Genomic DNA, 104,897 nt, shown 5'->3' with positions numbered 1-104,897 from the left:
AATTGATGCATTGAGGCTGAAACACCCTTTTTTTTAAAGTGTGTTTCCACTTTATAATTTGAGGACTTTTTTAAAAAACATTTCTCATCAAAGGTCCTTCACCATCCCTTGTGATTTACATATTGTTTTCAAAATCTTCATTCTCTTCACTTTTCATTTTCATTTATTTATTTTTTTCAAAATCCACTAGAAATTATTCTCCTAAGTGGCACTTAGAAAGATTTACTTTTAGTGGCCTCGCCTTTCTACCTAAACTCTTGTGTTCAATTTAGTTTATTAAGGCATAGTCTTTGTGTGTACGCTTATTTTTACAAATCGAAAAGTAGTTTAATTCATAACTCGTATTAAGGAGTCCAATTTTTTTATTCATTCCAAAATATTGAATTTAAAAGAAAAAAGAAAGACTTTTAGGGAACCAAACCCTTAAAATAAATTTCTAAATCATTACAACCAAATGTATGGACATAAATGTAATCCATTTCCACTAAAATAAAAATGGTGTGCCTTAAATATAAACTTAGTTCGTACAATGGATTTGACATATTTGATATACTTGATATCACTAAAATAAAACCTATACATGCTTCTAGTGTGCCATGTAAAACACATGTAGTATCTACAAAACATGACATGTCACAAAAATAACAAAGTTTCTAAAACCTACGTTTTACGGATTTCCTTTCCCTTTAAATCACGTGCCTTGCTAGGGATGTTTGAATATTCTAGGGTATAAACCCAAGTTAGAAGATGAACTTTTTAAGTGATGAACCTCCTTAAAAATAAAACATTTATATAAAATGCGTGCATGATAGAAAATCAAAGATTCTACTCCATAATACCACTTGTGACCATGTTAGTATCCTTCAAAGAGTTTTCTCAATTAATACCCTAAGCGCCTATTGAAAGGTCCTCGACCACATCACCTCAAGCCTAAGCGGTGCAAAGCAAAATATCATAGCCATGTTCATGGATGCAAATGAAAAGCCAAACATAGTACATTTCCAAAACTGATTTCTCATGCAATATGAACAAACCACGAAGTAAGAGTTTGTGGGTGGAGGAAACTCACCTTGTTTCTTTGGAGAATATCTTCCTTACTCTTCCTAGCTTCCTAACTTTTCCTTGGTCACCTTGATAAAAGTTTCTTATTTCCTTATCTATTCTTCTCTATTTTCTCTTATCTCTTACACTTGTTCCAACTCTCTCAAGTGGGAGACCATCCCCCAATTTATATAACCCCTAATTTTTCTTGTAAAAAAAAGTTAATTAATATCAAGGATTTGTGTTTTATTTTTATTTTTAAAACCTTCATTTCTTGTGAAATATATATATATATTAGCGTATGCTCATGCTTAAAGTTACGGTATAAATAATATTAAGATTAAAATATAGTTATAATTTATACGTATTATGTTAAAATTTATGAAGAACATGTAACAATTTTGCTTGTATTAAACGCTTTACAAAACTCAAATAAAAAACACACATATAAAATTTATAATGTTCACCAATATTGCAAATCAAATTATAAGAGCAAGTAAAAAAATACATGTATATAATAATATGTCAAAACACATGTATATAACAATTACATATGCAAGTAATATATATATATATGTGTGTGTGTGTGTGTATAAACACACCTATCTATATATACACACACACACACATGGCTGCGACCATGGCAGTTGCCGCCGACCGCCATGGTCGTGACCATCAACGAGGGGGAACCCCGATTCGGAGTAAAAGAATCTTGGGTTCCCCAACCGCGCACGGTCGAGGAAGCCTTGGGTTCCACGACCATGTGTGGTCGAGAATTCTTTGATTTTTATATTATTTTAATTAAAAAAGATTTTATTGTAATAAAATAAAAAATATAATTAAAAAAATAATACGAATAAATAAATTCTTTTTGAATATCTACATCTTTAAGTAATTCAATAGGATAGATTAACCAATTTCACATTTCTTTAAGTATCATAGATTCAACACCTAAAGATAAAAATATTAAATTTCGAATTAACCTTCCTACTTTGATATCATTATTTGAATAAAGTTTTATACTAAAAACAACAAATTCTTTTGAAATTTAAAAAAGAGATTTTTATTTCTTTTGGAATTGAATCATCCATGATTTAAAAAAAAATCTTTTGGAATTGAATCATACACTAAATGTCAAATTCTTAAATTATACATATTTAAAAAAAATAAAACTTACACTATTGGTGTTTTTTATTTAAAAAATTAAGTATTAATTTTTTAAAAAATTAAAAATTTTAAAATTTTTTGGAGAGCCCCCGACCGTTACTGGTCGGGGGCTTCAAGGGCCCCCAACAACGACCCATTGGGGGCTCGAAGAGCCCTCGAACATCGCAGGTCAAGGGTTTGTTGAACCCCCATCAGGGGTTCCTCCCATCGCGAGTTAGGGGTTCGTCAAACCCCCCATTGTCGTCAGGGCTTCAAGGGCCCCCAAACACCGTGGGTTGGGGGTGATAGGTTGGTCGCTACCAGCGGCCAACTGGTCGCGCGAGTGTATATATCTATTTATATATGTGCCTATGCGTGTATATGTGTATGTGTGTGTTTGGGGATATGGTGATTGTCGGCCGCGATGAAAGCAATAGGGTGTATATCTATATGTATATATATGTGCATGTGTGTATATACAATGGGACATTCTCAAACACAACCATCAGCAAAAACAAAGAGAAAGGAGGAGAGATAGAAGCAAAAAAAAAAAATACTGTAATGAATATAGAGAGCTTACTTCGACTGTGGTCAAAGCTTACAAAATTTTTGTTTTTGTATCAATGGCTAAAGTAAGCTCTGATGAAGGCAAAAGCTGAAGTAAGCTCTGCTCTTAAAATTCAAGAAGAAGAACAGAGAGGAAGAGAAAGATAGAGAGGGTAGACAGAGAAATGGAGATAGAGAGAGAAGATAGGGAGAGAAAGGGTAGATAGGGAGAGGATTGTTGGGTAGGAACATCCTTTAATCTCAACCATTGATATACATTTAAAATTCATCTCAGTCATAAAAATAAAATGTGTCTTTGATACATTTTCAAAAACCCTTATCCCTTATTATATATATATATATATATAGATGGAAGAAAGGAGAAAGATAAAGGAGGTAAATGAATGATGGCTTCCAAGCCATCCTCAATGGTGTGAGGAGGCTACCCAAAGCAACCCTTTGGCATAGGTGAGCAACGAGTAGTTGTTGTTGCTCCTGCTTGCTGCACCCCCTAGCCTTGGGGTCCTTTTCAGAGTAAGGACTCCACACAAGGGGGTCTCCCTATTATATGATATATATAATCATATATATTTTATACTTTATTGAATATATATATATATATTAAGACCATTTGATCCACTCATTGGCCAAATAAAGTTTCTTAAAATTAAATAAGAATTTATTTCCTTAAACCTCTAGATATTCTAAAAATATTTTGGGGTGCCATAGAGGCGAAGGGTTTATTTGCTAAAAATTGTCACTATTGTTATCATTAGGCTTGAAATGACCAATGAATAATACATGAATGACCCATAGTTTGCTAACATTCTTGATAAGTTAATCTCTTGAGTTTTCAGATCTTACTCGATTAAAATGATAAGTTTGTTAAGTACAACACTTGTTATTCAAGTAAACATTTCCTTACTCGATTAAAATGATAATTACTCTATTAAGTTAATGCATTAGTTGATTAATTTTTAAGTCACAACTTACTTTACTCAATTACAAGTATGCAATTACTAGAGTAATATTTGAAAGTTAGTTATAATTAACTTTCTCAAACATGATTATTTGATTAACATTTTGTCGATGTTCAGAATTAGTCAATCGTGATTTGTAGGCAGGCAATGAGGAATTAGCACACAAATGCAGAGAGGAAGAACAGATGAAGGCGAATGAAAGATCAAGCAGTACGCATGAGGGTATTTTACGTGGTTCGATTAGAACGAAACCTACTCCACGACTGTTCTCTGGGGATTCTGACAGAGTCACATTATATTATCCTATTCTCCTTCTCTAATGATTTTTTGCCACTATTTATAGTGAGGGGTGTTTACAATTGCATAAAATCCAAAAGTGGAATGATGACATCAAGGAGACAAGATGTCCCTATTAATTCCATAAAATCAGGAGTAGGCTCCGTATTACCAGGGATCTGGTTTGCCTCAGATAAGTAGGTGGGTCCCTGCCTCTGGTCATTCAATAGCAATGTTGCTATGCTAACTGAATGGTTAGGTCAGCGAGCTAGAAGCATCGCTGAGAGCTCGCTTGGTTGGTCCTGGGAGCTCGTTGGGGTTCGCTTGGTTCCGTGGTCTGAGCTCAAGTTTTAGCGAAGTGTGATCTTGTTTTGGCAAGCTCGGCCTTGGGCCTATTGGGCTTCAGGCGAGTGAGCCGCCCTGCTGGGTCTAGCCCAGCCCATAAGAAGTAGTATAGGAAATACCCATGACAGAAGCCCCCCAACTCGCAGTGCAACCTTCGAACTGGGAGCTGATGCGTGCCAACCATTCCAGCTGTTAATCCACCTTTTAGACTTTTGCCCAATCACTTCAAATCATGCCATTTCATGCTATACGTCTTGTTTGAGGCGCATTTAATGTGCACATTCCTCTATTATAGCGCATGATTACTGTCGTGAGGCCCACGAGCCGTCGTGTAACCAACGGATATGGGGCATGCCATAAGCCGTTTTGATCCAATAACTGAGATCATTCGAGCTGAAGGTATAAATAGCAAAGAAATCCTTCCATTTCCCTTTTCACGCTACTTTGAAATTTTATTTGAGCTTTTTCTTTCCTTTTGCTCCCTAGACTTCCGACGAAGCTCTTCCGACTTCAATCGTTTAAGGCGCTGACTAGTGTTTGAGGCTTGAACAAGGCTCTAGCATCAGCAAGAAGTTCTCCGATAGGTAGGTTCTTCTCGACCTTCGTCTCTTTCTTTTATCAAGCCATCCATCGTTAGTTAGCTGTCGATGGTTATTTGGTCTTCCCTATTTTGTCGGCGTCACCTCCAATTTTTGGTGCACTGATTTGAATTGGTTTGTTAGGTATTCACTGAGTTTTCGAGCTTAACGACCTTAGGATTATTCTTTCCATAGAGTACCGGGCTTCTTGTTGTAGCTCTCTTGCTTTAGGCAGCATCCTATTGCGAAGCGCATGACCTTTTGAATAGGGAGTTCTTTTTAGGGTTTTTTCATTTCTTCAAGGTTTGGTCCGCGACTTGACTATTTTTTTTTTTCTTTCTCTATAGATGTCCGATTCTACTCAAGAGAACCCAAGTCAAAAGCACTACAACTACACCATAGGAGAAGACGACACCTCGAACTCTAAAGACTGCCTTGTGATAGAGATGCATAACATCAAAGGGTCGAGTTCGCAAGCTAGGGAGGTCGCAGAAGTGACGACTTCCGAAACTGATCTGATTGTCAGCGATCATATCGCTAAAGGAAGTGAGAGGCGTAAGGTTTTTAGGAGATACCCCTCCAAAGCCAAGTTCCACGAGGTAGGGACTTGCACTTGGGAGTTCCGTCTCCCGAAGGATTGCTGAGTGTATATCCCCTTTCCGAGCTGCCATGAAGCTTATCCCCCAACTGGCTTCATAGCCATTAGCCTCCAGCACCTCGAGTCTGGGTTTGGGCTTCCCATTGTACCATATCTTCTCAACCTTCTGAACGAGCTCAAGCTCGCACCATTCCAGTTGACCCCAAACTCCTACTCCCAACTCACTTCCTTATCCATTTTGTTTCTTAGGAATGAATTTTCTCCCCCATCACCAAAACTTATTAAATTTCTTTTTCTTTCAAGAGTGTCAAGGATGGGCTGTACTATTTGGCAGCTCGTCCTTCACCTTATAAAACCATTCTTCCCTAGGGCAGGGAAAATGGGAAGTCCAACGTGGGCGATTACAAGTCCAATTGGTTTCTCTTTTCTTGCCCTTCATTCTTGATGCTTAAAAGCTTTAGCTTCGCATTGACCCTGGGTAAGGGCATACATGCGCGCACAGGTTCTTTTTACTTCATATATGTTTTGACATCTTCATTCTGTTGTGCAGATTTCGGAAGCGGGAGGCCGAACTTGTCGGCCGAAGAGGCTAAGATCCTTGACCTGCTTGTTGCCGCAGGGTCAAGCTCAGGAGATCTCTAACTCACTGACGAGTTACTTAGGGAGCATCAGCTTACGCCCCCTCTCGAGGTCGATATCATGAGCGAGGAATTCATCGGGGTTCGAGGTACAAGGCCTATTCCGTTCGCATTTGAGGTCATAGAGGCTAGCAACATGAGAGAGGGAGAAGATTCAGCTACAGAGATGGTGAGGTTGAGTCTCGAAATGCCGAAGAAGTCCAGCGCCAGGTAGGGTGCTACTTTGTCCCCAACCTCGAGCTCCAGCTCACGGGAGGAAGATCAGAACGGCCACGGCCTTAACAACACCAACAACCACAACAGCAGCGGCCTCACCACCACCAACAACAATAATAACGGTCCCAATAGCAACAAGAGTAGCAAGCTCTTGTTCCTCATGATCGGCGGTTAAGTCGAGCTCGCGAAAAAGAGGTCGCGAGGGAGACCCAGAATGCTCACACTTTTCTATCCACTAAAATATCGTGCCTTTTTCAACAGCTCGAAGAATGGGGCGCATTTATCAGTCGCCTTAGAAATAAATCGGCTTATGGCAGGGACCTGGCCTTTGAGGCTTTGCACCTCTTTTTTTCGTACGAGTGATCTCATATTGAGCAAGGCTCTTATTTTTTTTCAAATTGGCCTCAATGACTCTGTTATTTACCATAAATCTCAGAATTTTTTCAGAGGCCACCCCAAAAGCACACTTAAGCAGGTTAAGCTTTATTTGATAGCTTTTGAGGACCTTAAACATTTCCTCGAAATCAGAAACGTGGTTAGCTACCTGCTTTGACTTTACTAGCATGTCATCAACATAGACCTCCATGGTCTTGCCGATTAATGCCTCAAACATCATATTCACCAGCCTTTGATAGGCTGCCCTAGCATTCTTCAGCCCAAAGGACATCACCTTGTAACAATATAGCCCCTGGTCGGTAATAAACGAGGTGTGCTCCTCATCGCTGGGGTTCATGAGAATCTGGTTGTAGCCCGAATTAGTATCCATAAAGTTGAGGAGCTGGTGACCGGTTGTTGCATCCACGAGTTACTCGATCCTGGGGAGAGGAAGGTTGTCCTTCGGGCAAGCCTTGTTCAGGTCGGTGAAGTCGACACAGGTTCTCCACTTCCCATTCTTCTTCTTTACCAGAACCGAGTTAGCTACCCAGGTCGGGTAGTGGGCTTCTCTAATGAACTTACTTGCCAAGAGCTTATCTACCTCCTCCTTAAGAGCGGCATAACGCTTAGGAGTCATTGGTCTCCTCTTCTGACACACTGGCTTGTAACTAGGATCTACATTGAGCAGGTGCGAGATGACCTCTAGGGCTATGCCTACCATATCCTCGTGATTCCATGCAAATACATTTAGGTTAGCTTTAAGAAAGCTGGTGAGTTGGGATTTTACCTCAGGAGCCAGATTCTTCCCCAGCTTGAGGCATCTTTCTTCATCCATTTCGCTGACTGAGATATCCTTGAGCTCTTCGACTGGACCAGTGGCCTTGTCACAGTCCACCTCGCGGGGGTCTAGATCGTAGCTAACGCCCTTTTGGCTAACAGGTCGCAAGTCGCCTTCTGCGACGAGATTCACCTTCTTTTCTTTAGCCCCCATTTTTATGGCATCTTTGTAACAATGCCTTGCAAGGTTTTGCTCGCCTCGTACACACCCCACTCCATTGGAGGTAGGGAACTTTACAGTTAGCAACCTGATCGAGATGACCAGATCAAGATCGTTCATTGTCGGCCTCCCAAGCACAACGTTATATGCTTATAGGCCACTATCAGGAATTCCATCAGTGTGGTGGCCTGGCGATCTGCATCTCTAATGGTAAAAGGGAGACTAATCCGCCCAACAAGGACCACCGCATCTCTTATAAGCCCATAGAGTGGCTCTGGGGATAAGCTCAACTGCTCCGGTCCCAACCTCATCTAGTTAAAATCAAGTTTTATACATCCATTCATGCACGAATAACGAGGATGTCATTGTGCAGCCAGTGTATATCTTTAGCATCTTCTTTTGAGAAAGTTATTTCTTCTGCCATTTCCCTAGCACGTTTCATAGGTCTGGCCTGCCCACCTGATCCTGTCAACAAGATGTGGTTGGCTTCATGTATGTACCTTTCATAGGATATGTGGGATGTCCCTATGAGGTGAGGTCCACCATGAATTATGTAGATCGTTCGCACTGCCGGTGCACGTTCATCATCAAGAGGATGTTGTTGTTATACTGGTGGCTGGGACGACTGGTTGGTCGGTCGCACCACATACTCCCTCAATCGACCTCTTCTGATCAGTTCCTCAATGGTATCCCTCAAAACCCAGCATTCTGAGGTGTTATAACCCACCTCGTTATGGTATGCATATAACTTCTCTTTGTTTCTAAATTTATTGGGAGTTCTTATCAGGTTGGGCTTTCTGAACTTCTTCCTGTTTCTTTCCATAGCGAAGATTCTTTCTTGGGGATCTGACAGGACACTGTAGCTGTCGAAACGACCTGACCGCTAAGATCGCTCCTCCCTCTTCACCTTGCAAGCTCGCTCAAAGTCCTGATTGTTCGAGCGATCTCCTTGAGCTTCCCTTCCATTGCTTCCGTTATTCCTTTTCTTGTCCTGGTTGGAGCCTCCAGTCTCCTCTTTCTTCCTGGCAAGCTTTTTCGAGCCAAATGCCTCTTCCCATCGAATCTCCTTAGCAGCTCGTTCATAGAATTCACCCAAATCTTTAACAGGAGTCCTATAGATGCTTTCATAGAGTTTCAAATCTTGGCGGAGGCCTGCAGAGATCGCAGTCAAAATGCTTTCATCGGAGGGATCTTCAATATTGCTCACTTCGTGGCTGAACCTGGCAATGTAGTCATTCAATGACTCATTTGTCCTTTGTAACACCGTGGCGAGGTGACACGGTGGGACGAGCTGCCTTCTCAACACCCTATACTGATTAAGAAACCTCCGCTGACACTCTTCCCAACTACAAATGCTACGAGGTGGAAGGCTCCTAAACCAAGCTAGGGGAATATCCCCCAAGGTCGCTGGAAAGACGCGACACTTGACCAATGAGCTGGTCATCTATAAATCCATCTAGACATTGAACACGTCCAGGTGGTCATAGGGGTCACTGTCCCCATTATATTGCTGTATACTCAGGACTTTAAATCTAAAAGGGAGAGGTTCGAGCTCAACTCTCCTGGTGAATGACATCCTATCTCCACGGCCGTTATTCTGGCCACGAACCCCTTGTTGCGCCTCCAATTGTCGAACTCGTTGAAACAACTCCTCAACGGTCGACTCCGGATCTGCAGATCGCTGGGCCTACGATTGCTTGCTTCTCTCCCGCTCTGGAGAATGACGACTTGGAGGTGGATAGTTATCTCTGATATCTTCCTTGCCTGGTAAGGGTCTCTCTTCCAGCGGCTGGGGATTTCTCCGAGGTGAGGGGATTTTCGGTGGTCTCTGGACATCCTGCGCCTGAGCTTGTGCCAAGACCCTGATTACGTCAGCAAGCTACATTACCGTATTCTCTAAGCCTCCTAGCATTGTTGCCAGGCTTGGATCGTTTCCATCCCAATGCTCGGAGCAGCAAGGTTGGATAGGAACCTGCAGGGGGCATACCGGCAGTAACTCCAATCGACAGCGGGATAGAGGCTCCCGCTGCAGAAACAATAGGTTCAACGGTTAACGAAACGTCCTGCGGTTGATAATGATGATTCACTAGAAAATCGACCACCGCATCAAGAGCTTCGTGTGTTCCTTTCTCTTGCCATGGTTAGCGATTAGAGTGGCCCTTCTTTCTCTAGCGCCAAAATGTCGACGATCAAAATTAGTCGACTGTGATTCGTAAGCCCGCAATGAAGAATTAGCACACAAATGTAGAGAGGAAGAATAGATGAAGGCGAATGAAAGATCATGCAGTACGCATGAGTGTTTTTTACGTGGTTCGGCCAGAACGATGCTTACTCCACGACTGTTCTCTGGAGATTCCAACAGAGTCACAATATATTATCTTATTCTCCTTCTCTAATGATTTTTTGCCTCTATTTATAGTGAGGGGAATTTACAATTGCATAACATTCCAAAGTGGAAGGATGACATTAGGGAGACAAGATGTCTCTATCAATTCCATAAAATTGAGAGTGAGCTTCATATTACCAAGGATCTAGTTTTCCTCAGATAAAGTAGGTGGGTCCCTGTCTCCGATCATTTAGTAGCAATGTTGCTATGCGAATTGAATGGTTAGGCTAGCAAGTTGGAAGCATCGTTGGGAGCTCGCTTGGTTGGTCCTATGAGCTCGCTGGGGTTCACTTGGTTCTGTGGTTTGAGCTCAGGTTTCAGCGAAATGTGATCTTGTTCTAGCGAGCTCGGACTTGGGCCTATTGGGCTTTAGGCGATTGGGCTGGCTTGCTGGGTCAAGCCCAACCCATTAGAAGTAGTGTGAGAAATACCCTTGACATATTTGAGCTTTACTTAAGTAAAAGATGTGTTACTCAATTAATGAGCAATTTTACTTGATTTACAATCTAATTTCAATTTTAAGCATATGCTTACTATTTGAAAGCTCATCATCAAGGTTCATTAAAGATTTGCTTAGATGTCATCATCAAAATATTCTTAAAATCAAACTCAACAGACTCATTTGGGGCAATCCTAACAATGATCGGCATTTGGATATGACAATCTACTTTGACATCTTCTTTGTTAAATGTTATCAACGAAGTGTGAACCATTTTTTTTTTCATTGATCGAATCTCTTTTTTTTAGGAATTGGATTTGCTACTCCTACTTCGTTTACTCATCGTAAGGATAGCTATGGATCAAGGAGGTTGAGGCCTTCAACATTTTCTACTTCTTGTTCTTTAAGGGTCACTCTCCCTTGGAGTCACTCTAAGATTCTCAATGCACGGATTGCTCCTACTCATGTTACTATTCTTATTCATATTCTTTCTCCTACTCTTAAAGTTGGGAGTGTGTGTTGATGGGTTGTGGTGTTTTTGTTTTTGATGGTTTTGAATAAAGATACCAAGCATTTGTGTTAATAGGTGACCTTATAACTTGAGATTACCTATTTGTTTGAAAGTATTTTACTCAATAGGAGTAGGGAGAGGTGGGACTCCATTACTATTTGATGGGGCTCGATGTTATCCGCTCTGTTGGCTCCTAGTTGAGAGCGTATGACGTTGAAGTATAGCGAATGATTGATTGAGAATTTGCATATGCACATAAAGTAATTTGGGCCCTATGGTGGTGGCCAAATGACATTGCTAAGGAAAGGCACTAAGCACTTCAAGCATCAAATTCTTACAAGAGTGGGACTTTCATCCTTGGAATGACCTTTGACAATCAAGTTAGTAATTGAGAAAGAGATAGAATGAGTAGCCAAATGCAATATAAGTTAGTGTGTGTTCGTACTTGTGGGGATTGTATCATTTATATAGGTCAAGCCTTTAATGGGTAAGCAAGATCCTCGATAGGATCAATCCTCCATGATTTTCAGGCAAAACCTTTGGTAGTATCCAATTTGAGATTCCTCTCGCGTCTGCATAGATGTTCCATTCCCAAGGCATTAAGCACTTCAGGCATCAGATTCTTACAAGAGTAAGACTTTCACCCTTGGAATGATGTTTGGCAATCGAGTTAGTAATTGAGAAAAAGATAGAACAAGTAGTGAAATGCAATATAAGTTAGTGTCTGTTCGCACTTGTGGGGATTGTATCATTTATATTGGTTAAGCCTTTAATGGGTAAGCAAGATCCTCGGTAGGATCAATCCTCCATGATTTTCGAGCAAAACCCTTAGTAATATTTGACTTGAAATTTCTCCCACGTCTGCATAGATGTTCCATTCCCAAGGCATTAAGCACTTCAAGCATCAGATTCTTACAAGAGTAGGACTTTCACCCTTGGAATGACCTTTGATAATCAGGTTGATAATTGAGAAAAAGATAGAAGGAGTAGTGAAATGCTATATAAGTTGGTGTGTGTTTGTACTTGTGGGAATTGTATCATTTATATAGGTCAAGCCTTTAATGGATAAGCAAGATCATTGATAGGATCAATCCTCCATGATTTTCGAGGCAAAACCCTTGGTAATATCCAACTTGAGATTCTTGAGCTAGGGAATAAAGCATCTATGTAGACATGAAAGGAATCTTCGTGCTTTAAAGGAAGAGTGTGACATGTGGCATCTTTCTATAGATAAGATACATGTCACGTAGTGATCAGTCTTCTTGGAGAACAGTTATAAAGGTGGCTCTATAAATGAGCATTTTGAAAAGTTTCCAATGTGATTTGCCAAAGTATATAGACATGCTAACCATGCGTGCGCGCGCGCGCGCACACACAAACACACATATATATATAGAGAGAGTTTGACCTTTGATGGCAGTGCCACTTTGCAATGTGATTAGTTACTTATTAAATAATGAAAATGTTTAATTATTTTCAATATAAGGTCTATATGTCATAAACCAAGGCCCACTTGAAAAATAAAACCCAAACTAAAAGAAATAAAGATGGGCATCACAAAAGAGCCTATCAAACAATCTTGGAAATTGAAATATCTCCCAGAGACACAAGCCAATAAGGATGGCTTTGGGAGACTCCTAAAGATGGCTTTGGGGGACTGGAGTTTATTTGAGACCGATATAAGTTTTAGGAGACATTTCCTTATGAGAAAGTCCTAAACAATACATGAATATGATAACCTCCGAATTCAAAAATCTCTCCTGAAATTTCGTAAAGAATATGCATTATTCGTAAAAGTTCTAATCCTAATTAATCTCATAATACTATGGATATTTATCACAAACCTTCACGCTCCTCTGTAAATAAGGAAATCCTCATTTAAAAAATATATATATCTTTAATACTAATTTCAATATTGCTTACAAGTCTTTTGTAAATTCAAATACTTGATTTAAATATTAAAGTGTTCATGTAGGGACTCTTTGTGCCATTTGATCTTGTTCTCACTTGCAAGATTCATAATGACTTGATTACGAATTCCTTGATTATAAATTTATTATTATGTTCAATCGACAATAAGATCAAAACTTAATAAAGCTCGAGAAGAATAAAAGAAATATTACTTTGCAAAACCATCCAACTTTAAATATTTAAGAAAGTAGTTATCAAGAATAATGATATATATATATTAATTTTTTTTTTAGATTGCCCTATGATAAAATCGTTTAATTCTTATTCAGAATTTAGAATTAGAATTTATTATTTAGTAACATAATTGTTGAAAATTTTTGAATTTAAAAATTAATATGAACTAAAAAAAATATAAAAAGATTTGAAATAGCACTGTGGTTTAGTAATTAATTATGAATGATACTTACATAATATTTTTCATAAATAGAAAAATAAAGTCAGATTTTCCCATTAGAGTGCTCATGCTGGTACGAAGTTTTGCTGTGCCGCTGCCGCTGCCACATTATTATTACAATTATTATTATATGTTTTTCAAAACCTAACGAAGGAACCCTGTGGAAAGGAAAACGGCTTGAAAGGGTTTTCGACTTTTGAAAACTTTTTGAAGGTTTCCGCTGTCACACTTCTACAAGCTGCAGAGCGGAGCGTGTGGCGTAGGCGACGGAGTGCCGCAAAAACTATCGGTTTGGCCATGGCCAGTGAGAACGAAGCAGCTCCTCTGCAGAAAGCTATCGCCGGCCAGGTCGAGCCGCGTTTTCTCTCCACCACTGGAGACGAATCGATAATGCTTCTTGTCGCTGACGTCGCCCGTACGTTGCCTCCGCTGGCTGTGAAGGACTTGCTATCCATCGGGGTCCGTTCCTTCATCCAATGTTTCCTAGGGTTTTATATATTTGTTACTTTGTCAAACTTCGAATCTGTTCTGGCTAATTCATCACGATTGTAACTCTCCGAGTTTCTTTTTTCCATTTTTTTTAAAGAAGTACGAGGAAGAGGAAAATAAAAACTCCATCTTAGGTTTCATAGTTGTCTATACTTCATAAGGAGCACATCTATTCATTTTATTTCATTTTGATATAAAGAGGATCGCATTTATCATCGTTTTCTTTCATTCAACTGATGAATCCATGGCTCTCTGTGATGAAAGACGTCTGTGGAAAGACGGTTGAAACATTTGTCTAGAACTCATTTTGTTTTATCTGACAAGTTTTATTCTTTCGGCTACCTAATGTGAACTCCTCCTTATCCAAGGTGAGGACTGGTTGTGGATAGGAATCCGCAGCGGCGTATATGGAAATAATTGTCTCCAATTATTATTAAACTCAATTTTATACTCGAAGTGCCTTTCCAATTTTTAACATGAAAGACAAATGAAAGAAAGGAATGAATGCTAAAAATAAAGAGAGGAAGACCTCAAAATTATTGATTGTAGAACCTAATTCCAGAATACGCGGATCTTCTATGGACACAAAAGTGTCTAATTTTGTGTTAATCCATTATAATGGTTATATGATTCAATCCTGGCATCCTCCTTTTTTTAACCTTATAAGTAATTGAGATTGTTGGAATTTTAAGGGCCTCTAATAATACTACTAGTAGAATCTGACACTGAAATTTAGCCATAGCAGATCCTTTTAGGCTCTTCTAGATGCTCCCCAATCAGAAATTAAAACAAAATTAACTATAAAAAATGAGTTTAAACTTTAAACTTTAAAGAACACTTTCATACTCTACGAGTTGGAAATGGTCAGATTTCAGTTTTTGGATATTGTCTTGAGCATGCATGTTATGTTATTGGCATTCATGTGGGAAAACCTGCAAAGATGAATTCATTTCAATGGCCAGCTGAAGATGACTTTTGTCCTTACTTGGTCATCTAGACTTCATATTTCCTCAGTAAACTTTATACCATTGTTGATGGTTTGCGCAATGTACTGGAATGTTAAATATGTGATGCAGGTATGTGTGCGGTGCATCTTTCGACTTTTTGGTGTTTCCGAGTGTTTTTACTCTTGCTCCTTCCTCTCACCATTAATCCTGTTTGCGGCTCTTGGAAAAGTAATGGGTTTAGATGGAGTTATGGGAGATAATGTTTCCAAAGCAAATAAGGAACCGAGTAATCAACATTCTTTTGGAGAATCAGAATTGGAGCCTAATCCATGCAGAATTTGTCTAGGCATCTTACAATTTTCTTATTGTGATGACAAAGGGACAGTTGTAAAAAGGGTTTGTGCCAACGACTTTGCTGTATTAATTGCTGAAGTGGTAAAGCAAGAAGGCCATCAGATTGAAAATTTTTCTCTTGAAATCTCTATACCAACTACTGTCATGGAGAATGAACAAGCAGTTCGGTGGGTTTTTTTTTTTTTCATATGTATAATCTTCCTTTTGGATCATGTATATATATGTGGATATATATATTTATCTCCCCAAAAAGTTTACCAAGTTGACTTGAACTTAAGAACTGATAGCTGATAGTCTTGTTATTGAATGATTTGAGCGTGGTCTTAAATTTGGCTTGCTTCATTACTCGTATGCCTTTGGTGTTGTAACTTTTGTGTTTTTTCCTATTGTTTATATTAATTACTGTTTAAAAGAAAATTATATTTTAATGTTTGTTATATTAGTACTGTTAGTATTTCTTTAGAAATGAGGGCCATAATAGCCTTACAAAAGATATGGCCATGGATACAGATAGTTGGAGGGCTATACTTCATGTAGTCAAAATCCCACCTATTGGGATTAAAGCTTGTAATTTTTGTTGTACTACTAGTGTTAGCATTTATGATCTTTGCTCTGGCTTTCTTTAAGGTCTTTCTGTGATATTAATGTGTTACCCTATAACAAAGCATCTTCATCAATTCACCATCACTAAGTGCTCCTTATCCTAACTAAGTTAGGATTGGTGGCACGAGATTTATAAGGTCAATCGACTTCTAAAAGTCACATTGACAATACAAATCCATGCAATAGAATAATTTGGCAAAATTTTACGTTAGATGCCCTTCTTGACGCGACCCTCTAGCTAGGGAATGATAATATAACCATCTTCATATGGAAAAGCTTCATGAGATGATGGTGAAAATGAAGATAATTGATATGATTGTGTTCCATTACAAAGTTGATATTAAGAGATTAAGCAGTACACCGTGGAAACACGACACATGTAACAGAGAATAACTGGCCAAAGTTAATTTTTAAAAATTTCTTTTCAATTTTTATTTTTCAGGTTGTATATGAAAGGGAAGTATGATTCTGAATCTTGGTTAGAGAAGTTTCTTTCTGAACAAATTTCTGCCAAAGATTTCTTGAAGTTATCTGTTACAGCTCCCTTAGAAATATTATTGGTAATTTCAGATTCCCTTCGCTATTCTGCTGGTTTTGCTGTCTCATTTCATAATGTACAAATGCTGAAAGAGCCATGGAAAAAGCTCCTTATTTGGATTGCAATGAGTATGTATATCATTATCACAATTACATAATGGGGACTAAAAGATATATGTTCTTGGAACAAAATGAATTATTTTCTTTTTGTTGTTCTTTCTTTTATTTATTTATTTATTTTTTTGTAACAGGCTAACATTTTCATGTATTTGAGATAAGAGCATTGGATTTACTGAAGTCTTTTATCTCCCAGGTTGATTGATCATGAAAATTTGAAGTCTTGCAGGATACGAACTCTAGTCTTGGTAGCTCTTTTCGCATTCGTTTGACATATACCCACTCTGAGGAGTCAATAAAGGTTCAGTCTTTCACAGGGAAGAAAGAATGCAACAAGAGAAGGAAAATAGGCATGTTTATTTTATATATATGAACCCCATGTGATGTCATGGTATTATTTTAACCACTAACAATATATTTGACCAAGTTTTAAACTTTCTGAGCATGAATATTTGTAAATTAGTAGACCAGCCGCTGGATTTAGGTAAAATTAGGGAGTTCAGTGGACTAAAAATTCTCAAAATTTACTTTTTGTTGGAAGAACTGTCCATATATTCACACAAACAACTTCCCATGTGCCTGTCTGTATCCCATTCTCCTTTTGTCCTAGTGGATGGAGCCTTGTGCAATTGATTGTCCTTGTACTTCTTAATAGATACCTAAAAGAAGATCTTGGAATGCTTGTGCTTTGCCCATAGATGGAAATCCCATGAGTTGAAGATCAGTAAAGGGTCATTCATACCACCTGAGACGTTTACCATCCCATTAGTTGCTTGTATCTGTAGTTTCCTGTTAACATTTTATATGGAGGCAAACTGTTGGAAAGGGGTAAACCCACATGATCAAAACCTGAAAGATGACAAAAACCTTAAAGAAACAGCTAAGTAGCTAATCTGAATGGCTCATCAAGAAAATGAGCATAGGAGGGAAAAGGAGTAACAAAAACACCAAGCCTAGGATTGAATCCTCAAGGGTAAATGCTTCACCCCCCTCAAGTGCTCCACTATTCCTTTCACCAAATTTGCAAGGGTGGTTTCAGGTCAAAAGCTGACACATTTGACCTCCTTACATTTTCAGCTCAAAAAAACTGAAATCACCCTCGCGGTTTTAGCTCTGTTTTCAAAATCATCTTAGCAGTTTTTTTTTTTTTATTTTGGGAGGGTGGGGGGTGTTGTTTTGTCTGGACGACTCAATACTTCAACAAACTAGGTGAAGGATTGATTTGACTTGAAGTTTTAGTTGAAAATTAATTTTGTTTAGGTTTTATTTTGTCAATATTTCTAAAGATAGTTTTAAAGTTTGAAAAAACTCTTATGCTTGATTTGGATTGTTAAAACATAGGCAAGGAAAATCGTATCTTATTCTTAGCAAAGTAGGACTCAATATATACAGTTTTGGAGACAAACTACCCACTTCCTCAAAAGTAGGAACAACTATTCAATCACCTAATTTGAAACCAAACAAAAAGATAAGTACCATGACTCAGTCCACTACCAAATAAGACTAACTGAAAAACAACCAACAACTGAAAGATGAAACAATAATTCGAATAAACCTAATAAATTGAAAAAAAATACTCCTTTTCTCCTGACACTCCCCCTTAAGTTGATGAATGGATATCTTCCATTCCTAGATTGTTTGTCATCCTTTGAAAAATTGTTCCCGGAAGACCTTTAGTGAGTAAGTTTGCAAGATGATTTCTTGTAGGCACAAATGGTATAAAAATTAAACCACTTTCAAGCTTCTCTTTTATGAAATGCCTGTCAACTTCACATGTTTAGTACGATCATGTTGGACCAGATTACGTACAATATTAATAGTTGACTTATTATCACAATATAACTTCATAAGAGCCGTCCACTTGACACTTTCAAATCCTCTAGAATTATTTTTACCCATAACAACGCATAAATCTCAAGGGCCATTGACTTGAATTCAGCCTCTGCACTAGACCTTTTCACAACACTTTGCTTTTTACTCCTTGAAGTCATAATATTTCCCCCTAGGAATGTGCAATACTCGAATGTTGACCTCCTGTTAATTATTGACCCTGCATAGTCAGCATCCATATAGGTTTCAAGAGTTAGTTTCTGCCCTTTTTTGAACAAAATTCCCTTACATGGTGTACTCGTTAGGTAATGCAAAATTCAATGGACTGCTTGCAGGTGTACTTACTTAGGATTGTGCATGAATTGGCTAACAACCCCTATCGCATAAGTTATGTTTGGCCTAGTATGTGATAGATAAATGAGTCTTCTAACTAATCTTTGGTAGAGGCTGTTATCTGTTGCTACATCTTCTAGGCTATCACTCAGTTGATGGTTTAGGTTCAATAGGGGTTTCAGTTGGCCTGCATCCTAGCATACCTGTCTTGGTTAACAAATCAAGGTGTTGATATTAGGACTATCAAAACAAGATCAAACCGAAGAGAACTCCCACTCGAATCCTTATACACTCACGTATTAGAAACCAATCAAGTAATCAGACAAAAAACAGAATGAAAATTGAAATTACAGAAACATAAATCAAACTAGCAAGAGACGAGATTTATCCCGGTTCGGAATACCCTTTGGCAAACCTACATCCAACAATCAACACCCACACAAAATAGTCTTTTATTTAGATAAAATTGATCAATACATCAGCTTCTAACCCTTATCTATATCCCTGAGTACACACACCTCATTCTCTCAAGAATACACAAGGCTAAATACTAATCACTTAGCCTTTCTTTCTCAAGAACAAAATCAATACTCGATCATAGATGAAATAGAAACTCTCTCATTGGATTGTCTCTCGACTGCCTCCCATGCCCCCTTATTTATAGAAAGGGCGAACACCCCAATATAACTAACTATTATTGGGATATTACAATTAGGCCCCCCGAAATACTAAGTATATTACACTTGGTATTTTAAACCTAATTGATCTAATCTTCCAGCCGATGCATCTCCAATATTTTACTGATCTTCTATCGGACATATTTGAGGCAAACACAACACAAGGATATACTTATGTTGAGATATGAAAATCCCTTGCTGAGAGTGAGCCACTTTGATACGCAAATACTTTAGTTTGCTTATCTCTTTAATTTCAAACTCCTTTGTCAAACACTTCATTAGACTTTCCATTCCTTCTAAGTTATCTCCTGTCATTATAATGTCATCTATGTAGACCAAAAAAACAATTATATTTTTGAAAATAGAATGTCTTATGAATAGAGTATGATCCCCTTGGCTTTGCTTGTATCCCAAACTCAGCATGACTTTGGTAAATCTTCCAAACCATGCTCTTGGAGATTGCTTCAAATCATATAAAGCTTTATTTAACCTGCATACAACATCTTTTCTACTGTTGAACACAATTCTAGTGGTACTTCTATATAGATTTCTTCCTCTAGATCTCCATGTAAAAAGCATTTTTCACTTCAAATTGCTGTAATTTCCAACTAAAGTTAGCTACTAGAGAGAGCAATATCTTTATGGTATTCATTTTTTTTGCAATTGGAGTAAAGGTTTCAATACACCATAGGTTTGGGTATAGCCCTTGGCTTTATATCTTTCTAATGACCCATCTGAGTTGTATTTAATAGTAAATATCCACCTACACCCCATCGGTTTCTTCCTTTTAGGCAGCCTTACAAGATCCCATGTTCTATTCTTTTCAAGTGCCTGCATCTCTACCCTCATAGCATTTCTCCAATTCTTATTGCTTAATGCCTCATATATTGTTTTTGGTACGAGAATTGACCTTATGTTGGTGAGAAAAGCTTTATGACTAGGAGATAGATTTTTGTAGGACATAAATCGGTGCAGGGGGTGCTTTGTGCAAGCTCTAGTTCCTTTGCGAGTAGTAATAGGTAATTCACTATCACTTGAGTTAGATAGGTCAATAACAGGTTCAATTTCATTAGGAGAAGTGGAAGTAGAAGTGATTACCTCATTATGATCAATGTCAGGACCAGGTGTTGATTTGGATGCTTGAACAAGTGCTGAATGAGCAGCTGATCTCTTTCTTCTTGAGTATACTTGAAGCGGATAGTGCATAGGCTCCTAGATTGGACCCTTTTGTATTTGTTCTTGAGTCTTGGACTGAGTACTAGATGCAGGTTGTAAAGGTGCAACAATAGGTCATAAGTGTGGGATAGAGGGGGATAATGAGGATGGAAACTCAAGGAGAAATAGGTCTCTGTCCTTTTCCTTAGTTAGTAAGGTCTCCCCCTAAAGAGAATGCTGAGCAAAATACTGATTTTATTCAGCAAATATAACATCCACTAATACAAAGAAATTTTTAGTCGGTGCATGGAAACACTTATAACCATTTTGAGTAGGTGAATACCCCACAAAGATGCATTAGGATCAAGTTTTCCCCTGTGTTGAGAGTGTAAATGAATGAATGCTACACACCCAAATATTCTAAACATAAGACCATTAGAGACTGAAACCTGCAGAAAGAATTGAGACAACAATTGGAAGGGACTTTGGGAATTTAGATTTCTTAAAGACAGTCTGTTTAGAAGGTGAGTAGCAGTTAAAATGGCTTCCCCCAGTACTATTTTGGAACATTTCTTTGAAATATGAGAGCTTTAGTGATAGTAAGAGGTGTCCATTCTTTCTCTCAACCACCCCATTGTTGTGGGATATTAACACAAGAGGATTTATGGATTATGCCTCTTACTTGAAAATAGGAAGTAAGGAATTGATTGAAATAGTTCTTAGTATTATCAAACTGAATTCTTTTTATCTCAACATTGAATTGTGTTCTCACTATATTATAGAAAACTGGAAATATAGAACTCACTTCAGATTTGTTCTTTAATAGATAAACCAAGGTGACACGAGTACAATCATCAATAAAAGATACAAACCACCGAACCCTAGTGATGTTAGGAATAGGAGATGGATCCCATATGTCACTATGTATAAAAGCAAATGGAAAAGCACTTATTTTCATATTTGTTAAATAAGATAAATAAGGAGTATTAGTGTAATTAATTTTAAATACTTGTATGTATATATATACTCTTGTATTGTACACTTTTAGTGGAATATACACGTATTATTTTTATTCACATAACATGGTATCAGAGCCACAAACCCTAACCCAACCCTAGACCCAGTCGTTGTTGCCTCTGATTGCTGTCGTTACCACCGTCACCGCTGCCGTCCAGATCCACCCATCCAGATCGCGGCCGTCTCTCAGATCATGGTTCTCTGTCTCTCAGATCCGCCCAGATTGCGGCCATCCAGATCCGCCCACCCAGATCGCCAGCTGCCTAGATCCGCCCACTGATTCGGCGACTCCAACCATCGTTGTTCTAGATCCGGTGACTCCAGCCACCGTTTGCTTCTAGATCCGACGACTCTAGCCACCATTTGCATCCAGATTCGGCAACTCTAGCCACCGTTTGCGTCCAGATCCGGCGACTCTAGCCACCATTTGCATCCAGATCCGACAACTCTAGCCACCGTTCGTGCCTAGATCTGGCCGCCGTTGTTCCAGATCTAGCAACTCTCAGCTTTGTGCGCTCCCTCCGATATTCTTTTTGGTTCACGTCTGCTTCAGATTAGACAACAGATTTGGTTCCAATTTGCTGTGTTCATCCAATCTGTTTCAGATCTATTTAGTTCAGATCTAACCCACCACTCTAGATCTAGACCTAGTCAGCTAGAACAGTTGTATCATGTCTTCATCTACATCCACAAGCCTTTCCACCACGTCCACAACTGTGTCCATTCCCCATTTTTCGAATACATCAGTTATTACTACAGAGAAATTGAATGGCCAAAATTACTCGGCTTGGTCATATGTGGTTGAAATTTGGTTTCTTGGACATGGCCTTGAGGCTCATTTATCAACGACCATCTCATCTATTCCCGCGGAAAATCAATCTCTTTGGCGACAGGTGGATGCACAGTTACTTAGTTTGCTATGGCAAACTATTGCACCGACTTTGATGCCTATATTTCGACCTCTTCGTGAGTGTAGTGCACTATGGAGTCGAGCTCGTGAGTTGTATACGAGTGATATCACTCGTATTTATGATGTGATTGGTGCTTTGTTTAATCTACGACAGGTTGATTTGGATATGACCACATATTTGGGTACACTCCAAGCTTCTATTATCGATTTTAACGAGTTAATGCCCTTTGATCTAGATATTAAGAAACAACAGCAACAATGTGATCAAATGTTTACTGTCATCTGCCTTCATGGAATTCGACTAGAGCTTGAATCCATTAAGACATAGATTCTCAGCAGTGCTTCTCTTCCTCCTTTGACAGAGGTATTTGCCAGACTACTTCGAGCCTCTTCTATTACTGTTGATCGTGGCGCGTCTGTACTTGGAGATCACTCCTCCCTTATTACTACCCCGACTGATCGTGGTCGTCGGGGTGGTGGTCGTCCTCGGCCCTAGTGCTCCTATTGTAATCGTCTTGGTCACACTAGAGAGACTTGCTATTGCCTACATGGTCGTCCAACTCAGGCAGCCAGTACTACTAACATGGTTGTTGGTGTTTCGGAGGGTCAGACATCTATCACACCCAGTGATTCCTCACTAGTGACTATTTCCGAGGGGGAGTATGTTCAGTTCCTTCAATTCCGGGCAACACAACAGGCTACTTCACCTGTCATGTCCCTTGCTAACACCGGTAACCCTACTGCCTACTTTACTAAGTCCTCTTCTTCTCTTGGCCCATGGATTTTCGACTCTGGTGCCACTAATCACATGTTTGGTAATCACTCTCTCTTGTCCCATATTCAAAATCTATAGTCTATACCTCATGTTACATTCACTGATGGCTCTCAAGCCTCAGTTACGGGTATTGGCACATCATCCCCTCTTCCTACTTTAACATTGTCATCTGTTTTCCATTTACCACAATGTTCATTTAATTTGCTCTCTGTCAGTTAACTCACTCGTAATCTTAATTGCTCTATAACCTTTTTGTCTGATTCTGTTCTTATGTAGGATCGGAGGATTGGACGGACAATTGGCACAGGGCTTGAGTCTCATGGCCTCTACTATCTGTCTTTCCCTGCTTCCTTAGTGGCGTGCACGACGACTACTTCCCCACTATAGGTCCATTGTTGGTTGGGGCACCCATCTCTTCCCAATCTCAAGAAGATGGTTCCTAGTCTCTCTAGTATTTCTTCCTTAGAGTGTGAGTCTTGTTAACTTGGGAAACATTGTCGTAGTTCTTTCCCAAGTAGGGTCAATAAACATGTTAGTTTTCCTTTTTCAGTAGTCCATTCAAATGTATGGGGTCCCAATCATGTCAGTTCAAAAGACGGTTTTCTTTATTTTGTAACATTTATTGATGATTTCTCTCGAACTACATGGCTATATTTAATGAAAATGCGTTCAGAATTATTTTCAGCCTTCACTTCATTTTGTGCTGAAATTAGAACTCAGTTTAATTTGCCTATCCATGTTCTTCGTAGTGATAATGCTCTTGAATATTTGTCTCTCTCATTTCGATCTTATATGGCTTCCGATGGGATTCTTCACCAAATTTCGTGTCATGGAACCTCACAACAAAATAGGGTGGCTAAAACGCAAGAATCGTCATTTAATTGAGGCAGCCAGCATGCTTCTTCTTAATATGCATGTTCCACTTTCATACTGGGGTGATGTTGTTTTAACTGTATGTTACTTAATTAACCGAATGCCATCTTCTGTTCTTAATGACCAGATTCCTCATTCTGTTCTTTTTCCTCGGGTTGACTTATATTTTCTTCCCCTTTGTATCTTTGGGAGTACTTGCTTTATTCACCATCTTGTCCTAGGTTGTGATAAGCTATCTGCTCGTTCTGTCAAATGTGTTTTTTTGGGTTATTCTCGCCTTCAGAAGGGGTATCGTTGCTACTCTCCTCAATAACTTTATATTTTATTTCAGCAGATGTTACATTCTTTAGGTCATCTCCTTATTTCCTTTCTTCGTTCGAGGTCTCCGAGTCCATGTCTGTTGGCTTACCTTTGTCTGTTCCTTTTCTTGACCTTTCATCATCTCCATCTCCACCGCCCTTTGCCTCTCGCCTTGATTGCCCCGATCTTCAGGTCTATTAACGGCGTTCACAACTTATGGCCCAGCCAGCACCTCCTGTCTTCGCTAGTTTGAGGGAGTCGTCTCCTGACTCATCCTCTGTGTCGATTAGTTCTCCCTCCTTCAGTCCATCGTCTCTGACTTCTGATCTTGACTTACCTATTGCTCTTTGTAAAGGTACTCGTCATTGCATCACTTTTCATCCCATTTCACATTTTGTTAGCTATGATTCTTTGTCCCTTGGATATTGTACTTTTGTTTCTTCTTTATCTTCTGTTTCTTCCTAAATCTGTTCTCCAAGCTCTTTCCCATCCAGGGTGGCAGGGCTATTATGGTTGAAGAAATGTCTGCCTTACATTCCATCGGGACTTAGGACTTGGTAACTCTTCCTAAGGGTAAGTCTACTGTTGGTTGTCACTGGGTTTACACTGTTAAAATTGGCCCTGATGGCCGGATTGATCATCTTAAGGCTCGCCTTGTTGCCAAAGGATACACTCAGGTTTTTGGTCTTGATTATGGCAATACATTTTCTCCTGTTGCTAAGATCTCTTATGTTCGCCTTTTCTTGTCCCTTACTGCTATGTTTCACTGGCCTCTTCATCAACTGGACATAAAAAATGTCTTCTTTCATGGCGATTTACAAGAAGAGGTGTATATGGAGCAACCTCTTGGCTTTATTGCTTAGGGGGAGTTTGGGCTAGTGTGTCGCCTTCGAAAATCTTTATACGGTTTAAAATAATCTCCTTGAGCTTGGTTTGATCGATTCTGTTCAGCTGTTTTTGAGTTTGGGTTAACTCAGAGTGAAGCTGATCATTCTGTTTTTTATCGCTCTTAGTCTGACCGCCACACCCTTCTAGTGGTATATGTTGATCATATAGTACTTACAATGAATGATGATGTTGGTATCACTGAATTGAATTGAAGGCACATCTTCAACAATAGTTTCAGACTAAGGATTTGAGTCATTTGAAATATTTTTTGAGTATTGAGGTAGTTCGGTCAAAGCAAGGCATTTATATTTCTCAAAGGAAGTACGCCTTGGATATGTTAGAGGCGACAGGATTGCTTGGATGTAAGTCCACAGATACCCCTATGGATCCAAATATCAGGCTGTTACCGAGACAGGAGGAGCTTCTTTCTGATCTTGGATGCTACTGTCGACTAGTTGGGAAACTTAATTATCTCACAGTCACGCATCCTGATATTTCATTTGCTGTGAGTATGGTAAGTCAGTTCTTGGATTCACCTTGTGACAATCACTGGGATACAGTGATTCGTATTCTTCAGTATATTAAGGCTGTCCCCGATCGGGGTTTATTATATCAAAATTATGGGCACAGTCAGATTGTGGGATATACGGATGTTGATTGGGCAGGATCACCTAGTGATAGACGATCCACATCTGGATATTGTGTATTTGTGGGTGGAAACCTAGTCTCTTAGAAAAGTAATAAGCAAACTATTGTCGCCAGATCCAGTGCCGAAGTTGAATATAGGGCAATGGCCGTAATAACATGTGAGCTAGTGTGGTTGAAACAATTAATTGAGGAGTTAGGAGTTACGCAAGTTAAGTCTATGTAATTGATTTGTGACAACCAGACTGCAATGCATATTGCTTCTAATCCTGTGTTTCATGAGAGAACCAAACATATTGAAATTGATTGCTACTTTGTTAGAGAAAATGTGCTCTCTACGGATATAGTTACAACATATGTGGGTTCGAACAATCAATTGGCTGATTTACTCACCAAGTTGCTTAGAGGTTTTTGTGTGAATTATATTTGTACCAAGCTAGGCATGCTTAATATATATGCTCTAGTTTGAGGGGGAGTGTTAAATAAGATAAATAAGGGATATTATGGTAATTAATTTTAAATACTCGTATGTATATATATACTTTGTATTGTACACTTTTAGTGGAATATACACATACTATTTTTATTCACATAACAATATTAATTGGAAATGATGTTCTCATATGTTTTGCAAGTTCACATATGTCACACTAAAAGTCTTCTCCAACTAACCCTTTGAACAATAAAGGATACATCATTCTAAGAACATTAAAAGATGGATGGCCAAAATGTAGGTGTTGTAACCAAATCCTTTCTTTACGTGACTGCGAGGACTCAGATATAAAAGATATTGGGGAGAACTTAGTTGTCCTGTTCTCCTATCCACTTTGTTCCTCAAGATAGTAGAGACCTTTTTTCTCTCTAGCCAATCATCCTCCTCGTGTCTTGTTTTTGGATTTCACAATAAGAGGGATGAAAAATCACCTTACAATTAGAATATGTGGTGAGTTTTAGGATTGAAACAAGATTAGTAAACAACTTAGGTACATGCAGGGCATTTTTTAATATAAGAGATTTATTGATGTAAATATCTCCTTAACCTGCTATCGTAGTTGTTGTACCATCAGCTATAGTTATTGTTTTGTTGCTAGGACAAGGGATATATGAAATAAACTTTTGGGAAGAACAAGTCATATGATTTGTGGCCCTTGAATCAATGATCCAGGCACATGAGAGAGTAGTATTTGAGGCATTTAGCGCATAAGAGAAGGAAGAAATACCTGAAAAAGTTAAGGTATAGGTACCTGATCTAGTCGATTTCTCTAGGGACCCAAGTAATTGTTTCAATTTTGTAATTTCTTCCTTGTTGAACTTAGTTGTTAATGATTTTGAAGAATCTACTTCCTCAAATTGCTGAGTGTTTGCCACATATGCTTGCTCCCGCCTTTTCTGCTTGCTTGATGCCCCTTTGTTCTCAACTTGTGGTTTTCCATGTAACTTTCAACATTTGCTTATAAGCTTCTTACAATATGTACACCATAATAGATCATTGTTCGACCAACACTTACTTGGTGTTCTTTTAGCCTTACCCCTTTGTTGCTCAGAATCGGAATGCTGTAGGGGCATTCTTCTTGTCATTAGAGCTGAATTATCCGTCGTAGGAGTCTCAAGCATAACTCCTCTCCTTCCTTCCTCAGCACGAACAATGGCTAAGTCTTATTTAGGGACAAGTCTTCTTTCCCAAGTATCTGTACCCTCACTGCATCAAACTCAATGTTTAAATTAGCAATAAATTCATAAATCCTGTCTTTTTTAACAAACCTTTTTAGAAGAGCTGCATTCTCGCTACAGGTCATCTTGATACACTGATAGTGATCCATCTTCTGCCACAAAGTTTGTAGAAGATTGGAGTATTCAGTGATTGATTGGTTTCCTTGCTTTGTACTTGAGATTTTTGTTTTAATCTCATAAATCTAGGCTGCATCTCGAACTTTAGAGTAAGTCTGTTTGACAACATCCCAAATTTCTTAAGCTATATTTAAGAACATAACAGTATCACTTATCTCTGGAAGCATTAAATTCCATAGCCGAGACATTACCATAGAGTCTTCTTCATCCCCAGCCTGGCAGCCTCAAATATAGGATCCTTTTTTTTTAGGTCCAGTGCTGAGCAAATGGCTCAGCTTGCCTCTTTCTTTCAAGAATGTACGAACCAATTGAGACCACTTCAGATAATTCTTACCATTTACCTATAGGCTGCTTGGATGTTTTGTAATTCTCCTGTTGGAGTAGTACTTTTGTTTTCTTTGCTGACGGTTGTTGTAACTAGTGCTTCAGATGCACCACTAGAGTTTGTTGCGGTAGACATGGTTTCTAGGTGGATCACTCTTTGATCTCTCCGGTCAAAAATTGGGGTAGGATTTGAGCTTACAGTCATACATGGTTGTTGGGCTTAAGATCACGAAGGATGGTAATATCGATTTCCAAGAAATAAGCTGCCTACAGCTCTGATACCGTGTTAAGACTTAGGCAAGGAAAATCGTATCTTATTCTCAGCAAAGTAGGACTCAATATATACAGTTTGAGAGACAAACTACCCACTTCCTCAGAAATAAGACCCTACAGTGGTTAGGGGTAGTTAGAGGGGTTAAACAGTTGTATGGGAGGTTGTAACAGTAGATGACAGTTGTAACAAATAAACAGTAGGTTGTTAGCTACGGTTGTACAGTTGTAACAAAGTAACAGTAGGCTGTAGCTGGGAGGTTAAACGGTTGAGGGGCAGTAGGTGGTTGATATGGTTGAAACAGCCAATGAGGATGGGCCTATATAAAGGGGCTTTCCCTCTTAATAAAGGGCACTGATGAATACTTTGACAACCTTTTCAATTCCTCCCTATCTCTCAATTTCTCTCTGTTCACTTCTCTTTCCCGTTTCTCCCTCTCCCTTTCTCTTTTTCTCTTCAAATCCAACCCTAATTCCCCTCACAAGAGGAGAATTACCTTGTCAGGACCGAGACCCTGACACCACCTAATCTGAAACCAAACAGAAAGATAAGGACCATGTCACAGTCCACTACCAGATAAGACTAACTGAAAAACAACCAACAACTGAAGGATGAAACAATAATTCAGATAAACCTAATAAACTGAAAAAAAATACTCCTTTTCTCCCAACATGGATGATGGAAGCTCTCCTAACTCATTGATATTTGTTTGTCATGTAGCTGGCATGGAGCATTCTGATTCTGCCAGCAGTGAAGAAAATGTGAGCAATAGGTCTTTCAATGGGTTGCACAATCACGACTCTACAGATTCTCAAAAATTCCAATTTGAGAAGGTAAATGCTTCATAAGTCATTAGCTTATTATTTTAAGTTGTACCGCATGCGTTCCTTCAACTTTTGAATAGTCCATGGTTTTAAAATGAGAATCCTTCAATTGATTTTCAGTTAACTTCAAAGTAGTCATCATAAGAATGGTTTGAAGTTGATTAATTTGAATTTATGTTGTTCCTAATCTGGTGCGGACTTCTGTTTTAGGTCTGCCGACTCTGCTGTTTGACAATTCTTTGCTATAGGACTCCTGTCTACATTGGTGGGAGGTACCTGAAGGTGAGTTTCTAACCATCATTTATAACATCTGCCTGTCTTTGCTTGAGCAAATTGGTGTGTAGGATACCCTTTAATTTTTGTACTTAACAATGATTTCAGGATTGTAATTTATCATTTATCATATGCTATAAATATGCTAAATCCATGCCAAATTTTCATATACTTCTCATGTTGGCAACTGCATTCGACCTAGTTGCCAAAAAAAGCTCATTTCAAAATGTTGAGCTCCCATATTCTAAACCCACCTTGTTGAGCCAGGATACAAATGGAATCAAACGACGTATCTTTGAACATGCCCCCCCCCCCCCCCAACACACACACACACACACTCTTCTCTTCTTCCCCCCACACCGTGAAGGAAGTCTCGTATGCAAATTATCAAACTTCCTAGCAACCAAGGAAGGAATGATAAACAGGTAGGCTAGGAGGAAACAGGGAACATTCTTGATTAACATTAAAATACTTATCCTAGAAAGATGTAGCCTCTTCTCAGCAACCATCTTCCTTTGCAATCTGTCAATCACTGTATCCCAAATATATTTTTCCTTGTACAGAATTCAGTGGGAGCCCCAAGTGACTGGAAGGCAAAACATTCCATATTGCAAATAAGATCAATGTTTAGCCCCTTGTAAAGTTTAGATCTACCAAGAGTTATCAAAGTCAATTTCCTCAAGTTCACCTACAAGTCAGAGACAATCACAAAACATGAAAGAATATATAGCTGCAGTAATAGCCCAACTGTTGAGGTAACATGTAACACCCAGGCCATTATTAGTGTAATTATTTCTCATAATTAATTTACGTTTTTAGAGGAAATTTATGAGAAAATAGCATGTTGGCTAAGTAAGTAGGAATAATTTAAGATAGAGGAAGACCAGTCTCAAACATAGGGCTTATTTTGAAATAAAGTCTTCAGGAAAATAAAAGGGTTATATTTCAAAATAAGTTTTCCAGAAATGCAAAATTGGTATAAATAAACAGAAACTAAGGTGGTGTTCTCTTTGTGTTTCAGTTTTGAGTTTTGAGTTTTGAATTCATTTTGAGTTTTGTGTTTTGAGTGTCTGTTTTGAAATTTTTAAAAACGCGTTCTCTTTGTTATTCTGAAAAATTGTTTCTCAAAACAGAAAATTGGAAAATGCGTTTACTTTGAAATTTTGTAAAATGTTATTTTATGATAATTTATTTAAGAAATTTGATTCAAAATAAATTATAAATTTCATTTAAAGAATTTCAAATATAATACAACTTATATAATTTAATCATATATAATATATTAAAATTACAAAGTACATTCTAAGTCATTTTTAATTTCACTCAACTATTAATTTCATAATAAATTTATTTTTACCTATAAATTAAATTTGATATTAATTTTGAGATTTAAATTATTCACAACATAAATATTTAAAAAATATATAAAGCATAAAATAACAAAATCTATATTAATTGGGCGTGGAGGCGCGGAAGGGAGAAATGGCAGAAGGCGGTGGCGGGCGACTGGATTTGGGCATGGCAGGCCGTGGCGGTGGCGATGGCGATGGCTTGGGCGTGGAAGGCAGTGGCGGGCGAGAGCGATGGCTGTGGCGGTGGCAGGATCTAGGCGTGGAAGGTAGTAGCCGGCGGTGGCTGTGGCAGATCTGGGCTTGGAGGGCAGTGACAGGCGAGGGCGATGGCGATGGCGGTGGCGGTGGCGGTGGCCGATCTTGGCATGGAAGGCAGTGGAGGTGGAGGATCTGGGCTCGGAGGGCTATAGCGGGCGAGAGAGATGGCAGTGGCGGGCGGATTTGGGTGTGGCAGTGATGGTCGTGGCGAGCGATTGCAGTGATGGCGGTGGCATGGACGATGGAGGCGATCAAGCTTGAATAGAAAAGAAGAGAAAGAGAAGAGAGAAGAGAGGTTGAAGAAAAGGGATGAAAACGGTGGCTGTTTTCGTGTTTTGGATGGAGGCTGGTTTTGGCTGAAAACAGCCAAAACGTGTTTTTGGCATTTTGAGTTTTCTGTGTAAATTTTTTGTGTGTTTTGCAAAATACGTTTTTGAAAATGAGTAAGTAAACGCGTTTTGAGTGTTTTGAAAAACTGAAAATGGAAAACGGGCTGAAAATGCCGAAGAGAACAGCCCCTAAGGTTTTCGGAAACGATGACATTAGATTTGGATTCCTTATGTCGAAACAAGTTCAACCATATAAAATTTGATAAATTCTTGTTATGATTAGGAGCTCTTTTGATAACTCAAACAATGATTCTCACTGCCAATTCTCTCAAGTCTCAACTCCTCACCCGAAATCAAAACCAAACAACAAAAATAAAAGACTAAAATTGAAAGAACAGAATTAAATGAATAAAAACCAGAAATAAAACAATCAAACCACAAGAAGAGACAAGCGATATATCCTGGTTTGGATTGCAATGGTTGCAACCCTATATCCAGCCTTCAAATCACCCCGAGAGTAGCCTTTATCTTATTCAGAAACCGATCAGCACAAGCAATACCCGAGTACACCCTCCCTCAATCGCTCACCAAGATTACAAAGAACTATCTCTCTCTAGTCTTTCCTCTCAAAACGAACATAAGCTGTACTTGCACAGAATAATAAATTCTGTCTCTCTGGCTAACCCTTTCCCTCTATTTATAGAATAGGGCAGACATCCCAATGAAGACTTTAGATAACTACAGTTTAACCCCATAACTTTTACTAATTTCACATGGGATACAATTTCCTATCTAAATCTTCAATAGTCACTTATGTGCACTGCCTTCACTGATATTCTAGGACTGACTTTATCCTATACATAAGACAACAACATAACAATTCTCCACCATTGTCTTGAGTATAGATCCATTCTTCATCCATCAAAGCCTTGGGCCTTCCAACAGATGAACTGAACCTGCCCTCATCTGGACTGCTACATAAACCTGATCACTCAAACACAACAAACATTAAGAAATTTCAAACAATGCTGCAAATTTTATCAATAGAACAAACTTGGATAACATTTCAGCTGCATTATCTATTCTTGCAACCTTTTATTAAGGATTAATTACTAATTTCTCAAGGATTTCCCTAATGAATAAATTCCTAACATCAATATGATTGATTCTTTCCATGGTGGGACTGATTCTTAGTCAAGAGATTGTACACATCTCAACTCAACCTTAACATTCTTTCTAAGAGTTCTGCTGTATAGTCAGCAGCCAATAGACCCTAAATGCAAGGTTCTTGTTCTATACTTACTCCACCATAAACCAAATCCATATCTAATGTTAATTCTACATACCAAGGTGTCCAATTTCACAGCATCCCAGTGAACCTTACCTGGATTGGCCTTAAATCTGCTATACTCACTCATAGCATGCCAATTCCGGCCTTTAGGCTTTACCACAGTATTTGAGTAGGAACCTTACTCATTTCTCTTATGTTTGCTTCCCTATTAGAGGACCGCTCTTCTCTCTTATCTAGTTTACCAGCTTACAAAGGCATGTCTTTTGAATAACCTAGGCTGCCTTATGCTGTCTATTTCACTTTACTTCTATGCCTAACATTTTTCCTAGATCCTACACTTCAACTGCTGCCTAATCACAGCTACCAAATGCACTCATTTTAAATCCTTGGACTATCATAAGAGAATCACATTTCTTATACCAATGCCTTGGGGATTGACTTAATTCATAGGGAGACCTTCTAAGCAACCATACTTGCTTACCTTTCTCTCTAATCTCAAATCCCTTGGGCTACTCTATAAGAATATTTCCTCCTAAACCTTCATGGAGAAAGGCTGTTAGTGACACTATTTAAACAAGAATTAAGTCTTAATGTGCTGTCTGTCGTGTACCTAAGGGGGAATAATTGTAATAAACAATAAAGGCTGGTAGGTAATTGTAATTGTGAGGAATTGAGACATTTACATGCGGAAAGGCAACCGTTTCTAGCGCCAACTTCCGCTAAGGCCGAGTATATAAGCTCGGCCTGCCTCATTGAGAAGATATCAAATATCATTTGAGCAATTTCCTGTTCTATTTCCCTCGTAATTCTCTCTCTCCTCGTTTCATCTTCTAATTTTCCCCCTCTCTCTAATTCATCTCTCCCTTACATAATTCCCGCCAAGTTCTCTAAACAAAATAAGAGAACACCTTGCTGAATCCAGAGGATTCAACAATTGGTATTAGAGCACTGATCTTAGCCTTAGAACTTTGACAAGTTATACCAATGGTGGACGACACTTGTATGAAGCAGATGGAATTGCAGGTTCAGCAGGTGACAACCACGGTGATGGACGTGTAGGCTAGAGTCGAATCGATAGAGGACTCGATTGGAGTGGTGGTGGATCGAAGGATGGAGGAAGCCTCAAAACAATTGTGCGGGGATATGTGCAATCAGATTAGAGATGAGATGAGAGAACAAAGCAATATGCTGCATGATCAGATGCAACAGTTTATGCTCATGTTTTCGAGCTAAGCGTAGATGAGGATGTCTCCAGATTTTCCCTTGCGAGAGAGATCAGAGCCAATATTGTTGGGAGCCGGCACTGGTCAGAGGATGGTGGGATCATCGGAGGTGGAGATTGATTCAGTGGCAATGGGGAACAACGGAGTGGATAGGAGACAGGAGATCCAGGTCAATTCTACCCACCACAACTTTCCAGTTCTGAAATTGGAACTACCAGTGTTTGATGAAACTAAGCCACGGTGGTGGATCTGACTATGTGAGAAGTTGTTCGGAATTCATCAAGTGGTCGAGGAGCAAAAGATTAATCTGGCGATGGCCTACTTGAATGACATAGGAGATGTATGGTATCAAGGATGGTCAAGAGTGAGAGAAGAATGTAGTTGGAATGACTTCGTGAAGGGATTATGTGAGAGGTTCGGCGAAAGGAGGACTATGGATATAGTTGAGGAATTCAACAAAATGAAACAGAGTGGATCGGTGCAGTCATCAGCTCCAGTTTGAGGAGCTAAAATCTCTGATGCTCAGTAGGAATCCATACTTGACCAAAGACTATTTCGTGTCAAGTTTTATCAGCGGATTGGGTGAGGAACTCAGATTCATGGTCAAGATGACAAGGCCAAGGACGGTCTAGGAAGTGGTGGAGAGTGCTCTGCTCCAAGAATTAAATGTGGAGGCATTGATAAAGAAACATAGGAATCAGAGTAGGGGAAATGGCTTGGGTTCCTCACTGCCAGGAAGGGAGATGTATAGGGTTGGGGCAATGCCAAAGCCACCAGCACTACTACCACCTACTAACATAGAGCAACGAGGAAGCAGAGGGAACGAATAGAGGAGACCCTTGGGGTCATGTTACAGGTGTGGGGATAAGTACTTCCCCTGACACCAATGCAGAAGGCAATTGCTCCTGTTGGAAGGAGGTGAGGTTGAGGAAGACGCAGGAGAAGAGGCGATAGTGGTATGGGATGATTGGGAGGAGGAAGACAATGGCACAATATCCCTCCATGCCATAAAAGGAGTGGCTAATAACAAGATTATCAAGGTTGAAGGAACGGTGCATGAAGGAACACTCATGGTCCTAATTGACAGTGGGAGTACCCACAACTTTATTGACGAAGGGACAACTAGAAAAATGAAATGCGAGTTATCTAACACTCAACCTTTAGCAGTGACTGTGGCTAATGGAAGTAGGGTGTTAAGCAGATTAGCCCGCATGGGGTTTTGTTGGACAATGCAAGGAGAAACATTTGAAGCTGACCTTAGGTTGCTGAAGCTAGGGGGGTGCCAAATAGTTTTGGGAGTTGATTGGATGAGAGGGGTAAGTCCTATCAGCTTCAACTTTAATAAGATGGAGGTTACGTTGAAAAAGGGAGGTAGAAGAGTTACACTTCAAGGGAATATGAAATAGGGTCTTGCAAGCTGATCGAGGGAAAGAGGCTACACAAATTGCTCAAGTGTAAGTTTTCCCAAGTGGCTCAATTATTCTCGATTGAGACTAGTGAGAAGACTAAGGAACAAGGAGAACTAGAGGGCCAGTGTTCAATAACTACCAGCAAGCCAACCACATACCTATGGCAGGTACATGAGTTGGCCTCCCTTGATGCATTGTTTATTGAGTTTAGGGATCTATTTGCAGAACCTAAGGACCTACCCCCATAAAGACCATTTGATCACTGTATCCCTTTACAACCAAATGCTGAACCAGTTAATATAAGATCCTATAGATACCCACCAAAGCTCAAAACTGAAATTGAGAAATTAGTAAGAGAAATGCTGGACAACTCTATAATCTGAGCCAACGAAAGCCCATTTGCATCCCCCGTCCTTTTAGTTAAAAAAACAAGGATGGAATCTGGTGTTTTTGTGTTGACTACCGCAACTTAACCACATCACAATTAAAGATAAATTTCCCATTCCCATCATTGAAGACCTCCTAAACGAACTAAACCATGCATTTGTTTTCTCTAAACTTGACCTAAGATCCGGCTATCATCAAATTCAGATGAACCTAACTGATATACCCAAAATAACCTTTAGAACCCACCATGGGCATTATGAGTTTACAGTAATGCTCTTCGAATTAACTAATGTACCAGTAACATTTCAAGCCCTAATGAACCACATCTTTGAGATTTATCTTAGAAAATTTGTGTTAGTATTTTTCGATGATATATTGATCTACAACCCAACTTTTTCTAAACACCTAGAACACCTTAGAATTGCATTTAGCATCCTTAAACTCAATTGGCTATGCATCAAAAGGTCCAAATGTGACTTCGCCTAGAAGCAGGTGGAGTATTTGGGGCATGTGATTTCCAGTGTTGGAGTTAGCACTGATCCCAAGAAGATTTCAGCTATGGTAGCATGGCCTAAACCAGAGAACATCAAGTCCTTAAGGGGGTTCTTGGGGCTAACGGGTTACTATAGGTGTTTTGTGAAAAACTATGGAGTGATAAGCAAGCCACTGACAGAATTATTAAAAAAAGATAACTTCAGATGGAATGAAGAGGCAGAAAATGCATTTGGGCAGTTGAAGCAAGCCACATGCGAAGTGCCAGTGTTGGGGATTCCTGATTTTAGTAAGCCGTTTTTCTTGGAGACCAACGCATGTGGAACTGGGGTAGGAGCTGTGTTATCTCAAGAGGGCCGACCCTTAGCTTTCATGAGTCAAGCTTTAGCCCCAAGACATCAAGGGGCTCAGCACATATGACAAGGACTTATTGGCTATGCTAATGACAGTGGAAAAATGGAGGCACTATTTGGAAGGGGGACAATTTATAATCAGAACAGATCATGAGAGTCTCAAGTTCCTTACCCAACAAAAGTTGCACACTAATTTGCAGAAGAAGGGGATGGCAAAGCTGGTGGGGCTGAATTTTGTGATTCATTATAGAAGAGGAAAAGAAAACGTGGTTGCAGATGCCTTATCAAGGCGTTATTAGGAGGGAGACTGTGCAGCCATTACGACACTGGTACCAGATTGGTACCAAGAGGTGTCAACGAGCTATGATAAAGGAGGTTGAACAAGGGAGTTATTGGAGTAGCTGAGTCTAGACAACAACAGCAAGCAAGGGTACACTATATGCAATGGCCTGATGAGGTATCAGGGGAGATTGGTGATAGGAGACTGTGAGGCCTTGAAGAAAAGAATTTTCCAAACCATGCCCAACTCACCCTTAGGGGACACTCAAGCATCCAAAACACTTACCGCAAGGTGAAACAAGTGTTTTATTGGCTAGGATTAAAGAAATCAGTAATAGAGTTTGTAATGCAGTGTGACACTTGTAAAAGGTGCAAACATGAATCAGTAGCTAAGCCTGGACTCCTGCAACCATTAGGGTTTCTAGATCAAGCATGGGCTAATATTTCTATGGATTTTGTTGAAGGTTTGCTACGGTCAAAGGGGAGGAACTGTGTCCTAGTCGTGGTGGATCGATTGACCAAGTACAACCACTTCATTAGCTTGTCCCACCCATTCATAGCACAAGAGGTGGCTAGAATGTTTCTGGACAATGTAGTGAAGTTACATGGGGTGCCTCAAACGATCATTTCTAATAGGGACAAGGTGTTTACTAGTTTATTTTGGCAAGGTTTACTGAAATCCTTGGGCTCTAAGCTCCACATGTCCACAACTTACCACCCGGAAACTAACGACCAATCGGAGAGAGTTAATCAGTGCCTCGAGACTTACCTGAGGTGTTTTTGCTTTATGCAGTCCAAGGAGTGGCACAAGTGGTTATCCTTGGCGCAATGGTGGTACAATTCCAGCCACCATCGGTCCATTGGGATGACCCCATTTGAGGCGTTATATGGATACAAGCCTAGTCTATTACCATCTATGGGGGAGCCAGGGTCGGTGGTAGCTGCAGATACCTATCTACAAAATAGGCAGAAGATTCTACACACCTTGAAAACTGAGCTGACCAAGGCTCAAAATCGGATGAAGCAGCTAACGGATAAAAAGAGGAGTGAGAGAACGTTTGAGGTAGAAGAAAAGGTGTACCTCAAACTAAGCCCCATCTAAGAGCTCTTTCAAGGCAGCTTGTTACTAAACTAAGCCCTAAGTTTTTTGGATCGTATGCCATTACTGCCAAGGTGGGACCAGTCGCCTAGCTACAACTCCCTGAGGGAACACACATTCATCTTGTGTTCCACGTGTCCTTACTCAGGGGAGCAACTGGGAACCAAATGGCCAGTCAAGCCATTCCCATTCCATTCAAGGAGGAAGAACAAGCAGTCGCCCCAGTAGCCATCTTAGACAAAAGAGTGATTTTTCAGGAAAGAGCCCCAATCACCCAAGTGCTGGTGCAATGGTCCTCATTGCACTCCGACAATAATACTTGGGAATATCTGTTAGAGTTCCTCTAGCAATTCCCAAACGCAACCAACTTGCTCAGCATTCTTGAGGACAAGAATTAACTTAAGGGAAGGGGAGTTGTCATGTACCTAAGGGGGAATAATTGTAATAAGTAATGAAGGCTGGTAGGTAATTGTAATTGTGAGGAATTGAAACATTTACATGCGGAAGGGCAACTGTTTCTGGCGCCAACTTCTACTAGGGTCGAGTATATAAGCTCGGCCTGCCTCATTGAGAAGATATCGAATATCATTTGAACAATTTCCTATTCTATTTCCCTCTCAATTCTCTCTCCCCTTCTCGTTTCATCTTCTAATTTTCCCTCTCTTTCTCTAATTCATCTCTCCCCTACATAATTCCCGTCAAGTTCTCTCTACAAAACGAGAGAACACCTTGCTGAATCCAGAGGATTCAACATTGTCCTAGCTTAATAGCCACTAGCCTAGTCTTTTACCTAGGTTTTTCTTATTTCCAGCACCTACCTTAATCTCAAATAGTCACTTCACAGCTCACCACCCCTTTATCCTAAGGGTTCATCCACTAAAGTCCAAAGTGACTCCACTTCTCATTTCATGGTACCCTACCATTTGATGGAGTCTTTTGAGTGCATTTGCTCTTCATAAGAAAGAGGTTCCTTACCAGCCTCTTCTATAGCACTTAACAGTGCATAGGAATGTAAGTCCAAAATTCCATACCTCACTGGTGGTCTTATGTTCCTTCTTTTACCTGTCCTAGGCAACATTATACCTTCCATTCCCTTGTTCACTGCCTATAGATGATCCTTCTTGTGGAAGCATATGAAGTTTTGTTATAATATGTGTTTGCTGTTTCTGGTTTATGTTCTATGTTTTCAGTTATATGTTTTCTGTTAGTTAATTGGTTATTATTGTAATGAAGCGGTGCCTCCTTCGGATGTGGTAAGCTGTCTATTTAAGCAGCTTATGTACTCTCTCATTAAGTTTTTCAACAGTTTATGTTACAATCTCTCTTGTCTCCTGATCTCTCTAGTATCGTTTCCAGCTTTGTTTAAATCCTAGGGTTACATTTACACTTCTTCCCTTTCCTTTTTCTAACCTGGATTTGATCAATGGAGCTGTCTACATCATTTTCCAGATTATCTACTAAGTCCTGGTTCATAGGGCTATTTAAGACATTTTCAAGAAATTCTACTTGGTGTTTATATTACACAGCTTTCTAGATTACCTTCCTTGACATTAGAATAGTCTAATTTTATGTTTTTCATGGTGGAATTTTCATCGTAGGTAAGTTCCTTAGCTATTATAGACCTAGGTATACCTAATACCAAATTCCACAACACATAACCATTCACACTAGAGACAACCTTTCGGCAAGCTCATGATTGTTTGGGATTTCTTAGGGAAACTTCATCTCTAATAGGCACTAACAACATAGCTCCACCATGAGACAAGGTTTGGATAGGGCCCCATAGATCCTAATGAATGACCTCTAATGGGGTTATAGACAAATTCTAGGTCTCTTTGGAGAATTTAACTTTGGTAGCTTTACCAAATCTGCATGATTCACTCTTTCGACATCTGCAACTTTTCCCTCTCCTAATATCCCTTTCTTAGATATCTCCTTTTGTCCTTGCTCACTTTTGTGAGCCATCCTCAAATGCCATGGCCTATACTTATCATAGGCTCTCTCTTTTGTGGCTGCAGCTTCTCCACGCAAAGTGCAAGCTTGCATCACATAAATACCATTGTTGAGGACTGCTTTCATCACTATTAGTGATCATTTAGCAACTTTTAGGACTCCATTATCTCCTTTATAGGAGAAACCAATTCTATCTAACTCAGCTAGGGAAATTAGATTTCTTTTCAAACTTGGGACATATCTTACAGATTTTAGGATTTTAACTGATCCATCATGCAACTTTAATCTTACATCTCCAATATCCTTGATCCTATACTCTTGGTTGTTGCCTAATAACACCTTACCACCTACCAAATCTCTGTAGTTCACAAACCACTTCCTATGTGGAGACATATGGAAAGAACACCCCGAATTTAGTATCCATGATTTTCTATCAGCATTTTCAGATACTACTAGGGCATCAACACTATCATAGTTGTATTCACATAGAGATGAGGTGTTTTCAGGATTGTTTTTCTCTAGGAATTCTTTCTTTCTTTTAGGGTAGTTCTTCTTGATATGCCCTTCCTCACGGCAGTAATAGCACTTAGTTATTCTCCTGCCATTTCTTGATTTTGACCTAGACCTACCCCTTTGTCTAGGATCATTCCTATCCAGTTTTGTTCCAAGCGAGAGTGCATCACCAGCAGCACTATTTCCCTCTACTTTCTGTTGCAACTCCTTAGAGTTCAATGCTCCTATTACATCCTTTAAGGTCAATGTATCCCTACCATGTTTAAGGATATCCACAAAGGTTTTATATGACTTAGGCAAGGAATGCAATAATACAAGAGCCTTATCTTCATCATCATATTTTATATCTATGTTTTCCAAATCAAGACATAGTTTATTGAAATCATCAATATGACTCTGAAGTTTCTGCCCTTCTTGCATTTTGAATGTAAAAAACTTAGCCTTCAAATACAACCTACTTGAAAGTGATTCTGTCATATAAAGACTTTCTAACTTTAACCATAATGCTTCTGCTGATTCCATTTTAGACACTTCCCTTAGGACTTTGTCTCCTAAACTTAAGATTAGGGTATTAAAAGCTTTCTTATTTATTTCTTTCCTACGATCACTGATTTCTTTTTTCTGTTCATCAGTGATGTTTTCAGGCAATTTCTTTTCAGTTTCTAAGGCTTCATCTAACCCTAGATTACCCAACAAAGCTTTCATTTTAATTCTCCAAAGCCCAAAGTCATTAGTTCCATCGAACTTCTTAATGTCGTACTGGGCAACAAAGGCCATGGAAGCCATGGCAGGTTCTAAATCCTATTGATTTATAGGGTTCTTGGCAAATTCCAATATGTTATGATTAGGAGCTCTTTTGATAACTCAAACAATGATTCTTGTTGCCAATTCTCTCAACTCCTCACCCCAAATCAAAACCAAACAATAGAAATAAAAGACTGAAATTGAAAGAACAGAATTAAAGGAATGAAAACCAGAAATGAAACAATCAAATCACAAGAAGAGACAAGCGATATATCCTGGTACGAATTGCAATGGTTGCAACCCTACATCCAGCCTTCAAATCACCTCGAGAGTAGCCTTTATCTTATTCAGAAATCGATCAAGACAAGCAATACCCGAGTACACCCTCAATCGCTCACCAAGATTTACAAAGAACTATCTCTTTCCCTCTAGTCTTTCCTCTCAGAATGAACATAAGTTGTACTCACACAGAATAATAAATTCTGTTTCTCTCGGCTAATCCTTTCCCTCTATTTATAGAATAGGGCGGACATCCCAATGAAGACTTTAGATAATATATTTGATTATGTAATTGTGTAAGAAATGGAGAGTTGGTTGAAAATTCGAAGTTTTCATTTCTTTGCCATGCATAGTCATAGAGATGCAACATGGGTTAGCCTGCACTATGCAGGCTGTGCCAGAAAGGCTGAACCACAGGCCCACAGTTTTGAATTTTTAAAAAAAATTAAAATATTTTGTTGAATAATACAATAATAATGTTGTATTGAATGCCTTCTCCAATTATTTTAGTGGAAAATATGTAAGATTACATAATACAATTTTTTGCATTGAATAATACCTCAAATTCCAAGCCCCAAAAGACCTCAAGTTACTTTTATTATCGCAAATATTGACAAATAAAAAGTTATGAAGTACATATAAACTTATAATTTTTTAAATATGATGTAAAAAATTACAAGTGAAATGCTAAAATAATGTCTATGCTAACGTGTATCTTAATATATTTATAAAATACAAAATTAAAAATATTATTTTATTTAATGGGCCAACCCACCATGCCATGCTGAGCCATTTTGCATGTTTAGCCATGCACGTGTGACCAATGGGATTTGAGAGCGAGAGAGAGAGTACTTGCACTCTCCAAGTACTATGGTGGCGTTTAGTATGAGGAAAGTAAGCAATTTTCCTGAGAATGTGATTCCCACCAATTAAATTCTTACTTTTGGTTTGTCACATTCCTAAAAAAGTGACTTTACCATGTGAAACACATTGCCATGTTTTATGGGAATGTGATTCTGCCAAGATAGGTGGTGAAGTTACTTTCCCATTCCCATCACTTGGGAAAGTGAACCCAAATTTTTGAGACAAAATTATCTTTTCAGATTTATTGCCAAAAACCCCCTAATATTATACTACTTGATTAAAAATTTAAATATACTACTTTATTTTGGTATATAATATATTATTATCTATATATAATAAAAATAAAAATACATAATATATATTATATTACATATTTTATTTTGCTGGAATTATGCTGATCTAATCTTGATCCTAGAATATTCTAGGATCAGTGTTTTATGTAAATAATATGTAAATATAGAAAGTTAATAGTGGTAAGATGCTGTCATTTATTTCCTTATTTCTTTGCTAATAATCCTCTCCTTAAAGGATGTTGTACACATTCATTAGTATGAAATTAAGACATTTCTGGGCCTAATTTCTAAGTTGGTATCAGAGCAGTAATTTAGGGATTGAATCACAGCCATTCACTGTGAAACCCTAGACTACCCATCAATCCCAGCCGTTGACCCAAGATATGTTGGCCACCGCTGCCTCTCAATTGGTTGTCGTCCCTTTGCAAAAGTTGGAAGCTAGATATTGTAGCCGACTAAGGAAGACGAATAGCCGTCGGAGACAGTTGCTAGAGCAACTGTTGTCGTCAACGAAGACGCCACGGACCTGCTTGTTGTTGTATCAGACTGTATTTCCGATCTCAGATCCATCGGCGCCATCCCCAAACACTGCTGACCGCATTCCTAGACGCCACCAATCGCTTGCGGTCTTTGTGTTGTGATTGCCGTTCGCCATCAGCCATTGGTTGCCATCTCCCAGCGTCGCCACCTCCCAACGTCACTGCAGCCACTTCTCTATTTTTTTGTCAACCAGTTTTTTCTTCCTGAGCCATGTCCGAAGTCACCTCGGGAACCACTGCACCCTCTGTTGCTGCTGTCCCAACCAAACTGCCAGCGACCTAGCCAACCCATTCTGTCCAAATCACCACTATTCGCTTAAATGGTGATAATTTTCTTTGTTGGTCTCAATTAGTCCGGATGTATATTCATGGGCAAGGGAAAATTGGCTATCTTACCAGGGACAAGAAGGAACCTGCAACGGATGACCCATCCCATTCCATTTGGGATGCTGAAAACTCAATGGTAATGACATGGCTGGTCAACTCCATGGATGAAGATATCAGTTCCAATTATATGTGCTATTCTACTACAAAGGAATTGTGGGATAATGTAAATCAAATGTACTCTAACCTGGGAAACCAATCACAGGTCTTTGAATTGACTCTGAAATTGGGAGAGGTCCGACAAGGAGATGATTTAGTAACAAAGTACTTCCATTCTTTGAAGCGATTGTGGGAAGATCTTGATCTCTTCAACACATATGAGCAATGTTATTAAAGGCGCACCTTGATACCAGGCACAAGCCTGGCGCCTAGCAACAAATTAGGTAGGCGAGATCTGCCCAGGCTTGCCTAGGCGCACCCAGGCCCTCAGGTGCAACCTTGAGCTTAGGCATGCCAAGGTTGTGCTTGGTTTATTTTAGTTTAATTTTAGTATTAGTTTTTAGATTTTAAGAAAATATTAAATTGGAATTGATTTCTTGCTATATTTTAATCAAATCTGATCCTAATTCAAATTATACTTAAATAAACTAGCTTCCATTCTTGGTTCTAGCCTCCCCTCTTCTCGGTTCTAGCATGTATACATTACAAAATATTTACATTTCTTTAGTTTAAGTAAATGTCTACATTTTCTTTAATTTATATTTTACCTTCCATTTACTTTAATACATAAATATAAATAAGAAAGTACCCCCATTTGGATTCAATAAAAATATCTAAACAATCAAAATCCATAACAATAAGAAAATAGAATTTTGGTTTTTGTATAAACTTGGGATTTAGCGATTTTACCACCCCAAAATACATACCTACTATTTCTTGAAAATTTCATTAAAAATCATTTTAACAACAATGAATATTAGCTATCAAAATACCTGGGATATAGTTTTTCAAAATAAAAACATTTTTTTATATGTCTCCTTATAATGCGCTAATCTTCCAGATTTAGAAAAATAGCATTTTTCAAAATGAAAACATTTTCTTGATTGTGGACTTGTAGTGTTTATTAATTGTAGACTTGTAGTGTTTATGTGTTTTTTTAGAACTTTGCATGATGATTGGTACTTGTTTGAGTTTGAGTATTATCTCTTTGTTTTTCTTAAGATGGTCTTTAGAGTGGTATTGTTGTTGACATGTTGTGAATCTTGGAGGAATAAAAAATTTAAAATGTCATCCAACACTATTGATCCTAATCTTGATAGAAGCTCTGTTGGTAGAAGAAAAGATTTAGCATGGAAATATCATAGTTAGCATATGTTGAATTTTATATTTTTTTTATAACATGCTTGTTAAAATATTATTAGAAGTTATGACCTATTTTATACATTTTTCTTCAATTAGGACATATTTTTATTTTATTTTTCTTTATTAATTTACGCCTAGTTCCACCAGGCTCGCGCCTCGCCTTATGCCTCAGGCTCCAAGACCCTTGTGCGCCTTAGTGTGCCTTGGGCCTTTAATAACACTGTAGATGAGTGGAAATCTACAGATGATTGCAACCACCACAAAAAACTCATTGAAGATAGCCGTATTTACAAGTTCCTTGCTAGTCTTAATATCGAGTTCGATGAAGTGCGAGGACGAATCATTGGCCGGTCTCCCCTTCCTCCTATTAGTGATGTATTTGCCGAAGTTAGAAGAGAAGAAAGCAGAAGGAGTGTCGTGCTAGGAAAAGACCACTGGCGAGTCACTTGAAAATTCTGCTTTAATTGCTAATGCTGCTTCCTACAAGGCTGCAAATTACCAATGTAAAAGCGATGAGCGGCCTCGGATCTGGTGTGACCATTGCAACAAGCCACGCCATACTCGCGAGACTTGTTGGAAAATTCATGGAAAATCTGCCAATTGGAAAAGCAGTAAGCAAGGAGAAAAGAGCAACCGTGGGATCCCTATTGCCAATGGGGTTGATACTGGTCCCTTCAACAAAGAGAAAATTGATCAACTTTTGCAGCTGTTAAAATCCAATTCCTCATCTGGTATTCCTAGTGTTTCCTTGGCGCACACAGGTAGAAAACCTAATGCCCTTTCTTGTCTTCATTTCTCTCCATGGGTTATAGATTTCGGAGCCTCCGATCATATGACTAGTTCTTCTCATTTCTTTAATACCTATACTCCTTGCTCCGGAAATGAAAAAATCAGAATCGTCGATGGTAGTCTTTCACCTATTGCAGGCAAATGACTTATTAAACTGACTGAGAATATTAATCTCACTTCTATCCTTCATGTTCCTAACTTAGCATGCAATCTTTTTTCAGTTAGTAAACTGTGCAAAGATTCTAACTGTCGTGCTACTTTCTTTGATTGGGCGTGTTAGGATGATTGAAGGTCTTTACTATTTTATTGATATCTTTGTCAGTAATAAAAAAGCTCAGAGCTTTAGTAGTACTAGTTCAATTCTTGTTCTAGACACAATTATGCTATAGCATCTTAGACTAGGCCATCATAGTTTTGCCTATTTGAAACGTTTATTTCCTGAATTGTTTAAAGGAATTGATTATTCACTTTTTCAATGTGACGGTTGCATCTTGACAAAAAATCATTGTTCTATATATGTACCAAAATCCTACCAAACATCCAAACCTTTTTATATAATTCATAGTGATGTTTCGGGACCATCTAAAATTTCTACTTTCTCTGGCAAATGGTGGTATGTTACCTTTATTGACGATCATACACGTCTGTGTTAGATTTATTTGATGCACAAAAAATCTAAAGTAGAATACTTATTCATAATTTTTTACACTATGGTTGAAAATCAATTTCAAACCAAAATTGGTATTTTACACTTTCATAATGGCATCGAGTATTTTAATGAGCACTTGGGGTTTTTTTTTTTTTGAAAGAAAAAGGTATTCACCATACATCTACTTGTCAGAATACTCCTCAACAGAATGGTATTGTTGAACGTAAAAACAGGCATTTACTCGAAGTCGCACGTGCCATAATGTTTTCTATGCATATTCCAAAATATTTATGGGGTGAAGTTGTTTTGACGGCATCCTATTTGATAAACAGGATGTCCACTAAAGTGTTAAAGTACAAAACACCTCTTGAGTGCCTAAAAGAAGTTTTTCCCAACACGGTTACATTCGGATCTTCCTATCAAAGTTTTTGAGTGTACTGTATATGTTCATATCCCTAATCAATTTCGTTCCAAACTTGATCCCAGGGCTGTCAAATGTGTTTTTTTTGGGTTATGCCTCACATAAAAAAGGCTATAAGTGTTATGATCCTCTCACAAACAAAATCCATATCAGTATGGATGTTTTGTTTTTTGAAAAACCACCATATTTTACCCAAAATTCTCTTTAGGGGGAGACACATGAAGTTGAAGAAAATTTTTGGGATGTTTCTGTCCCACTTCCAAATGCAATATGTCCTACTCAAGAACCACATATTTCTGATAATGGTCACTTAGGAGATTTTGGTTCTTTGGTGCCAAGTAAAGGAGTTTCTCGTGTAGGGGGAGAAGTATTACAAATCGATTATCACGATCTAAATTCTGAGCTTCAGGTTTATATTAGGTAGAGATCTCATCAAAGAAACAAAAACTTAAATGTCAACTTTGCCCAAAACCAATATGAAAACTCGAGCAATGGCACTGTAAGTTCAAGAAATCTCATCTCAACGTCTAATTTACTTCCTTCAATTGTACCCTATAGTTCCCCAGTTGATTCTTCAACTATTATCGATTAGTCTCCTACTATTATTGATCTTGATGTTTCTATAGCAATTAGGAAAGGTGTCAGAAGTTGCACTAAACATCCTATTGCTAAATATATCTCTTACCACAGACTATCAAAAACTCATAAAGCTTTCACATCTAGGATTTCACATTTGTTTGTTCCAAGGAATATATAAGAAGCTTTGAATGATCTGAATTGCAAATTAGTAGTCATAGAGGAGATGAATGCTCTAAGGCAAAGTGGCACTTGGGAGATAGTTTGCCTGCCCAAAGGCAAGAAAATAGTAGGGTGTAAATGGGTGTTTACAATAAAGTGTAAGGCTGATAGGAATGTTGATAGGTACGAAGCCAAATTGGTGGCTAAAGGTTTCACCCAGACTTATGGGATTGATTATTAGGAGACCTTTGCTCCTGTTGCTAAAATAAACTCTATCAGAGTTCTATTATCTCTTGCCGTAAATTCAGATTGGCCTCTACACCAGCTTGATGTAAAAAATGCGTTTCTTAATGGTGATCTTGAAGATGAGGTTTTCATGAGTTTGCCTCCGGGATTCGAAAAGAAACTTGGGAGCGGCAAAGTATGTAGACTGAAGAAATCCCTATACGGTCTTATACAGTCACCGAGAGCATGGTTTGAACGCTTTGGAAAGGCAACTGCAAATTATGGCTTCCTTTAAAGTTAGGTAGATCACACTATATTTTATAAACACTCAAAAGATGGTAAAGTTACAATTTTCATTGTTTATGTTGACGACATTATTTTAACTGGTGATGATAAGACAGAGTTAGCAACCCTCAAAAAGAAATTTTCAAAGGAGTTCCAAATTAAGGACTTGCGAATTCTAAAATATTTTATTGGAATGGAGTTTACAACATCCAAAAAAGATATTTTCATCAATCAGATAAAATATGTACTTGATCTTCTTGGAGAAACAGGTTTACTCGGTTGCAGAGTGTCGGAGACTCCCATTGAGCCTAATGTGAAATTACAGGCTGCCAAAGCTGAAGAAGTGAAGAACAGGGAATGTTGTACACATTCATTAGTATGAAATGAAGACATTTTTGGGTCTAATTTCTAAGTTATTTATACATAACATATAATGTTATTATATTATAACATATATTATATGTAGAAGTTTATAATATAAGAATTAAATCACATACAAATGATATATTATATCATAATATATTTAATATATTTTTTATTATATATTACAAAAATAAAATATATAATATATATTATTTTTGACCTTATTTTGGATTATCAATACTTAATAAATATCTCTTAAGAACATAATATTTCATTTTACGTCATAGGGGTATTTTTGAATTTTTAAGTATTTTCCATGCAAAGTGTTGAAAACACCAAACACAATAATGTTACTTTTTTAGGATTTTAATTCATACTTTCCCATGATTACCAATCACAAGAGTCTTAGGTTGAGTTCTCTTTGTTGTTTTCAAGTCATTTTTAGTTTTCGATTTTCTAAAATAATAAAAACGCGTTCTCTTTATTGTTTTTAAAAATATATTTTTGAAAACAAAAAAAAAAATTGTAAAGAAAACTGAAAATAACTTTTTGTTATTTTAAGTATTTTCATCCAAAACAAACTCTAAACTCAAAACACATTTATTTATTTATTTATTCATAATTTATTATTATAATGGAAAAAAAATATTACAAAATTCATTAACTTTAAAATGTATATATTTTTTTAATAATATATTAACATTAAATATTTCTGATTTACTGAATAATCAAATTTATTGAATAAAATATTATTAAAAAATTATTTTTAAAATTTCAAAGAGAATGCATTTTCTAATTTTCTGTTTTGAAAAATAGTTTTTCAAAATGCCAAAAAAAACACGTCTTTAATTTTCTAAAAACAGATTACTAAAATAGAAAATTGAAAATGAATTTAAAACTCAAAACTGAAAATTGAAAAACAAAGAGAACGCAGCCTTACTTTCCCATGGATGTCATCTTGGAGAAAATAAAAGTTAGGACGCATCAAACAACATCTATATGGGAAAAAATAAAGGTAAAAGATGAATTTCTTGCAAGACTAAATGCAAAAAAAAAAAAAAATGATGATATGATTTGTGGCCTGTTAAGACCCTAGGATGTATAATAACTTACAGTAGGGTTGAGCGTAGCAGATTATCCCTTAGGAGGAGTAGTTAATTATGTTAAGTTGTTAGCAATAGTTATTTTGCTTCTTGTATTTTTTGTTAAGCTGTTGAAGTAGCTATATAAAGCTACTAGGGCTATTGAAGATGGATTATTTAGAAATATATTAATTGAGTCTTCTGATTTTATCTCTCCAAACTCTCTTTCCCTCTCGGATCTGTCTCTTTCTCTCCCTCAACTTCTCTTCCTCTCTTTCTTAGTCCCAAGTCTCTCTGATTCTTTCTCCATTCTCCCTCTCAATCTCTCTGTTTCTTCTGCCTCCTTCTATTTTTCCCTCTCTTTCTCTAATTCTGCCCTAATTCTTTCTAAAATTTGTCTTAATTCTCTGCTGAAACCCTAGGCGAACCCTAGGATCCTAACAAGTTGATATCAGAGTAGTCAATTCTTGGCTCTGATTCGGGAAGTTTTAACAATTGACCAAGGCAATTTTTAAAAATGTTTCAAACATATTTGCTATAAGCTCGACGATACGCGTTGTTAATACTCAGGTGCATTTGAGTTGCAAGTCAGTGCAACTAAGTCCGACGAGCCAGGCGAATTTCTCAAGTAAATTCTTGAGAAGCTGCAACAGAGTCGATTGCGAAGTTGGAAGCGGTTTCATAAATGACTGCAGTGATCGATTCTCAATTTCGACGACTTTTGTTGGTTGCATCAAAGTCAATCAACATAACAGGCGAATTCAAGCAGTCGATCGCAAACTTGGAAGGTGAAGTAGGAGGTGGTCTCTCAGCTATGAATTTTGATAATTCTCAGCTCAGAATTGTAGGCGAAGCAAAGAAAGTGATTCTGACAATCGACGATTCTCAACTGTTGTGATTCTGATAGTTGCCTAGGTATTTTGATCATTCAGTGACTATTATAGTAGGTGAGTTGGGAGGTGGAATCAGATCTATTGCCTAGTAGCTAATTTCGATCGAGAATTAAAGGTCGTTAATTGGTAAGGTGATCGATTCTAAGAGGTGGATTCACAGTAGCCAATACTTGGCTACTATAGTGGGCTTTGATGAGTTCTCGCGATCGAGACAGCAAAGCAAGGTCAGCTTATTCTGGCGAACCAGGTGTTTAAGATAGATTAGGTTACATGCAACAGAGTGCAACAATAGTCGACTCAGAATTGAAGTGAAGCGGAGCAGTTGATCAGAAATTCTTGTTCGACTTTTGAAGGCAAGCAGGTTAGGCGATTTTGACGGTGACTCCAACAACTCCTAGAGCAGTTCCAGTTGATCAAAATTTGCAGACGAGTAGGCTAAGCAATTCCGACTAGAAGTCTAACGACTCATAGAAGCAAGTTCTGAAGCAGATTCAGTTTGTTCTATGACCCTCGACTTTGCGTACTCTTGATTTAGGTTCGACTGATTGAAGGCGGAACAACAAATTGATTTGTGGTTGTTTTTCGAGATTGTTGCAAGTGCATTCAGGAAGGCGACCTCAGTTGTGGAGACAGACGATCAAAGTAGATCCAACGAAGCTAATTCAGTAGAGTCGATCTATTCTTAGTTGTGAATTCCAATAATTCTTAGCCGTTGACGTTAGTTAGGTCTTGAAGGTGAGACAAAGCCAGTGATTTGTGACTATAAGAGACGATGGAAAATAAGTTTGATAATGTGAATGGTTGAATGCGCGAGGAAGTAGGCAGTGTGATACGCGAAGAGGTGCAGGAGTTTTTCATAATGTTGTCTAAGATGTATCAATTTAGTATTCTAGGTAAATTCTTCTATAAGTCAGGAGGAGATGTTTCATATGACTATCTCAGAAGTTCTAATCAAGATATGATTGGTTCAAACAATCAATCATTAGGATTGAACGACCGTAACATAGAACTCTTAGAGGAGAAAATTGTTGAAAGTGAGCCTCTAGAATATTCTGGTGAACAGAAAGAAAAAAATGTTGCTGAATTACCTACATTGGATCAGGAAGTTCCGATTGAAAAATCAGTCAATGGTGTAGGAAGTTGGTGCTGGAGCCCTCTCGCAGGATTCTGATTTACAGGAATCTAAGGAACAAACTAAAGTGAACCAGTTAATGGTAACTCAAGATTTCAGAGATAAAGAGAGATTGGACAAGGCGATCCGTGTACCACATTTTACAATTGCAAGAAGCTGATGATTTAGTTGATATGCAGGCTATAAATCAGATTGGGGATGAGAACTGCGATGAAGATAGCTTTCATGCATCTGACATTCTGGACAGGAATATTGATTCATCAAATAATTCCGGCTATAAATCACATCAGGGATGAAAGTCGTGATGGAGGCCATGTTTCAGCCATTGAGGAACCTGTAGGACTTTCTCATCTCTTCCTATGCAATTAGGATGTTCGGCCAGGAATGGCAGTTGCAGGAAGAGTCACTGCAACACCATTGGAGAAGGGTGTACAGTCATTGGAGGAGACATTCGAGGACTTGTTAGAGAAGTTGTTGATTAACATCAACCAAATGTTCTACTGAATGGACGAAAGGCTGATTCAGTTTGCAAGAATTTGAAGGTCAGACCAGTGGATCTTTATACAAGGTCCACTACAGAATTGGATCTGGAAATTCGAGATGACTATCTCGGTTGTCTTTATCATGAGAAGGTTGATTCAGATGCTGGAGTTGATGTGGATGGAGATATATTGACAGCTGACACTGCAGATGAAGGCAGTTTGCCTATTGCAAATATTATTGGAACTCCACTGAAGGAGAATTCTGTTGACATGAATTCAGTTATAGTTGTTACGCAACCAGAAGAGCTAATACATCAAGATGTGCCTAATGAAGGAACGACAGTTGCAGGACTCCCATCAACTATATACCCACACCATCATCATCCCCTAAAACCCTCCACTGGAATACACATACTTTCAAAAGAGCGCATCACAGGTTTGGACTGGCTTCCCTCTTGTTAGTCAGGTTCCAAATCTCCAGTGATGGCTAGCCCTTACTACAAGCATCTCACATGCCTACTCTCCTTGGAGATGACAAAATCATGTAGTCTTAATCCTGCACCAAAATTCTCTGGCTAGCAACTAAATTGCTGCATTTTCTTTCCAGGTTAGACACTGAATATGGCATTAAAGGGTGGATTTCTTCAAAACTTGAACGTTATTATGTTGTTCCTTTAGCAACTGGAAAACAGGTAGTGAAAACACTATAAACAGCAACTGAAAAACAGGTACTTAAAACACTATTAATCTTTTATTCCAAATGGAAAATTTCAATTCTGATGAACCTTGTCTTGTGACTTTTAATTATCATCTGGAAGCTTTATTTTACATTCATCTCTTTTAATGCTATTAGGAGCTACAAGAATTTAGCCTTGTTCTTTTCTTTTTTTTTTTAAACCTGAATAAAAATGCGTCAAATACTAGCATAAGCAAAAGATGAGCGTAGCGGATATGAGGATGTTAAGATGGATGTGTGGTCATACAAGAAAAGATAAAATTAGAAATGAGGTTATTCGTAATAAGGTAGGAGTAGTGCCAATCGAAGAGAAGATGAGAGAGACTAGACTAAGATTGTTTGGTCATGTGAGAAGGAGACCAAGAGACGCTCATGTGAGGAGAGTTGATGAAATAGAACAATTAGTCAAAAAAAGAGGTAGAGGTAGACCCAAGAAGACTTTGGGAGAGACATTAAAGTTTGATATGAAGTGTATGAACCTAAATGAAGATATGACAAAAGACAAAAATACATGGAAGTCTAGAATTCATGTAGCCGACCCCACATAGTGGGATAAAAGTTGGATATATTGTTGTTGTTGTTGTACCCTGAATAAAAATGCATCGGAAGTTGAGTGAGGAAAAAAAGAGGTACAGGTCTGACTATCAAAGAGGTGTATGTGTGGAGGGAGAGGGAGGGTAGTTTAATAATATTTCAAAGTGCCCCATGCCATTATGTTTCCTGTTCCACATGCCATTATGCCTTATTAAATTATAATGAGTTGCAGACCAGAAGAAGATAAAAAGTTAATGGCTTTTTTATTTTTCATCTTTTTGTTGAGTTCATATGTTATGCAATAATAGCATAATGGTTATCAGTATATTGTTCTTATCATACTTTTACTAATGGGAGGTAAATAATTTTACATCCTAAAACAAGACTAGCTGATCTAGGCTGCTGCAAAAGCCTAAAACAGCATCAGAAAAGCAGATCTCGACTCATGTAATGAGGAGGTTTACTGAATATTAGCTTCATGTTTCTTATCTTGGTCATATACTCTGCCTGGTGAAGTACATAACTAAAATCACTGACATCCCATTCTAGTGATGAATCTGTCTCAATATTTCAAGCTGTATGCACGGTACACATTTCTGCTAATTGTTAAGTTCCCCTTGTTACTTGTGATAGAAAGTTTTTCCTTCATTATAACGTATCAAAAACATTGTGACATTATTGTGGACCAATCTCTCATGTGGTGTTGTGGGACTACAGATATAGTGTTGGCAATAATGTGATGATTAATGTTTGAATTTATCATGAGTGTATGTTTATATCTTCATAGAAGTTGCATCTCATGCATTGTTCTATGTTATTGTAGTATTCACGCAATGTGAGTCAGACTCGTTGGATAATTGATGATGAGAGAATGGGAGAAGCATCTGTTGAGGTGCTACCTAATGATCCAGCTTTTGTATTGTTGTTCTTTTTGATATAATGTTGGCATAACTACTGGAATAAACTAACAGTCTAAAGTGCTTACTGTATAGGAGATAATTGCCTGCAACATCCTTCCTATATGTCGGGGCGATAGTTACAAGTTCCATGCTGCTGGTAGAGAAGACATTGATGTAATAAGAATCTGATTTCCTAAAAGTTAGTTGTATTATTGAATGAATGTTACTTTCTGAATGTTGAAACTGCTTTTTCCAGGTCCGCATGTTAGGCTCAGGTCGCCCTTTCTTAGTTGAGATTCAAAATGCACGCCATGTTCCTTCCGAGATGTCCATAAAAGAAATAGAAGGGAAAATAAATAGCCTGGAAAAGAAGCTGGTAAACTTAATTACAAATGCATATATGTGTTGCTTTCTTTAATCTTGTAACATCTATATTTCAGCAGCACCAAAACATTTTGCTACCAGGTTAGAGTAAAAAATATCAAGGTCTTGGGTAGCCAGGGATGGAGCCTGATGCGTGAAGGAGAAGCAGAGAAACAGGTTCAATTTCAGATTCTCTTCATGTCTTATAAAGATTGATTGTCAAACATAACATGCAATGTCATTATTTTTTTGTCCCGTTCGTCATCCAGAAGCAATATGTTGCACTTGTTTGGATTTCACAGTCACTTGAGAATGATGACTTGAAGACCCTATCTTCACTAAAGGACATGGTGAGCTGTTATGCAATCTCTCTCTCTCTCTCTCTCTCTCTCTCACGCAACCAAAAAATAACATTGCTTTTAGTTCCTGATACCTATTTGATAGTCTACATATTACTTGTTGGAACACAAAACCCTTTCTTGATCTAGGGCCAGCTTTGGGTTTTTAGGTTTTATTCCTAGAAGATCATGTATTCTTATTAGTATTGAAATTTCTATATTTATTGCAAAATGTATTTTCCGATGATACAACCCATAGCAAAGAGAACAATATATAGGCCAAGGAAAGAACAAAATAAGAAAGTTACTAAATCTCTTCTTCGATGATACAACCCATAGCAAAGAAAACAATATATAGGCCAAGGAAAGAACAAATTAAGAAAGCTACTAAATCTCTAATTTGGGAAATAATTTGAAAGAGGAATCAACTATGAAAAGAAACAATGCCAAAGGAAATATCGAAAATCCTTTCCGATTTGATTTTGATGTTGCTAATCTTCCAACACTCTCCCTCAAACTAGTGAATAGAAGTCTATCATTCCTAGCTTGCTAACATTTGCTTTAAAGTCTGGCTTTGGCTGGGCTTTTGTAAAGAGGTCAACTTCCTGTTGCTTTGTTGGAACATAGTGCAAGGTGAATATCCCACTGTCGATCTCTGACTTGATAAAGTTTTTGTCAATCCTCACGTGTTTTATCCTGTTATGTTGAATAGGATTATGAACTATGCTGATAGCAAATTTACTATCACTGTATAGTTTCATAGGCTCTTCCATTGAAATAAATAGGTCTTGCAGCAACCTACTACAACAACATATCCAGCCTTTATCCCACTATGTGGGGTCGGCTACATGAATTCTAGACTTCCATGTATTTCTATCTTTTGTCATATCTTCATTGAGATCCATACACTTCATATCAAACTTTAATGTCTCCCTCAAAGTCTTCTTAGGTTTGCCTCTACCTCTTTTTTTGATTAATTGTTCCATTTCATCAACTCTCCTCACAGGAGCGTCTCTTGGTCTCCTTCTCACATGACCAAACCATCTTAGTCTAGTCTCTCTCATCTTCTCCTCTATTAGCACTACTCCTATCTTATTATGAATAACTTCATTTCTAATTTTATCTTTTCTTGTATGGCCGCACATCCATTTTAACATCCTCATCTCCGCTACACTCGTCTTTTGCTCATGTTGGTATTTAACTACCCAACATTCTGAGCCGTACAACAAAACTGGTCTTATAGCTGTCCTATATAATTTTCCTTTCAATTTTAATGGGATTTTACCATCACATAACACCCCCGATGCATTTCTCCATTTTAACCAACCTGCCTTAATTCTCTGTGTGACATCCTCGTGAATTTCTCCATCTTTTTGAATCACTAATCCCAAATATCGAAAATGGTCTTTTCTTTGTAAGATTTGGTCTTCCAATTTTATTATAACATCCTCCACTCTTGCATTCTTACTAAGTTTACATTCCATATATTATGTTTTCTTTCTGCTTAATTTAAATCCCTTAGATTCTAAATTGTTTCTCCATAACTCAAGCTTAGTGTTCACTCCTTCTTTTGTTTCATCCACCAACACTATGTCGTCTGCAAATAACATACACCATGGCACCTCTGTCTGAATATCTTTAGTGAGTTCATCCATTACTAAAGCAAATAAGTATGGACTTAGTGCAGAACCTTGATGCAATCCTATTGTAATTTTAAATGGTTCAGTATCCCCTCCGCATGTTCTGACCCTTGTCTCTGCACCATGATACATGTCCTTAAGGGCTTGTATATAGGCTATTCGGACTCCTTTCTTCTCTAAAACCCTCCATAATACTTCTCTAGGGACTCTATCATAGGCCTTTTCTAGATCTATAAACACCATATGTAGGTCCTTCTGATGATCCCGATATCTTTCCATTAGGCGCCTCAGTAGGTATATAGTTTCCATTGTTGACCTACCGAGCATGAAACCAAACTGATTTTCTGAGACCTCTATTTCTTTTCTGAGCCTCTGCTCTATTACTCTCGCCCAGAGTTTCATGGTATGACTCATTAACTTAATTCCTCTGTAATTTTCACAGTTTTGAACATCTCCCTTGTTCTTATATATAGGGACCAAAGTACTCTTCTTCCACTCATCTAGCATCTTTTTTGATTTAAGAATCGCGTTAAGTAATTTCGTTAGCCAGGAGATACCCTCTTCTCCCATACATTTTCATGCTTCTATTGGTATATTATCCGATCCCACCGCCTTATGATTTTTCATCTTTTTTAATGCTTGCCTTATTTCATTTGGACTTATGCGTCGATAAAATATATAGCTCACGTTCCCTTCGGAGTTACTAAGATGTCTCAACCTAACTCTTGTGTTGCCATCATCATTGAATAATTTTGTGAAATACTCCTTCCATCTCTCCTTAATCGCTCCCTCATTCACTAATACATTTTGATTTTCATCTTTTATGCATTTCACTTGATTTAAATCCCTTGTTTTTCTCTCTCTTGCTTTAGCTAATTTATATATATCCCTTTCTCCATCTTTTGTATCAAGTCGTTTATATAGATTCTCTTATGCTTTTAACCTTGCTTCACTAACAACTTTTTTTGCAGCAACCTACTAATCCAGATTAATTCACACCCCTTAAGCAATTGCCCTGTATTCAGTCTTAACGCTACTTCTTGCAACTATTGTTTGTTTCTTGCTTCTTTAGGTCACCACATTTCCCCATACTCTTTGTGCAATACCCAATAGTGGATTTCGTGTTTTCAACTGAACCAGCCTAATCTGCATCTATATAGCACTCAACACCTCATTAGTCATTCTTCCTAAATGGTAAACCCTTTCCGGGAGTACTCTTTAGGTAGTGAAGAATCTGACTCACTACTCCTAAATGTCTCTTTGTAGGAGCATGCATGAATTGACTCACCACATTGACGTTATAAGTAATATCGGGCTAGCGTGTGACGTATCACCCACCACCCTTTTGCTTCCGGCTGCCCGAGATTGGACCTTTGACATCTGTTTAGCCCATCCCTGGTGTCTAAATTCTTGTGTTCAACATGCCTTCATTGCACAAGGTTCCTGCCACACTGCCAATTTTCCTTGCTCTTCCACCACAACTATTCTTCCCTGTTCCTATTACTGCCAAACCATTATATCAATTGGATCAGAAACTCCTACAGCCTGCTTTGTGTCATTTCTCCTTGGCAGCCATGTCAGAAACCTTGGACAGACGCTCCTCCACTCCAATCATCACCACTGGGGAAGGAATTTCAGCGGATCAATCCTCCTTTCCTGGTGACTTACCAATAGTTCATCAGTCCTATCGATTGGATGGTCGGAATTTCCTTCAATGGTCTCAGTTGATCAAGACTCTACTCAAAGGACGAGGGAAAGGCAGTCATCTCACCGACAATTCCCTAGCAGAAGAAGATCCCATCTTTTAACGCTTGGGATGTTGAAGATTCACACATCATGTCATGGCTGTGGAGTGCAATGCAGCCTGAAATCAGCCAGAACTTTATGGTCCTCAACAATGCCTGAGAGATTTGGGAGACTATTCAGCAGACTTACTCAAAGGTCAAAGATGCCTTAGTGATCTTTGATGTTAAAACAAAGATTAATGCTGCAAAACAAGGTTAATTGTCTGTCACCGAGTATTACAATATGATGAGAGGCCTATGGTTAGAGCTTGACCAATATCAAGCTATTAAGATGGTATGCAAAGAAGACAATGCCACTCTCAACCGAATCCTTGAAAGAGACCAAATAGTGGAGTTTCTAGTAGGCCTAAATCCCGAGTTTGATCAAGTTCGTATACAAGTTCTTGGTAAAGATAATCTGCCTAATTTAAATGAGGTGTTTGCTATTGTGAGGAGTGAAGAAAATAGGAGAGGTGCTATGCTTAGTGGATCTATCATGGTAGGGTCAACACTCCTATCCAATACTAAGGAAGGAGTAGGAGGAAAAACATGGAAACCACCGGCAGCCCGAACCAAGGCTTCTGGACGTGAAGGACAGTGGTGCACTTACTGCAATAAGTCCCGGCACACCAGAGAGACGTGCTTCAATTTACATGGGAAGGAAGCGGTTCTCAGCTGAATTGGTGGGTTTTGGAATATGAGGACTCTAAGGTAATCCACAAAACTATCTACTAAGCTATCTTTCAAACAAGGAGCAAGAGAAAGAATAAAAAAAGGAAGAAATAACCAATTTTGAAGCAGATCTCAACCAGCTCAATAAAGAGGAGATAAACAGGTTGAAAGAATTCCTAAAGACCATCCAAGATGGAGGTGCATCCTGCTCTATTGCACAAGAAGGTAAACAAGTGTATTTTACTCCTTTTTTAGTCTCCAATACTGATAGGAATAACACATGGATCTTGGATTCAGGAGCTACTAACCATATGACACCCAATTTTCATATTTTTGAGACCCATGAGCCTTTTGAAACAACCAAACGAATCACTATTGCCAATGGGACCTCCATTCCCATTAAAGGAAAAGGCAAAGTGAGTTTTGGCCCATATTTATCAATAAATCAAGTACTCTATGTACCAGATTTAACCCTAAGCCTTATCTCCATAAAACAACTCACAAAAGATCTGAATTGCAATGTTGTTTTCTCTCCATATGGGTGTAAATTTCAGGCCATGAACACGGGGAGTATGATTGGTGTGGCTAAAGAGCAACATGAGCTGTACATCCTACAAGGGAGGAGTTTTTTTGCCCAAAAAGACAACCTGCAGGCAGCCTACTCAACCCAAAATTCAGCATCTGATCGAGCTACAATTTGGTTTCACCATCTCTGTCTAGGTCATCCTCCTTTTAGTCTATTGAACGGAATGTTCCCTACTTTATTTAAAACTCTTGATTCTAGCAACTTTCAATGCGATGTGTGTGTTATGGCAAAACATCATAGATCTTCTTATCCCATTAGCAATAAACTTTCATCAAAGCCATTTTCTTTAATTCATTTAGATGTTTGGGGTCCTTCAAAAATACCAAACTATTTAGGGGCAAAGTGGTTTGTTTTTTTTATAGATGATTGCATCGGAATGTGTTGGATTTTTCTTTTAAAAGATAAGGCTAGCATTGGGACTGTTCTGCCCTATTTTTGCAAAATGATCCACACTCAATTTGGAACTCTAATTAAAAAATTTAGAACAAGTAATGCAAAGGATTATTTCAATGCTCACTTACATCATTTTTTCCAAAATGCGGATAGTCCATGAATCTTTATGCATAGACACTTCACAACAAAATGGAGTGCCTGAAAAGAAGATGAGACATCTCCTTAATGTCACTCGAGCCCTTCTTCATTATCACAATGTTCCTAAATATCTATGGGGGGAGGCTGTTTTGATAGCCACTTATGTAATTAATAGGGTCTCATCCAAGGTTCTTAATAATCAAAATCCATTCCAATGTCTAACTGATTTTTACCCAGACCTAAAGTTGCATTCTCCTTTGCCTTTCAAAGTTTTTGGATGTATATGCTTTGTTCACATACCTAAGATTCATCAAGACAAACTAGACCTTAGAGCAAAAAGGTGTGTGTTCATCGGATATTCTTCAACCCAAAAGGGTTATAAGTGTTACAACCCTGCTTCATGAAAAATCTATGTTTCTAAAGACGTAACCTTCGTTGAGTCTCAACCCTTCCTTGACTCTCAGCCTAAGGGGGAGGATAATCAATTTGAAACCAATTTGGACAGCCTGTTCTCCCTTCCAGAAATAACTACCGATGCTGTCCATCAACTCTCGAAGCCATCCCAACCTTCATCTCCTCCTCAATTCACTCCATTAACAACCCCTTGACTTCATCCAATGGAGCCTGAACCAGTAAACCAGCAGCTGTATTCTTCTGATAGGTACAAAGGATCCCCCTGTGTACAAGAGAAGACGACCTAGTGATGGTCCACAACCCACACCAATTGCAGCCCCTAATTCAAGCATGGAAGAACACATACTTGGAGAAACAAATACAAACCAACTAGAACTAGAATTTACTAATTTGGATCTTCCAATTACAATCTGAAAAGGAGTCAAAAATTGCACTAAACATCCCTTAGCCAATTTCCTATCCTATCATCATCTTTCTCCTACTCACAGAAGCTTCTTAACATCTCTAGATTCTATTGTTATTCCAAAATCAGTGGAGGAGGCACTAAAGGATCCAAATTGAAAGGAAGCCATATTAGAAGAGATGAGGGCTTTGCACAAGAACCAAACATGGGAATTAGTGTCTCAACTCAAGGAAGTTAGACCTGTGGGTTGCAGGTGGATCTTCAATCTAAAGTATAAAGCTGATGGTACCCTTGAAAGATACAAGACATGATTAGTTGCCAAGAGCTACACTCAATCTTATGGGATTGATTACCTTGAGACCTTTGCCCAATAGCCAAGATGACAACTGTTCGAGTACTCATATCATTAGCAGCTAATCTAGGGTGGAAGTTACAACAATTGGATGTTAAAAATGCATTTTTACATGGGGATTTAAAGGAAGAGGTGTTCCTGGAATTACTTCCAGATTTTTCACAGAACAAAGCAGAGTAGGTGTGCAGATTGAAGAAGGTATTATATGGACTCAAGCAATCTCCACAAGCCTGGTTTGGGCGATTTTCGATAGCAATGAATACTATGGGGTACCATCAAAGCCGAGTGGATCACACTCTCTTCATCAAACATACAGGAAATACGATAATCGCTTTATTGGTTTATGTTGATATTGTTGTGACAGGTAATGATGAAGCTAAACAAGAAGGCTTAAAACAAAAGCTTGCTAAGGAATTCGAAATTAAGGACCTTGGAAGACTAAAATACTTCTTAGGGATTGAGGTAGCCTACTCCAAAACAGGGATATTCCTATCTCAGCATAAGTATACACTTGACTTATTGGCTGAGACCGATCTGCTAGGAGGAAAAGGAGCACAGATTCCAATAGATCCAAACACCAAGTTGCTGGAAAATCAATGTAGAGAAGCAATAGATAAAGGGCAGTTCCAAAGATTGGTGGGTAAGTTGATATACCTCTCACATACTAGGCTAGATATAGCATTTGGAGTCAGCCTAGTAAGTCAATTCATGCATAGCCCCAATGAGGAACACATGCAAGCAGTAAAAAGAATTCTTCATTATCTAAAGGCTACACCAGGAAAAGGTATACTGTTTGCACCAGGAGCTAATCTAAAGGTTCAAGGTTGCACAGATGTAGATTATGGAGGTTGTCTAGTGGATAGATGGTCCACAATTGGATATTTTGTGTTCTTAGGAGGTAATTTGGTGTCTTGGAGGAGTAAAAAACAAGGGGTTGATCAAGTGTTGAGGCTGAATTCATGGCTATGGCCCTTGGTGTGTGTGAACTTTTATGGCTAAAGATAATTCTTGAAGACTTGAAGATTCAAATACAACACCCCATTGAGCTATTATGTGATAATCAATCAACAATAAATATTGCTCATAACCCGGTACACCATGACCGAACCAAACACATTGAGATTGACAAGCATTTTATTAAAGAAAAATTGGAATCTGGATTGCTACACATCTCCTATGTTTCATCTAATCAACAAGTGGCAGACATCCTTACTAAAGGATTGCCCATTAAGTGCTTTGAGGAGCTAGTAAACAAGGTAGGAATGGTAGATATCTATTCACCAGTTTGAGGGAGAGTGTTAAAGAATAAAGAAGTCTTTCAAGACAAGAAGACTTGGAGATAATTAGAGTTTAGTGTTTTATTTATCTATTTTGTCTTTTATTTTATCTTTTTGTTTTATCTCTTTGTTGTAAGCTTAAATAGTGTTGTAATCTAGTCCTAGATATAAGGAAATCTAGATAATAAGGGATGTAATCTAGGAGAATTCTTAGGGTATCTCTTGTATAAATATTTTTGCTCATATCAATAAAATCATACGGGAATACCACTTCCCTTTCTCTTTTTCTTTCTACAATTTATTGTGTATCATCCCTAGTAATCACCATATTATCTACATAGACAATAAGAATGGTCCTTTTTACTCATCTTTAGAGCTTTTTACAAAGAGAGTATGGTCAACCTAACTTTGAATGTAACCAAATTGCTTCATAGCTGTATTGAATCGAGTAAACCACACTATGGGAGATTGCTTCAGTCCATACAATAATTTTCTCAGTTTACACACCATGCCTGCTCTATCCTCTTCGAACCCAAGAAGGAATCTCATATGTACCTCTTCTTCCAAATTTCTATTTAGAAATGCATTCTTTGCATCCATCTGGTGTAAATCCCAATTTAGATTGGCAGTGAGAGAGATAAGGTGTAACACCCCACTACCACGGGCATGTTATAACTTAGGAAATTTTGACTATTTTTTTTTTTTAATAATTCATCATGATATAATTTCAAAATTTCCCTACTACCTGCCTATCATTAGCTTACTTACTCTGTATATGTTAGGCTAGGTAATCATCAATGGCGGAAGCAAGAATCGAACCTCAACATACTTCAAACATTAATAATATTACATCATTGTCTCAACGAAATTAGTAACACAAGATTACTCGACAATAGTACTTAAGTCCTTCATCATAACATGAAACATGACATCAGTTTTTTTTAATTTTTTTTTTTCCAACATAACTTGAAAACATAACATATCATAACTTAAAGCATAACATAGCACGACTGATACATGATCAGGTCCTTATACAAGAATTAAATACAGGAATTAACTTCATAATGTCTTGCGTCTTTACAGTTCATCCACTTCCATGTCTTCGCTGCAAACTTCATCTAGAACGTTTGAATGTTCCAGGGGCAACGCCCACATTAGATGATGAATCATCTAAGTAAGAGTACATCATAATGTATATGTATGCATGTAATGCACATAACATCATAACTCTCATGTTTGGGTCGACTGCACCTTAAGATTACCCGCCATTTTTCCAGTCTCCTTGTCAGACCGGGGTGTATGGATGTACCCTTGGCAAAGTAACGGAGCCAGTACCTAATCCCAAACCCATGCAACGTATGACCATGAATCTCATCATACTTATATACATATTTCATAAATCAATACATGTAAATGCAATCTACATGACATACTTATATCAAGGCATGACAACATGATAAAATTATTTATATAAAATCAGGTTTTTTTTTTTTTTTTTTTGTGGAACCACTTATAAGCCATTTTCATGAACTAAATTCAGTTGAATAGTGCCACTTATCTTGTAAAAAGATAATTTTGCCCTTAGCATAATTTTGCTTCAAAATTCGCGTCGGACTTCCAATTGTACTCAATTATGAACCTTGACGTACCTTGGCATCATAATTACTTAAGAAAATCATATTTCTAATTTTTCTCTAATTTTTCTAATTTTTCTAATTTTTTCAATTTCCTCCTATTATTTCCTCGAGATTATGAAATAAATACTTTCTCATAAAATTTTTTCAATTTCTCTTCACAATAATTCCTAAAACAATATTCCTAAACCCCAGAAATTTTCTCATAATTTTAAAATCCATGTTCTATTTATTTCTCATTTTCCTTTGATTTTCAAGCATCTATTGCCTCAAAAAATCCATAATTAATACTAATCATACATTTCTCTTCCAATTTCACCATCAAAAATTCTAAAATATCATTCTAATATTTCTGGAATTTTTAAAGAAATCTTTTGAAGATAACTTACCTTCCCGCGAAGTGATTTGGTATTCTTCTATATTGCGATGAAGCCCTGGTTTGCGTATCCAATAACGCCTTTTGCCACAAATTTTCACACGAACTACTAAAACCAACCTATAGGATTTTTCTAGAAATTCTTGGTATTTTTCTCTATAATCTTTCTTTCTCTTTCTCAAATCTCTCTTACTCTCAAATTCTTCTTTCTTACAACCTTCTCTTTCTAATTCAAGTCCTCCAACCTTTCAAGTTTCCTTTATTTATAGAGGTTGAATTAAGTTTAATATAATTGTAGTGATTCACTATCTTTTATTATTTTATTATTTTTTAAAATTATTTTCCACTAAATCTCACTCATAATCTTTAATTATTTGTTCATACACTACTTTATCTTCCACATTTCTCCATTAATTCACCCATTATCTTTGATTATTTGGCCACACTCTACTTTGTCTCCCACATTTCTCCATTAATTCATCATTTATCTTTGATTATTTGTCCACACCATATTTTGTCTCCCATATTTCTCCATTAATTCACCCATTATCTTTGATTATTTGATCACACCATATTTTGTCTCCCACATTTCTCCATTAATTCACCCATTATCTTCGATTATTTGTCCACACTCTACTTTGTCTCCACATTTCTCTATTATTTTATCCACTATCTTTAATTTTTTTTTTTACTTTAATTATTTTTCAACTAAATCTTATTTTGAATGGACTATTCTTTCATTTAGTCCATAAATTTAAGCCCATTTACTTAGTCTTTCATTTCTCAACTTAGCCCACTAACTATAAGTCATTTACTTAATCTTTTTTTTTTCAATTTAGCCCACTAATTCTAAGCTCATTTACCTAACATTTCTTTTTTTTTTTTTGTTTTTAACTTAACCTCTTAACTCTAAGCCCATTTACTTAACATTTTATTTTTTCAAGTTAGCCCACTAACTCTAAGCCCATTAGTTTCCTCAATTATAATTTCTAATGGATGTCAAAAGAAATATTTTAAATACAAAAATTAATTACTATTATTTTCAAAATACTAGGATATTACATAAGGACTCTTATAGAATTCAACTTGGCAACAGGAGCAAATGTTTCCTCGTAGTCTATACAATAGGTCTGAATGTATCCCTGAGTAACCAATCTTACCTTGTATCTGTCTATATTTCCATCAGCATTCAGTTTGTGGTAAAGATCCATTTACACCCCACGGCCTTCTTCCCATCTAGTAGAGGAACAATGTCCCAAGTTTATTTCTCATTTAGTGTTGTCATTTCCTCTATTACGGCTGCCTTCCACTTTTGATCCTGAAGATCTTCATGTACATTGTTAGGAATCTTTGCACGTTCTAGTTTTGACGTGAATGCCCTAAATTTCGAAGAAAGTTTAGGGTAAGTAAGATAGCTAGGTATGGGGTACTGATTACAAGACATTAATCCTTTCCTTAGGGCAATAGGCATGTCAAGATCATCAACTATACACTTACCTTCCCCAAGCTATGCGTCTTCCACTGGATTTGGCTCTGGGTCTGATGGTATGCTTTGTTGAGGAACTCATGGTCTCCTAGAGTAGACTATAAGCTCCTCTTGAGATGATTTTCCAACTTCTCCCTCTTGACCAATCACCATTTTGGGATCAATTTCAAATTGTTGGACAAAGAGGTCTTGGTATGTGGGATTAGGCAACAGAAGAGAAATTGGAAGAGAGACAGATGGATCCCAATGATGATCTTCGACTGAGTTCTCCCCATGAAGAGAAGCATTGAAGAAGAAAGGTTGATTTACTAGAAATGTGGTATCATAGGAAATCTAGAATTATCTGAAATTAGGGCAGTAGCACTTGTACCCTTTTTGAGTGGGAGAATAGCCAAGAAAGATGTATTTATAAACCTTGTAATCGAGTTTTTCACAAGTCTAGGATTATGGACAATTACCATTTACCTGAATATTTTGGGTGGAAGGGAATCAAGGAGTCAGATTGAAGGAAACTCTTGGCTTCCCCCAAAAATGATTTGGAACATTGGTAGTGAATGTTAGAGAGTGAGCAACTTCAAGAATATGATGATTTTTTTCGCTTGGCAATATCATTCTATTGAGGAGGATAGGGGCAGGAGCTTTGATGAAGAATGCCATGTTCAATAAGGTAGGCATTTAATTCGTGGATGAACTACTCCTTGCCATTTTCAGAACGAAGAATCTGAATGGGTGACTGAAATAAATTGGTGAGAAGTGTATGAAATTGCTTGAAGATGGTGTTGGTTTCGGATTCTTCTTTCGAGAGATAAATCCAGCACACACGGGTATGATCCTTTATGAAAGTAATGAACCAACGAGCTCCAGTAATGTTTGGCACCCGAGCTGGCCCCCAAATGTCATTGTGAATGAGATGAAAGGGTTTGAAGGCATGGTAAAAGTGAGTTAGATGATGTTTGCAAGATTGTTTAGCAAATATACAATGCTCACAAGTGAAAGAAGAAACATCTTTATTGAGAAATAAATCTGAGTACAAGTACTTCAAAAAATATGTAAAGTTTGGATGACCAAGATGATTATGCCAAAGGAAAACATTTGTGTGGGAAGTTAGAGGTAGAACTCCAACCTAAAAAGTCAGCTTAACAGGTAGAGGAATTCTCCTCCTTATATATAACGGCAGGTCTCCCTTGCTGAGGCGATGTGGGATTCTCATAATTTGAATAAGAAACACTAGACAGAGAGTTTCTTGAATGGACCCGATCTTGAAGGAGAAGCAGTGAAATAGTAGAGGCCATTTTGTTCCTTAGCATTGCTAATCATCGTCCACGTAGACAAATCCTAAAATTCACAATGAGTAGGAAAAAAGGTTACTGCATAGTTTTGATCCTTAGTTATCTTGTTGGTAGAAATGAAATTATATTGTGAGTTTGGGACATGAATGACAGATTCGAGCTTTAACCCAGTTAACTTCTGATTTCCAATACTAGCCACGATCGAAGAGCTCACATCAACCACAATAATTTTACCAGTCCACACTGACGATATGAAGAGAAAAAGTGGATGTCCCAGTCATGTGGTCAAAGGCCTCTGAATTAACAATCCATTCACTGCTAGAGACCTGTTTTGACAAGAAGGATGACTTAGAGTTACCTTTTTGTGCAACATTGGGAACAGAAGTGGAAGGAGCGGATGATTGAGATCTGGACTGAGTTAGCAGATTCTTTAAGATTTCCATTTGCTCATCAATGAACTGGGCTGCAGCCAGCCTCTTTTGGTCTGAAGTAGACTCTGCAACATGAGCAGTAGCATAGCCAGCCTCTTTTGGTCGGAAGTAGACTCTGCTACATGAGCATGCTTATGTTGGCTTCTGGTTTTCCAATCAGCAGGTTTCCCATGAAGGTGCTAGCAGGTCTCATTGGTGTGGTAGGGCTTGTGGTAGTGGTCACACCAAGATTTGTTCTCTTTCGGGTGTTGTGGTCGGGAGTGGCTACTCACATCTCTTTGATTTGTGACTAGGGCAGATCGTAGTTGGGTCTCTTCCCCCATTGGACTTGGATCCAACATCACTTTCCCTCGGCTTTCTTCCCTCCTTATCATGGCAAATGCTTCCTTGGGTGAGGGCAATGGTTTTATCCCAAGAATACGCCCTCTAACTTCATCTAGTTCTTTGTTAAGCCCCTGAAGAAAATTGAACACCCTTTCTTTCTCCAACATTTGGTTATACAAAATACCATAATTGGAACACTTCCAATTAATGTTGTAGAATAAATCCATTTCTTTCCATAACTTAATTATAATGTTGAAATATTTGGTGAATGACCTATTCCCTTGTTGAGTGTTATGGAGGGCAAACCAAATTTTGAAGTAAACAAATTAGACACTTAGATGGAAATGATCTAAGTGAAAATGGGGTGAGTGGAAACGAATTCAATCACACTTCGCATTTGATCAACTACTGCATATCTATACATGAGTTGTCCTCAGCTTTCTCCTAGAATCTAGGAATTCAAAAAACAAATTTAAAAAATACAGTACAACAACAGATAGGATAGGATTTAAACTTGAAAAGTAGTTTTTCTCCTATCTTTATGAAACAACTGTAACTTCTTATCTTCTTTTAATTTTAACCTCTTCTTCTTATCATCTCATCACTCATTCAAACAACTGCTCTTATCATCATTTAATCTGGAATTCCAATGTGTTCTTAAGCTGGAATTTCTTCCTCAACACAAAGCGTTGAGCCAAATTTTGGAGATTGGAGTACTTCTCTTGAACAGTTGTCCAAATCTCAAGAGTTGTATTGTAGAACAAGTATATCCTCCCGTTCTTTGGTTCCATGGAGTTGATTAGCCATGCCATGATGATGGAATTTTTTGCCTCCCACATCTTGTACGTCATATCAGTTGCAGGTGGAGCAGCCGTGTTGCCCATCAAGTAGCTTATCTTCCCCTTCCCTTTAATTACCAGAAGAACCGACTGAAACCACTCACGGAAGTTCAATCCATTGAGTTTGTGTTGGGTGATTTGAATGGCGGGATTAAAGTCGGAGGTCTGCAAGCTTGGGCCTGACGGAATAAAACTGGCTGGGATGATCAAATTAGGGTTTGGGTTGTGGTTGGATGAAATATCTGCAAACTACATGTTGGTTGGCGATGGAGGGATGTCTACCATGAGGCCAAAGTGGGTTTTCATTCGGCGATCTGGCAATGATGGCGGCTAGCACCGGCGACAGCTGCCTGGATTGATTTAAGAAGCAACAGTGATGGTTGCTTCGGGATCGAGATTTTGCGTTGACGGCGGCTAGGCTTGGCTGCAGTAACGATGGCGACAGTTGCTTTGGTTGGCATCGATGGCAGCTGGTTTGATGCTCCACCTGGACAGCGAGAGGGATCGGAACTTGGACGGCGGCTAGGGTTTGCTGCCTTGCTCTGATACCATGAAATTTTTATATTTATTGCAAAATGTAATTCTTTGATGATACAACCCATAGCAAAGAGAACAATATATAGTCCAAGGAAAGAACAAATTAAGAAAGCTACTAAATCTCTAATCTAGGAAATAATTTGAAAGAGGAATCAGCTATGAAAGGAAACAATGCAAAAGGAAATATCAGAAATCCTTTCTGATTTGATTTTGATACTGCCGATCTTCCAACAAGTATAAATGTAGTGAACTAGATTTACTGGCTTGTTCGTAAAGAGAAAAACTAGATTTACTTGGCTAGTAACATAGCCTCTTGCTATTATACATATATGGCTGCCATGGTTGATACTTCGGCAAAGGTTTTAAGAGCTACTTCATATTAGATTTGATATCTTATTTGTCCTCTTCCCTCGCTTCCTATGGTTCATTGGCCCCATATATCATGGAACAAACTTTGCTTGCATGAAAGCACAGAAATTAGCTCTGGAAAATCATTTTCTAGTTATTCACCCTTGATTTCAAGTCTGGTTCAGGTTCTTCCAATTGCTATCATTGATTTCAACCAGGCTATTAGAATTATTAGTATAATTAGATATATTGCATATTGTTGTATAAGTTTTATTTATTTATTTGTTATAACTATGTAATTAGGATAAGCCCATAGACTAAGCCCGTAGGTTATTAGGACCGTTGTGCCTATTATAAATAACACACTAAGAGACTAATCTCTTAAGTTTTTCTCTCATAATTGTTTTCTCACATGGTATCAGAGCCACCGGTGAGAAAAAACCCTAGCCACCGCTGTGTATCTTTTTCCAGCGGCCTAAAAAAAAAAAAAAACCTTAGTTTTCTTTCTATTCGTCATTGTTCACGCCGAACATCACTGTCCGGCCATTTGTTGTTGGAACCAACCCCACCCTAGGGTTCGCCGCCTTTAGGCCGATCTGCCGCTGGAAAATCGCAGCCACTGGAGCTCTCACGCGCTACCACCTGCAGCCGTTCGCCCCCACGCGCCGGCGCGTGAAGGTGAGTCCGCCGGCCGTTTTCTCCCAGCTTCTCCTAATCAGCTCCCCTTCCTGCCCTAGGCCTATTCTCGGTGTCAAATGCTCGTTATGTCTAACCTCAGTGATGCAATTTTTGTTGATGCTACTCCCGCAACCGCAACTATTGCCCTTGCTGCCTCTCAGTCCTTTACTGTCTCCAATATCGGAACAGCCAATATCACCACTATCAAGTTGATAGGGTCTGTCAATTATCTCTCATGGGCAGCCTCTGTCAAAATGTGGTTCAAAGGGCAAGGCCAAGCCGATCATCTTACCACAAAGGCTGAAAGTGTGCCAAAAGCCAATCGGGCTAGATGGGAACAAGTTGATGCCCAGTTATGCAGTCTCCTATGGCAATCCATTGATCCATCCATCATGCAGCTCTTTTGGCCATTTGAAACTTGTGTTGACGTGTGGAAGGAAGCTGAAGAATGTTATACGAATGATATCCAACGTTTGTACATTGTGGTCTCTAATATCAAGAATCTGAAGCAAGAGTTGTCCATGGAATCTTATTTGGGACAGGTTCGGGCTCTCATGCAAGAATTTGATGCTCTTCTCTCCATTACTACGACCAAGACTAAACAGGTTGCTCAACGAGAGAAGTTTTTTATGGTTATTGCTCTTTCCGGTCTAAAATCAGAATTTGATGCCATCAGGCATCAAATCTTGACTAGCTCCACTAATCCTACTATGAATTACTCTTTTAAAAGGTTGTTGAATATAACCGGTGCACATGGTACGTCCTCTTCTTCTCATATTGTTCCTCCAGCCGAATCTTCAACCCTTATGTCTCAGGCTTCTCACTCAAGAGGAAATAGAGGCCGTAATAATAATTGGACACGTCCACAGTGTACCTTTTGTAAGAAATTGGGTCATCTTGAGGACAGGTGTTGGAAGAAACATGGTCGGCCCGCTGCTCCGCCTACATCATCTACCTGTACAGGTCATGCATTCCAGAGTGATCCTTGTTCTATCCAATCTGCACCGGGTTCACAGTTGATATCTATGTCTGCATCTGAGTATGATGTCTTTTTGAAGTTTCAGGCCACCCAGCAGTCTCATCCTGGTAATCCCGTTGCTTGAGTTGTTAAAAGCCCATCTCTTGGTCCTTGGATTATAGATTCTAGCGCCACTGATCATATGTGTGGTAATGAACTTCTTTTCTCTTCACTTACTTATTCTGATACCTTGCCTACAGTTACTTTAGCCGATGGCACCAAAACTGCAATTAAAGGCATAGGCTAAACCACACCTACTTCATCTTTATCTTTAAATTCGGTTTTATATGTCCCTAGCAATCCTTTCAATTTGATTTCAGTTAGCCAGCTTACTAAAACCCTTAACTGCTCAGTCACTTTCACTCCTACCTCTGTTTGTGTACAGGACCAGGGTACGGGGCGGACGATTGGCGTGAGTCACAGGGTCACTATCATCTTGCTGTGCCGATGGCTTGCATGAGTGCTACTTTCCCAGATCTTCTCTACTCTCGTCTTGGTCATCCCAGCCTCTCCAAATTGAAGAAATTAGTTCCTAGTTTGTCATCGTTGTCTATTTTTTATTCTGAGTCATGTCAGCGTGGTAAACACGCACGTAGTTCTTTTTCTAGTCGTGTTAATAATAGGGCTGAGGCTCCGTTTTCTCTTATGCACTCTGATGTATGGGGGCCCAGTCGTGTCAATTCTATTCTTGGTTTCTCATATTTTGTTACTTTCATTGATGACTTTTCTCGCTGCACTTGGTTGTTTCTCATGAAGAGTCGGTCTGAGTTGTTTTCTGTCTTTCAGACATTCACTGCTGAAATAAAAACATAGTTTGGAGTTTCTATACGTGCTTTACGTAGTGATAATGCCCCTGAATACTTTTCTTTTCAATTTACTAATTTTATGACTACTCGTTGCATTCTACATCAATCTTCTTGTCCTTATACACCTCAACAAAATGGTGTTGTCGAGCGTAAAAATCGCCATCTCATTGAAACTGCACGAACATTACTTTTACATGCCAATCTTCCCACCAAATTCTGGGGAGATGTTGTTCTTACTGCGTGTTATCTGATCAATCGCATGCCATCTTCAGTGTTAAAGGACAACATTCCTCACGCTCTTTTGTTCCCCTCCCAGCCCCTTTATTCTGTTCCCGTTCGTGTATTTGGATGTATCTGTTTTATACATTCCTTTTCACCGGGACAAGACAAACTTGCTGCCAAATCCCTCAAGTGTATTTTCCTTGGTTACTCCCGGTTGCAGAAAGGTTATAAGTGTTACTCTCCTGAGTTGAACCGTTATCTTATGTCTGCTGATGTCACATTCTTTGAACAACAGTCTTTCTTCTCTGTTGTTCCGCCTGATTCACGTCATCTTGACCAAGTATTGCCTATTCCTTCTCTTTCGTTGCCCTTATCAGATTCGTCTATCTCCTCCTCAGTGGACCCTTCACTTCCATCTTCCGGTCCACACTCCCCGACTCCTCCACTTCTTACTTATCACCGTCGTCCTCATCCTACTCCCAGCACCGGCATTCCTCTTAACTGCGACTCTCCTGACTCACTCTCTCCATCAGTGGTCACTCCTGCCATGGATCCTCAGCCCAACATCCTTCCTATTGCACTCCGCAAAGGTACACGATCTACTCGCAATCCACATCCTCTTTATAAGCCATGTCCCATCCTGGTTAGCGCTAGGCTATGTTAGATGAGATGGGTGCTTTGAATTCTACTGGCACTTGGGATTTGGTGCCTTTGCCACCAGGAAAGACTCTCGTTGGTTGTCGGTGGGTGTTCACCCCTAAAGTGGGCCCCGACAGACAGGTGGAATGTCTTAAAGCCCGCTTGGTTGCCAAAGATTTTACACAGATCTATGGGCTAGATTACAGTAATACCTTCTCTCCAGTTGCTAAAATGGCTTCTGTTCACCTATTTCTCTCTATGGCTGCCACGCGTCATTAGCCACTCTATCAATTGGACATTAAGAATGCATTTCTTCACGGTAATTTGCAAGAGGATGTTTATATGGAACAACCACCTGGTTTTGTTGCTCAGGGGGAGTCCAATGTATTCTGCAAACTCAAGAAATCTCTCTATGGCCTGAAACAATCTCCACGAGCGTGGTTCAGCAGGTTCAACACTGTGGTTCAAGCTTTTGGTCTCACTCGAAGCGAAGCTGATCATTCAGTTTTCTATCGATATTCTTCTTCTTTATGTATCGACCTCGTTGTTTATGTAGATGACATTGTTATCACAGGGAATGATCAGGTTGGTATACAAAATTTGAAGGAACATCTCCATCAGCACTTTTAGACTAAAGACTTAGGCAAACTCCGATATTTCTTGGGTATTGAAGTTGCTCAATCAAGAGATGGGATCTCAATCTCTTAGAGGAAGTATGCACTTGACATCTTAGAAGAAACTGGTATGGTGAACTGCAAACCGATTGACACCCCAATGAACCCAAATGTCAAACTCTTGCCGGGACAGGGGGAGTCTTACTCAGATCCTGGAAGGTATAGAAGATTGGTAGGCAAACTGAACTATCTCACAATCACTCTTCCTGACATTGCTTTTCCTGTGAGTGTGGTGAGCCAGTTTCTCAATTCTCCTGTGATTCACACTGGGATACTGTTATCCGGATTCTGAGATATATCAAATGAGCACCGGGTAAAGGGCTACTCTATGAGGACAAGGGGCACACAGATATTTATTGTTATGCAGATGCAGATTGGGCTGACTCTCCTTTTGATTGTCGGTCGACCTCTGGATATTGTGTTCTTGTGGGAGGAAATCTGATTTCTTGGAAAAGTAAGAAACATAATGTAGTAACTAGATCTAGTGCAGAGGCAGAGTATCGGGCTATGGCTAATGCAACTTGTGAGCTCATATGGCTTAAACAACTCTCAGAGGAACTCAAGTTTTGTGAAGTGTCCCCTATGAAGCTTGTTTGTGATAATCAGGCTGCATTGCACATTGCTTCCAATCCAGTGTTCCATGAGCGGACTAAGCATATTGAAATCGACTGTCACTTTATTAGAGAAAAGCTGATTGAAGGTGTTATTGTTACAGAATTTGTTAACTCCGGTGATCAACTTGCCGATGTCTTCACCAAGCCTTTAAACGGTCATCGAATAGAATATATCTGTAACAAGCTTGGTGCATATGATATGTATGCTTCAGCTTGAGGGGGAGTATTAGAATTATTAGTATAATTAGATATATTGCATATTGTTGTATGAGTTTTATTTATTTATTTGTTATAACTATGTGTAATTAGGCTAAGTCCATAGACTAAGCCCGTAGGTTATTAGGTCCGTTGTGCCTATTATAAATAACACACTAAGAGACTAATCTCTTAGGTTTTTCTCTCATAATTGTTTTCTCACACAGGCCATCTTTGGTGAAAATCAAAACCTACCTAGAATATGGTGTGTGCCTCTCAAATTGTTTTAGTTATCATGAAGGATTGTTATTTAGCTCTTATGGATGCTTGGTAATTTAAAGACGACATTTTCTTGGTGTCAGTTACCATATTTGATATAACAGGTTGGTTTGTATTAACAGATGTGTAGGGGAATGATGGTTTAGTATGGAAAGTCTGCATCTTTTACAGTAACTTATTTTACCACAAAGCATGTGAGATGCAAGCTTGAGTACAGTCCTTGAATTCCATTCGTCTAAAAAATCATAAACATGAGACATGAGAAGGCATTTCTGTTATATAATTGCACCACTTGGCTTGAGTAATCCACTCATTTTGTTAAATATGAACAGAACTGTAATTAGCAATTCACCATGAAAGTCAAGTATGTTGGAGGAATGGACATGTTATGGGATGCCATTCAAAATGGAGACTGTTTGAGTGCTTTTTCATTTCAAATTATAACATTCTGTTAAATGGGTTTATGATGCATCGTTGGTGGTTTATGTTGTAATATCGATGACTTCTTGATTGGCTTGATTGGAAATGACTAGCTGACTTTAGGTGCAAATCATGTAGAAGTATGAGCGTATCAACGCTTTGACTTGCTAAGTTTCAAGTTATATTATCTCTCCTCTCAATAAATGGGTGAAAAGTTCTCTGTCTTGGCTGCAGGGCTCCATTGTTAGATCTTCACTATGAAACAGCTAGAAAGCTTCAAGCATTTTATCTTTCTTTCTTTTATTTCTTAAATGAATTTGCCACCATCTGTTTGTTATCATCATTCCCACTCCCCCCCCCCCCCCCCCCCCTTTCTTTTTTCATGCAGCCAATTTTACAGAGAACTCCAATTCGTGTACTTCATCGCCGAAGTCCGTTAGAGCGGCAAAAGATCATACATTGGTAAGGTTTTTTCCAATTAAGTAACAGAAAATGTGGGCTGTTCCTTAATAAGCATTGTTTATTGATTCCAGGATGAAAATAGAGCAAATTGCTGGAAGTTCTCAATATTTTCTCCTACATTTATGCACCCAGGTCCTCCATCAAATTTCTTCTGTGCTCATACAGTTTTTTTTTTTCATGATGCCATTGATGATTTATCTTCCATTCATATTATTATGTTAAACAGAACCTGAATAAAAGAACTCGTCAATGAAATCAAGTTTTCTTCCAGTTGTGAATGAATCATATAACATGAAATGATTACACAATAAACATTCACTACGGCTGCCACATGATGTGAATAGGATATTGATGTAAACCTTGAAGATTTAATTCATATGAAAAAAAATGCCCTAAAGGCAAAGAAGACCCTGCATTATTTAAGAATTACATGGAAGAGCTTCTCATACGTTCTTTAATTATTGAAACAAAATGATAATGAGTATATATGATACACAGGCTGGGACCTACATCAAGGAATTTGTCCACGGTGATCTTGGACGCACCCATCCTAGGTATGTAATAATTTCAGTCTGTCTCATAGCAATGCTCCCAAATGGCATGGTAGTCTTATTAAGATGAGGACATGCTGGTATTGGTTAATAGAAAAGGATTAGCACATTATCATGGGCATCTTTGATTAGGCCTGTCAATGGTCTAGATCTGGGCCAGATATGGTCCACATCCAACAGGTAATGATTTAGTCTAAGATTCATTTGTAATTGAATCAGAACTCACAATTCAGATCTAATCTAGACCCATTTTTTCAAAACCTTTTTTGTTTATTTTTTACAAGAAATGTGTACCTATATGCATATGTATAAATCCATACTTAAATGCATATATCTAAGTATGTATGTATATACTGTTCTATTATGCTGCCCGCGTCGAGTTTCCCAACACAGGCATGCAGGGGGGCTCTGATTTTGCCCCTATCAGGCAAGCAACATAACAATTTCGTATGTATATATATATATATATATCTAAGTGTATGTATATACTTAGATATGCATATATACATTTTATTAACCTTTATATTTATAGATTCGATCCATTTTTTCTAGACCTTTTTTGTTTATTTTTTGCAAGAAATGTATTCGTGTGTGTGCATATATATATATATATGTGTGTGTATACATATACTTAGATATGTATATATACCATGTGTATATGTATATATGCACACGTGTGCAAATTTCATCAAGACTTCCTGTAGTTTGGGCTATTCTCAAGGAAATTCTATTGTTTCTTTTTGATATTTAAGGTCGCGTTCTCTACTTTTTTCGTATTTTTAGATACACCCATTCTTTGTGCTTTACTTTTTTGTTCTAGGTTATATTTGCAATTGTTCTTAAATAGATTAGGTGCTTCTGATGAAAAAGTAAAACACAAGGACCTTAAATGCCAAAACTGATCCATTAGGTTATTCACATCTGGACTAACGGTTTTGGGTCAGTTGGATCTGGTTCGATCTTTGGGTTAGATATGGCCCAACTCTGACCCGTTTTTAGGCCTAGACAATAGATTCTGGTACTAGATTTGGATTTGTTAATCCCTAATGTCTGTGCGCTATATGCACATGTATGCATTTCTTGTAAAAAAACAAGCAAATAAAGTTCAAAGAAAACATGGGTGTGGGCTAGATCCAAACTCATAAGAAACTGATTCAAGTACAAATGGATCTAGACCAGATGATTACTTCCTTGTATTTGACCCAAATCTTATGCATTGACAGGCCATCTCTGATGAGTTCAAAAAGCAAATTGAGATTAAGTACTTTGAAAAACCTAGCATATATCTAGTTCCTTGCTGCAGTTTGGGGAAATAAAGATTTATATGCATGACTAAACCAACCAGAACTTTATTTAGCAGAGTAGCAGCACATAGATTCCCATCTATTTTATGTTTGTTAAGTTTTTCCAACTGTTTTGCAGCATTGGTTCAATTCTTGGATGCAGAGCAGAAATAGTGCAACTTGATGTCACGGATGTTAAAATGGATTGCTTCCTACCTTAATGACGGTTTCTATTCGGTGGTACAATGGAGAGGTTGCCTTCTGGTGCACTTGCACCGAAATTTTTTATCACGTGCGAATTTTCCTAATTTTCTCGTTTTACTATAGTGGGTGCGATTGGATCTAATCTCAGTATGGATGCCTGTCGGGATGAGTTCGGATAGATATTAGGCCCAATAATAACAAAACGCTTGGTTTATGGTTGTCAATTAAAGTGCGGTCGTATGTCGAAATATTATATTCAACTGTTTGTCAATGGCACAACAGTATATGGAAATGGGCTACGGATGTCGCAGTTGTCAATATGATTTGGTTTTCTGGCCTGTTACGATGAAACTGGGTTTTCTGGCGGTGGCGAGCTTCTGGGTAAACCAACAGCAAATTGAAAAGCTTAAATGGATCTGGATGCTGGATGGTATACTGGGTGGACGTGTGTCCAATATTGAAATATTTTTTGTTCCCGATGTGGAATTCAGTGGGCTGTAGGCCCAACATGAAGTGGTACCGGATTTGATTGGTCCAAAATAACTCATTTGGGCTTTAACCACCCAAAAAGTCGGCCCATTGTTTTATAGGCTTGTGGCCCAGATGCTACTGTTGCTGGACTGTAGCGGGCCAAATTGCCATACTGTGTTTCTTTTTGCCCCATTTGAGAATAAAGAAGGGCCTAGTTGTAGTGGCTGTGTGGTTAATTAACAATATATTTGATTGTAAATGCTTATTAGTGGCTCAATTCTTATAGACTAAATGATAAGAGGTAATAACTGTGCCCAAAGTAAAAATCATTTGGGCCTCAGGCAGTGATTCTTCTATAATTATTTATCATGTAATATGCATTTCCGTGTGTCAATTTGTGAGATATATACCTAACGCAATTGATATATAAATTTATAAATAACCAGTACAGATTTTATCAACAATTCGAAGGCTATTTATGTGAGTATCATTCAGTCCGACCAGAAAAATTATCCTATCTACCAGAATAAAGGTAGATAAGATTTAGCCGAGTCCAACACCTAAGAGGACTATCATTGGGCCCAAAAGTCAATAAGACAATTTTCATTGTAAGTGGAGAGAGAGAGAAGATAATATGAGGTTAAAGCGCTCTGCAATCCTTCTTGATCTGGATATAATCTAATCAAGTCTATTGTTCTTGTCACAACCTTGCACTAGAGGCTAGAAGATTAGTGAGCTCCAGAGATAGAAATTGGTTTTGCCTCGCCACTCCTGTAGAGCCCCCCACTAACGATCCTTGCCCCTTCCGTCCCTAATTCAGGCTACGAGGAAAAGTATAACTCAAAAATAAATAAATAATTTAAAGGGTGTACGGGATATTGTAACGTCCTTTACGCGTTTCACCGAGAAAAATAAATAAAACCACTGTAGCAAACCAACATAAGAAATGACAACTACAGTTGGCTGTGACTATAAGATAATTCTACTGATCTTCTACGGAATTAAGCAAAGCATAAATAAATAATCAGCATCATCAATGCCTAGTCAGTCCAGGATGCACCCAACACCTTGGCCATGAAGCCATAGCGGTCAGCAGCTTCATCAATCTGCAGCAAAGTTCCTAATAGGTTAACACAATGAAAATATACCTAGCTGCTGCTGCTGCATCTACTACTATTGCTACAAGCACAAAGTCGTAATACCATCATGCTTACCACTTTCTGAGTTGGACGTCCAGCTCCATGTCCTGCTTTGCATTCGATGCGGCCAACTATTGGGTTTGTCTGTGGGCTTTTCTCCAAGCTTGTGCACAGAACATATTGCATGGTCTGCAAAAATTAACACATTTTGTTACACAACTGAAACGAATTTAACATGCAAACATAAGCGGTGGGACGAGACGATAGCCTGCCAGGTAAACCAATTCTGGCCCCACATCAAGATACAAAGCTTGCATAGTGTATTTTGTTTGCCCATTGCTGAATAGAAAACAAAACTATATGCATCTGCTTGAGCAATGGGGTTACTATGGATCAACTAACACCCCCAATGCAAAGTGTCCTCTTTGACTAATTAAAATGCAAAAAGTTAGCCACTAGGATCTAACTGCTGTGATTCTCAGTACTATCATGGGTTTCTTTCTTGAAAATACTTTTTGAAACTACGTTGTATATATGTACATATGCCATCTATTCAGAAACATTCACAAAAATGCAATTTATTAGCTGAGACATTCATTCAGTGATGAATGAATGGTTGATTCTCAAGGAATTGAAAGCACAGTAGAATCCAATTGCTGATAGGTTCTGAGACCACAATCGGCAATGGCGATAGTAGTTTTTTTTCTAATTTAGTAAATTTAAATATTAATCTAATTGAGGTTATCTTACCCAAAATTATGTTGTTTTAACTGAAAATAAACAACATTATCTCTTAAAATTGACTGAGGGGGTGTGCGCGCAAAGAATTGAAAGCACATGAGGAGCCTCCAAGGCCGCTAAAAGCATTTCTCAGATGATCAAGTTAAAAACTATTTTTCCTTAAAAGTGATATTTGCGTAAGTGATTATAACAATAGAAACTTCACATCTAATACCAAACAGGCACTAGACTTGGGTATGCATAACCAATTCTAATATTTTTCACCCAATTCCACAATGAGTTCAATTAAAGACAATAACTAACTAACCTAGAAAGGAAAAGAAAAAGACGAAGAAAGATAATTTCATTTTCCAACTTAGCAAAAAGTAATTCCATGTATTTTCTCTAGATTACTGGTTTTCCTTTCGTGGAATTCAAGTTTGAGCTTTACATGTGCTCCACTAAGTATGTTTACACACCCCCTAATGTTTGTATCTTTAGTATATACACACACACATATATATGTGTGTACATATAATATATCCCTATTCAGTTTTTTCCATATAAAACATCTTGAATTACTTTATAGGACCTCATATATTTTACACCCTCCACAAAATCTACATTCAGCAGCCAGCAAACAGTTAAAAGAATATTATAATACCACAGGGGAAAACACTCATGAAGCAAATGGGCTATTTAATATTCAGTCCAAGGCATATCGAAGTAAACAACACAAGGGACTTACAGCCAAAAACTTCAATGTGTGTAAGGGTACAACTCGATCATCGTGATCAGCTGTGAGTAGCATAGTGGATGGATACTGAGAAGACTGATTAGGAGATTGTTCCCATGGTCTCCTAACATTATGTAATGGCGAGTACCTGATAAGAACATTTTAATGATGAAAACAGTCAAAATGAGACAAGAAGAACAAAGAATCAAAATATGAAAGAAATCATACTGTAGAACCACGTAGCACAAAGATTGGGGGAGGGATTCATAATTCCAAGGTAAATAAGCCCCCTGCACTCCTGTAACTATCATGGCAAAAAGGAAGTCAATAGATGGTGTGATGCAATGACATAATTTCAACCCCTACCATCAAGTATTAATTACTAAGAAATGCAAGTCAGCTCCATAAATACTTCAAATTCACAACCTACTAAGTTTAAGGAGAACTAAAATTGTGAGTGGCTTAATAATCTCTATTACCAAACATAACGTACATCATATATTTAGGGGGTGTCAGAGAACAGCTTTCCCCCATTCTTCCAACTCTGGGAATGTGGGCAAAGGGGAAACAGTTCAAAAACCAAAACTTTCACCCAACTGCGTCAGATTGCCACTAGAATCCTGCTTTACTGCTCTGCCCAATCAAAGGCCAAAACCTCAAGAAGAGAAAGGAAAGATAACATATAGAATCAACCAACACTTCAGTTCTCCCACAGTATGATAACCTCAGGCAGAAAAGAGTCACCTGTTTCACTGAGGCCAAAACCATCTACAGAAATTCAGAAAGTTGGTTTTTAATAATGACAAAGTTCATTAATTATCACTGAATTTTTGTTCTTGTACCTGCTCCCAGAATAAGTGAGAGCTGAATTAATTTTAGTGGCCTGTTGGTAAAGGAAATCAACTCCCAATTCTCTGCTGAGAGGTGTCGATGACCTCATCCCCCAACTCCCAACCACATAACTCTATGCTTCTGGCAATTCTTATCATTTCCTGCCTCTTTGATAACAAGCCAACATGCCATACATAGGGTACAGATACAACTTGATGTGAACATCTTGATGCAATAAATTTCAGAAACACTAAAGACCCTATGTCATTGCCCGGACGTATGAATTGATAAATATATATCTTACATGTATATATAATATAATAACTATTGCTTTAATTTTTATGTTATAGACATTTGAAATATATATAAAAAGAAACTTCTCATATTCTACATATAAGCAAGAAGTGTGAATAAAAATTTCTAACATCCATTTAAATAGCGGAATCCATAAGCAACTGAAATTGTAGATTCAAATTTCTTGAAAATGAAACATTCCAGATGAAAGACCAAATAATAGGTCTACAAATTATGATTGAATTGCAAGTTAGTCTTTTATTTTTTATAATGGACAAACATTATTAATGTAGTGATGTAGGAGATAGACATAAATATCTTGAAAGACATTATTCCAGGTGCAAAAATAGGAATTATCATTATCTCTTTTGTTTATTTCCTATTTTCTTTGTTCATCATTTAGTTCCTTTTGTTATTCAGTTACATTGGAATCCTAATTACAGTAATCCCGGCTATTAGTTGCCCATATATGGTTGATTAAGATATAATTGAAAGCAGACTTTGATTATTGATTTTGATATTTACTTGAGTTTTTGATTGAGTTTTAGTTTGTCCTTGTGTTCCTACTTGTGGTTCTGCATCAATTGGTATCAGAGCCAAAGTTTCTGTCCCTGAAATCCACCAAAAATTGCCAACTTTTCTCCAGTTTGATCCGCATCATCAGTTTCGCACCCAACACTATCATTCATTGTCATAGCAAGCAGAACCATCAACCCATTGTCATCAACCTTTTCCAACCATCTTCATCCTCAACAGCAAACTTCATCAAAATCATCGAAAACCCCATTCAACAAATTTAGAACCAGCCGATCTTCTCCAAAGTCAGAAAACCCATTCAACTCCCCACCGAGGTATGACCAAATATGTTTAAATTTTGATGAACCCATAAGTGGCAATCCTAGAATAACTGCACATTGTGGTATGATTCCAAAAAGGGAATATAGGCAATTGCCTCCGCCCTATAGGTATGGACAGGATGACCATAGGGATATCACTAACAAAGTTAAGGTGGATGTCCCAAAAAATGAGGGGAAGTTTAACCTTAATCTTTTCCTAGATTTGTTGGATGCTATGGAAGATTATTTCACTTAGTACCATGAATGATATTGAGAATTCACTTTGCCAAAATGGCACTGACTACTGCTACAAAGAAATATTGGTGAAGTGTTCAATGCAATTTTGAGCAACTAAGTGAGCCTTCAATCACCAAATGGGGAGTGTCATAAAACAAAAATTGAAGGATAAGTACTTGCCCACTTTCCATAAGAGTCAATTACTAGATCATTTGTTAAACCTAAAACAATCAGCATCTGGTGTAACTGAATACATATCTTGATTTGAAGAGCTTCTCATTAGGTGAGAGCTTAATGAGGATCCTTTCATGACAGTCCACAGTCCATAGGTTTATTAATGGGTTGATGTTAAATATCAAGAGGGAGATCATGTTGCATTCCTGGAGGCCTTGGAAGATGCCTATCAGAAGGCATTAGAGATAGGGAGAAACTATAGGAGCCCCCAACTCTCATCCATCTAGGTCCTTCCTACAGCCTAGTCCTTAGAGATAGTAGCATCAGTAATGCACTCTCTCAATCAGACACTCGGGACAGCACTGCCAGGAATAGAAACTTTTCTTCCAATATTTGTTATCCTAGCACTTTGTGCCCTAACAACCCTTTCATCCAGCCATAATTGTCAGAAAAGGGGTCAGATAGCTGCACATTGTACTCAACATGCCCTAACTCTAGAAAAGGAGCGAGAGTTCAATGATCTACTTGAAAGTAGAGATCAAGTAGTTGGTTTGATCCATTAGAGTATTCAGGAGAAGAAGATGAATGTGAAGAAGAGTTCAAATAGATGGTCAACACATCAATGTTGTGAGGTATGTGATGAGTGGAAGAGGACCAATACTTTCAAACATGCATTAGTAGTGGAGAGAGAACTTGTAAACTGGTTATTGATAGGGGTGGTACAATGAGCGTGGTCTCTAAATCAGCCATTATTTGATTGAATCTTAAGGCAGAGCCACATATTAAGCCAATTAGGGTTGCATGACTAAACAAAACAATCTAGCCAGTCACTGAGAGAGGTCTTAGCACTCCTTTCAAGAATGTTCATGGCCACTCCTATCAGACACCTGTTGGTCTTGGGTCCTGGGTCTTAGCCCTAAAGCCGCAATTCTAGGCCTACTGAAAATTTTTCCAAATACATCCATGATTTGCATACTAAGATCCAATGTAAAATTGCGATAAGTAATGTTAATTATGAACTTGTTGCTAGTGTGCATGATTAAAGTGACCATGTCATGAAACCCAACACTTCCCTACACAATCCTTCAAACAATTACATACTTGAGCTAGTGACCCATTTTCCATCATTTGTAAACTTAGACCTAATGCTTATTGCTTATTTACTTGATTTTCCTGATAATATGAATATTAGTCATGTTTTCAATGTAGAAAATGTATCACCTTACTGAGGCACATTTGAGTCTTCTCTTATGCCTACTAGTGTTCATGCTGGTTACTAAGTCCATAGTTTCCCACACCTTCAAAGGGATGTGATAGAAGTTATGTTCGATGTTGATGTTGTCACTTCATCCCATGATGTTTATCAAAGATTCCTTGTTAAATGGAAAGATCATCCAAATTCAGATATTATTTGGATTACCAAAATGGATTTTCAAGTTTTGGATCCCAAGCTCTTGGAGTGGTACACACCAACTTGCAAACCAACTCATTAAAATCAAGATCTTTTCAGTCGGGGGAGATTCATGTAGGACATAGAAGTAGATATTTTGAAAAATATTACTATAGGCATAGAAATAGGAATTAGCATGATATCTTTTATTTATTATCTATTTTCTTTTGATTCCTAATTTCTTTTGTATCTATTTTAGTTAATCCTTTAGCTATTAGTTTTCATTAGAACTTTAATTAGAGTAGGATTATGTCTATTAGTTGCCCATACATAGTTTTTTGGAATGTAACTAAAAGCAGAATCTGATTATTGATTTTGGTATTGAGATATTGAGGGGGTTTTTTTTATTTGAGCTTTTAGTTTGTTCTTGTGTTCTTCCTCATGGTTCTGCAACGTTCCTAAGTGTGACACAAGTGCCTGACTTTAAAACTAATGGTAAATGAATTGGTTCAAAATCTTCCCAAGATGCCCTGCAATTCGAAAATGTCTCCCCTATGCTAAGCGTTGGTGTCAAGCAAGGGCGTCCTAGGCACTTCCATGCTTATCTGGTTAGCCTTATTCTTATTTATCTGACAAGTTGGTTCATTTTGGCAATAGATTATTTAGATTGGGAAGTAGGAAATATTAAGTAAGGAGATTCAAGGGGCAAAACAATAAAGGTTGGAAGCACATATTCTCATGGACACAAGTCAACTATATCTAAAGGATATTATGCAGTGCCCCATCCCACACCCCCACCCCAAAAAAAAAGAAAGAAAGAAAGATATATGCCAGGGCCCAAAAATGATAAACAGGGAAAATACTACAAAGAGAACATAACTGCGAAGTGCGAAGTCAGTTGAACATCATATAGTGAATATGTGCATTAAAGATTTAAAGCAATGCCTTACAGCGAGATAGGAAGCAAGGAGATATTTTCAATCAACACAAAATTACTCACTTGATTAACCAATGAAACTCCTCCTCCTTGTCCGAGCATCCAAAGTCACTGGTCCATGCATGACCTAGGAAAAGATACCTAAATCAAGAACTGATTTTTCAAAATAACTAACTTAATGAAACCACAGAAGAAGTCTGACCTATGGTGAACTTGTGAAACCTAAGCATGTCCATAACACCAACATGTGCAAGAGCACAGCCAAATAGATCAGGTCTCTGATCACAGAACTCAGTATTTTAGCATATGGACTACAAATATGAACATATATTATTAAATGCAAATCCAGTATCAAGAAATTGAGACCATACCTGATTAATGCAAGCCCCAATAAGAAGCCCACCATTACTTCCACCTTCAATGCACAATTTGCTGGGTTGGGTATAGCCAGAAGATACTAGGTATTCAGCAGCGGAAATGAAGTCATCAAAGCAGGTCTGCTTTTTTGCAAGAGAACCAGCTTTATGCCATTCTTCACCATACTCTCCACCACCGCGTATATTGGCTATACAAAAGATAACATCCAAATGTCTTGCAAGAACAATACGACTGGGACTGAAATATGGTGTAATACTAATGTTGAATCCACCATATCCATATAACAAACAAGGATGCGATCCATCCAGAAGAATATTATTTCTAGCCACTATGAACACAGGTATCCTGGTTCCATCCTTACTGGGCACAAAAACCTGGAAATGGCAATCCAATCAAGAAAAGGGACGGAAAATTGGCTTCAAATACATGCAAAAATCAAATACTGAGCCCCCCAAGAGAAGGATGTGGTCGTAAGTGCCCATTTCTTCCTCCCCATCTCAGGACTATTGCTCAGAGTCCAATAATGGACATGCATGAATTCATTTTACTCAAACAGATAAATTGAAAATAACATATCAAGTACCATAAAATGACCCAACCAAAGAACAACAGTCCTAGATAATTTGGAAATAATTCAGAACCCCGTAAAAATAGGTGAAAAAGATAAATTTAGGAATAGAAATTAAACTATCAAGTAGTATGTGTCATCCAATAAAACCAGCAAAGGAAAATTCCAGACTGAAATAGAAAATAAATACTATATTTCTTTCCATGTTTGAGGTCTGTTCTTTCCAGCAACATACATGTATACAGGGTGGCAAGCCCTTTCAACTTAGCAAAATGATGGTAAACCCATAAATTGAAAAATAAAAAATGAAAAAATTGCAAAAGAAAACATGTTCCATGGTTTTCCTACTACTGAACACAACCGTCTGAGAGCGTGTACCTGGTTAACATTGAATGCAGTTCGATCAAATCCAGGAACAACAATTTCTCGGAATATCTTCATATCTGGGACACCAGAGTCCAAGTTGCACTGGAATATTATGCCCGGGGTCAGGAAGCTAGTAAACCCAATGAAAACCGTGCTATCTTCTCGCCGAGCAGAAATCTCAGAGACTGACCCAATGTCAATGGGCAATTGGTGTAGAAGGGACCCTGTTTCTAAATCTCTCAACTGCAGAATGCATTTCACATCACTTAAATAGCTCACTAGAATTTGACTACCATTAACAGCCACGGCTGATTCAAGTACATCCTTCTCTGCTTCTGGAATAACATCAATCCACACACTTGGCTCCCTGAGATCAACTCGAACTAACTTATATTTTGAAGCATCCTTATTAGTCTGAAATGTAAAGAGGGTATCATCATTTGCAATAGCATCATATTGTGCATCGAAGTTATCAATAAGCTTAACAAAGGGGAGTAGGTCCTTCATCCCCCTGTGACCTTCAAGCCCACTAGCAAGTGCAGAAAGGTCACAGTAATAAACTTTATTGACCGGTTCACAACTCTCTGCGATAGACAGAAGAAGATACTGCACAAAGCATTGAACCAACATGTATGTCAGTGCTACAGATCACTTAAATGAACTAAACTAGGTTGGCAAATATTCACATCATGTGTAAACAAGACGTATAGAGAGATTCAATTAAACCATGTGATGTGCACATCAAGACTATTCCAAGTGGCAAGTTCAATGTTATAGTCCGTTCTTAGATAATACGCCTATTAAAAACTTTTTTCCATTGAATGTTAACTAAAAAGAAATAATTGAATCCAATAAAATATTCAATCCCATCTACTAACTGGGTCATCAATCCAGATGTTCAAAACATAGTCAATGAGAGTATAGATGATTGCATGGGACTTGGTCAAATATCAGATATTGGATGCTAAAAACGGACAGATATATTATTCCAACCATAAATGAAAACCAGTAAAATTTTTCCATGCCATACTTAGTTGACTTCAAAATTTCTAAATATTGTTTAACCTCCAGAAGCATATTGAACTTCTGATCTGCTGACCAAAAACCCCTCATTTGTAATGAAGCATTCTGATAAAAACATTTGGTGTCAGTCACGACCCTAGCAAGCCACCCTCCTCTACTTGAAGCAGATCCTTGTGTCCTCATGGTAAGATTTCCTTCTAGCAGGCCCAATAAATGTGTTCAACCACTAAGAATTCCTTCAACATCCTAGCACTAAAAAATGCAATTCCAGCAGCAACAAAACTCCCTCAGCCAGCTAGCATATGTATTGAATGGGAGATCAGTATAGACCTCCATCAATTGATAATCCAAGAGCTAAATTTTATGCAATTGTAACCTTTTAAGTCCTTGAACAGGGAGAAGGTATAGAAAATAGAACGCTTATTTTTATTTGCCAACCTGTTGTCCCTAAAAATTGCCTCCTAGTACAAGGGTCCCCCAAAAAATTTGTAACAGAACCTTCATTGACCTTGGGGTCTAAAGAAAACATGAAAGTGATGCTAGTAATCAATGAAAATTTGAAGTTCAAGATTGCATGTTGAGAACTTTTGACAAAGCTTCATTCAACCGATATAATTTTGAACCAGTTACCACATAACTAGTGCACCTGGTGTTTAGTTGTTGACTAAACAGGTACAACTAAAGCCATGGAGAAAGCTACTGTTGAAAATGAACATGATTTCAAAAGACCCAAACAAAATTCATTAGCAAGACAGAAGCATATCAAACAAGAATGGTGTTACCTTCACAGTGACCACACCATGTACATAACATGTGGATCAGGTTAAATGGCCAATTTAAAAATCACAACTATGATAAGAAATTTCTTTTCCATGGATTCCTTCAAACCTTATTCATGCAAATATAAAATGTTGAGATACATAAGAGCAACAGTGCCACACTTAAAAATGGAGGTCTGTGAATTTGTTTTATATCTTGAAAACAAAAGGAGAATTTACAATAATTGTAGCTAGTAGTTAAAATTAGTTTATGCCATAATAAAAGAGCAATCCCATATTTGTTTAATCCAATTCTACACTGATTTAATTGAAGCCACGTCCTAAAAATATCATTTTGACCATTAGAGATCATCTGGTTTTCTCTATTTCCAGTATATCAAAAGCCTGTTCTCTGACATTAATTCAATTTGAATGTTCTCTATTTCCAGTACACCAAAAGCCCATGTCTGACATTAATTTAGCCATTCCCCTCAGCCAAAAATCACATTCACGGCATTATTTTTATGCATTCAACCACAAATTGAATGACAAAACGTAAACTATGAAAAAAGCAGGATTCAAAAATGGAGCCCTGAACAAGTACTGTCTCTTATTATCTTTTAGTCTTTAAACAATTTTGGAAAAAAATCAATAAATTTCAAAAAACAGGGAAGCATCATGATAATAACCTGTCAGGGTTAAACTGCAAATTTAAACATGCACTGGGATAAAAGGAATGAAGTGAATCTACCAGTCATTCAAATCATTAAGCTTCTTGCACTTTAACAGCAAAAGCACCGATAAAAAGGGCAACTAATGACACCACCAAAGAACAAAGTTATACAAGCGGAAAGCTTGTTACCTTTCCATCATCTGTTACTCCAGCACTAAATGTGTGTTTTGGGTTATCAGGATCTCTCCAACACAAAATATCTTCTGATTGATCTGTACCCAAAAAGTGATAGTAAACCTCATGATTTAAGTTAGCATTTGTCTCAGTCCCAGCATCCAAATTTTCACTTTCCCTACAAAGGAGAAGAATCAATATCATTTCAGAGATTCAATTGCACAAGTTTACGTCCTGATCTCCTTTTCTTATGTATTATTGCTGATGAGAAATATCAAGAGCAAGGAATCCAAATACTAAAGTATTCTAAAAAGGCCTAAATAGACAAGGGTCACTTGACCATGTTTTGTTATGCACATGCTAAAAGCATGATCTTCAAACATTTGGAGAAAAAAGAAAACTCAACTCGATTAAGCCTTTTTTTCCTGAATACTTTCAGGAATAACAATCTTATTTTTCAATCTCACTCAATCAAAAGCCGCATTCTATGTTTGTTTCTCAATACCTCAATCCAAAACCACTGCCATCATTGTTTATATGTTTCCCAAATATCATTCTTTCCTTTTAACAATTTTCTAGGTCAGCTATGAAAATGAATCACTTCTGGGCCAAGATTTATCCACTTAGAACCTTTTCAGATCATGGTTGCATAATGGAAACAAAGAGATCAGAGTGAATTTATAACATTTCTGCAGATTTACTTACTTGGGTGCTGGAAAGCGACTATAGAAAAAGCCTTTATTGTCATGGGTCCAGCTAAGGCCAGAAAACTTTACCTGTAACAATGCGAACAAGATTGAAGCACACCTTATGCACATAAGGCATATATACACATTATTCTTAGCCTCAGTATATTGCTTGTAACATAATCATCCATTTCAAGTCAAAAAGTCAATACTTACCCATGACAGAGTATCAGGCGATTCAGGCTCAACCCTCCTATCCTCTATCTGCATAACTTTGACAGTTACCCAATCACTTCCACTTGAACTAAGCCCGTATGCCAAATACTTGGCATCTTCACTAACAGAATAACTGCTCAGTGAAACCGTTCCATCCTTGCTAAGCCCATTAGGATCAAGTAAAACCTCTGGTTTCCCATCCAAACTATCCTGAAAGAAAATTCAAGAAAGGAAGAAAGCACAAAGGAACCAAATGAACATGTAAACCAAACTTTTAAACTTGTTATCAGATAAAAACTCCTCATATTTATGCATACACTAGTCAATTGATGGAAATCGTTGTATATCATCTATTCTTCTAAAAGCTTGGTGAATCTAGGCAGAAAAAGAATTATAAAATACTACAGGAAGCACAATATGGCCCTTTTATCGAAGAAAACTTCATATGTGCCATTTTAGCTATTCATAGTCTATAGAGTGCCAACATCAAATAATCCGAAACTAAATCACAAAAATTTAGTACATTAGCAATTAGTGAAAGATCTAACATTGCACTCTGTTAACACAATAGTAAGGGAAAAAAGAAATACGGGCAAAAAGCAATAAGCATTTCCAAGTATAACATCACAAATTTCTGATCATGCATTCTCATCATTACTGACCACGGGAATTTTTTTTCGACATGTAATTGCGCCATTTCTGATTTCAATTTAGAAATTATAGCACTGTGTTTCGCCCATAATAAGAACTACTGTAAGTCATCATAAATATGGTATGTTTCACCTGATATAGCATGCATAAATCAACAGCATCAAGTTATTAAGGTCAGGAGCGTAGATATCTATGAAGAATTTAAACAAAAGCTAATTGAAAGTTATCTTTGCATTTAAAATTGGATGAACCTCTGCGAGATAAACTAATAATTATGAAAGCGACTTTAACATTTTTCCCAATAAATTATAGGAGAGTAAATGGAGTGCGATCCTAATAAACACATTAGACACCCCTATCAAATCATGTGCAGTAGGTGTATGAAAAGATATGGAACAGACTAGATATGCATATCGCTGATGTTTTGATTCTTTGAACGTACAAACCTGCACGTAGAGGACATTCTGAGCTTGAAGACCAGTGTTATGGAAGTAAAAGTACTTGTTCCCTCGTCTGAATGGCGCAGTATAACGTGGGTGATCTAAAAGTTCCGTGAGCTTCTGCCGAAGCTTATCCCTCGTATCACACTTCTGAAGCACCGACTCCGTCAATTGCACCTGCTTTTGTACGAAATCCTTTACCTCTTCTGCGTCCGGATCTTCAAGCCTAGGCCAAAAAAGGAAGAGAAAGAGAGAGAGAGAGAGAGAGAGAGAGAGAGTATAAGTTAGATGAAATCCCCTTGGACATGACTAACAAAACAATCACGTTTCTTTCAAGTGAACACTTTTCCAATAAAATCAATAATCGTCCCAATAAAAACAACAATGAACTTCACAAGTTGTCACTAAATCCTCGAAGATAAAAGAAATTTTATCCACCAAAAAGCCTAGCCAGAAAAATCGAATCCAAGTTCAGTCAAATCCTCAAAACAAAAAAATCACGTTTTCGACAAAACTACTCCAGGAAATAGAAACACTAGTGAACTTCAAATTGATCATGTCCTTGCCGATAACAAATAAATGCTCTCGATCACTATTTTCTTGCAAAACAAACAGACCAAATCCATTAGGTTTTACTTCGAAATTCAATTGCATTTGAATTCAATACCAGCGGTACGGATCGGGGACGAGAACGCCATGATAGTTGTCGACAACGGACTCGTCTCTGCGAGCGTACGGATACTGCAATGGCTCGGGGAGATCACGCAAAGAGCCCATTCTACGGTTGGAGGACAGAGAGCAGGAGAGGAAGCGTCGATGAGTCGTTCTTCTTGCGTGAGTCAATGTATCGTACTGCTTGTTTGGCTTGGAAGGAGGGCTTGCGAAATAGAGCGACCAGACTTTCGTGAGTCGTCGTGTTACACGGGACGGAGTGATATAAAAAGAATGGGAAGGGAATACAGTGGCGTGAGCGTGTCGAACACATGAGAACATAGTAGGCTGGAATTTGATTTGGAGCGGGACTCTGAAGACGATGGGGCTGCTCATTTGCGAGATTCAAGTGCGTAGATGTCGCCATTTTGGGTGATTGTGTCACCATATTTTTGGGGCTGCCCTCTGGTTCTTCGGCAATCCGAAAAAAATATGCTCCAGGATCTTTATTGTCCTTGCCTAGTTAGACTAGGGGCTAGTTTGGCTAAGCGATTTCACTGTTAGGCTATCTCCAATAAGTTTATCTATCTCAATTCCTATTATATTATGAATAATTTATTTTTTATTTTAATTATCTATTCCAACATTACTCTATTATATTTTCTATCTCACTTCTTAATTTATTTATTTATTAATAACTTCAATTTTATTTATTTTAACATATATATAATTAATAATTAGATACACAAATATATAAATTAATAATTAAATATATAAAATAATCAAATATTCACATACACAAAATTAATAATTAAATATATAAAATAATCAAATATACATGATATCACACATTCAATACAAAAATAAATATAAACAAAATCACAAACGGCTGATCTGCTCCTTGTCGTTGCCAAAGAAGAAGATGCCGCCACCGTCGTTTGATCTAGAGCTGTCTAGAGTCGTCGATGCTTGATCTAGAGTCAGGTTCCGTCGATTTCATCCTCTTCTTCAACCGACCCTTCTTTACTTTTCTTTGTTGATAGCCGTTGGGAGGGTGTTGATGGCAATGGGGAGAGATGGCTAGAAGAATCTGCTCACCAATAGTGGCGAGACATTTTAAGGTTGTCAAAAATTTGGTGAAATGAACTGGCGATAGCGAGCACTACTACAGTGAGATTTTTGAAGAAATCTCGCCAAAGATAACTTTAGCAAGCTAGAGAATAGGCTGCTCGAGATAGCCTTATAAGTTGATTATATAGCTTATAAGTTACCTAGCATTTTTTGTTAAGCATTTGGCAACATTAAATAACTTAAAGTTATGTAATTTAAACGACAATATAACAACGTTTAAGAAAAGCTAATAGCCCATAACTTTTGCAAAAACATTGCCACCAACTTATTGTGTTGACCGATTCATTTACAATTTTGTCCTCTAATATTTTCAATATTTATGCCCTTGTCCTTTTCTGTTATCTTTCTCATATTTCTTCCCTTTGCAACTACCATTATCGTCGTCACCCATCACCGATTACCGCCCTCGCCCTCGCCCAGCTCGGTCGTCGTCCCCGTCACAAGCTGCCCAGCACCGCCGCCCTCCTCTTTGGTTGTGCCATCGCCGCTGCTACTTCTAGATCTGCCGCCACAAGCCCCCATTGGCTTCAAGTTATTGTCCGTCGCCCCATCAACCGCTGCTCGTCGCTGACCCCACCCTTATCTCCTCTGTCCATGCTTCATCTCTCATCCTCCTCACTGTCGTCTGCGTGTGTATATGTGTATATACATATAATAATATTGTATTAATATATTTTTAATAATTATATATAATTTATCAATATCTAATAATAAAATTTTATATCATTCAACAATATGTCTATTTTCGTCTTTTTATCAAGTTGTAATAACTTATCAACTATTTCAAACCAAACACATAACTATTAACTGATAGTTTAAAATCACATTTATTCAAACACATTATGAGATTAAACGCTAACTAACTTAAACACTATAGCAAGGTTAAACACTACCTAGTTTAAAAACTACAAAAATAAAAGTCTAGCCAAACTAAGCATAGAATTGGCCATTTTCTCGAAAATGATTTTTTCTCTTTTTAGGTAAATGAAAAAAAAAATTCTTTTATATTTTTATGAGTAATGCTACATCTCGTCTTAAATTATAGTTATTTATAATGAAATATGTATTTTTTAGATATAATGCATTTATTGTACTATGTTTTAGTTTTTAAATAATTTTAAACACGTTTCTTTTATCTATATCAAACTTCGGATATGCAAAGTGTATATTACAAGTCAGGATTCTATAACTATATTACAAAAATGTTTAATTTTTATTTATCTCTACATAATTTTCAAATTTTAAAAATAAGGATAATACTCGTTTTTACTTACAAAGTTTATCTATATATTAAATTGGGTTGAGTTAAATGAAATAGTATTAACTATCTGATATTAAATATTAATATTTTTTCTTATTATAAGATATTTTATTTTATGTTGGGTTCTGCAAATACAATTAATGCATTTTGTTTTCAGTATCGGACACTTTTATTGGTTGATAAGATATTTTAAAATATAATATATTTATTATCAATTAATAAAAATTTGAATACTAACAAAGCACATTAAATGTATTTTAAGGAGTGTCTTAAGTGTTGCAAAATCCTTTTGTATTATGAATATTGATTTATAAGCCAAAGTACTGCATCAAAATGAGTAGGGAACTTTGCTGTGGTTGGGCAGAATAGAGGGCAAGGGAAAGGGAAAGGGAAATGAACTATTTCATTTCATCTTCATGTTTGGATCCGAGCAGAAATAAAATGGTCATTTCATTTCATTACCATATTTAGTATACCTTGATTTTTATGGAATGAAAAAAAAATAATTAACAAAAATGTCCTTTTACATTATAAAATTAAAAATTCTTATAAAAATTAATCTTTAATTCAAAAAAAATAATTATTGAATTTACCTTGAAAATTTTGTTTTTGTTTTTTAAACTAAAAATATTTTAAAAAATGAATCAAATTTTTTGCAACATGGGTCTAGAGAAAATTCCATTTGAATTCATTTTAGTTTTTATCAACAAAAATTTATGCTCAAGAATAACATATTTTTTATTTTTTCAAGTACGGATTTTTATTATCTAAGTGTATCTTATTTTTACCTCGAATTATTTTCCTTGGTTAACAATAATTGTAGTTAATATTTGTTGGTTCTTTAATTTTCTTCCTTCCCCATAAAAGAAATAAGATCATTCGTTGGTATACTATATGTATATGAACATTAGAGTTCCTTCTAATTACAACCTTTGAAAATAATTTAAAAGAAAAATAAAAAATGTTTAATTTGAACATGAACACACGACAAAATTAGTCCTAGTTATTCTTGGAGACAGAGTGGAAGAAAGCAGAAGATTCTATTTAATTCTAAGCAAAAAAGTAAAATTTTATATAATTGAAAAAAAATGTATAATGGCAAAGAGTGAAGTTTATAAGGGGAGGTTAATGGTGATGATGGTGGCGGTCAAATCTAGTTGTTGAAAGAGAAGGCGGATAATGACAAAAAAATGACCTAGAGCTAGATCAAGTCATGGTTATGCTAGCGCCTAGATCTGGTTTCTAGATAATGATGCTAGCGCCTAGATCTAGTTTCTAGAGAAGGCATTTGGACAGTCTAACGGCAACAATAATAACAAAAGAAGAAGATGAGGATGAGGAGGAGAAGGAGAAGGAGATGTGCTCGCAGTTGTGTTAGTGACAAAGGTAGTGGCAGCAACAACCAAATTTGGTTATGGGAAGAGGAGATGGATGATGACAAAAAAATAAGCATGTCTAAATCTGGTCATAGTTGTGCTAGCAAGAGTAATGGTGACCAGATATGAATATGGGAGGAAGAAAAAAATAATAATGAAAAAAAGGTAAGGAAGAGGCACTTAGTGGCGGAAAAAGAGCCAACGACCATATCTAGGAAAATATAGGAAGAATAAGAAGTGTTGACTATTAAAGAGGTCAAGATTAGAGTGGTTGTTGAGCCAACTTACTCTATTTAATCTCTAAATTAAGTTTTGAGAATTAATAAAAAAAATTCTAAATACTATCCAAATTATAGGCTCTAATTATTTTTGATTAATTTATAATTTTTTTATAAGATATGTATAATAAAAAATATTATTTTCCGTTAAAATCATTTATCAAGTAAATATAAATTGCATAAAAAATATTTTCTCAAAATCTAGACCAAGAAGTCGACTTATTCCTTGGAAAGCCTACTCTTCATATGCCAAAAGTCGAATTCTTTATAGTTTTAGTTGACTCAACCAAGAGCAATTTATGCAGAGTTGATCCAACCAAGAGCTAATTTTTGAGAAGTCGACTCTTGATTAGAGAAGTCGACTTTCAGCCTTGGAAGTTGACTCCCTTTTACGAAAGTCAACTTTCTGAGCCTAACAGTCATTTTTTTCATCGTTATGCAGATAATCCAACAACACCTATAAATATTTGAGGCTCAAAATAGTGAAAGAGTTTTGGTATTTCTAAATAGCTAAAGCACACACAAGCTCTCAAGTTCTCTCAATCCAATTTCTAAGCAAATTCAAGGCTCTCAAGCTTCATTGCCTATTCATCCAAGAGCCTCAATGCAAGTGGAGAAAAGCTCTTTAAGCCAAATTCGAATATCTCCATTAACTAAAGTTGTTGCAATATTTTTTATATCATTACCTTGTACATTTGTTTATATTAATTGATTCATTTTTGTCTAAGTGTAGACAAATACTTGTACTACACATACTTGTATTCATTTAAATTATTGTTGTGGTTTGTATTGATTGCCTGGGACCGTTTAAATTCTAGGTGTGTAATAGTTTTCAAGATGAGATAAAGGAAAATTTAGTGAAATTCTAAGGGTGTTGAGATACACTGAACCACTATATATTGTGTGTTGTCTATTGTCATTTTTTCTCTTGTATTGCTATATCTTATGGCTTGCAATATAATTGTTGTCCAGAAAAATACTTAAGATGGGGTGAATTGGATTTTTAAAAAATTAATAATTTTAACTCTTTTGAAAACTCTTAAATTTGTGATCTCAATATATGATAATTGCAGTAAAATTAATAACAATAAAATCACATAACTATAAGGAACAAGATAAATTTATATAGGTTTGGCTCTAAAGAGCCTAATCCTCTATCTCAAAACTTAGCTTGAGATTCCATTAGGAAGAATCAACACTAGCTTTTAATTGGATCTAGAACCAACATACAATTCCTTGTCTAAGCAAGAACCACTAGCATACTACTAGCAAATATAATCCCCTCACATAACAAATGAGTAAAATAATATCTCACACAACAAGTGAGTAAAAATATCAAATTTACAACCAGAGACAATTACAAACAAGTCACCAACAATTGAGAATTCCACCAGCCAGCACACTTCCAACACTTCGAACATTCTCACTCTTGTTTAAATGCTCTATCAAGTTTGTTCTCAACCTTGAGTCTCCATACTTACCATATATCTATACATCTTCTAAATACACTAGCCATTAAAGAAAATGTTAATATGAAATTTGAAATTCAAAAAATGTTTAGACTTTCTCAAACAACAAGAAAATATGTCTCACCTTTAATTCAAAATAAATTTACTTTTTGCATGAGAAATCAAGATTTGAAAATTCAATTATAAGCTTTTGAGACATAAATGATTAAAACAAGAAAACATGTCTAAAAGCAATCTCCTTTAATTCAAAATAAATTTACTCTTTGTACCCATTTTTAATTCAAAATAAATTTACATTTTGCATAAATAAAAAATACATTTATATCATAAAAATATTTTTGTTATCATCAAAATCATATTTACTTACCATTGAGCTTAACAATCTCCCCCTTTTTGATAATGACAAAAATTTCATGTTTTACCATATATAAACATAACTCCCCCTGAAGATATACTCTCCCTGAATTAATGCAAAAAAAAAAATAATAAAATAGTTGATTAATAAGACAGATAAATATGGGAGTACATAAGATCAAGACAAAAAATAAAACATGAGGTCATTTTCTCCCTTTTGTCATAAATCAAAAAGGTATTGTGAGTTGAGAGAATAAATATATATAAACAATACAGCCTATGAGAAAAATATATCAAGTATAATCCACAATATGATGGATAATAAAAAAAGAGTATTGAAAATATAGATACAACGTTAAGTACTAAGAATAATACGTCATACATTTCATGGAATTACGCACTAACTATTCCAACCATAGATCTAAGATTACACAACATCAAAGAGAGTAATCATATAATATTCAAGTAGTACAATATCATTATAAAATCTACACAGCAATAATCTAATTCACCCATGTTGATAGTTTTGGATTTCGTTGATACTCAGTGCTGATGATGGTTCCCGAACACAACGAATGAAAAATTTTGGATAAAAAATGTTAAAGAAATTTTCAAATGCTAAAGCAATGTTAAAGAAAACTCTATAAGAGTATAATAGGGTCCTGAGAGAAATGTTAAAGAAATTTTGAATGAAAAATGCTAAAGTAATAGGCATACCTATGAGTACATCCACAAAACTAGATAAAGATGATCAACGTATAAGTGTGGATCAAAAACTCTATAGGAGTATAATAGGGTCCTCACTTTACCTAATGACAAGTAAGCTTGATATCATATTTAGTGTATGCCTATGTGCTAAATTTCAATCAAATCCCAAAAAATCTCATGTAATGGTTGTTAAGAGAATCTTCAAACATTTGATTGTAATGCAAGATGTAGGATTATGGTATCCAAATGAGGATAATTTCGAATTAATAAGATATTCCGATGCAAATTTTTTCAATTGCAAGGTAGACTAAAAGAACATTTTCGAAACTTATCAACTGTTGAGAAACAAACTGATTTCATGATTTTTCAAGAAGTAAAATTCGGTAACATTATCAACTATTGAATCCGAATGTATAGTTGCCAGTAATTGTTGTGCTCAAATTATTTGGATTTGTCAAGAATTAATTAACTTCAGAATTACTTTTAAGTAAACCCCCATTAAATGTGACAACACTAGTGTTATTAATCTTTCTAAAAATCCAATATTATATTCTAAAACAAAACATATAGAAATTATACATCATTTTCTTAGGGACCATGTCTAAAATCAAGAAATATCTGTTGAATTTGTCCCAACCGATTTTCAATTAGTGGATATTTTTTACAAAACCCCTTCCAAATGAAAGATTTAATTATATTCAAAGGGAATTAGGGATAATAAAACCCTTTGGATATATTAGATTATTTAATTTCACTTAAGGATTATGAGTTTTTCAAATATGGCATCAGATATATATTAAAAGTCGACTTTTAGCCTTGGAAGTCGACTCTTCTTTAGGAAAGTTGACTTTTTGAGCCCAACAATCATTTTTTTACCATTATGTAAATTGTCCAACAATACTTATAAATATTTGGGGCTCGAAATGGTGAAAACGTTTTTGGCATTTTTGAATATCTAAAGCACACATAAGCTATCAAGCTCTCTCAATCCAATTTCCAAGAAAATCCAAGGCTCTCAAGCTTCATTGCCCATCCATCTTGGGTTGCAATCGAGCCGAGCCAAGCCGAGCTTCAATAAGCTCAACTCGGGATCGGTATACCAAACTTAGGCTCAAGGTTGAGTTGAGCCTGAAATCGTGGCTCAAGCTTGAGCTCAGTGAACATAAACTGAGCTCGGGCTTGGCTCGTCAATTTAGTTGAAAAACCAAGCTTGGGCTCAGATCTATTAAAAGAAGAGATTGGGAAGACTTGATCCGTGATGATGTTGACGTGTGGCGGGTAACCTGGATAGGCATTGAGATCGTCCTTGGACTTGTAGTAGCTCTGAAGCATGTAGGTGAAGGAGAATGCCAATGAGCAATTCTGGTGGAGGGGGTCGACGGACAGGTGGAGGACAAGGTTGAGAGTAGAGAGGCCGACGACCATGGAGTCGATCTTAGATGGGTCAGTTTCAAGTTTGACCTTAAAGATGACAATGTGTTCAACAATTTAAGCCGACATTTTAATAGAGAAAGGTTTAAATCAGATGAGCGAAGGCTTAGGAATGGAGAGTGAGGGAGAACACGAAGAAGATGAAGATTGATGGAGATTGTTGGAGGAGTGAAAGAGAGAGAGGGGGGAAGAGAAAAAAGTGGGTTTGTTGAAAAATGGAATTGTTGTGTGCTCGAGAAGGGAAAGAAACGAGAGAGAGGAGGAATGGGTTTGTTGGGCAAAGAAAAAAAAATGAATAATGATAATATGTATATATATTTATATATGTATGTGTTGAGCCAACTTGCTTATATTAATTAAGTTTTGATGATTAACAAAAATATTTTTATGATATAAATATATTTCTTTCTCACAAGGTTGTTAAAATCGGGATTTTAAGTGGGATCGACAAAGGGTCCATAAAATCGGATTGTAAAATCGAATCGTAAAATCGTAAGATTTTAGAGATAATTAAAAATACCCTTTAATTTTTGTAAATATATGTTTATAATAATATAATTTTGTAGAAAATGAATTAATATTATTTAATAACTTGATTATTCCTTATTATAATTCAAAAAATGATACTTCCCAAATATAGCTCAAAAACTAACAGGTTGGTATAGGCAATTTAGAGGCAAAATATAGGTAATTTAGAGGTAAAATATAGCTTAAAATTCTTTAGAGGATGCTTTCAATGTCTTCCATTAGATTTAGATTGCAATTTTTTCTTGATTTAACATTGATTAAATCAAGTAATATCCCAATTTGGGGTTCGGTGGTCCATTAATTAATTACTTGTTTGTCTTGATTTACTTATGCAATCAATGTTAAATCAAGTAAAAATTATAATTTAAATCAAGGAAATTGGAACTTATGCAATTAATGTTAGATGCTATGTGACATTGGAATTTATGTAATCAATGTTAAATCAAGTTCCAATTTAGAGGCAAAATATAACAATTCATTGCATAAGTTCCAATGTCAAATGCTATGTGACATTGAGACATTGGAAGCATCCTCTAAATTACAACTTAAATCAATAGAGGTCTTTGAATCGTAAAATCGTTTGGGGATCTCTGAAGCGTAAAATCGTAAAATCGTACATGTAAAATCGAGATGTTATAGGATTTTATCCCAAATTGGATTTTACATGGGATTTGAATCGTTTGGGGGTCTTCGAATCGTAAAATCGTAAAATCGTACGCGTAAAATCGGGATTTTAACAACAATGCTTTCTCATATAAAAATAAATTTATTTTAAATTAAATAGAATTGGTTTTACACGTGTTTTCTCTTATTCATGCAAAAAGTAAATTTATTTTGAATTAAAGGAGATTACTCTTAGATATGTTTTTTTGTTTTAATCATTTATGTCTCAAAAGTTTATATTTGAATTTTCAAATCTTGATTTCTCATACAAAAAGTAAATTTATTTTGAATTAAAGGCGAGATATATTTTCTTATTGTTTGAGAAAGTCTAAACATTTTTTTAATTTCAAACTTCATATTAACTCTTTCTTTAGTGGCTAAAATGCTTATAAATACCCATCCAAACTCATTTTTTGAGTATCCAAGTACTTCCATTACATATCCAAAGCATCCGAAAGCTTTCAAACGCTCTCAAACAAAGCATCCAAACAATTCGAGACTCTCGAAGTATTATTGCACATCTACCGGAGAGCCACAAGGTAAAAGGAGAAAAGTTCTTCAAGTCTTCTATGACAAATCCAAACTTCTCCATTTGAGATTACAAATTTATTTATTTATTTAAATATTATTACCTTGTATAATTTGTTCTTAATTGTTTATTTGTGTCCAAGTATGGACAAATTATTTGTAACATTTAAATTATTATTCAGTATTGTATAGGTTTCCTAGATTCATTAAAATGTAGGTGAATCTAGTTTATAATGTGAGTTAGGGAGAAAACTTTGGTGTAGTGGTTGCCTAGAACCCATTATAATCTAGGTGTGTATTTAGTTTTTAATGTGAGCTAATGTAGAAAGTTTGGTGAAATTATTTTAGTGGAACCCCAATGGTGATTAGACCTTGAGAGAGTGGACTAGGTGTATGTGAAGATACTGAACCACTATAAATTGTTGTGTGCTTCATTGTATTTATTTTTTTTATATCTTTTGGCTTATATTTATTATTAATCTCAAGTATAATTTATTGTATTTATCAAATATATATTTTTCAATAAAATCATTAATCGGGAATATTTATTAAAATTGAAAAAAAATTTAATCACTCAATTCACCTCCCCATCTTGAATGGTTATACTCTAAGAGACCACAGTATGTTAAATAATATATTTATAAAATATATTTAATATATTATATATATTATTTTATAATAAAATAATATATATTTTCACAAGATAATTACGAGCCTATAATGGAACCAACTCGCGAGCCTATCGAGCCAAGTTTTGTTGAACTCAAGCTTAATTAGTTTATAAATCAAACTTTAAATTTATGCTCAAATTCGACTCATTTACCTTAACGAACGAACTCGAACAAGTTTTTATCGAACTGAGCTCAAATGGCTCGGCTCATTTGCAACCCTACATTCATCCAAGAGCCTCGAGGCAAGTGGAGAAAAACTACTCAAGCCAAATCTGAATATCTCCATCAACTAAGGTTACTGTAATATTTTTTATATCATTGCCTTGTACATTTGTTTATATTGATTGATTCATTTGTGTCTGAGTGTGGAAAAATACTTGTATTCATTTAAACTATTGTTGTTAATTGTATTAGTTACCTAGAATCGTTTAAAATATAGGTGTGTAATAGTTTTCAATGTGAGTTAAAGGAAAACCTTGATGTTGGATTTAGTAGAACCCCAATGGTGGTTAGACGTTGGGAGAATGAATTACATATTTGGAATATACCGAACCTGTAATACCCCAAGAGCCCAGAGAAGTTAGTATATATCGAGGATAGTGTAAGGAATGAAACAACACCAGCTGGATACCTTTTGGGCTGAATGTTGGCAAAGAACTCCCAAATTAAGCGTGCTTAACCTGGGGTAATTCAGGGATGGGTGACCCCCCCTGGGAAGTTCGTGTAGGCCCATCAGGATAAGTTGTTCCGGATCTTCCTATCGCTCGAACGGGATGTTACAGGTGGTATCAGAGCCGACCCCCGAGCCTCTGAGCGCGGTGGTGGGGCAAACCTCAACGAGGAAGCTGAGTCCCTAAGGGGGGGTGCGTGTAGGCACCTTAGGCGAATCCCACATCGGCCATGCATCGGGGGGAGATCTGGGACCGGTTGTAAGGTCGCATGACGAGGACGTCATGTGCTCAAGGGGGGGAGATTGTAATACCCCAAGAGCCCAGAGAAGTTAGTATATATCGAGGATAGTGTAAGAAAGGAAACAACACCAGCTGGATACCTTTTGGGCTGAATGTTGGCAAAGAACTCCCAAGTTAAGCGTGCTTAACCTGGGGTAATCCAGGGATGGGTGACCCCCCCTGTGAAGTTCGTGTAGGCCCATCAGGATAAGTTGTTCCGGATCTTCTTATCACTCGAACGGGATGTTACAGAACCACTATATATTATGTGTTGTCTATTACCATTCTTTCTCTTGTATTGCTATATTTTATAGCTTGCAATATAACAATCTCAAACAAACTCAATTATACTTATTTATACAAATATAATTTTCATAAAATTTTATATTAAGAATTTTTATTAATAAAATTATAAAAATTTTAATCACTTAATTCATCTACTCCTCTTGGGTGGCCATTTCAAAGGGGACCAACAATGGCTTGGTTAAGGACTAAGACTAGGCCAAGTATGATCTCAATAAAACATACACATGTTAATCAAAACATATCTCAAGTATCATCAAATATTTTATTATAAGGTAAAAACTAATATTTTAAATTAATACTTCTAGACTAACATTTTCTTAAATGTATATTGAATTTTAAATTAATATTTTATGATGTACCAAAAAAATAAAATAGAAGAGATTAATTGTTAAATTAGATGACTTTTAATGATGTTAATATCTAAATTTAATAGTGTACGTTGAGCAACAATTGTGATGACATTACATTTTACAACGGTAGGTAACATGTAATGTCCTTGTTGGCATCATTAATGTTGTCCTGGACTTCTTAATTACCGGACCTATCATTGACCTACCAAATAATAATAATAATATAAAAACATCACATCATTGCCAAAAGAGCCATCTTACCAGACCGCGCGTGCAAACAACACCCAGAGACCCTGATTGATAAAATATTATATATTTAATACTAATTAATAATATTTTATAATTAAAAATAATCACTGTCTTAAGGTCAAGTAGTGATCAAATGTATTTTATTTTTGCCTATTATTTTTAACAATTAAATATTTTTATTAATTCATGATAAATTTATCATGTTTAAATAATTTAATTAACTAATAAAAGTGTTTGATTGTTGTAATAAATATATTTTGTTTAAAAATAAAATATTTTTATTATTGCTTACTCATTACTCAGAACATTATAATATTTAAAAATAAAATATATTTATTACATCTTAAACAATAATTTGCATCACTTTTTTTGAATTAATATAAATTAACTGCAATAATTTTTCTAGAAAATAATGCTTAAATAAATTTGATGATTATCTTTTAGTAATTACAGGAACGTCATTTCAAATAACTATAATTTCAATTTTTTTTTATGTTTTATAATTAACTAAAAGTTATTGGTCTAAGAGAAATTTAGGAAAGATCTCAAATAAGAGATATATTATCATCAAAAATAAAAATTTGAGAAGTGTATTGTAAAATGAAATCAAAATATATACAGACAAATC

The 104,897-nt window shown here is 37.2% G+C and overlaps 3 protein-coding genes and 1 long non-coding RNA gene across 10 annotated transcripts; 1 reads left to right on the top strand and 3 right to left on the bottom strand.

Annotated features, from left to right (window-relative positions):
* Positions 1-8,619: 8,619 nt before the first annotated feature.
* On the bottom strand, positions 8,620-9,180 carry LOC127808605 (uncharacterized). Its single transcript, XM_052347177.1, has one exon. The coding sequence runs from the start codon at positions 9,178-9,180 to the stop codon at positions 8,620-8,622; it is 561 nt and encodes a 186-aa protein (XP_052203137.1).
* Positions 9,181-13,575: 4,395 nt separating this feature from the next.
* LOC127808451 (uncharacterized) lies at positions 13,576-78,543 on the top strand. Of its 7 annotated transcripts, none has more exons than XM_052346996.1 (15): positions 13,576-13,896; positions 15,003-15,394; positions 16,273-16,390; positions 16,714-16,834; positions 29,051-29,163; positions 29,365-29,436; positions 53,923-53,991; positions 54,092-54,172; positions 54,255-54,374; positions 54,464-54,538; positions 54,631-54,711; positions 75,556-75,629; positions 75,701-75,761; positions 76,128-76,183; positions 77,603-78,543. In XM_052346996.1, the coding sequence occupies exons 1-15, from the start codon at positions 13,735-13,737 to the stop codon at positions 77,682-77,684; spliced, it is 1,677 nt and encodes a 558-aa protein (XP_052202956.1). In that variant the 5' UTR covers positions 13,576-13,734; the 3' UTR covers positions 77,685-78,543. The 7 variants fall into 7 exon arrangements, with proteins under 7 accessions (XP_052202956.1, XP_052202954.1, XP_052202953.1 ...); XM_052346994.1 differs by having other exon boundaries at positions 16,273-16,496; positions 16,706-16,834; positions 54,664-54,711; XM_052346993.1 differs by having other exon boundaries at positions 16,273-16,496; positions 16,706-16,834.
* Positions 17,095-28,346, bottom strand: LOC127808452 (uncharacterized). The gene is made up of 3 exons (XR_008024945.1): positions 27,927-28,346; positions 27,132-27,830; positions 17,095-17,229 (listed from the first exon to the last, which is right to left on the bottom strand). It is a non-coding gene; the product is annotated as an uncharacterized LOC127808452 (long non-coding RNA).
* Positions 78,544-78,970: 427 nt separating the features above from the next.
* Positions 78,971-92,490, bottom strand: LOC127808450 (uncharacterized). Its single transcript, XM_052346992.1, has 12 exons — positions 92,033-92,490; positions 91,372-91,591; positions 90,275-90,484; positions 90,078-90,148; positions 89,388-89,550; positions 86,757-87,350; positions 85,804-86,184; positions 85,635-85,710; positions 85,496-85,559; positions 80,746-80,881; positions 79,353-79,466; positions 78,971-79,244 (listed from the first exon to the last, which is right to left on the bottom strand). Exons 1-12 carry the CDS (start codon positions 92,410-92,412, stop codon positions 79,179-79,181), a joined length of 2,475 nt encoding a protein of 824 aa, XP_052202952.1. The 5' UTR covers positions 92,413-92,490; the 3' UTR covers positions 78,971-79,178.
* Positions 92,491-104,897: the final 12,407 nt, after the last annotated feature.

The sequence above is a fragment of the Diospyros lotus genome, chromosome 8, assembly GCF_014633365.1.
Source record: "Diospyros lotus cultivar Yz01 chromosome 8, ASM1463336v1, whole genome shotgun sequence".
NCBI classification, from domain to species: Eukaryota; Viridiplantae; Streptophyta; class Magnoliopsida; order Ericales; family Ebenaceae; genus Diospyros; species Diospyros lotus.
Note: the sequence above shows the minus strand (reverse complement) of the source record. Positions and strands in the feature narration are given on the sequence as shown.

Coding starts and splice junctions, on each gene's coding strand:
- LOC127808605 (XM_052347177.1), bottom strand. CDS start 9,180: ATGACCAGCTCATTGGTCAAGTGTCGCGTCTTTCCAGCGACCTTGGGG.
- LOC127808451 (XM_052346993.1), top strand. CDS start 13,735: ATGGCCAGTGAGAACGAAGCAGCTCCTCTGCAGAAAGCTATCGCCGGC. Junction 16,835..29,050: donor CAACAAGAGAAGGAAAATAG/GCATGTTTATTT, acceptor TTTGTCATGTAG/CTGGCATGGAGCATTCTGAT. Junction 54,712..75,555: donor TATCTTCACTAAAGGACATG/GTGAGCTGTTAT, acceptor TTTTTCATGCAG/CCAATTTTACAGAGAACTCC.
- LOC127808450 (XM_052346992.1), bottom strand. CDS start 92,412: ATGAGCAGCCCCATCGTCTTCAGAGTCCCGCTCCAAATCAAATTCCAG. Junction 91,592..92,032: donor GTCCCCGATCCGTACCGCTG/GTATTGAATTCA, acceptor TTTTTGGCCTAG/GCTTGAAGATCCGGACGCAG. Junction 80,882..85,495: donor GAGTTTCATTGGTTAATCAA/GTGAGTAATTTT, acceptor TGTTCTTATCAG/GTACTCGCCATTACATAATG.